Raw genomic sequence first — 118,212 nt, forward strand, 5'->3', positions numbered from 1 at the left:
GTCCGTGGCCTTAATGCAGGGAGGGCCGCCCACGCAGAGGACCTGGCAGAGTGGCCACGGGCGTTAGGATGAAATCACAATGGCCTTGTTACATGACCAGGGCACGAGCAATAGTGCTTCATGATTTTATGTGAGCATTCATAGCATCTGCTTTGTTTTTTCTTTATGTTTTATTTATTTATTTTTTTAAGATTTTATTTTATTTTATTTTATTTATTTGACAGAGAGAAATCACAAGTAGATGAAGAGGCAGGCAGAGAGAGAGAGAGGGAAGCAGGCTCCCTGCTGAGCAGAGAGCCCGATGCGGGACTCGATCCCAGGACCCTGAGATCATGACCTGAGCTGAAGGCAGCAGCTTAACCCACTGAGCCACCCAGGCGCCCCACGTTTTATTTATTTTAGAAAGAGAGTGAGAGTGAGCTCCGGTGGGAGAAGCAGAGGGAGAGGGACAAACAGACAGACGTGCTGAGCGCAGAGCCCGATGGTGACTGTGACCCGAGCCTCACCACCTGAGCCCCCCAGGCATCCCGGTGGCATTCCACGTTAGTTGTATTTGAGGTGATCTTTTTTCTTTCCTTTTATACTTTCCCTTAGTGTGCGTTATTTCTAGTGAGGGTCTATTTTCTTCTTCTTCTTCTTCTTCTTTTTTTTTTTTTTTTGTAAAAAAAGGGCTTTTTAAAATCCAACTACACTGACATATGATTTATACTAAAATGTCCCTGTCCTAAGTGAGCGCCTCTGTGAGTTTTCTTTTCTTTTTTTTTTTTAAGATTTTATTTATGTATTTGACAGAGATCACAAGCAGGCAGAGAGGCAGGCAGAGAGAGAGGGAAGCAGGCTTCCTGGTGAGCAGAGAGCCCGATGTGGGGCTCGATCCCAGGACCCTGAGATCATGACCTGAGCCAAAGGCAGAGGCTTAACTCACTGAGCCCCCCAGGCGCCCCCCCTCTGTGAGTTCTGACAAGGTCACACACCTCCCTGAAGGTGTAGGACAGTCTCACCAGCCCAGGAAGACCTTCCCGCCCGGCCCCAGCCCCAGCCCCAGCCCCGGCAGCCACTCATCCACTCTCCGCCACCGCCCATCCGACCTGCTCTGGTTTTCTGTGGACGACGCAGCCACGGGGGGCTCCTCCGTGACCAGTGGCTTTCTCTCACACGCGGTTGACTTGGTCCGCCCCTTGCACAGGCCGGCTCCCCACGGCGGGTGCTTGCCGAGTCACAGCCCCTAACAGAGACACACACACGTGTGCAGTGTGTAGAGCGCTTGGGTTGTCTCCGGTCTTCCTGCCGTGTGAGTGACGTGGCGGGGGATAGCGTGGATGTGTTTTACTTCTGTCGAGTGGCCCTGGGGTCACTGTGTGTTTCCGGTGAGAAGAGTCTCTCGTGCTGTTTTCCAAAGTCGTACAGTTTTCCCCGTGCCCGTCGCGCACAAGAGACCCTCGGCTCCTTGTCTCCCTGGAGCCTGGTGCTGTCGGTCCTTCTTGCGGGAGCCGTTTGGGACCATACGCGTCTCATGGTGCGTCCAGCGTGAGTTCCGCCGCGACCAGTGGCCTCTGGCGTCTTTCCTGTGCGCACCTGGCCTCCTGCTTTCCCGAGCTGTGTGCTCCGGGCTGGCGTCCGTTTCTAAACTGGGTTGGCGGCTGTGTCGTCACTGAACTCTAAGTGTTACATATGCTCGGTGCAGGGCCTCCGCAGGCGCTGGTGCAACGTGTCACCTCCCAATCTGTGCCTTGCGATTTTGAGTTGAACACCTTTATTGGGATATCATTCTAGATTGTCTTTATAAGAGAATAGTTTTTAGGTTTTGGGGTTTTTTTCCTTTTCTGTTGCATTTTTTGTGTTGTGCCTCAAAACCTTTACCTGCTCCAAGGTTGTGAAGATTTTTTCCTGTGTTTCCTCTGGGGTTTTTATAGTTTTCCCTTATATTTAGGTCTGTATTTGTTTCACTTTGATCTTTCTGTGTGGCATTGGAGGAGAGATGAGGAGCAAAGCACCTGCCCCGCCCCCGCCCCACCCCCATATTTTTTCAGTACTAAAACACACGGTGGGGGGGCGCCTGGGTGGCTCAGTGGGTTAAAGCCTCTGCCTCTGGCTCGGGTCACGATCTCAGGGTCCTGGGATCGAGCCCTGCAACGGGCTCTCTGCTCAGCCGGGAGCCTGCTTCCCTCTCCCTCTGCCTGCCTCTCCATCTACTTGTGATCTCTGTCTGTCAAATAAATAAATAAAATCTTAAACACACACACACACAGGGAGCTGCAGTTTGAAAGACCAGGTCACAACCAACCAGAAGTTTCCTGCCTTCCCAGCAGTTTTTACTCTGTTAATGAGATCATCGTGGCATAAAAGCCTGGGCTTAGGGACACGTGAGGGGCTCAGTTGGTGAAACGTCAGCTCTTGATTTCCGCTCAGGTCCTGGGATCATGGCGCGTGTTCGGGACTCTCTCTCTCTCCCTCCTCCTTGGCCCTACCCCCACTCATGCTCTCAAGCTCTCTCTTAAAAGCAAACAAACAAAAACAGGCTTTGCGGTTTCTTGTGCAAATGTATTTGTTAGCCATACCCACACACACACTTCCCGTTCTGTCCATTCATGACTTGACGCTTAGTTCTGATTCACAGGAACATGACGGTAACTTCCCCCATGGAGCAGGGGGCCGGGTGCACGAAGGGAACCAGGAGGTAGAGATGCTCCCTGTTCCAGACAGACGCACGCCCCAGGGGCCCAGGTGCTTGGCTCTCCGGTGCGATTTGATAAATCAGCTAGAGTGACTTCTGCCAAAAATCTTTCCCTCCTGACTTGCCCCAGTGTCCTAACCCACATTGTTAAGGATCCCAGGGGGACTAGTAACGACAGAGAACACACTGATGGCCACCAGAGGAGAGGTGGAGCATGTTGGGGGTCACGGGGTGGGGATGAGGGAGTGCACTTGTCGTGATGAAATAAAATACAATAAAATAAAAACCTCTCTGGTTCTCTGGGTCTCTACTCCGCAGCGGCTGTGGGGAGCATGAGATTAGGGCTGAGAGCCTGCATGTGAAGTCTCCGTGAGGGCTTGTGCAGTGGACCTCCACTACAGCATGAGTGATTTCGGAAGGGCTCTCTTCAAATCAGCTTTAAAAAAAAAAAAAAAAAAAATCACAGGGGAAGTGAAGCCTGAATCAGCTGACGTCCCCTGGGAAAAGGCCCAGAGCCTGAGAGCAAGGGGTCTCGATTCTGTATTAGATGGGCTACTCCCTAAGCAAGGTGATGGAAGCCTGGGGGAGGGGCAGGGGTGGGACAGAGACCGTCGGGGAGGTCGAGGAAGCATGGGGAGGTCTGGAACAAAGTGTGACGCTCCCGTCCTGCCGTCAAAGTTGCTGACCTGCCGTTGGAACTCAGGATGTAACGACACAATTTTCTCATTTATGAACTTTTTAAAAAATGTCTTTATTTGGGGGGGGGGGCGGTGCCTAGGGAGAGGGAGGGGAAGTCCTCAGCCTCCCCACCGAAGGCGGAGCCCAACATGGGGCTTGAGCTCACGATCCCAGGATCATGACCTGAGCTGAAACCAGCAGTTGGATGCTTCACCAACTGGGCCATCCAGGTGCCCCCTAATTTGTGAACTTTTTAAAGGGAAAGTTGAATAATGGCTCAAAAATGAGTCATTGTCCAAAGTGTCTTTGTCCTGACTACCCAAGTGCCCTGCGTCTGTCCCTGCCGTCTATCTGTCCCCTCTGAACAGTGGGCCATGGAGCAGGGTTGGTGGGGGCGGGCAGCAGAGGAAACCCCTCCGCACCCAGGGCCACAGGGGCCACAGGGGAGCAGGGCGCGGACTCGCCCCCACGTGGTCTCCACGAGTGACACGGAAAATGACTTCTGGGTAACGGGCGCAGCCTCCAGAAAGTCAGCCACGGGACAGGAAAGACGTCCCCTTCCTGCCCTCGTCCTCTCGATTCAGTACCTGCCTCTGTCTTGAGCTTCGCCCTTCCACTCGGACAAGGGCAGGACACAGATGACGCACTGAAGCAAATACACAATTTATTCACTAAAACGAGAACAAAATTTCCATCACATGGAAACATCAAGTTACATAACCAAATTTGTTTATTTAGAAATAGAAGTAAGTGTTGGCAACACTTTTTGTAGAAGTCAAGAAAACTGGGCGCGTTTCACAATGGGGAGTGTCCCTGTGGGTCGGTCAGTAGTATTGCTTCAGGAGAGAGAACATTTCACAGATCTTTCCTATAACTTCCAGAAAGGTCAGCCAGCCGGACTTGGGCTCGAACTTCTTTACAAAGCCATCCTCCTGTTGGGGAATAAATTTCACAGTTTAAAAATCACGATACAGGGGCACCTGGGTGGCTCAGTGGGTTAAAGCCTCTGCTTTCGGCTCAGGTCATGATCCCAGGGTCCTGGGATCGAGCCTAGCGTCCAGCTCTCTGCTCAGCGGGGAGCCTGCTTCCTCCTCTCTGCCTGCTTCTCTGCCTACTTGTGATCTCTGTCAAATGAATAGGTAAAAATCTTGTAAAAAAAAGAAAAAAAAATCATGAGACAGATTAGTGAGATGAAAAGCAAAGAAACTGCCACTTCACTAAAGCAGACAGTGGTCTCGTCGGCACCCGCACGGGTCTCCCCGCATCCATCCGCATCATCCCTGGGAGCAGTGCCCTCCAACAGAAACACAGCGCGGGCTAGAGAGGGAAGTTCAAGTTCGTAGCAGCCACATTTCTAAAGTAAGAGGAAACATGTAAAGTTGATTTAAAGAATATATTTATCTAAAATATTATTTCAAATAAATAAATAAAATATTATGATATCAATATGTAATCGATACGAAAGTTATTGAGCTGTTTTACATTCTTTGCCCAAACGCTTTGCAATACGCTGTGTGTTTTGCACTTAGAGCCCATCTGAAATCAGCCTAGCCACATCTCAAGGGTCCAAGGGCCGCATGATTCATTCCATCTCTGATCACAGTTTTAAAACAACAGTGTGAACTGCGCACTGTAATTCTGGACGGTGATTGTACAGCGTCCTGACTGCAGAGGACTTCTGAGATCACCCAGCCTAATACCTGCTCTTATTTTGACAAACGAGGAAACCGAGGCCCCAGAGAATGTGAGTGGCCTGAGGTCACCGACCTTCTGAGCTCCTGGGCCTGGAAGGGAAGGCTAACCTGTTCTTTTCATTCCATGAGCTTCCGAACAACCACCCAAAGAATCAGAAAACTGTTGCAATCATTCTTTAAGTGTTCCTCCAGTGTGCTGGTCAGCCTTCAGCTACGTCCGGATTCTGGGGTGACAGGCCTTCACGCCACTGCTGGCGTAGGTGACCACATGGGAAAGGACACACAGCGTATCTTGGGCAGCTGGAAGAGGCCCGCTGGTCCGCGCCCGCCACTGCCTGCTTGAGCGTAGCCAGAGCACAGACTGGCATGGTCTGGAGCACTTCCCAGGCAAAGGGTTGCCCAAGAAAGGCAGCTTCTGCTCACGCGTGTGTCAGGTGTGGTCCTGCTCTGAGACACGATGTCCCGGCCTAACCAGGGGTTCAGGCTGCTCCCTCTCTCCAGACTCACACACGTACACGCTTCTCGCTGGAGGTACGTGCGCCCCTCACTGCTTCCCTTCCCAGGATTCATGAAGCCCATGGGAACGGGGCACCGCCGCACGGCTGCTGCCACCATGACCGGGATCACTGTGTGGGACAACTGGGCAGTCAGCGTCTCACATAACGTTCCGCTTCTCCACCAAAGAGAGCCAACGCGGGGAAACCGACGAATTCGGCTCTAGGAAGATTAGAAAAGCTATGAAATGCTACAATTAAAAGGAGGGAATTCACAGTAGCTAAGCCTGCAAGCAACCGTCAGCGGCCGACGCGCGGGTCACCCAGACGCGCACGTCCCCTGGGTGGAACGCTGGTCAGCCTGAAGAAGGAGACACGCTCTGACCCCGGCCGCCCTGGGGACAGGCCTTGAGCACGTGATGCTCAGTGAGCCGAGTCCATCACGAGAAGACAAATACCGCACACCCCATGTACACGAAGAGCTCGGAACAGTCAGAATTGCAAAGTCAAAGCAGGACGGTGGCTGCCGCGATCTGGGGCACGGGAATGGGGAGCGAGTGTTCGGGCGCAGAGGCCTGCGGGCCGAGGCCAGTGATGTCCTCCTTCCGAGCAGGCAGCGCGACCGTCCGCACACAGACTCAGTCCGCCCGTTGTCAGAGGTGGGTCCTGGGGCCAGTCGGGAAGTGTTTCTACAAAGGAAGGCAACCCAAGTGTCTACCAGCTGGGAGCCGGTTAAGGAATCAGGATGCGTGAAGTGCGGGGTTGTTCTGCAGACGCTGCAGATGTCAGCCCGGGGCCGGGGAGGTAGGGCTGGACGTACTCGGGAAGGCACGTGCGAGACTGTCCCGTGCACCTTCGTTGGGATGACAGACGGTGGACGACGCGTGTGTACACGTTCAGTGGTGGGAGTGATCTTTCTTCCGTCACACGTATATTTTCAATGATGCTATTTGTATCTTAGAACCATTCTGTGGGGTTCCTGGGTGGCTCAGTCAGTTGAGTGCCCGACTCTTGGTTCCCGCGCAGGTCATGATCTCGGGGTCCTGGGATCGAGCCCCGCGTCTGCTTCCACGCTGAGCTGGGAGCCTGCTTATGATTCTCTCTCCTGCGGTTCTGCTGCCCTGCCCCACCCTGGTCCCGTTCTCTCCGTCTCTCTCTTAAAAAAAAAATTACATGAAGATAGATCCAAAACTAGGGGTTCAATATCCTGTCAGTATTGCAGTAATAAGCAAGGGTGCCCAGATCTGGTTCTTCCGGGGAATACTTCCCGTTAAATTCAGCTACCTTGGCTTCAAGAAAGCCTCAAGCCTCCTGCGTCTGTAATTCAAAGAAAACCAGACCCTCAGAATTGCTCAGAGCCAGCAAAGTACCACGTGGTGTCTGCACGCTTGTCAAATGACTCCTCATTATTCGCTCAACAGATACTTACTTGCTGACCCTCGGCCACACGCCAGGCACTGTTTCAGGCGCTGGGAACAGCCTGGTGAATGAACACGCAGAGTCCTGGGCTCACTAAGCTTGGGACGGGGACCTGCATCCTGGTGCAGGGCCCAGGGCCGAACAGTGGGGGTGCGGTCAGCTGTGGGCGGCTGAGGGAGACACCCCCAGGAGGGCCGCAGGGGCCACGCACACCTCTGAGGTGAAGTTGTTCGGGGTAGTGGCCAGAGCCAGTGCAAAGGCCCTGGGGGGGGGGAGGGCGGGGAGCGTTGCTTAGTTACCCAAGGAAGCTGGAGCAGAGAATGTGCAGGAGGGGCTCCTAGAAGGCGAGCCTGGATGGGATTTGAGTGCAGCAGTCAGTACTGGGTATGTGGCGCTTGCTCTCTGGGTGATCGGGGTGCTGGGGAGGGTTCAGACGAGGCCAGCACACGGCGGCTCCCAGTCTGGCTGCCACGTGGGGAGCAGGCCATGGCAGGGCGAGGACGGGAGTGGGAGTTCATCAGGGACAGGACTCCCTGATGAACGTGATGTAGGGTATGGGGAGTGGAGGGTCATGCCCAGGGTCAGAGAGTGTTCTGGAAGGACCCTCAGGGAGGCTCAAGTTCTGGCTCATGTCCCGTTTCGTGAAACGATTTTAAATCTCCAGCTAAAACCTCAGAGGACCGATCCGACCCCCAGATGGAATTCACGGGTGTGAGGGGTTCCTGGAGAGTCCGTCCCCTCACCACGAGCTCCTTGTGCCTGCGGAACACCAACTTGCTTGCGTGCACGTCTCTGCATGTCCTTTGGTCCAGACGGCTCTTCCCAGCAAGAGGCTCAAGGAACACCAGCGGCGGCCGCACCGGGGCCGCTCGTCTCCACCCCGCTCTGGAAAGTCCCAGCGGCGCCTGCACGTCCCAGTCTTGGACGGGGCTTTCTGTGTGTCCGCTTCTCAGGGCCGTGGGTTCAACCCTCTCGAAACGGCCCATGTACACTTAGTTGCATGAGATTTGGCATTCCACAAGGCGCTCTTCCAGAAGCGTCCGCCGTCTTCGAACTCCCCTACTCAGGTAGCCGTTACTGTGCCCCTCATACGGTGTGGACACGACGCATCTCCGTTCTGTCACGGGATACGCATTCTGCAGGGGTCCTCACTTACTCGGGGTCACACCAGGAGCAAAGCCAGGATTCAGATCCCAGTTTCGATGCCCTCCCCGCTCCCCAGGAGAGGGCGGGGAGGGGTGCGCCCGGCGTTTCTTCCCAGCAGGTCCTCATGGATGTGAAGGCCCAGCCTTTCTGCACGACAGATGGCGGCAGCTTTCCCATCGGACCGGCGGGGGCCCCTGCACTCTCGGCCATCTGCACTGGCAGGGGGCCAGGAGGAGGGAACCACACGCGTGGGAGGGGAAGAGAAAGAGAGGTGACAGCACCGGACGGAAGGAGGGGAGAAGGGAGAGAAGCAGGGGGCAGGGAGGGAGGAGGGAGAGCAGTCACTCACACTGATGAGCACGAGAAAGAACGTGGGAGTTCACCACTCACACAACCACACAACCGACACACGGGTCCCCATTTCCCCGTTCCCGTGGGGACTCCGGTCTAACCAGGGCCTGGAACTTAGGAAGACTCAGTGTGGCTGAGCAGGGACGTCGCAGTCCGAGCTCTGCAGACGACCACGACGGCCCTGTTCCCCCGTATTACAGACGAGGACACGCGGCCCTAAGGTTCCCTAACTCGCTGGCCTCCCGGGGCGCTGGGTGCCGGCACCTGGCCTCCAGCCCAGGTGCTCGGAGAATCTGTGCTGTGTCACCCCACGCGTACTCAGGCTTGGAACGCCATGGAGTTGCATGTGTTCTGTGGCCGTGTGCTGAGGGCTCTTCTCGCCGTGCCTCGTTGACATGCATTCTAGTCGAGCCACGGGCAAGCAGTCTGGGTGACAGCAGGCGGGACAGTGGACCCTGGGCTTCCGGCCGTCACTGCGGAGTGATCTCGCCCATCTGAAAATTCAGACTCTACCAGAGCAGGCATGTGACAAAGCCATCTGCCCCAAGACGAGCCCTTCCTGCGTTCAGTTCACTCGCTCGGACCGTGTGTCAGCGTCTCGGGGAGTAAAGTCTCACGTGGCCAAGCTCGTCCTGACTCAGGTGGCTCGGCCACTCCTTCGTGCGACCACAGAAGTGCCAAGCCCAAGACCTAAGCTCTTCGGGGCTCTAAGCCCTCCGAAACCGAGGAGCCCCGTGAACACTGAGGGTGCACGCGGGCACACGTGTGAGTCTGTGCGTCACTCCCACCTGGGCCACCCCTGGAAGACGAGTCCATTTCTGGAAATTCTCAGAGACAGTCCCCGCCCCCACTGAAGATGAGTTCCACGAGCTCACAGTCTGTGTTGTTGAGAAGATGCATTTTTAATAAACAGTCATCACTGTGTGGGTGACAAGTACCGGTGTGAGTCATGGGACACATGCACACGGGCCCCTGTGCTAGATAAGCGTTGCCTTCGCGGAAACCTACGCGTCTGTGGCCAGCAGAGCTTCCCACAGCTGACTGGGGGGCAGCGGGACCCTCCACACCCAGGATCCATTCAGCTCCAAGCCCATGAGAGTCAGGGACAAGAAACGCCTCATCACCACACAGGAAGGGACGGTGTGGGGGACGTCACATAAAATGTGACCCCACCAAGGGTCAGAACATTTATAATAATGGGTTGCCTGGCTGGCCCGGATGGAGGAGCGTGCAACTCTAGACCTCGGGGTCGTGAATTTGAGCCCCAAGTTGGGTATGGAGTTTACTTAGAATTAAAATCTTTAAAAAATAAATAAAAAATTCACAGAACATTTATAATAAAGGAAAGCAGCTATACTTTCAAAAGACAGTTAACATACCAGAAGATATCTGCCACATTTATAAGAATAATATATAAAAGTATATTTTACATAAAAATAGTATATAAAACATCTTTCATATATCAAAATATTTGAAAATAAAAGCATACAAGAAAGATTTGCTACAAATCAATGAGAAAAAGACAAAAAGTAGGAAATGGGTGAAGAGTATAAATAGGCTATTCCCTAAGAATTGGGTATGGTCAGTAAAGGTGTGGACCGTGCGCGGCCTCACGGGCAGGCAAGGAAGCAGGAACTAAAACAGGAAGTTGGATAGCGTCTCCTAACCCAACGGAGAGGGGAGATTAGGGCAGGTCAGCTGGGGTGGGGGCAACGTCGCCGAGCCTCTCTGGACGGCAAGGACCTGATGCGTTGAGAAGTGGACGTGGCTATCCAAACCCCCCGGGGGGAGCATGCGTGGACGTGCCCGGGAACGCACTATTTGTGGGGCAAAGTGGAAATAACCGAGAACTCCTCCAGCCCGACCCGGCCAGACCCTCCACGGTATATACGGACAGCAGCGTGTGTAGAACTCTTTCCAATATTATATTTTCTTTTTCTTTTTTTTTTTTAAGAGCTGGAAAGAGAGAGAAAGAAACAGATGGGGGAAGGGGCCGAAGGAGGGGGAACCCTAAGCAGGCTCTGTGCTCATCGTGGAGCCCAGTGTGGGGCTCGATCCCACAAGCCTTAGATCATGACCTCAGCTGAAATCAAGAGTCAGACACTTAACTGACTCAGCCCTGAGCCTCCCCCCAAAAACACTGTGTATATTTTCTATTCTCTGTAAATACATTCACTAGGCAAGATTTGCATGTAACGTAATTGTTAACAGCAGATCGTTGTCACTAGGGGGGAAAAAAGGCTAGCCTTGGGGGTTGGCGGGCTAGGGTCCTCGGAGACAGGAGTGCTTCGGGAAAGGGTGAAGTGGATCAGGTCTAACAACAAGCGTCCAGCTGTGAAAAGCCATTAATCAAAGCTTCTGACAAAGCCCTCTCCACCTCCCACTCTGGGCGTTTTGAGGTTTTGATAATAAAGTGAATTTTTGTTTGGAAATTCCCCAATAAAGTTTCTATAGCTGGTGGCACAGCACATTAGTTTTTTATCAACAGGCTTTAACAGCTAGAGTTTGTTCTATTAGAAAACTGACCAAGAAAAGCAATTTGTAAACAATGAATTTGCAAAGTGTACCTGTGTTTTGCAACATAATAACTACCCAAATGTAACAGCATCTCCTACGGACTAAAGCTACGCTGTCACGACAGCCTGGCTGGACCCTGACTGGGCTCCGCTGCTGACGCGGACAGGGGAGATGCCGCGTGGCTCCCCGACTCAGCCACAACCCTTCACGCTGTTAGGAAGGAACATGGCAAGCACACGTATCTTCCAACCACAGAGTTCTAACTGCCTGGAAAGGAGCCAGAAATGTCTTCTTGTTTTAAAAACGAGAAACTTTTAAAAACAAGTCACCCAGAGAAAATAGTGGATTTTTAACAACTAGCAAGAAATCATGCATCCCTCGGTCATGGATAAAAGCAGTGAACAAGGTTCCCACTGTACGTACCCAGCCTCCGTTCTGTCTTATCCACTCCCTCATGTTTGTCGTGATGAACTCTGCCACAAAGTAAGAAACCCTGGAAGCATCCACGTCCGGGGAAATTCGCTCCCGGAGGAGCTTCTTGGAGAGAATGCCTTCAAAGGCAAACACGGTCACAATCCTCCCCCAGTTAATGATGCCGTCTTCAAATTCCTTTTCCATGACTTGATTGAAGATGGTTCTGGCAGTGTCGATGGACCCCACATCAAAGCTGTCCAAGCATGGTCTCAAGTTCTGTTCCACCTCCCCCTGCACGGAGGAGGCCACGTCCCGCAGGACCCGGGACACTCTGCTGGCGGCCGGGCTGGGCTGCGGGATCTGCAGGACATGCCTCACGTAGTCCTGGGCCAGCGACAGCGTGTACCCGAACTCACTGTCTGTCATCTTCCGCCCGCCCCGCAGGCCCGTCTGCTGTGCGCTCTCCCGGGAGCGGCCAAGGCCAAATGAGGCCGGTCCCGGCCGGGCTGGGGATGTGACTCACGGCGATGCGTGGAAGCCGGTGGAATTTCTGTGTGCATCACCGGACGGCTCCTTCCTCCTCGTCACTCTCGGGCGTGGGCTGCGTGTGAAAGAGAAAGTTGAAACCGTGGAAGAGGGAAATGGTTCGGTGAGAGGCCACTTCCTCAAACTGTCAGTGATTAACTCGGAGACTTAAGGGCTGAAGGCAGGACGTAGAGAAACCAAAACTACCCCCCCACCCCCCACCCGCCGGCTGTCATCTCACCCCGTAATGCCACTTTTAAGAACTGAAAGCAGGTGTCACACACGCGCACCCGAACGGTCACGGCAGCGTTATTCATGGTCATCAGAAGGTAGGAACGGCCTGAAGGTTGGTCAGCAGAGACCCAGCGACTCCAGTCAGGGCCAGTTACTGGAAGGAAGCGCCGCTGCAGGGGGAGGGGGGCTGCCGAAGCCAGTGGGGGGTGGTCCCCCATGCTGGGGACACTCAGTAGGAGCTGTGCGCGTCGCCCTGAGCCAGCTGAGCGGGGACACCCGGCGCAGACCGCTGGGGCAGGCTCACTCTCACTGGGAACCAGCATCCACTGGGGATGAAAACATGTTGGAGGCGCCCAGAGGTGGTGTCACACACCCTGCCCCCACACCAGACTTCGCTAAATCGCTCCTGTCGAGATGGGGGGTTTATATTCTGCGAATGTCACCTGCAGAAAAGTGTCAAGACAGCCACCAGCTGAGCCAGGGTAGTGACAGCTGGGGACAGAGCTGAGTCAGCCGCGGCGGAGCAGCTGGGAAGCCCGGAGCCTGGCTCAGGGACACCATCCTGGACACTGCGGACTTGAGCCTGGGAGGGGTGGACGGGGGCGGGGGCCCATCTCCTCCTCTGGCCTTCACCTCTCGTGGACCCTGGAACTTCTGACCCACAGAAAACAAGCCCTTGCTTCTCGCTCTTGAGTCTTGTTGAAAATAGAAACGCCAGCACCCGAGTGGCTCAGACTCACGCGCACAAGTCCCCTTGTCCCTCGCTTGCCACGTGCCCGGCATCTGTGAGGGGACCACGTGGACGGCCTCACGGGCTCAGGCAGGTGAGCCCGGAGCCCTGGCTCCTCACCGTCCTCCCCTCGGGTGGCCGCTGAGCCACCGCCTGCCATCAGGGCGTCCCCTGGTGAGCACATGAGGTGAGGGCGAGGGTCTGGGGCACGGGGCACGGGCAGACTGGGCTCTGCAAAGGGCCGGTGAGAGGGAGCCAGGGCGGATGGCAGGTCTCCCAGCAGAGTGCTGGCGGCGGGGAGGGGAGGCCCACATCCCGGGCACGGCCACGGCAGCAGGGCCACCTGCGCTGTTCGCAGGTGGGATGGGCTGGGAGCCCTGCAGGACTGAAGCCACGCTCCCAGCCACGTCTGGAGCAACCTTGAGACTCTGTGTCCGGAATGACTATAGACAGGAGACATAGTTCACGTACAAGGTGCATTTCTGAACACGCACACGAGGCCTAGAGGGGAAGGGAGCGCCCTAGGGCTGCGGTGGCGGTGGAGGCGACCCTGCCAGGGCTCCCACTTCAGGGACGCAATGGCAGAGGGCTCCACGGCTGCGTCCCAAGTGCCACCATCCTCCGCAGTGTCCCACAGACCACTGCCCGTCAAAACGGAGCAAGGCAGGGACTGCACGGAGACCAGCCCACTAGTCAGCCTCCTCTGGAGGGCAGCTTGGTTTCCGTGACTCACCAGCAGTGCTGGGGACATTTTCTGAGACTGGGCTCTTCCTCCAGCCTCCCTCCACCACCCACTGCGGCCTCCGTGCTCCCAGCCTCTACCCCTGCCTCCCCCTGCTCTTGGCGAGTCTCTGGGACACCCGACCCCCTGAGGCTGGGGTCCTGAACGGGCAGGGGACCCGCACGGAGCACAGGGGTGCACTGCACACGTGTGCTGGGCCTCGGCTCCTCTGTGTCCCCGGGGAGAGTCCTTCCAAGCCCCTCCGAAATGCCTGCTCGCCCACAGGAGGCACCTTCCTTCCTCCAAACAACTGCCGGGCACCCGAAGAGCCAGCCAAAGCTTACTCCTCTCCCTGTGGAGAAGCAGTATGAGCCTGCGGGGTCAGAGCTGCAGTCAGGCCTTCCATGGTCGGGGGCACGGTCTCTCTCTCACCCGTGCCCGAGCCCGCACCTGTCCTTAATCTGTTGGACAAGTGGAGTGCATCTCCCACTGCAGCCCGCTTTACTTTATTCCAGAGTTTCTAGTCACTTCTCTGAACAGATGGCAGAGAGAAAGACAAAGTCTTTGCTAAAAAGAATGATTTCTTTTTATGCAAAGTGTAATGACTTAAGGGGTGTGTGGGGGGAAATAGGGGGCCAGGGGCACGCGGCCGGCCACAGACTGGGTGTGTGCATGGGGCGGGGGCACGTGGCCGGCCACAGCCCAGGCGTGAACACAAAGGAAGGTGTCCTTTCTCAGCATCACGACCACCTGTGTCTGCACTCACCTGGGCCCGGCCTATGCACGCTTCCTCATCCCCCTGAGCTGCTCTGTGCACACGGGGAATTCTGGATGAAGTGCGGGCTCCGTGCTGATGCAGGCTGAGGGCGTCGCCCGGAGCGTGTGGGGTCTGGAACCTGTACTTGGCCTGTGTCAGGTGCTCAAGATACGAATGTCTGCCCCTGGAGAACTCTCTGTCTAGGAGACACCGTGCCTTCTTAGAGGCAAAGACCTGTGGGTAGAATGATGAGAGGCGGCTCCTGGGGCTTAACTTCCAATATGGGGGCCCCTCCTGGAGCCCCTTGGAGGCCATGGGCCGGGTTTGTGGGCCCACCACGATGCTGGGCAGCTGCAGGTACACCTGGCTCACACTCCTCTCCTCTGGGCCTGGGACTGATGGGTGGCGGCAGATGACAGGTGACTTCCTAACTGTGTCCTCACCGCACCAGCACCCGTGGCCTGACTGTCCCTTCTTGTCTAGAAGCTTCTACCAAAGAAGCAAGAGGCTTGGCCAGGGCTGAGGGAGGGATCAGCATTCGAGGAAAATTATGGGAACCGTGTGAGTCGTGTCGATGACCAACCGCCTTTCCCATCTGTATGGCGCACTAAGCTGCGTCATCGCCAGCACGATCACAGGCCTGCACAGGGACGACCCCACACTCGCTCGCCACGTTCACGTGGTCTGCACATCTGTCCACAGACATTCCGCTTCTCTACCGCTTCCCCCAGAGCAGCACCCAGATCTGGACGGCGGGAGCAACATACTGGCGCCTGGCTGTGGAATGCGGGCAGGGCCGGGGCACGGGGACGACTCTCTGCTCCACGATGCCCACGTGGCAGGCTGGGGCTCGTCTGTACGGTGTCCCCAGCCCAGACGTTCCACCTGGCGGTTCCAGGTCCTGAGAGTGGGGGTTCCAGCGACAGATGCCGGCTACCAATGGCCTTTCCTAAGCCAGCTGGGAGCTCAGGGGGCTCCATTTCTATCCTCCAGTACCAGCAGGTGAAGCCACAAGCCTGCAGCTGTCCACGGAGGCAAACACCACTGTTATTAGGAGGAAGCGTGTCAGAGAAGCTGCTGCAGGGCTTTCAGACGGCCGCAGCGGGCCACGCACACGCCGAGTCACTTATGTGCACACTCATACCATCAGGTGATGCAGACAGGCAGCTCTGACGCTGGAGGGACCCGGCAGGTGCTGGGGCCACGCCGCCCCCCTGTGCTCCCGGGCGGCCGCCGCAAAGCTAAGAGTGCCCTGGGTCAGAGCCCTCTGGAGATGAGCCTCTGTTCTTCCCTCCGTCCCAACGGTGGGGAGCTCAGTCTGTCCTTGTCCCCTCCTGTGACAGCAGAGCTCAGTGGGGAACAAGAGGCTCCCCTGGCTGCTGAGTGGCCGGGAGAATCCCAGCACCAGGACCCAGGTCCCAGGTGTGTGACCTCAGGGAGAGGCTGCGGAGGTCAACTTCTCTTTTCCCAAAAGGTGGAACTTGAGTGGGAAACTGCTGGGCTTTTCGCTGCCTCGCAGGCAGTTGTTCCGGAGAACCCCCAGTCCCCACTTGCTCTTTTGCTCTGGCTGCTTCCCCTTTCCAGGGCAATGGCCAGGGCAGACTGTCCACAGAGGGCGGTGGTCTAGAACAGGGACACCACCGGGACACAGAGGGGAGTGGGATGTGCGCCAGAGGACGCCTGCGCGGCCCCCGTCCTCTCCCACGGTCCGCTGGGGCCACACCTCAGCTGTCAGGATGTGGGGGAGGCAAGCCCGCTCCCCTCAGGAAAAGCCAGTGGCCCAGTATGACACGGCTCCCAGCGGAAGCTTGGTTTCCCGCCCAGGAGACTGATATCTAGGAAATCCTAGGAGCAAGATAAGCCCATGGGATTTCCCCCAAGTCTCCTGCTGTACTTGGGAGCAAGGCCTAGTGGGTGCAGGAGGGGACCCGTAGGTCTGCAGCAAGAGAGTTGGGGGGGCAGGGAGGGGAGGAGAAGGGGGTGTAGACAGAGGCGGCCAGTGGGGTAGCATTTTTCAGTGAGGTCACAGAGACCACGGGGCGGGGGATGGAGGAGGAAAGAGAGGGGGTAAGCCGGGGAGGGTTAAAATGATGATCGGTGCCTCCGAGGACAGAATACCCAGCGTAGCCTGGAATGCCGTGCAAGTCTGTCCACGCCTGCGCGTACAGGGGTGCGCTCCCACCGGCCTCTCCTCACCCTCTCTGAATCTCTCCTGATACCCGCTGCCCATCCCACTCACCCACTCGGGGCCCGCCAAGGGCTTCCCATGGCCCGAGAAGAGGGGCTCAAGCTCCTCGAAGGAACTTCTGCTCTGGTTTGACCTCCTTGGTCCACTGACTTTGCCACACTCCAGCCCCTGTCCTGGCTCCATGCCTGTGGCTCTGCGTCCCCGTCCGCAGGGCCCAGCCCAGCAAAGCCCCCCCACCCCGAGCCAGGATGCGTCTCCGCGTCTGTGCCCCCGCCGGCTTCCTGGCCGTGCACACCTGGGTGCCGGGCAGGCAGCTCCCCGGGGAGAAGGGTTGTCCCGCTCACCCGGGATCCTTCCAGAGGGCCCTCGCGGTGCCCGGCACGTCCGGGCGCTCCACGAATGCCGGCTGGGTTCTCGTCTGTCTTTGCACCCACCGAGTGTCTGCAAACGGCCTGAATGGCCGCAGGTCTGAGCCGGGGCAGGAGCCACATCCCTTCTCCTGCGGAGCTTCGCTGGTGACACGAGGAAGCACAGGGCTTGTCTTTGTCCCGTGTCGGTCTGTGGGGAGAGCAAGAGAAAAGCCCACTTGAGTGATGGGGACAAAAGAGCTCGGATTTCCCTGCCCTCCGCGGAACAGCAGGACCCACAACACACGGTGAAGGAAGCACAGGTGTGTTTGGGGATCGAAGGTGAAACCGGGCCCCCTCCCCTGTAGGGCAGCTCCGTGTGGCGAGCGACGACTTGGAACACCCGAAGTACACAGCCCAGCCGGCCACCGCAGCTCACTCAGCCCGCTGCCCCGCGGACCTCACCGCGCACCTGCCACGGCCACGCACCTGCCACGGCCGCGCACCGCACCGCGTCCAGGGGCCCGTGTCAGGAGCTCAGAGCTTGCCATGTCACAGACCCTCACAGACCGCCAGGAGCTTCCACTGTTGGATGCTCAGAGCCACCTCATGACAGGACGTGCCCTCAGGCCTGGCGGGCACGGGGAGCGGGGCTCAGAGGGGGAGGCCGGGCTGCGAGAGACTCCCACCGGCTCCTGCCGGCCCAGCACACCCACCACCAGCGAACACACCCCAGGCGCGGCACGGAGACGCTTTCTGACACAGCCGAGTCGCTGACTCGGTCACACAGAGAGAAGACACAGACCTGGGGTCACCGCAGCCAGGGAGCTCGAGTGTGCTGAGAAAGAAGGGGAGGCTGGGAGGGCTTAACTGGGAGAGGGGCTCGGTCAGAGCCGCACTGCGGGAAGGTGAGCCGGACAGGACCGGCTGCGGAGGACACAGGGACTTATCAGCGTTATTGAGACGCCGTTTCCAAATATAAAAACCCACCTACGTAACGTGCCCACTTCAGGGCACTTGGGCAAGAGTCTGAACACCGATGTTAGTGTATGAACTGTTCTGAGCACCCCAGAGCGTCTCTCCGTGCCCCTCTGCACTCTGTCCCATGGACTCCTGGGCCCAGGCAGCCACGGATCTCCTGAGACGTCCTGGAAGCTTCTCCATACACCTCTTCGTCAAAGTTAGAACTTGTCGCTCCTAAAGGGCTCCAAGCCTCCCCGGCATGGCGCCATCCGGAGAGCTCAGGCATTGGCTTCACTGCACCCGTCCTGCACGTGGGACCACGGCGGGTCTCACCGAGAGCATTGTCCTCGAGGTGCGTCCCGTGGCCCATCTCAGAATTTCCTTCCTTTTCAAAGTAAACGGGAACTCGCCGTGCGCACCGACCCCATTCCCCTTCTCCGCGCACTGGGCAATGGACATCGACCTGGTCTCCGCCGGCCGGCTGCGGCAAACGGCGCTGCGGCGAACCTGGGTGTACAAGTAGCTGTCCAAGTCCCGGCCACGTGCCCGTAAGCGACGCTGGGGGTCACAGCCGTCGGGCTTCGGGAAGAACACGCTGGCAAAAGGGAGGACGTTCCGGAGAGCGGGGGAGGAGCGCAGGGGGCGGTGCCCAGGCCGGCAGGTGCGTTCTTTATCCCCTCACAGAACCGGAGCCGTGCTGCTGCTTTGCTGACCCCTCCCCTTCGGCTCACACACACGCGCGGTCCCATGCACACTCACACGCACACTCATGAGCTGTCACGTGTGCAGTCACACACGCGTACATACGCACACACAAGACACTCGTGCACACCCCCCCCCCCCACACACAGCTACCGTCAGCATCCTGGGCACCAGACCACGTGTCAACAGAGACAGGAAAACGCCCGGGACGGGCACCTCTTCAGTGGCCCCGAGCGCCTGGGCCGCGTGGGCTGCGAGGCGGACGCCGCACTGTCTGGAGGCTCCGGGAACGGAGGTGTTGGCCATGTTGGGTTTTCGTAGCTCGCTGGCTTTTGGACTCCTCTGTAGCTGCTGCGTCCACGACCTTGGCTGTGAGAGGGCAACCTGCGGCGCGTCTGACGGATCCTCACCCCGAGGAGATTCCCGATGACCGTGGGGCCCACAGAGCCATGCTGACTTGGAAGATGCCCACAGAGCCAGGCCAGGCTCTGCTGGCCTCCTTCATGCTGGGGTCGGAGCCTCCCGGCGCCCCCCATGCTGGCTCTGCTCATGTCCTAGGACCCCGGGAATGCCACACATGGGTTAGTAGTTCACAGGACGACGTGGGCAGGGCTGGCCTGGCTGTCTCAGTCCCCAGAAAGGGCTCTCACTTTAGCCAGCACCTCCCCAGCCCCTCGAGATGGTGGGGACGGCCACAGCGAGCTCCCAACCAGTCTGGAGGCCCTTCCTGCCCCGAGGCTTCCAGTCCGTATCACCTGCAGCCCCACCAGGAAGAGGTCCCCGCGTGGATGGGATGTCCCTGTGCCCCGACCTGAGTCAGATGTCTCCTCTGGGTCACAAGTGATCACATCCTTAAAGGACACCAGATTTCCGCCTTTCCCAAAGCCAATGTCTTTGTGCTTCTTCCTTTTCAGCATAGACGGCAAGTGACACTCGGGGACGAGGCTGGAGCGACCCCACCTTCCAGCAGGGACGCAGCACAGCAGGGGGAGAGGCCCCGGGCTGGAGAAGACATGCCGAGACTGGGTTGCTGGTCCTGACCCCCGCCCCCGGACTTAGAGCTCTCTGCCTCTGGGCACTTCCTGTAGGGGTCATCATAGTACCTGTCTTCTTGACGGCGGCTCAGCGCGCGGGGGGGCTCAGCGCACGGGGGGCTCAGCGCGCGGGGGGCTCGCAAACCGGAAAGCTCCGTGTCGGTGCGCACTGCTCCCCCACCCCCTGAGGGCTTCGGGGTCACTCCCCCTTCTCAGCAGACCCTGCGCCTGCGCTCAGTGGTGCCTCACTGCCCGCGACGGTAGGCTCCAGACCCCGGAGCTGCCATGCCAGGCTCAAACTCGGGCATCCTGGACCCACTTTCCCATCTGGGCCTCCATCTCTCCACCTATAACCTAAACAGAAAATGGACCAGGGGCACCTGGGTGGCTCAGTGGTTAAGCCTCTGCCTTCGGCTCAGGTCATGATCCCAGAGTCCTGGGATCGAGTCCCGCATCGGGCTTTCTCTCTCTCTCTCTCTGTGTCAAGTAAATGAATTTTTAAAAATCTTAAAAAAAAAAATGGACCAGAATGTTTCTAAATTTTCTCCCAGTTCCCCACATTTTTTGCTTCATATCTAGATCTTTATAAGGGCTCATCAGGCTCCTGAGGTAAAGCAAAGCTGCTTCCAGTCTAGCAAGACAAGCATGCGGTGGGGGCAGGACCGCACGGATCAGCAAAGTCCTGAGATCTGTGAGGGTCGAGGGACCCTGGGGGACATCACACCACCTCTTCTTGTGGGTATTAAAATTCTTCTGTGGTAAAAATGTTTGTTTGCTTCTTTGTTTTAAGAATAGAATCTCGAGAAGCGCCTGGGTGGCTCAGCAGGTTAAAGCCTCTGCCTTCGGCTTAGGTCATGGTCTCAGGGTCCTGGGATGGAGCCCCCCATCGGGGTCTCTGCTCGGCGGGGAGCCTGCTTCCCCCTCTCCCTCTGCCTGCCACTACCCCTGCTTGTGTTCCCTCTCTATGTCTCAAATAAATAAATAAAATCTTCAAAAAAAGAAATAAAAATTAGAAACAAAAAGACTAGAAGGTCCCCTGACTGCGCTCACCACCTCATTTCTAGTGTGAAGGAGCAGCCGTTCTGATAAGGGTGACTTCTGAAGGAAAGTCCCCTCCTCTTGTCACCCCTGAAGCCCCCGCCTCCACCCGGGGCCGCAGACGGCTTCACCGGCCACACCACTCCGACATTAGAAAAGCTCGGAAGGATGGGGGTTTCCAGAATCTTCTATTCCCACTTCCCATTTCTCAGGTCATTTGAACTATCACATATGTGAAGAAAAATGTCACTGACGGGGGAAACCCTTGGGGCTTGGAGGAGGGAAAGCCCTGTTCCTGGAGCTGAGCCCCCGATTCAGGACTGTGGCCCAGGCATGGAAGGGTGAGTGGTCAGCGGTGCACCCGTTTCATGATGGCCTCGGGGTCCCGCGGCACTGTGGACGTCTGAGGAAATGCAGGGGTTTGGAGGCCTCACTCAGGAGCTGCTCGCAACAGAGGGTCACCTGCCCGGGAGCTCCCTCAGCGGGACAGAACTTGGGGACACCCAGATGGACATAGGAACAGCTCCTTGGAGGGGATGTGTGACCTCTTCTCCCAGGAGTAGAGGGTCTGGCAGACTTCCAGGGACTCACTGACCCCCAAACAGAGTGGGGGCCATCCCAATCCCTAGCCCTCTGGCCCTGTCCCTTCCCCCACCCACCGTCAGCCCAGCCGGATGGCAAGTCCCAGCCCTCAGGCACCTGCCCACGCCGATGACCATGTGTCTGCTCTGAGGGGCCTCCTCGGCCTTCCCTGCTGACCAGGGGGGCCTCTGGAGGGCCCGATTCCGGGCAGGCTGCCTGGCCCCCAGGTGCTGCAGATGGCGTGTGCTAGCACAGAGACCCTGGGGGCCGGGCAGCAGAGCTCCAGCTCAGGTTTTGCCGCATCCCCTACCTGTGCGTCTGAAGCAAGAAGAGCCAAGACCCGAGTCCGACCTGCGCGGTGCAGGCCATGAACATGCCGAGGAAGGGGCCCCTGTCCCCGGAGTGGGACCACACGCCTGCCACGCGAGCCACCAGCCACGCACAGAATACAGAGCTGGGCGCTGGGGAGCAGAGGAAAATCAGGCCATCCTGCCCCCGGGTGGCCCCGGCTGGAGTAAGTAGCCACAGGACAGACAGCAGGACGCATCAGGAGGAGCCCAGGGTGAAACCAGGTTCTGACGGAACGTCTGCTCTGTGACAGGGATTCCTGCTCCCCTTCCCCCACCCAAGACATCGTGTCCCGGAGGAGGAACTGGTTGCCCGGGACGCGACAGCCCACATGACCAGACCGTGCGGAGTCGGCATTAAACTCAGGATAGCCTCCTTCCCAAACACATGCTCGGATGCTGCTTGGACACCTTTAAAATTCCCACGTGCAAATGTGTTAGGTCCATTCCCGGTGACGCACAACGGGGGATCCGTGTCACTGATCCGGGGTCACCTCGTCCAGCAGGGCCTCTGGCCCGCCTCCCACCCCAGAAAACTCCGGGAGCCTCCATGGGGCGCCACCTAGTGCTCCCATGTGGGATGGCAGTCAAGGCAGGAAGCCGCTCCCAAGAGTGCGACCTTCTTCCCCAGGACCATGGTCAGGCAGCGGGTGGGGCAGTGGGCAGCAGCCCCCGCAGTGAGGGTGCGGCGGGGACCATCGCGTGGCCGTGGGGGGCTCACTCTGCAAGCCGGAGCGCCGGCGTCTGCCATGTGTGTGGCCCACGACCTTCGCACCCGAGGAAATTCCTGGTCTGGGGCAGCCTCTCCCGAAGCACCGGCGTCCGGCAGGGGAGCCGCGGCCCTCGAGTCTCACATGGCAGTGCGGGGGGCAGTGAGGGGACAGTGAGGGGGACAGCCGTGATGCTGGGCGCTGCACTGACGGGGGAACACGCCGTTTGCTAGAGAGCCTCTGACCCTCCAGCCGGTGCAGGAGTTTGCCAGAACAGAGAGCAGGGCTGGGGAGGGAGCAGAACGGGAGCTGGGGGCTGCAGTACAGAGCGGAGCAGCCAGAGAAACCGAGGCAGGAGGCGGGCAGAGGCCAGATCCTGAAGGGTCTCACACCGTGCGTCAAGAGGAGACCTTATTCCGTGGGAGGGAGGCTTGAAGCAAGACGCCAGTGCCGTCAGATCTGCCTTCTGAAAGAACGTTCCAGAACAGAGGGGTCTGGGCGGGAGAACACCGGGAGGGATGGAAGCCGGTGGGGATGTTTCGTAGCCGGGAGGACATGCCCGGGACCCACGCCCAGGCAGAGATCACGGGCATGGAGGGCAGAAGGTGGACGAGAGGCAGTCGGGAAGCAGAACGACTTCTGCTGGGCCGTGGCCAGAGCCCGAGGACACTGGAGGGTCGCGTGGGTCAGGGACACGCACGCTGCAGCACGTGTGGTGGAGACAAGATCTGCCTGGGACACGGCGGGGGGGGGTGTGTGGACTGGACGATCAGTGGGGTGCGGTCTAGCGGGTCTGCACTCGGGAGAGGTGTTGCAGCTGGACGTCTGGATGCGAGGATTTGGGGCCACTCACGTACTTACAGTTCCCGGAACCCGCCGCAGTCACCCGGGGAGAAGGGGTGTGTGGGACTAGACAAGAGGACGGGGCGGTACTTGCGGAAGCCCGAGCAGGCTGTGAGCTGGTCGGACTGGGGCCCAGGCACGAGACCGAGGAGGCGGGCCAAGCACGTATGCGTGACATACTCGTCCCCAAGGGCCCCCGAGGGCTTTCCAAAGGGCACTCAGACACAGAGCTCCAGCAGAATCTTGGCTTCGTGAACTCTTTGGGGAGGTCTCCTTCCCCTCCGGGCGGCACCCCTGCCCCCCTCAGGTGCTGCATTTCCCCCAGGGGATGCAAACCTCCAGGTTTCGAAAGTTGAGCATTTCAGGACTTTTCCTGCCGACTTCGCAAATGGAGGGTCTCAGGCAGAAGCTGGGCCCGGAGCAGGCATGAGAGCCCCAACAGAGGTGCCCTGGGCGCTCCCACAGGGACAGGAGGAGCTAGGGATGGGGCCCTACGTTTCCCCCAACACTCCACCTCCTTCAGAGCACCTCTGCTCGTACGGGCCTGATGGGGTGGGTTCCACGAAAGACTTCACTGGAAAAACATGTTTTGTTGGCTTGAGGGGAAGACAAAGCCCACTGTGGAACAGGGTGACCTCTCAGGCTTCTCCTGTTCTGCGGCTTTATGTTCCTCTTGAAGGATTTGTTAACTGAGTTCACTAAACATTTGCTGCACACGAGCCACGTAGTTACAGTCTCTGCAAACATAGAGATCACCACAACGTGCCCCTCTCCTCGACGGGCTTAGAACCTGGCAAGGCAGGCAGTATGAGAAGGGATGGTTGTGCAGGCCATGAAGCAGGGAAGGATCCGCGAGAGGAAGGGGCATTTGAGCTGGGCTTTGCAGACCATATAGGAGTTGGAGCCCCACATCTGGTGATGATGCAGGAAGTGACTTAGACTGGCTCTTCCGTCCGAAGGAACAGCAGCCCTGCTCCGCGGAGGCAGCAGAGAGGCAAGGAGGGGTGAGCACGACGGGGCTGGAGAGAGGATGGGGAGTCCAAGCCCTCGGGGCTGTTTCTCCAGCAGCGCTCACGGGTTCTGCACAGGACAGCGGACAGGTTCGGAGCGACGGTGACACACACGCATCTCGGGAACCTTCCTCCGGGAGTTAACGTCGGTTCCGTGTTCGTGAACTTCTTCAGGATATGTCTCTGGAAAGAGCGCAATCATGGCATCATGTCGATAAAAGTAGAAAAACGTTTTGATAAAATACGAGAACTGGACTTCCTGGACCTTGCTGGGAGGAATGGAAGACACTACAGCGGCTTCGGGAAACACTGGGCGTTTTCTTGTAAAGGAAAAGCACGAACGACTCCCATTCCCACTCCCAGGCGTGTCCCCAAGAGAAACAACAACAAGGTCTGCACGAAGCTCCCTGAAGAACGCTCTCGGTGGCTCTCGGTGGCTTTGGTTCGTAATGGCCCTAGGCTGGGAACCCGCAAGGACTGGCTGAGTCAGCAGCCTGGGGCACGTCCACGACGGGAATACTAGTCGCGGTAAAGAAGAAGGAACAGCTGCGCCCGGCCACAGCGTGATGGACGTCAGAAACATTGCACAAAGCGAACAAAGCCGCCAGCTCAGACCGGAAGGTGTGTCTTCACGCGGGCACCCGGCCACGAGGCCCAAGGTGCACCCGGCACGTGCTGTCTCTGCTGCAGGACGGGGCATCCTGTCTGCTCTGCACAAAGCTAGGGCCCCTGGAGGGGGCGGCAGCTCCCAAATTACTTTCTCCTGTAACTTTGAAGCTTTCAAAATTATTATTATTATTTTTAATTATCACAAGGACCCCGGACTTGATTCTGGAGGCCATGCTGCCCACGGACGCAGGCCATGCGCTCTCTGAACAGCAGACTCAAGTCCGTGCAAGACCTCCCTCGTTGCCCCGGCCCGCCCTGGGCTTCTCGCCTGCCCCCAGCCAACCCCTCTCCCCTCCCCTGCATCCCAGCACCCCCACTCCCCATGCCACCCTGTGCCCAGAGAGCCAGAGAGCACACCATGCCCGCGCAGGGAGGGTTCCTCCAACACTGGCAGTGGCCTGGCCCTGCCGAGGATGGCAACAGAAAGAGGCCGCAGTGGTGATTTATAACAGGACGAGGCCATCTCATGGGTGCAGGTTCCATCTTCTCTGAAAACAGAATCCAAAGATTCTACGGAGGGGCCCGGGGCGGCGAGGTCAAGAGACCCATGTGAGGGGCCGGAGGCGGGGGGCGGTGCCAGGGGCTTCCTCCAGGTCCCCTCCCCAAGTGCCCTGCACCTCGGTCCCTCACACAGCCTTCCGGGCCCTCGGAACATCTTGGAAAACCTCCTCTCCCGTCTGATCGGCTGGAAGGTGAGCGCGCAACTGGGCGCAGGAGGCCGTGTGGGGCTGCGCGCCGCGGGGAACACATTAGAGCCCGCCAGGCTCCCTGTTGCCTCCCTCCCCAGACCGGAAGACTTGGGGAGCCCAGGGGCATGGAGGGGCTTCAGAACAAGGCAGTGAAGCTGCTGATCCCCATCGCAGAGTCATGTCACAGGGGCTGGAATCTCGGCCTGGGCCCCAGCTCCCCAGAACCCGCTTCTTGCCTGGGTCTCAGGATCGTGCTGGCTCCCACCTTCTCTTCCTGGACTGAAGCCTGGGCACGTCCTCCCGCCAAGGTCCCCCAGGTCTCCTGGGGAGAGAATACCCTGAGCTTGCCTTGGCTTTGGTCTTCATCTCGATTGAATCAAAGAAACGTGGCACGTTCCCACCGTAGTAGAGTGACCCTGGTGCCCAGCAGCACGCCCAGTATACCCCATCTCGCGGGACGTCCAGTTACATTTCTGGACAGACCTTCCGTCCCAGCCCCCGGGAAGTCTGGGTACTGGTGTGGTATGAGTGAATTCAGTCGAAACGTCGGGAACTATGTGTCCCCACCCCATCAGCGCTAGACCTCTGTCCCAGGGGTTGACCAGTCGCCTGGAGCAACCTGGCATCATCCCGTCTGCTCCCGGAGCAGGTGCCGGTGGGGGCCTCCCGTTGCGGGCTCTTGCCGCTTTCCACGCGCTCCTTCCACGCGGAGGTCATTGTTCCAGACTCACTGGTGTCACCGGAAAACCCACGTGGGACCGGAAGTCCCCTTTCAAAGCCGGCCCTGCCTCACCTGATGAATGACATGGAAGAAAAAGAGGCATAAATGGCTCCAAGTGCACCCTGGCCGTGTATCGTCACCACGTAACGGACAGAATATAATCTGAAACTATTAAGTTTAAAAAATAAATGTCCACACGGAGAGGGCGAGATGCTCCAACAAGGAGAGCTCCGCGATACGCGTGGGTCATTGCGGCCGGGGGTCTCGTGCGGACCTCACCGACGGACGGCGAGTCGAATGAAGCGTTCACCGTCGCTTCCGACTTCAGCAAACCGTGGAATCCACCAATATTTGCGATCGCTCACTCCTCTCCCTCTGAGACATTGGGCTCCAGGACATCACAGCGTGGGGTGGCTTTGAACCTCCTGGAGGCTTTTTTTTTTTTTTTTTTTTTTTGAAACCTTAGATCGTTGGAGGGAACCGTATTTTATTCAGACTTAATAATTTCCTGGTTCCCATTTTCTAGCCTCTTCTCTGTTACATCAGCTACGGTGATGCCCAGACTCAGGTGTCCTTTCTAGGATGACAGTGTCTTTCTCCGCTCCGACGCTATCACACTCTGCAAATGTACAGGTGTTCCTCGTGACTGAACGAAGTTCAGTGGGAAAAAAGTTTTGCCTCTTCAAGCGATCTTTCCGAAATGCGTTGGCCTGGTACCGGGTTTCTGCATCTTTCCACAGAGCGGCCGGCCGCTCCGTCTACAGGAATGGAAGCTCAGACCCCGAGCCCCCCATCTCTCCTTCCCCCCCCGGCCGCAGCTGGGGGCTTCTGGAGGACGTCCCTCGGAGCTGGGGACGAGTGCAGCCAGTGGACAGAGAGGCTGTGAGAAGGCTGGAGGGGGAGGCAGGCAGGAGGTGGTGGGTGGGGGGGCTGCCTGGGGCTGAGGGAGCCCCAGGAGGGATGGAGATGGGCCTGGGAACATGGCAGGCAGGAGGCCAAACCCTGTGGAAATGTTCTAGGGGCAGGTCCAGAGGCAAGATCGGAGGCTTCTGGCCTCCCTACCCCGTCTGTGGCACGCGGTCTGACTCTCGGGAAGCCGCAAAACTTTGTTTTGACTCTGGCAGAACCAGGGGTTAGAGCAGCCCCTTCCTGGGTGAGGCCGCGACAGCTCACTGGGACAAAGCCTCGGTCGTACTCCGGGGAGGGCAGCAACGGACACACGGTGCCCGCAGCAAGCCCTTCCCAGCCTGACCTTCGGCGGCCAGCGGTCCCACTGGACCGGACACAGCCACACGCGCTGGTTCAGAGCCAGGAGCCGGCATGCACGGGTTCAAATCCCAGCTCAGCCACTTCATGGCTGAGTGACCTGGGGAGAGTGACTTCATCACCCCGTGACTCGGTTTCCCCATGTGTAAAACAGGGATAGTAACAGTAATAACCCCCATTCCTTGGGGCTGCTGTGCAGACCTCAGGACGAGTGTGTGGAGAGCCAAGCACGGTAAGTATCAATGAACACGGGCAACCACTGTGGTTTCCATGGACTCGGTCTCAGGGTCCAGGCATCTAGAACCTCCCTCCTCATTTTATCTCCCTCTCCAGGTTCCCCCAGTTCCTACCCACATTCTCTCTCTCCTCTTTTTTAATAAATATTTTATTCATTTATTTGACAGAGAGAGAGAGAGTGCAGTACAGGGAGAGGGAGGAGCAGACTCCCCGCTGAGCAGGGAGCCCGACGTGGGACTCGATCCAAGGACCCGAGCCAGACAGGCGCACCCTTACCCACATTTCTTTACCCCTGGAGACCAGAAGCCTCACTCTCTTACATTTTACCCCTAGAGTTTCTAGCAGGAAAACCTGATCACTTCACTAAAAAACCTAGAAGTTCTCCTACACCATTAAAAAAAAAAAAAAAAACACACAACCAGAACCCTGATAAACTGGGGTTCATCAAAATTAAAATGTGCAAAGGAGGCCATTAAGAAAACACGAAGCCACAGACTAGGAGGGGAAAATCACAAGGCATGGTTTATCTGATGAAGGACTTGCGTCCAGAACATACATACAGAGAACTCTTACAACTCAAATACGAGACGCACAGCCCACTGCCTGGTACCCTGTAGACCCGCTGAGGAAAAACACGGCAAAGAAAAAAAAGACAGTGTGGGGACGGTGAGGACGCAGGAGGATCGAGACACTCACAGCCAGACCAGGGGGTGGGGGGACAGAGTGGTCAAAAATGACATCCAGCGGTTTCTTATAAAGTTAAACGTATCGGGGCGCCTGGGTGGCTCAGTGGGTTGGGCCGCTGCCTTCGGCTCAGGTCATGATCCCAGGGTCCTGGGATCGAGCCCCGCATCGGGCTCTCTGCTTAGCGGGGAGCCTGCTTCCTCCTCTCTCTCTGCCTGCCTCTCTGCCTACTTGTGATCTCTCTCTGCCAAATAAATAAATAAATGAAATCTTTAAAAAAAAAAAAAAGTTAAATGTGAACATCCTACGCAAACTCAAAATTCCACCGTTAGTATTTCGCTCAAATACAAACATGCCTGCCCCTGCCCCTGCCCCTGAAGTGTGCTCAGGTGTTCCCAGCAGCACCTGCTATGCTTTCCTCGCACCTGCCCGGAACTGGAGACAGCCCGAACACCCCCCATCACGGAAACGGATGAACAAACAGTATATCCGTGCCCTGGAAGCTGGTGGACATAACACGAAGCACATCACTAATACCCCTACCCGGGGGCGGGGGGTGTTCTTGTAAGACTCGATGCTGAGAAACGACACGCCGTCCGACTTGATGCACAGATATTCTCGCACAGGCAAAGCCAATCTTGCGACGGTACAGCACGCAAATCAGGGGTTTCCCGGGGCCGGGAATGGACAGCAAAGGGCTCGAGGCAACCTTCTCAGGTTAGAGGTGGTGGAAATTCTACCTTGAGCGTGCCGGCTGGCGGTTACGTGGGCGTCGACACTTGTAAAATCCCACTGGCCTGAAAAAACCCCACTTCAAATTATGCACTTAAAATGGATGCTTTTTATTATATGTAAATTTTGCCTCCGTAGATTTGCTTTTTTAAGACTGGGTTGGCAGGGGTTGTGCATGGGTTGGCAGGGGTAGGGCAGCAGGGCGGTGAGTGGGGGGTCGGTTTTTAAAAACACCATTACCGGATTTGAACTCCCTGGAGGGGAGTGTCTCAGTATTTCGGGGAAGGCTGCTGTATCCTGCCTACCCTCCCCATCCCCCCAAAAAAGGTCCGTAAGTCTTTCAAGGAGCATTACAGATGGGAGGGAGACGATTCATACCCTCTCACCCTGCAGCTCCTTCCTCCCTCGGGAACCTTCTGTCTGGGGGGTCAGGGGAGCAGAAAGAAGCAGGGTCCCCGGTCTCCACCCTTCTGCAGTGGCTAAGGTCTGGGGGTAGAGAGGGAAGCAGGTGGAGAGATGATTTCACAGCCTCTGCCGACCCAGCGCTCAGACCCTGGGAGAGAGAAACTGGTGCAGGGGTCGCTCCCCAAGGGAACAGAACCGGTTACACGGGGAGAAAGTCAGGCTGTCTGCACCCAGAGCCGTGCAGGGGCACAGAAGGACCTGCACGGTGGCTGACATCCCTCGTCCCTTTCCGTCACCCCCACATCCAGCCCAGAGCCAATGCTGTCGGTTCTAACCGCAGCTTCCCCCCTCTCCTGGACCTCTCTGCCCCCCAGCCCTCTCCACACTCTGCTGGGGTGCTCCCCCTTCTGTCCTCCCTGTAATCCATCCACAGCTGCCAAGTGTCTTTTAAAAAAGTAAACTAGACTAGACAACTCTCTGATTAAAACCCTTCAAAGGCATGTTACTTTTAGGAAGAATTCCAGAGTCCTTCCTGTGCTGAGGCTTCCTGCCAGGCTCTGAACCCTGCTCCTTCTTACCTGGGGTGCCCTGGCCACACCTTCTCTCACCTCTAACACACGCTCTCTCCTGCCCCAGGGCCTTGGCACGTGCTGCTCTCCCTCCTTGGATGTTTTTCTCTGCACTCTTCAGCTGGGCTTCAGTTTAGAAGCCACATCCTGCCCTCTTGTGCTCACACAGCACTCTATAATTTTTCTCTTCATAAAACGTGTCCTGTTCTTTGATTATACATGGAGCCGTGTGATGACTTGTCTCATGCTTGTTGCCCTGACTGTACTTCCTAACGACAGCAACAGGGATGTGCTCATCCCTTGGTTCTTGATGCCTAGAATCATGTTGGATGCTTAAGAGGACCAAGTAGATAGTCCTTAATTGGGCAGATGAATGAACAGAGGGGTGTTTTAAAATGCAGGTTTTATGGTGTTGGGGGGCATGGCAGGGCCAACAGATCAGGAGTCAGGTGCCATTAAAAAAATAGTGTGTTATACTCACAGATCTCGAGAGAAGGGTACGCACGGGGGGACACCCAGGGAAGCACCAGGGTTGGTCAGCAGGCAAGGGGAGTTGGGGGGAAACTGGGGCAGGAATCTTTACTGTAGCTTGCATGGGAAGGAGCAGATGAGGCAGTGTAAGAAGGCTTAGGAGGGGCTTGTCTGAAAAATCTCAGCCGTCTCTGGGCATAACAGGGTCTGTCCTCAGCCGGCCAGTGCCGGGTCCTGGGTAGTCAGGACTGGTGGGTAGTGGCCGCAACAGAGAGGGCTGTGGGGGCTCTGGATTCTGAACAGACGGGTTTGGTCTTGAATGGTACCTGTTTACTCTCTCCAGGAGGGGTCTGACCAGCCCTGGGAAGGACAGTCCCTGTGGGGTCCCAGGGCCTCAAGACCACACAGCACATGGACGTCACAATGGGCACAAGGGACAAGCCCAGTCTCTACTTTGAATCAGTTTCCCAGAGGACTGGCCCTTCCGTTATGATCACACTCACAAGTGTGCATCAACACACGTGTGTGCACACACACCCCCCGCCGACCATGGCGTAGTAGGATCAGAGACAGCAGCGGCCCCGGCTGCTCGAAGCAGGGCTCGCCGCCTCTTTCCAGAAGCAGAGTGGACCCTTCGTCCTTCTCGTTTGCTTCACGCCAGGATTGTCGGAGCAGGACCTGCCTCCCAGCAGGGCGCTTCCAGACTCCCAGAGGTCACCGGCTTCTATTTTAGAGAAGGACAGGGGCTCAGCCAGAGCCGGAGTGGTGGCGTGATCCCAGGCCCCAGGGAGGGCGGCTGGCGAGCCCCAGGCTCAGCGGGGCTCCCCGATGGCCCGAGCTGCCGGCGAGAACCCCGCTGCTTGCCTCCCAGGCGCGGGGCGCTGCTCGGGTTCCGGGCTGCCGAGCACAGAATCTTCCCGGCGAGTCTGAACAGAACGGGATTTCTGAAGGGTTAAAAAGATGGATCACGGACCCACTGCAGGGTCTGAAGAAACAGACACAGGAACGCGCCTCCAGGAAGGAGTTCCCAAACCACAACACAGGAGTGCGTGGCCACGGGTCTGCGTGGACGTGATCAAGCAGCCTCGGGGCAGGGAGCTCCACTCCCACCCCCCCGAGAAGCCACCCCTGAAACCAGGGAGCCACCAACAGCCACCAGCTTACGCGGCCTCTGCCCCAATCCCCGCCATGTTCTGGACGTCACATGCAGTCTGTCTGGGCGGTAGAAAGTAACGCAATACCCGTGGCCTATGGACGTCTGCAAAACGCCGTCTTCAGCCTTAGCCTCTCAGGAAGGGCGCGCACGTTCATCAGGTGTCCACCATGCACGGCTTGGGGCCTTTTTCTGACAGGAGTCCCTAAAGGACCAGATGAATTTGCTTTTTTCTAAAAAACGTCAGTTGTTGGACAAAATTCTGTCTTTAAATTGCAGTGGCTGTGGCTTTACTCCCTGGGATGCGTCTGTCTAGATGCTCAAGGCGCATCTCTCCGGACATTTAATGTCACAGGTCTCGACCCCTTGTCGGCTCACACCCGTGGATTTTTAGAACACAGAACCAAGCATTTGCCCAAACGCCAAGTAGACATGGGGAGGCCACGGCCGCTCGCCGGGTTCCTGCTCCCGTTTCCCCTTTGCCAACAAGCCAATATGACCTGCGGGGCCACGTCAAGGTTCTCAGCAGCTGGTCTTGACTTTGCGCCTCCTTTGAGATGCACTGAAAGGCCCTTGGAACCTATAAGACACACAGAGGAGGAATACTCCGTCGTATCCTTGCGTTTCACACGGAGATCCTCGTGTTCAAATCCTGAGTCTCTTGTGACGTATGTGTACGATTCAGGGCAAGTCATGAGAACCTCAAGATGGCCATTTTGTCAACTATAAAACAGGCCTGGTACCAAGCACTTCACAGGCCGTTGAGAAAGGCAGATGAGACCATGTGCACCGAGACACGGGGAGGACCGGACACTGGGCGAACTGGAGGGGTAGCGGCCGGAGCAACAAGCAGCCCACGGTTCATGAGCCAACGTCCATAATGGATCGGGGCCAGGTGGGGAACCGTGTTGAGAAGGGCTCTGAGTGCTGCTATGAGGTGGGTGGCTGGCCCTGGGGGGGGGGGGCGTTACAGACGTCACACACTTGACACTATCACTCGACGTGAGCCGGTGCAGTAACTGTCATCACAATAACAGAAGTCTCCCAGGGCAGGCTTGGGATGATGGGACTCCGCCATTAAGGAAGGAAGAGGAAATCCTTTGAAAGCCACCACGGCTTGAAGACAAGGGGGATTTATTTTCTTGAACTAGGAGTTGATTTCCCACATAGCAAACCCCAGGCAGGAACAGGGCTGACCACGACACTCCTTCTCTGTCTGCATGGTGAGCTCCTTTTCCCCACTCCTGTGTCAAGTCTGCAGGCCAGGCCCTCTTCCTCTGCTGGGACACAGACTCCCAGAGCCATCCTGTCCCTTGCCGTGGCCGAAGACACCTCCATGGGAGGCTCTGGCCCCAGGCTCCCAGGCTCTCCCACTGCTAATTCAACCACTATTGCACATTTATCCTTGGTCCCCTTGCAAGCCACAGAAAACACCTTTGGCAAATGTGAGCAGAAGACGATTTCATTTAAAAAGATATTAAGTAGGGGCGCCTGGGTGGCTCAGTGGGTTCAGCCTTTGCCTTCGGCTCAGGTCATGATCTCAGGGTCCTGGGATTGAGCCCCACGTTGGACTCTCCGCTCAGCAGGGAGCCTGCTTCCCTCCCTCTCTCCGCCTGCCTCTCTGCCTACGTGTGATCTGTCAAATAAATAAATAAAAATCTTATTTAAAAAAAAGATATTAAGTAGCTCACAGAAGCTCTGAAAGGACAAGCAGACAACAGCAAAGAAGAGCATTAAGGATCATGCCACAGACTGCCAGCAGAGGACCCAGGCACAGTCGCGGACAGCGACTAGAGAGCGCACCTGGCAGCCTCCGACACTGGCCTCACGCACTGAGTGGGTCCACTTGGCTGCAGGTCAGAGTCGTTCTCTTTCAAACCAAAGTGTGAGGAAGATATGTCTGGATGTCAGAGACTCGGTCGTGTGTCCGTGCTTTGGACTCGAGTCTGAGAAAGCAAGTCTGGACGGTGAGCTGTATGGTGGCAGGTGGGCCCTGCCTCGTCAAGTTTGGAAGAGGGCTCGGATGCTTGGCAGTACTCTGGGGTCATGGTTGTTAAGAAGCAGTTTCCCTCCTGGTCAGCCCAAGGCCCAGGAGATGGTGGAGCCCCAAGATGGGAGGACCCTGGGCCCCTAAACACTGTGTCGGCGTGCCGTCCTGCTGACGAGAAACACCTGTATTGGACCATCATGGGGACCAAAAAAATTTTTTTAATAAAAACTTATTGTGTGAGGGGCGGCTCAGTGGTTCAGTGGATTAAGCCACTGCCTTCAGCTCAGGTCATGATCTCAGGGTCCTGGGATGGAGCCCCACATCTGCCTCAGCATCCCTGCTGAGCAGGGGGCCTGTTTCCCCCTCTCTTCTCCGCCTGACTCTCTGCCTCCTTGTGATCTGTCAAATAAATACATAAAATCTTTAAAAAAAACCCAACTTATTGTGTGAGGCCACTGGCATTGTAGAACTTGTTTCTTAGAATGGCTAATATTATCCTAACTTTCACAGTTCACAGTCAAAGGAATCTAAAATTTCCACTTCGTTTCCTCAGCCTGTATCTCAAATTTGGCAGGTCATCCTCTTATCCCACACCTCCACACCTGCTCTCACTTTAATTACCCATCTCCCAGCTCTGAGTCAGAATTCTGGTCGTCACCTTGCATTCCTCCCTCTGCCTCAATCCTGACATTCCGCCAGAGGCCAACTCCTGCAGATTGTTTCCTGCCGATCTTCTACCCAGCTTTCCCACTTCTGCTGCTTTGGCTTATACACTGGTTCTCACCTCTTTCCTTCCCTGCCTCAGTCTCCTAATTGGAGATGGCCTTCACTATAACTCCAGCTCCAGTTCATCCATCCTTCCAACCATCCATTCATCCATCCATTGATCCATCCATTGAACCATCCATATATCCAACCATCCATCCGTCCAACGTCCATCCATCCAACTATCCATCTATCCATCCAACCATCCGTCCATCCATCCATCCATCCATCCATCCATCCAACCATCCAACCATCCATCCATCCATCCATCCATTGAACCATCCATCTATTCAACCATTGAACTATCCATCCATCCAACCACCCATCCGTCCATCCATCCATCCGTCCATCCATCCATCCATCCATCCAACCATCCATCCATCCATTGAACCATCCATCTATCCAACCACTGAACCATCCATCCATCCAACCATCCATCTGTCCATCCATCCAACCATCCATCCGTCCATCCATCCAACCATCCATCCATCCATCCATCCATCCATTGAACCATCCATCTATCCAACCATTGAACCATCCATCCATCCACCCATTCATCCCATTTGTATTTATTAAACGCATTACCATGCGCTACACAGCGTAAACACTGTAATAAATGATCTGGGACACTGTGACTGGGAGGACCAACATTAATGAAGTAGTCCACTAATAAACACATAATTACAGGTGCTCTGAAAGAAAATGACGGGTTTTGATAAGCGCATCATAATGGGGCCTTAAACTGGTCAAGGGGACAGGGAACCTTTCCTGAGGAGGGTTTAGAGCTAGGGTCTAAAGGATGGAGGTGGTAAACCAGTAAGGGGTTGGAGGGAGGGACTAGGGTCTTCCAGGCAGGGGGAGCAGTGGAGCCGGGAGGAGCAGGCCCCATTTGGGATCCTAGAAGTCCAGGGTCGCACGGGAACCTGTCTTCATCATCATTGCATTCCCGGAACCTGGCAGAGCATCTGGCCTCTAACAGGTGTTTCATGGTTTGTGCATGAGTCAAGGAATAAATGAGGAAGAGGAAAGCCGGGTGATGGGGCCAGATGGACATGAAGCTAGAATGCACGGCATAGTCTATGACCAAGATGCGGCTGTAGCCTCTGGGTTCGCCGCTCCACCGCGCCCCCGCTCCCCACCATGGCCACAGGGGCTTTCGCCCAGCCTGGCGCGCGGCGCACTGTGTGCAATCGGCTCGTTCTCGTCTTGCTCCTTGTGCCGTTTACCAGTGCAGCCCAGCACCCCGCCCACCGCCCGTACACGGAGCCCAGCATATAAACACTGAGTGGGTGGTAGGCACAGCAGGCAAACACCAAGCATGAGAGCCAGCGGGGCAGGAGAGGGTGGAGCTGGGGGGTGAGGAAAACATTGAGTCAGGGGCCGGCGTTGGCACGGAAGGGTGGAGACCCGGCCGGGCACATACATGCCCCTGGCATTTGAGTCATGTCGGAAGCCAGGCCAGAGCTGGTGGAGGTGAGCAAGGACACGGGCGCGGGGGCCTCAAGGAGGAGACACAGGGCAGGCCCGGGGCACATGGACGACACCCTGGCTGTCAAAGCTTCGGGCTTACACCTGTCAGGTCACACCACAGCCTGACCCTTCACTGCCTCTTTCCTGCATCATGGCTCTGTGTGAGCGTGTGCATGCGTGTGTGTGCCCGTGTGCAGTGAGTTCCCCAGGGACACCAGCCCCCCTGGCGTGGGGAGCTCCCTTCTACTTCCCTCTGCACCCTGCCGGGGCCCCACCAATGCCTGCGGGAGCCTGGGGCTCCCTGACTGGGGTGCACCCAGTGTGTGTGTGGGGGGTGTGTGAACGGCCAGCAAGTGTACGAGCACAGGACCTGGCGGTCAGACCAGCTGGTGGGGAGGCCCCTCGGCAAACAGGACGTTACCGGGAAGCCCCATGGAAGCCGGCGAGCTGCCGCCTGAGTGCTTCCTGTTTGCTCGCCTGAAACCAGACTCTGTACCGGGTCTGTCCTCTTCTGGTTCTGACTCCGCATCCTCAGAATGATCAGCTTCTCCGTTGCCCTCTGCCCTCTGGCTCCTAGTTTCTGCAATGGGTACGCTGTGTATCTGGGCGGTGACCCCATAAACACTCATGGAGTGCCTGGTGGGGCTGGAGGCAGTCGCCGGACACCGGGTCCCGCAGGAGAATCTGGTGGCAGGACATGCGTGACCCCGGAGAAGAGAGCAAAGCCCCCAGGGGACTCGGGATCAGATACCCAGAGCAGAATCCCAGATTACTCCAGCCCCCAGGGGACTCGCGATCAGACACCCAGAGTAGAATCCCAGATTACTCCAGCCTCCAGGGGACTCGGGATCAGACACCCAGAGCAGAATCCCAGATTACTCCAGCCCAGTGTTTTTCTGACTCCACTTCCTCATATGCAAGAGTGACTAACGAACCAGACTTGGAGGAATTTGGGTCAGAGATGCTGCTAATTACTACTTGTTTCCCGAACAGCCAGCTGTGTGGTCCTTCGGAGCAGCTGGGAGCAAAGACAGAGCCCGCGGCGTTCAGACTCCAGGGATCCGGCCTGGGGGCTTGGCCGTGGGACCAGCAGTGACTCACGGGGCACGTGGCCTCTCTCGATACCCGGCCACTTCTCACGCCCCGCTGCCCCAGGTCCTCAATCCTGGACCTCCTCACTCTTCCCAGAGTGGCCAATGGCTCCAGTGAGCCCAGAACCAGTTCTGCTGTGGGTAACCCGGGATGGCTGGTCAGTCACCTGCGGTGCGAGCCCTCTGCTGTACTGGCCAGGTCCACAGGCAATCGTGGACAGCAGCGGGGCTGGGTCGGGGCTGACCGAGGGAGAGGGGTTTACCGAGGCTCGGGAAGATCCTGGGGTCAGCACCTGCCTCTCTAGGATTGGCAGCCTGCCAGCCCCAGCTCCCTGCATCTAGGCCACCACACCTGCTCCCTGCCGACTCAGCCACCTCTGGCCTGCTGAGTCAGGCCTCACGGAGGCAGGAAGTGCAGCCTGAGCTCCCGCCGGAGGTGGACCCCGCTGCTCCCGGGCGCCACCCCGCCCTGAGCAGCCAGTGCCAGGCTTCATGGGGAAGCAGAGCCAGGAGCAGGGAGCGAGTCGCCATCTGGTCTCCCCACTTGGTGGGATGTGGAGTGAGCCCCGACACAGGCCACACGCCTCCCTTCTCTAGTCTCGTCTGCTGTCATTTGGACACAGGACCCCCGGTCCCTCCCTGGGACCTGCTGGGCACTGGAACCCATGTGCCTGGAACCTAGCCCTCTCTGATTGTCCCACCCCATGGGGCTCTTCGAGCTGCCCAGGCCCCTCGGCCCGTATCTGACAGCAGCAGGCTGCCCTCACGCTGAGGGGACCTTGCCTTGTCCCTGCCAGATGCCCATGGTCTGAGACGGGCATCTACCTCCAGGCAGACATCTAGCGGCCTGCTGTCCGAAGTCGGGTGGCCGAGGACCCTGTTTCACCTGCGTCTTCTCTGGAACACCTGCACGCGGACTCTCCTGACCTCTGAGTAGCAGCTCCGGGGGGTGCTGTCACCATCTGCATCCAGCTGTCCCTCCAGGGTCACAAGCACCCAGAAAAGTGCCGATCTCTCCCCTTCTCCTTCCCAATCAGCACGTGAGCCACCTGCGTGCCCCGTGCCCCGTCGCCCCAGCGAGGGCTGTTTGCAGACTCCCAGCCTCAGAGCTGTAAGGAACCCTCTGGGTCACTGAGCCTGGCTTCCCACCCGGGCTGCACGCCTTCTGCATACACCTGGGCCGTTAGCCTTTGCTGAAATCGGCCCTGATGGGATGTTCACTCTCTTTCCAGGGTCTGGCTGGGTCAGGCCTGCCTACCTAGGACGTTTGCCCCCATGTTCATCTCCTAGAAGGAAGTGAACCCCTTGTCATGCCGCACTCCCATGTTGGATGCCTGGATGCCTGGATGCCGGTGAGCTTAGCTGGCCTCACTAGGGTTGGGGTGACAGTCACTCCCAACTATACCCAGCAGGGCCCTAACAGTGGGCTCACTCAAACCAGGCTGACAGGAAGATTTGTTTAGGAAGGGACTGTTTGCCACGCTATGGGCGGGGCACAGGGGACCTCGGGGATGGTGCAGTGATCTGCCTTAAGGAGCAGGGGAGAGCTTGCAGGGCAGGGTGGGGAACCCCGAAAGAGGCGTCAGGTAGAGGTGTGTCTATCAGGACTGCCCAGAAGACACGCTCCACACCCAGACTCCCAGTGCTGGGGTGGTACTCGGCAGCGGGGGCAGGATCCTGGAGGGAGCCCTGTGCTACAGGTGACCCGCCCCATGCACGGGGCACGGTTACCTGCCCCTGCACTGGAGTCCCCCTGCCGGGGCCCCGGGAAGGTTGGCTCCCATCAGAGTGGCTGTAAGCCGCCCACCCCACAGACCCAGCTGGAGTGGAACGCGGTGTCCCCTCCCCTTAACCTGGAGCATGACCGGAACATCTTCCTCTGGAGACTTAAATGACCATAGAGTTCCTGCCAACCAGAGCTTCGAGGGAGTGTAATGTGCCCAGTGCTTAGCTGTGAACCCTTCTGTGGCAGCCTTGGTGGTCCCCTAGGGTGGTCCCCCCACAGGGGCCTGCTGCCGCTTCCCCTTGCCTCCTGTGCCTGGCCTGTCCACTTCCATGCCATCAGGGAGGAGACAGCAGGCCAACGAGCCCGAGAAATAGTTACTTTCCCCGTGGACCAAGCTCATCTGCTTGGGCAGCCAACTGGAGGTGGTCCGCAGAGGTTCAGAAGCTGCTCCGTGCCGATGGACAGCTGTGGGAATGGCGGGAGAGGGCAGCCATGAGGGCGGCCCGGGGACCGGGGGGTGGGGGAGCACCCCTGCAGCCCAGCGGTGATGCACTCAGAGCAGCAGCTGCTGTCCGGCCTGCCCCTCAGCATAGCAAGGGCAACATCCAAACCGGAGCGTCCCACCCGTCCGACGACCCCGACCTGAAGCGTGGCCAGGCTCCGCAGCCTGGACTTGGCTGTGTGCAGAGCCCTGGACGGGACGGGTCTCCAGCTGCAACCCCTCGCTCTCTAGCCACGCAGCCTCTTCTGCAAAGCTCTGGGTCTCCACCAGCGAAGGCTGTCCCCATGCCCTTGAGAAGGGTTGGCAGACTACAGCCCGCGGGCCAAGCCCAGCTCACCGCGTATTTCGTAACTAGTTTCTCTGGAATGCAGCCAGGCCCGTTCACGTACACAGTGGAGCTCAGTGGGGGCGGCGGTACATTCCCCTCCCTGAGGCCCTGGCACGGGCTGGGGTGTCACAACCAAGGGCTATTAGTGGCCTCTAGAAGGGGGAGGCCAGGGAGGCTGCTAAGCCTCCTACGGTGCCCAGGATGGTCCCCACAACCAAGAAGTATCCGGTAAAGTGTCCATAGTGCCCAGGGTGAGATGCCTTTACCAACTGTCTGTGGCTGCTTCTGAGCCACCGGGAGATGGACGGGGACATGTGACAGAGACTGTATGACCCACAGAGTCTAAAATGTTTTCTATCTGGGTTCTCCAGAGAAACAGGGCCAGTAAGGTGTGGGTGTGGGTGTGTGCAAGAGACAAAAGTACTTGTTGAAGGAATGGGCCTGTGTGATTATGGAGGCCAGTAAAGCTCAATGTGCAGAGCAGGCTGGCAAGCTGGGGATCGGGGAGAGCCGGTGTCGCAGGTCAGGTCCCAAGGCCCTCTGCTGCAGAGCTCCTTCCTGCTTGTGGGGGCAGGGGGGATTGGTCTTTGCTCTATTCAGGCCTTCAACTGATTAGATGGGGCCCACCCACATTGCTGAGGGCAATTTACTTTACTCAAAGCATTTAAAGGTCTCAATCCAAATATTCAAAGCAATATAAATGCTACTCTCATGCAGAAACTCCTCCGCAGAGTAATGTTTGACCAAGTATCTGAGCTCCACAGCCAGCCAAGTGGACAGGTCATATCAACCATCCTGGGTTTTTCTAGAAAGTCTGTAGCACCCTGCACTAGAGCAGCCCATGGTCCCACGCTCTCCAGAGCAGGTGTGTGGGTTTGGCCTGTAAGTAATTTTGCAGAAGTCATCTCCATGCCTCTCTCAAGGTGGGCACTCATGGGGGGGGCAAGGCAGAAAACAGAGAGCCACTGTGATGGGAAAGCTGGGGCATCCCTCCATGAGCCCCGCGGACCTTCGCGGGGGAGAGTCTGCCCTGACCATTCTGAGCCCTGCGCGGACACAGCCTCGGTGTAGAACATAATTCCACAGATGCTGTTGTCCTTTGTCCCCCAAAATGACCTTTTCAGGCAGTGTCAGAGCAGGCACACTGGGGCCCAGACAGCTGAGCTGACTCACTGGCCCGCGAGTCGGAGGCAGGAGGTGGCGTCTTGCACTTCCCAGCTTGGTGTCCTTGGAGTCACAGCGCACTGTACAGTAACCAGCGGCCAGTCCTTCTGGGGCTGCAGGTTTCCCCGGGAGGCAGGACTTTAGGTGTCAAAGCCGGGGAAGTCCCTGGCCGACGGGGACAACAGGACAACTGTCCTCCTGCTTCATCACCTCAGGGAGTCGGACCTGGGTCACCCTAGCACCAAACAGAATAGGACAGCCGGCCCCTGAGGCCGCAGGGGGGCCTTCCCAAGGGGAGGGACCTGTGCTCTGTCCACGTGGCTCAGAGGAGGTGGGGAGGAGTCCTGGGTCCCAGCTGGGGTGGGGGCGGCTGGCCCCTGCTGGCGCCTCCTGAGTGCCAGATCCTTCCTGAGGCGAGAATCCTTGCAGGACTGCAAAAGGACCGACTTTGAGCACGGCACACCTCGCTGTGCTACGAAGAACACGGAGGGGCGTCCGGGTGGCTCAGTCCGATGGGCGTCGACTCTGGGTTTCAGCTCAAGTCATGATGTCTGGGTCACAGAATCGAGCCCGCGTCGGGCCCCACACTCAGCGGGGAATCAGCTTCCCTCCCTCAGCCCCCCCTCCCTTGCTCGCTGGAGCTGTCGCTCTCTTTAAAATAAATGAATACATCTTTAAAGAACTCTGAAATGATTATACTTTCTTCTAGCACCAGAATAACACTCATTCATAATGGTAAACATGGAAAATTCATTTTTTAAAAGATTTTATTTATTTATTTGAGAGAGAGAGCATGAAAGGGGAGGTCAGAGGGAGAAGCAGACTCCCCGTGGAGCTTGGAGCCCGATGCCGGACTCGATCCCAGGACTCCAGGATCATGACCTGAGCCGAAAGCAGTCGCCCACCAACTGACCCACCCAGGCGCCCCTAAACATGGAAAATTCAGAAGAGGAAGAAAAATATTTCACATCCAGGTTCCACGAAATTCCAGTTTTCCCCAGATTTTTTTTTCGTGTATAAAGTTATCCCTCACTTTCACCAACCAGTGATCACACTACAGACTTTTATTAGGCTTTTCTTGGTTTAACGTTCTGGTTTTTTAAAAAGTTCTTTTCAGATTTTAAAATATAAAATCATTGCTGAAAATAGGAAAAATACATTAAAAAAAGGCACTAGTCCCTGAAATTTGTCCTTTAAAAAATTCTCTGTACTTTTTTTGGGGTGTGCTATAACATTCTTACATATATCATTCTGTGATTAAATTTCCAGGTTACTCTAAATGATACCTAAATTTGAAAGAGCCAATTCTAATTATCCCAATGTGACCTTAAGAAAAGTAAGAGAATAAACTTTATTTTTCTGCTTTTTTTGTTGGACTGAAGTATTTAAAAAGAGTAAGGTAGAAATAAGAGACAAAAAGTCCTGAACCTTTCAAAATGGAAAATTAATTTTAAACTTATAAGTATGTTCCTATTTTCTATTGTTGAAATTGTTTTTGCATAAATGAATAAACAGAAATAAGGAAAAAAAAAAGGCACTAGTAATAATTATCCCTAATCCCTGAACTCAGAGACAAGTACTAAATATGTGGTCCATGACATTTCCATCGATTTTCCTAGGCATGTAGATACATATGTACTATGAACACACATAACTTATCTCTGTTTATATACAATTCAGTTTTTAATACAACATTAATAACTATTCATTATGAAAAACTTGAACATTGCAAAGTAAGCTTTCTCATACCCCTCAGAGATGATAAACACTATGTTATCGTTTGGTATCTATCTTTTCAGGCATTTATTATATGCAAACGGATATGTGTCTGTATTTTTAACACAGATGTGACATTAAGAGACTGCTGTTCTGAGACGCGCCTTTTTCATTGAATGTATTCCTGACACGTGTTCATAGTCCCAGAACTTTCTCTTCTGTCTTCTTCACAGAGCTTTGTAGGTGGGCTTGCAGACTCTGTAAACTGCCCTAACCTGGGGAGCGGCCCAGCTGTGGAAACTCAAACTGGCATTTCTTTGTTGTCATCGTTCCTGAACTTTTTGAAGAAGATTTATTTATTCAGGAGAGAGAGCACGAGCCAGCATGAGGACGGGCAGAGGGAGAGGAAGACGCAGACAACCCCGTGTGCGGAGCTGGACGCGGGGCTGGATCTCAGGACCCTGAGTTATGACCTGAGCCGACACCAAGAGTCGGTGGCCCAACCGACTGAGCCACCCAGCCGCCCTGTCATTGCTGATTTTAACTTACCTTTCTAACTACGCAGGCAGTTAGGTGAGTACATTCACGCTGCAAAGTGCTGAAAATACAATGAAGAGAAAAGAGCACCGTCTCAGAATCGGCTTTCCCAGCTCCCCCAGCCGGCAGTGGCACCCCCGTCCCGCTCATCCCCACCCCCGACCTGCATGCACACATGGGTACCGAACTGCAGCCACGCTGGGCCTCGCCTCCCGCCACCTGCTTTCACCGCACACGCACACGTCAGCGGGGCCTCTGCCGGCCTGGCCAGTGCCTTTACCCTCCCACAGGTTTTTAGGAAGGCGCTCCCGCCTCAAATACGGTATTGGTGCTAGTGCGTTCTGCCCGGTTCCATCCACTCCGCCAGGGCGCATTCCGGTGCATGGAAGGAAGCAGCCACACTGTCCCCCCATACACCCCAAACTCCCCAGAGGCCCGGGGCTTGCCCCAGAGGGCCTGCTCCATCCCCAGAACGGCAGTTTGGTTTAGATTCACGGTTGGGCAGGAACTGGGGCAGTAGGTGAGCAAAAAGAGGAGGCTCCCAGGGTATACGTGAGCCCAGCTTTAAGTACACACACACATGTGTGTACCATGGAGTGTGTGCATGGCCGTGTGTGACAGCACTCGTTCAGTGCATCTTCTGTAAAGACTTGGCTCACTTATTTGATAGAGGGCACTGGCAGGGGGAGCAGCAGAGGCAGAAAGAGAAGCAGATTCCCACTGAGCAGGGACCTGATGCAGGGCTCGATCCCAGGACTCTGAGATCATGACCCAAACCGAAGGGAGATGTTTAACCCGCTCACCCACCCACATGCCCCTCACTTTTTTTTTTTTTTTTTTTTAAGGATTTTCTTTTAGAAAGAGAGAGAGAACACCAGTGCAAGCAGGGAGAAGAGCAGAGGGAGAGGGACAAGACTCCATGCAGAGCACAGAGCTTGATGTGGGGCTCAATCTCATGACTTAATCAGAGATCATGACTTGAGCTGAAACCAAGACGCAGAGGCCCAGTCCACTGAGCCACCTGGGCGCCCGTGCCACTGATCACTTAGGACAACCCACAAGCTCTCATTTCTCAGGCTGTGTCTAAGATGTCAATGAAGCACCTTTAGCTGTGGCTCCCTTGTGCAGTGCACAACCTGAACCCCAGTATGCCACAACCCTGGAGACGGACCTGATTGGACTCAGCAGCCATGTAGCAATCCACAGAATGGCTAGATCCTAATTTAGTTAGGTTTTTCCTATTGATGGCTATTTAGGTGGCTTTCTACCTATTTCTCTGTGTCTGTCTATCATCTGCCTAACCCGGTGGCTGCCCGTCTGTCATGATTACAAGCAATGGTCTCGGAAACTTCTTTAGTCAGACATTTTTCTGTATTTCTATGATCTCGACTACTAAATACAGTTACTGGGGCAGAAGTAGGTCCATTCTAAATCTGAAACTATTCCAGGGGCATGTGGATGCCTCCGCCGGGGTGAGCGTCCAACTTTTGGTTTCAGCTCAAGGCCTGATCTCAAGGTCACAGAATGGAGCCCCGTGTGGGGCTCAGCAGGGAGTCTGCTTAAGATTCTCTCTCCTTCAGAGCCTAAAGCTCTCTCTGAAATAAAATCTTACAAAACAAAAACAAAAAGCAACTGCGACCTGGTACTTTTGAGCCCCAAACTGAGTGACTGCGAGTCCCTGATTCACTGTGTCCTTTCCGGTATTGAGATAACTTAATAATTACTAAAGCAATTTTCTCATTTTGGAGGCAAGACATGGTGTCTCCTTATTGTTTTACTTAGGGTTCCTCGGGGCACTCGTAGGGCAGGACGTGTTCACTGCTCCGCTTGCCAAGTACGCCGAGCTGGTTCCTTCCTGGTTGGTCTGTTGCACAAGGCCATGGGATCTCAGCCACGGCCGGGTGAGACAGCACGCAGAACTACTGTTTACGGAGCGCTTATCTTTGTGCCACACACTGTGCTAAAGCACTCTGCTTAAATTGTTTTTCATGTAATCAACTTAATGAAGAAAATAGGATGATCTCCACTTTACTTGTTTTTTAAGATTTTACGTATCTATTTGCCAGACAGAGAGGAAGAGCACAGGCAGGGGGAGTAGCAGAGGGAGAGGGAGAAGCAAGCTCCCCACTGAGCAGGGAGCCTGATGAGGGACTCGATCCCAGGACCCTAAGATCATGATGCTTCACCGACAAAGCCCCCCGGCACCCCCGATCTCCACTTTCAAGAGAAGGAATGGAAGCTTGGACAACCTGCACAGCTCATCCCAGGTTGCGCGTCCCGTTAAGTCAAAGAGCCATCAGTCGAGCCCGGAGCGCCCACCTCCCTGTGTTCTAACCACGGGGCTGTTGGGTCCCATGTGCCAAGGGTCTCTGGTAACTGTGCCAGTCTGTGATTCACTGGCTGGTTCACTGATCTGACGAACACTTATCGAGGGCGAGCACGTATCCGTGCGGTACCCGGGGCCTGGGGGCTTGCCAGGTGTTCCTGATACGCCAACACCCGTGGTGCTAAGTGAGGGTTGTGCTTCAGGCTGATAAGAGCAAGAGGGGATGCTGTTTCCAGACCTGGGGCGAGGAGCTGAAAGCGAGAGGCCACAGTGATGGCGCCGGGCCTTTGACAGAAGAGATCGCTCCCCTCTGGGACCCAGAAGGACCCCTGCCCCGGGTTTCTTCTCCCTCGACCTCCTTCCCATTTCCCATGAACAACCACAACTGGAGGCCGAAGGACGAGGAGACCCGCGGCAGCCGTCCGTGTGGGGCAGCCGCGCGGGGCGCAACGCTGGGAAAACAGGGTCCACCCAGCACCCACCTCCTGGCAATGGGTGGGCATCCAGCGTCCTGCTCACTAAGTGGCTGAGAGTGAGGTCTCTTGGCCCCGGGCCCAGCCAAAGCCTGTCCCTGCCGCACAGGAGCCCTTCGCAGACAGGTTCTGATGGCTGTCTCAGGGGCTAGGGAGGTTTGGTTTTTCAATAAAAATTTCATTTTAGATTTATAGAGAAGGCACGAAGACAGTACGGAGAGGTCCTACATGCCACACACCCACTCCCCCACCCCAACCCCGGTGACATCTTACGGTCCACGTGTCCCAATCAGTGAACCAAACACAGACACACACGTTACCCCTATCTGTGGCTCGTGCCTGGTTCAGTCTTCCTCAGCTCATGCCCTACATCTGTTCCCCAAGCCCATCCCAGGTACCACGTCGCGTTTGGCTATCACGTGTCCTCTTCTGCACAGCTCCTCAGCCCGAGACGGGCTTAAAGTAAATTCTGAGGGGCGCCTGGGAGGCTCCGTCAGTGAAGCCTCTGCCTTCAGCTCAGGTCACGATCCCAGGGCCTGGGATCGCATCCTGTGTCAGGCTCCCCGTTCAGCAGGGAGCCTGCTTCTCCCTCTCCGCCTTGCTAGTGCTCTCTCTCTCTCTCTTAAATAAATACATAAAATCTTAAAAAAAAAAAAAGTAGTAAAATTCTGAAAATACAAATGAAAGGAGCCTCGTGGAAGAGAGACAAAGCCAATATGGAAATCAGTGTGAGACCTGCACGGGAAAAGCTCGGTGGTGAGTTCACTGTCCTCAAAGCTTAGGTATCAGACAGATGACAAGAAGACAGATATCCACTGGATGGTTTCAGGAGAAGGGGAGAAATGTCCTCATGAGACTATTAGGAAAAGAGTAGTTAAGGAAAAGTATTTAAATCAATTGGAAGCTACAAAAAAAGAGTAGAAATGATAAATACAAGAACGTATGTTTTAAAAATGATAATAAAAACAGATGACCCTTTGAACTCGTTAGGAGCCTAGCCTAGCAATGACCAGTAGAATGAAGAAAAGCGATACAGGGTTGGGTTTAGGAGAGTGCTAGGTGCCAAGAGTGGCCATCTTTGCCATCACGGGTGTTGTTAGGACCTCCTGCCTGGATGAGGCCAGTGGGGTGTCCCCCGAGGCTTCACGGGAGCAGCACTTCCCATCCTGAAGCGGTAACCACCTTGCAGCTCCAAAGGCTACCTTTGTCATCAGGTTCATTTCTCACAGGCAGACTCACATTAGCCAAGGAACCAAGACGGATGTATAAATCCAGGAACCAATTTATGAATTAAAACTGAGCACTATAACCGAGGCCGGGAAAACAGCCCAGTTGTATTAAGTCATAACAAAGAAAGTCAGGTAAGTTGAGCGCTGAATAATCAGGATGGCCTCATAAAGAATCGTAGTAAAGTGGATAAACACTGCGTCCTCTGATAAGCAGGGCCTTGCCAGCCAGGGCAGCAGGAAGGGCATGCAGCGGCTGGCCCTGGGCGGTGTGAGTGTGGGCACGGCCAGTGGTTCTGACTGTGACTCTTCCTGGTCTCTGCCCCCGTGGGGCCCAACCCTCCCCGACTTGAGAGTGATACATGCTTGTCTCAAGATGTCAGCGTGCTAGAGAAGGCTCTACACACTGATCACAGAAGGCCACTAGCCATCTGTGTCCTTCTGACTGTGGAGTTCCTGGACACACGTCCGTGGGCCACAGACAGTGTGGAGAAGGTACGGGAATTTTCTCCCCTGGACCGAAAACCTGACACCTGACATACGGTCAGCGCAGTTTTCTGAGGAGAGAGTCTGCGGCCCCCATCAGGCCCACAAAGCAGCATCAGCGACCGCAGGCTGTCCACAGGCCCGCCAGGGCCCTCAGGACTGCGGTTTGCGATCTGAGTCTCGGCAGGCAATGTCGCGTCCTAGTGTGGGGAGGCAGTGGGACTTGAGGGGCAGGTGGACACCCACACGCTCGCAGATCCTGATGCAATAGACCATTTTCAATAAGCAAAACTTATTGAAAATCAATGAAACAGGGAGCAAAACACCTGAGCGGACCCATGAGTCATGCAGACTGAGAAAGCTACCAAGAATCCTGCTGGACAGCCCAGCTCCCACTGGGAAACGTGTGTTTAGGATTTAGGAGATCGTGAGCGTCATGGAGAGGACTGGCAGCCTCAAGCAGGCTGGCCTTCAGGACTGCCCAGGGGCGCAGGGCGTTCCTGTACCTGATCATCCCACAGCAGGTGGACCCTGGCCCCGGGGAGGAGAGGAGGGATGGCTGCTTCTGTCCCCTACCCCCAGGCTGCTGCTGATGGAGGGTATCTGAACGGCATCCCTTCCTGTCTGCACAGGGGGAGAAGAGAGCACGGGTGGGGAAGGCCGGACCGCCGTGGATGCCGGGACGCCAACAGCCAGATGCCTGGCAGGTCCTCTGCTCATACGCTGCACGTTCTGCTTTTCCCCATTTCTCTCTCTAGGGTAAGTATCTCTCACTCTAGGGTAAGTATCCTTTGGGGGGAGAAAGTCTCCCGGAGCTAGTGCAGAAGGGAGCATATAGGAGAAGAACATTTACCCTGGGTAGGACAGGAGTTCAGAACCATTGAATGGAAAACAAATTTGATACCATGGATGGATTGGGCTAAATCACCCAGATAAAGATGAAAATAGAAAGTGTAAGGAAAAAATCAGCTTAAGTGTCAATCTGCTACTCTGTGACTACAGACCAAATACGAAAATGATCTGCGCAATGGTCTTCACAGATGGGGAAAATCCATACAGTTCAACAGCCATTTCTAAGACACAAAACTACTTCCTTAGCATCATTTTTTTAAAATGGTGTTTGTTCCAGGGCGCCTGGGTGGCTCAGTGTGTTAAGACGCTGGCTTCGGCTCAGGTCATGATCTCAGGGTCCTGGGATCGAGTCTAGCATCGGGCTCTCTGCTCATCAGGGAGCCTGCTTCCCTTCCTCTCTCTCTGCCCACTTGTGATCTCTGTCAAATAAATAAATAAAATCTTAAAAAAAAAAAAAAGGTGTTTGTTCCCAAAAAATCAGCATTTGTCGGAAATTAGTTCGTAGTATCATCTATTGTCAATATTAATTAGTTTGGTGTGGACAATTCTGGTTGCAAGCAGTAAGACATAAAACAAAAAGTACATAGATTTTTTTTTAAAGATTTTATTTATTTGACAGACAGAGATCACAAGTAGGCAGAGAGGCAGGCAGAGAGAGAGAGAGAGAGAGAGGAGGAAGCAGGCTCCCTGCTGAGCAGAGAGCCCAATGCGGGACTGGATCCCAGGACCCTGAGATCATGACCTGAGCCGAAGGCAGAGGCTTTAAACCCCTGAGCTACCCAGGTGCCCCAAAAAGTATATAGATTTTAAAGTAACAGGGAAAACACTATTTTGATAAAAACAAAGCAATCAACTGAAAAATTTTTAAAGACTTAGAAGATCAGTTAAATGGTTAGGTATAAAACAGATACACAGAATTAAGTAGTGATTATAATATATTATAAATGACCAGTTTGAAAATATAAGAAAAATGAAATTTTATCTACAGTATCAACAAAACAGAATATACCTAAATGAATTATTAGTGAGAAATACTATGGGATTATGTATATTCCTCTCCAATATTTCACTCGGTTACATAAAACTAAGGACAAAATATGTTGAGTGCCTTTTTTAAGCTAAATAAATGAAAAAGGAAAACCCCTGAGACCTCTTGATGGGACACCCAAATTCTGTGAAGACACACATTTCTCTCCCTGCTCCCCCAAATTGTTTTAGGTATGTGGAATCCCACTTAAAATCCTGGCAGGATATCTCTAGGAAACTGACAAAATGATTCCAAAGTTAACCTGGAACATGAACAGATCAGAATTCCCAGTCAAGTCCAGAAAAAAAAGAAAGAGCAATGGTAGATGGAGGGACAGATTCCACTGGACACCAAAACTTCCCCTGAGTTCATGGGGGTCACACACCATGGGTCTTCCTTAAAACCAGACATATGACTGAGGCAGAGTAAGAGGGGAAGTGGAGAAGCCCAGATATAAAATCTGCTGTGTACAGAACGTCACTGTTTGATAAAGGAGGCCTCAAGCGAAACCAGGCGGAAGGGGAGGTTGAAACATTCGTCAGGGTTCTTGGTTGGTGGTTTGGGAAAGGATCGATTTACAACCCTCATCTCATTCCAATATGGAAAACAACAACAAAAACAAAGTTCAGAACAACAAGTTTCCGGTCTGATCAGAGAGGAGGCAAACACAGATTGGTTAAGTTCCAGTCTCACACGGTCAGGTCTACTGCAGAAGGAGGGTAAGGCGTGTGCTGACATATAAAAGAGGCATCCTAACTTTGCCCCTTTGGGGGGATACATTTCAGAGATATTTCTAAGGCAGAATCGGTTAAATCTGTGACTAATTGGATGCTGGGGAGGGCAGGACTTAAGAAAAGGATAAGGCAAACTTAAAAACTTCTAGGCTTCAAATGTTATCAGTCACCCAGGGAAGAGACGACCAGACGTGAGAGAAAGCATTTGCCAATTATGTATCCGATAGGAGACTCAGAATACGGAAAGAGTTCTACAGCCCCAAATTAAAAAGACAAGTAACCCAATTTAAAAATGAGCAGAGGCTCTCCACAGACATTTTTCTGAAGAAGATCCACAAAGGGCCAATAAGCACAAGAAAAGATGTGCTTCAGGGAAATGCAAATCCCAGCCGGGAGCTTCCACTTCCTTCTTGCCAGGGCGGCTCTCATCAGGAGGACCGCCCTTCACAGGGGTCGCCAGGGGCTGGAGGGACCCTCCCTCCCTCCCTGCCAGGGGGACTGTAAAACAGCGCACCCCTTTTGGGAGAACAGTCTAGCAGTTCCCAGGACAGCTAGAAGCCCCACATGGCCCAGCGTCTCCACGCCTAGCACCCACCTAAGAGAACTGACATGTACGCACCCACAAACTCTTGTGGACACAGCGGGCCTGCCTCCAGCCCCCGCCTAACGGATCTCAGGCTGGAAAGCTCTTGTCCCAGTTCCTCAGACTGACTAGACCCTCGCCTCTCACAACTGTTCAGACCTTACCTTCCCGGCCACGCCGATACCGATCGCTGTGTTTAACACGGCAACCTGACCCCGTCCTCGACCCAGCCTACGTTTTCTTGTCTACACCGCTCACCGTCTCCTAACCCACAATACAAACGCTTATTCCATGTTTTGCCCATTAGAATGAGACGTGGATGAGGGCAGGCCTCTTTGTTTTACTCACCGACGCTTCCTGCATGAATAGAAAACTGAGACCTAGGGAGAGCATGGGTATGGCTCACTGCCCCGGAGCCAGAACCGCGTCTCAGTAGGGAGGCTAGCCGGGGCCCAAATCCTAAAATCCTTCCATACAGTTCTACTACCCAGTGAGAAGACGGCAGTGCACAGTTGAGAGGACCTCAGGCTGCGAAATTATTCCAGGTACCAGCGGAGCCCACCGCCACCTTATAATCCACGGTTTCCTTCCCTCCCCAGTGGCTTCCCATTTCCCGCCAAGTACTCAATTTGGCTTTCAAGACTCGGAATACTTGGTCCTGAAACGTTCTCTAGTCTCCAGTATCACCTGGTCTCCACGATCAGAGATGAGACCCTTGGGCAACAAGCCCCTTCTCTTGGGTCAACCCACCACTGGCGGGTCTGTGTTTAAAATCAAATCTGAATGACTGTTAACGACACCCTTCCAGCACCTTTGCCTCCTTCAAGCTCCGCTTAGGACTGTTCCCGTCCACCTGCCGAGGCCAGGCTCAGCTCCACACTGGACACGTGTCACCCCGCCACACATCGGACTTCTTCAAACCCCGGATCCCAGCTGCCTGCCTCTGCAGGACAGCGGGACACTGCTGCTCTCGGTTCCCGGCACGGCCAGGCCTTACGCTCTCTGCTGCCAAACCCCAAGGCCGCTCCTCCATGAAGACCCCCACCCCCGCGGCCGGTACGTTCGCCGCGGTTCGCCGCTTCTATCCCCGAGGGCGGTCTGCAGAGACCCGCTCTTCGCGCTGCCGGCCCCACCGAAATCGCTCCCCAAAGCAGGCCCGGCGCGGGGAGGGCGGGGAGATGCTCCCTCCAAGCACCGAAGGAAGGGCTCGACTCGGCAGCCGAGGTACGATGGTCCCGATTCGGTAGTTTCCCAACATCACGCTGAACGCAAACAATTCACCGCGAATGAAACGTCAGATCGAAATCGGGCCAGACCCGGCCGGCTCCTACCTGCCCGCCCGCCACCGCTCTGGGCGCGACCTCGGCCTCCCGCTGGGGCGCCGCCCGCACGGCTCGGCGGGCCCGGGTCTCCCGAGGGCGCGGGGCACCGTGCGTCCGGTGCGTGCGCGCTCCCCTCCGCACGCCGGGGCCCCGGACCGGGTGGCGCGGCGCCCCTGGAGCTCGGACCCTGCGCTCGCCGGCCGGGGACCGGGGTCGCACGTGCGGCCGGGCGGCTGCCTGGGGCCGGGCCGGCGGGCGGAACGCACGCTTTCCCGCGCGGCAGTCCGGGGCCGGAGCTCGCCGGGCCCCGCGAGGAAGCACAGGGCCCCTCAACCGCGGCCACACAACGCGACGCCCTCAAGCGCCTCCGGCCCACGCGCCTGTGCCCGGTCGACCCCGGCGGCGAGGGTTGGGAAGCGGCTCCCAGCGCTCCGCCCCTCCCCGCCCCCCGCACGGGGCGCCGGCCAATCGCCGCGCGCCGCGGATCCAGGCCCCGCCCCCAGCCCGCGCGCCGCCCCGCGGCCCCGCCCGGCCGGTAATAATTAGGCGGCGGGCGGGGCGCCGCGTCAGCGCCGGGCGCCGGCCAATCGCAGAGCTCGGCCCGCGGTCGCGTCACAGGCCGAACCACCAAACAGAAAAGTTTAATAAACAGCGGACGGAGGCCGGCGGCGGCGGCGGCGGGGCCGGAGCGAGCAGGGGTTCGGCGGCCTCACCTGTCCCCACTCTCCGGCGGCGACCGGCGGCGGCGGGCAGCGCGGCGGGCGGGGAGGGCCGCCGCCAGGTGAGCAGCGCGGCGGGGGCCGGGGGCCGGGGGCGCGGGGGCCAGAGCCGCTCCCTTCCCCCACCGGCTGAGGCGCGGCCGCGGCGCTCCCCCGCGGGCGGACGGAAGCCAGGGCGGCGGGCGGGGGGCAGGGCGGGCCGGGGGCTGCGCTCGCGGACCCCCGCCCCCGCTCCGAGCAGTTGACAGGCGGGGGGTGGGGTGGCGGGAGCCGGCCTCCACCTGCTGCGCCCGCGGCCCGGGAGGGGCGGTCCCTCCTGTCACGGCGCGTCCCGGCGGCGCGGGTGTGGGCGGGCGGGGGTCCCGTAGGCCCCCAACCCCGCGGCAGCCGCCCCTCCCGGGGTGTGGGCGGGCGGGGGTCCCGAGCGCCCCCACCCCCTTCCGCGGCAGCCGCCCCTCCCGGGGTGTGGGGGTCGGGGGTCCCCAGCGCCCCCACCCCCGTCCCCGACAGCCGCCCTTCCTGGGGTGTGGGCGGTTGGGGTGCCGGGCGGGGTCTCCCTGGGACCCGGTGCGCGCTGGAAGTTGGGGGCCGTGGGCGCCCGCCCTGCGACCGGCGCTGGGGCCCGGAGCGAGGGTTCGGCGGGGTTCGCTTGCCCGACAGAGCTGCGGCGGCCTGCGAGGTTAGCCCGGGGTCCATTGCCTGCCTGCGACGCACGGGCCAGCGCTCCAGGGGAAAAACGCTCTTTTCCTGCAAAGGGTGCCCTTTGCGTTTCTGCAACAGGTCGCCTCTACACTCTGCTCCCTGCGCGTCTTCCAGTGCCCGCGGGCGGCGGCGGAGGGGGAGCCCGAGGGGCAGGGGGCGTCCCGGGGGGCGGGTCCTCTCCGAACGCGCAGGGGAGCTGACGCGCGTCGGAGACCGGGTGGCGAGAAGAGCCGCGACGGCGGCCCCCGCCGCGAGGACGGCACCAGCCCGCCGCCGGCATCCGCTCGCCCGGGCCTCCCCTTCTCCGTGCCCCGGCCTCCTCGCCCGGCACCTCGGTGTGTCCGGTGCCCCGTGTTTATCACGGCCTCGCGTGGGAGGGGAGACACACGGGTTCGCCGGTACGTGCGCCCGGACTGCGGGCCAGGAGTGCTGTCCGCTCGGGCCGGGCCGGGGGCTTCGTTGCGGCCCGGCGCTCTGTTCCCCACCCCCCGCCCCCGTGACTAATGCTCTGGGCGCTCACAGCTCTCGGCGACCGGGCCCGGTGCGCGCTGCTGGGCTCCAGCCCCGGGCGCAGGCCTGCTAGGGCTCCCGCCGGCGCGGAGCCGAGCACGCCAGGCCAGGTGTGGGGCGTCCAGGGGGTGCGGGCCACCGCGGCTGGTTCACAGTGTGCGAGCGCCGGCACCAACGCGGATTCCCGTAGCATGACTTTCCTTGGAGGTCACAGCGGGAGCAGTCGGGCGCTCCTTGCCCTCTACTTCAGTGCCAGCCTAAGTGTGAGTGCAGAAAGCACTGGGTTGTGTAGGCTAAGTCGTCGTCGTGCGCGGCCCCTCGGTCGTGTTGGCGGTTCCCTCCAACTTCTCTTGTTCCTTAGCACGGGTCAGAGAACGCGCCCTCCGTCTGTCCTTACAGCTTTGCACACTTTGGTTAGGGGACGCCCCCATCGACCGGCAGAGCCTTCAGGGAAGAGCAGTAGGACGAAGGTGCTCTTTGTGCAGTGACTTGGAGGGTGACCTGCACACTTCTGGAGGAGGACGTGTGGTGGGCTTTAGGATACGCTCTGCACGCTTCTGAGAGCTTTGTCGTTCCCCAGCCTAGACTTGGGAGTGCGACACCGGTGTGCTCCTAGAGCCGCGTTACTGACCCGGCCTGCAGCAGGCGCTGACCACGCTGGGGCAGCGTTAATTTCGGGAAGCGGTGCATAAGTCATGGGAGTTTATAGACGGCTTCAAACACCTTGTTTGGAAGGTGCAGGAGTACAGAAGCTTTGTTGCTGTAACTAGCATGGGTAGCTCGCACGCACATTTAGCAGGCTGCTTGGTTTTGGTCGGGCTGTTTTATTATCCTGCTTAGAAGCTTTAAAAAAAGCCTCAGTTTTGTTTTAAGGGCAATGTGTTTTTGGTGTGGCATTCCCCCCCCCCCCCCCCACTTTTACAAGGAATAGAAGGTTACAGAGAATAAATAACTGTTGTTAAAGTTTTGGCAGGTACACCCCGAGTCTTTCAGTTTGTGTACATTCTAAGAAATTGGGGGTGGGATTCTGAACGATTCTGGGTTGCCTCTGCCTTCAAAGCTTATCCGGAATATGATCTGTCTCAACACCTTGCTGTACCCTGAATGGTAAGAGCTGTCATCTAACCCGTCTCCCTGCCTCCCTGCCTCGGCTCCCTGCCTCCCTGCCTCGGCTGTCGTGCTGCAGTCTGCGCTGTTCCTGTGGGGGAGCGACCGTGCAGTGGGTGAATTCGAGGCTCAGTACCCAACGGTGACTTCACAACACATGAAATGAAATGAGAGCTTCTTACTCTGCCAGCTTTACCCTAGACCTGCAGTGGCCAGTGGAAATGTAATGGGAGCCACATAAGTAACAAGATCTTCTGATAGTCAGGGGCACCTGGGTGGCTCAGTCCGGCATCTCACTCTTGACTCTGGCTCAGGTCATGATGTCACAGTTGTCAGATTGAGCCCCGCGGAGCGCTGGACACTCAGCAGGAAGTCTGCTTGCGATTCTCTCTCCCCACCGCCTCCCCGCCAGCTCCCACGTACATAAATCTTTAAAACCTTCTTATAGCCACATTAAAAAGAAAAGAGAGAAACAGGGGATAATATTTTATCCTGATAATAAATAGCAATAAAAATAAAAAAAAATAATGTTTTATCCCAAGATATTATTATTTCAATAAGTAATTAGCATAGGAAATTATTAATGGGCTATTACACTTAACTTTTTTCAAACTGTCTTCAAAATCCAATATATATTGTCCACTGACAGTGCGCCGGGACTGGCCCTGTTTGAGGTGCCGAATAGGCAGCCACACAGGACTCGTGGCTGTCGGGTGCATGGAGCCGCTCTCACCTGTCCAGCCTTGCCGGCTTTCCCCTGACTCAGCACCTCCAGCTCTACTGGTCTTTTTGGAATTCTTGAGCATGCCACGCTTATTTCCTTAAAATTGTGCTTTTCTGCCTGTCACATTCAATTGTATGTCTGCTCAGATGTCACGGCTTCAGAGAGGCCTTGACCAAGTTCCCTGACCCTGGGACTCTGCTTCATTTCCTTATGGAACCTGTCATCCAAAGTGGTTTATTGGGTTATTATCTCTCACTTCAGGGCAGAAGTTACATGCACATACGTAGGATTCTGTAAGGATGCACAGCATTTTGCCTTCCTGTCATGTGTCACTTGTTGCTTCATCCTCCTGTCACTGTTCAAGTGTGGGGAAGAGCTAACTAAGTCTTTCTACGTATTTCTCATTTCTTTGGGATTCAGACTGTCTTACAGTAACTGAGTCAAAGCACATGAACATTTTTTTGTCTTTTTATAAATATTGTCAGATCTTTTTAAAAAAATTTAACTAACATAAAGTTGACCAAATCTGTATGAAGTTTGACAAAAAATGTGAGGAGAGAATACACATTTCTCCCTATCTTTGCCAACACTTGAATACTGTCTTTCCTTTCAGAAGACTGATTATACATTTCTTAGCTTAATTATGATGATGAATGGGGAGATGGGTGTTGTATCTTCTAATTTGGCTTTTGTTCACTTGGGTCGGTGTTCTATATTTGCAGTACCCTTTTTATTCTTTTAAATATTTAGGATAGCAGCCCTTTGTCACATCCCGCAGATTTCTCCCTTGGCTCTTTGCCTTTTACGTGCTTAGGGTATTATTTTTTTTTTTTAACTTGAGTTTTTTACCTTTTAAGAAATTTAAGTTAATACCACCTTTCTATGCCCCCTCCTTTGCTTTCATATTTCATGGGTTCTCCTTGCCCAGATAACCGTTTTTTCTAGTTCTTTTATGCTTTCGTTTTTCACATCTATCTCTTTCTGTTCTTCTGGGACTTGTTTTGACATGATACATGAAGTGAAATAACTTCCTTTACTTTTCCTTAATAATTAATCAGTTATTTTAGCCCCATTAACAAAAATCTTATTCTTGGTGCCTTGAAATAAAGCTACCTTTCTTATATACTAAAAACATATTTTTATACTTGATTCCTAGCTTTTATTCAGTCAGTATTCATGATTTGATACTAGTGCATATTGTTTTAGTAATTGGGAGTAATAATGTGTTTTCATTTTGTTACTCTATGTCTCCCTCCCTTTTCCTCCCCAAATTTTTGGCTGTTGCTTTGTTCTCAAGTTTTTTAGTTGATTCCTTAGGGTCCGGTGTTTTTGAATTTTTAAATTTAGAAACTTTTTTTTAAAGATTTTATTTATTTATTTGATAGAGAGAGAGGGAACACAAGCAGCGGGAGTGGGATAGGGAGAAGCAGGCTTCCCACTGAGCAGGGAGCCTGATGTGGGGCTCGATCCCGGGACCCTGAGATCATGACCTGAGCCCAAGGCAGATGCTTAATGACTGAGCCACCCAGGTGCCCCTAAAAAATTCTTATATCTACAGCTAATGTTTTATATATAATAAAAATATTTAGTGTCATTAAATTCTTTTTTTGCATGTAGTTTCAGCTATGTTCCTTAAATGTTGACATGTATAAATATCTGTATTTATTTACTTGTCCCTCATAGCTGCTGTTGCTCTTTGCTGCCTGGACTTTGTGCCCAGTGCTGAGGCCTCCTCGGTGAACACACAGGGCCTTTGCTTTCACTGAGTTCAGAGTCTCTGGGAAAGCTAACTGAAGAACAAAGGGTTTTCAAATGTTGACAAGTGCTAAAAAGGAAAGAAATATGATGTGCCAGTAGAGATTGGAACGTGCTAATTGGATGTTCTGAGAAGGTTTCTGTGAGGATGTAATATTTAAGCTTAATGGTGGAACCAAGTTTGTTTGGGGAGTTTCTTTAAGCAAATCCTGGACCTGTCAGAACATTCAAAACAAACAAAACAATGGCACACTGAATTTCTTTTGCAAATTTTTTTTTTGTGAAAATTGCCTTGTAAACAGTTTCAAGCCTAAAGCTTCTCCTATGGAAAATTCGGCACTGTGATTTTGAGTTCTGAGATCAAGAAAGAGCCGGAGGAAGTTTTTCAAGCGAAGGGTACTGCTAGCACAAACGGGACAGAAGAGCTTGGCTTGATTTAGGATTTGCCAGCGGCGTAGAATGACCAGGGTTCATCCATTGAGTAGTGTGGGTCCAGCAAGATTCCTTGGGGGGACTTACATTATTTCCCGGAGAACCGGCTGCTTCGACTTCTCTGCCTTCCTACCCTATTTGGATTCTGTGACCCAAATCAGTCTCCTACAAATAATTTAAGATGATTTAACCCCTTAGTTCTTCCCTTCATTATTTCTACTGTATTTTCCAGTTTTTCTCCACTCAAGACCTTTGCATATGCTGTGCCCTTTTGCTTAATTGTGATTTCCTTGAAGAATCCTTCCCTAATGCTGGCAAAAGAGGTTAAACCCTCTGTTGGCTATATTTACTCATTTTATATTGGAAGATTCTTGTGTAAACACTTGTAATAACTGCAGTTCATTAAATGTAAGTGATTTGTTTCTGGGTTTCTTCCGCTAGAGCTGTTACTTCCAAGCTGGCAGATAGCCATTTGTCGCTATTTAAATCCATCAAAATTAAGTAATATAAAAAATTCGGTTCCTCAGTCATGCTCGTACATACCAGTTGCCCAGTAGCCACATGTGGCTGGTGGTTGTTGTACCGGACAGCGGAGATGTAAATTTAAGCAGCCACTGGCTGTTGAAATATCCCAAGTCTGAATGGTCCTGTAAGCATAATATGAACTGACTGGATTTCTACTACCAAAAACAGAGTAAAATCTCAATTTAAAAATGATTACGTATTGAAGTAATGCTATTTTATATGTTTTGTGTTAAGTAAAATATATTATGACAATTAATTTAACTAACGTTGTGATGTGGTCATGAGAACATGCAAATCACTCATGGTTCCCATGACATTGCTGTGGGACAACAGTGGTCTGACCCTAAGTCTCCACAGTGGGCAGGACAGTGCACCATGATGTCCACAGCAGGTAGCAGTACCAGCATCTGAACGTGCCATCTGAACGTTTGGTGGGTTCATAAACTCTTCTGTTAAGTTTGAAGATTACTGTGTGGTCGTTAGAGGGTGTTACCTGTTCAGCTTGTTCTTTTCAAAATTGCTCATTTTCTGTGACTGATTTTTCATGACTGTTGAAAAAAGCAGCTTTTCTTTTGATAGGTATATAAAAATAAATTTTATTAAATAGAGTGGATCATTTATTTTTTCATCTTTTATTTCTTTCTAGCTTTGGCTGCTAAGAAAGAGGAGGGAACTTAGAGTCTGCCAGTCTGTTTTCTTCCATCACCTCTCTCTGTCTCGAAGTTGACTTAGATTGGCGGGGTATGTTACTTGCCACAGGAAAATTTATGGCTACTAAGTCTTAATAATTGAGTATTGGGAATGCTTTTTCCTTATACTTTGGTCTCGATATTTGTCTCTACATTTGTCTGTGACCTTGTTTATCCCTGTGGACTTAAAGCAATTGTCTTATAGAAAGGTACCTCCCCTTGGTTTATGCTTTATCTGTTTGTTTCCTTTGTGCTCAGAATTTTGCTGAATGGGCCCTTACCCTTTGCTCTTGCCCCCAGTGCTCCCCTACTCCCCTTGTGGTGTTCTCCCTTAATGGATTGGCAGGCACAGGGCAGGAGTTGCAAACTCAAATACATGCCTCACTTTTGTAAGCAATGTGTATTTGTCAGGGAAATATTTTTCTAAATTTTTTTTCTCCATTAGATAGTGGTTTGGGGACCATATCTTTAGTGACCTGGTCATGCTTTGTTGAATGTCAGGCTGGGCCTTTTATCAATTACTGCATAAACCCACCTGTTAGCACCCAGGGATGATGCCAAAGATTAATTTCTGTTGTGTGGAGAGTAATGTGAGCTGTTCTCAGTCCTTTACAGTTGTGAGGACGCCTTCACCCTGTTCTGTACCTACAAAAGTTAATCCTAATAGTCTAGGTACTTATTCCTTGTAGAGGGTCTTTTTAAAGTGAGATGAGACCTAGTTAGTTGTTCTGGCTTGTTATCTTCCTCATGGTTAGTTGATGGGTTTGGGAAGGCTTCTGAGCTCATCCCCCTCCAAGAATACACACTGCGGCCTTGGAACTTTTGCAGGCTTCCTGTTCCTATGAAGCAATATTGTGTTCAAATAATCTCGGTCGTGGCGTTGCTTTCATTTGTTGTTGCTGTTTTCTTCTGCTACTGATTTAGAAGTAGAATAAAATCCCCTTATTTTTATCCTGTGAGCCGCCTAAAATGATATTTATCACAGTGAAGTTCTTTCATACAGGTCCTAGAGATCTGTGAACAATCTGGTATAACCACATCTGGTGTTATTTTCCTGTATGTAATGTGATCTGTTTTATACCAATAATTAACTCTGAAGTGAAACATTGATATCGGAGCAAAGGTTTTTTGGTTCCTGTAACTGTCTCGTAATCTTGTGTTTGCCAAAGTTTAATATATAAATGCTTGCCATCTCTTTTGCTGGGCCCTGTCAAATTTTGGCCATCTTAAACCCTTTCCCTCCGAGTTCTGTGCTGTCGCTCAAATTATGTGTTCTGTTATTTGCTCCGTCCCTCTTCGGCCTCCAGTGTTGTTTGGGGAGAGTGTCCTCACAGTGGGAAGAAAACCCGAACTTGACTCGTGGAGAGCCGCGAATCCTTGCAAAGCATCTTGGTTTGGGCAAAGCATCTTGGGGCCGGGCCTCAGTGAACTGGCCGTTTCCGTGTGTCCTCTGGAAGCGCCGAGCAGATGCGCGGCCACTTGGGTGTTCCCTTGGGTGTCCACTTGCAGTTACGTGCATTTCAGTCTCCTACAGACTTCGCTTTGTGTTCAAGGCAAGTTTGTTGGCTTTGTGTTGTTCTAATACACAGATTTTCTTTCCGGGAAAATGCTTGCAAGGTTTTGAACTTTGAAAACTATACATTCAATTTTAATCATTTTTATGTAAACGTATTGAAAGTATTTTGAGAAGCACTGCGTTTTGGGTTTGTGTTCATAAGCCGGCTGAAATGTTGGTAGAGGCGACAGCTGGACTGTGCGGAGCGAGCTCCGCGCCAGGCCGGCTGGTGGTCAGCGTCGGAGGACTAGACGGCCGGCCGCGGGGGCACGAGCAGGGCTCGCGCGAGGAGCGCGGTGGACTGCAGCGCACCCGGCCGGCCTGCAGCCGGAGCGCCCGTGCGGCGGCCTCCGATCTCTGCGGGCGGCACCTCCTGTCGCCCAGTGTTGGCCGAGGGTCTCCCCGCCCGTGTGCGCGCGCCCCCTAAGTCCGCGGACGCCCGAGGAGGCTGCGAAGCCGTGCCTACCCTCAAGGAAGCGCCGCCGGAATTAAAGGAGAGAACGGACGAGCAGGGCCTCCGGAGCCTCACCGACGGCGCGCGGCCGGCCGGCGGCCTTTCCTCGGTGGCGGGCGGCCGGTCGGCGGTGGCTGTGCGCCCCCGGGGCGGACGCGTCAGACCGGGGCGTGGGTGCCCTCGGAGCAGGAGGGTCGGCGTCGGAGGACCGGGTGTTCGCCCCGCGGCGACGCTGGGGACGGAGCGGCCGCGGGGCCATGGCGCGAGCAGGAGCGAGCCGGGGCTGTTCGCCGTGGCAGAGGCGGCGCCGGTTTCCCGTGTCGGAGGAGGCCGCGCTTCCGTTCCGTCGGCGGGACTTCGCGGGCGCCCGCGGAGAAGCGCGCACTCTGCTGAAGCAGTGTGTCCTCCCCGACTCCCCGGTGCCCTCCCGGCTGGGCAGCGCCTGCAGGGCCGGCGGAGGAGCGCCGTGGGGGCCGGCAGGGCCGGCGGGCCGGGGCCGGCGCCTCCCGTGCGCGCGCTCCCGCAGACAAAAGAGCGAGCCGGCGCGCCGCCCTGGGAAAGCGAAACCGCGCCGCCTGTCGCTTTAAGAGACCAGCTTCCCCGGCTCGCGGCCGCCGCCGCCTAACCTGCTAGCCAGGAAAAGTTCTTTAAAGTGACGGACGTCGGCCGCGTCCAACCGCAGCGGCCGGCCGCCGGCGCGGGGCGGGGCGTGTCCTCGGCGGCCAGTAGGCGCGCAGGGGGCGGGGCTGGCCGGCCAAGCTCGGTTGCCGCGGAGCACAGCTTCCAGTGAAGTTCATCTGAGGGGAAGCGAACAGAAAATTGTGGAGGTTTCGGTGGTAGGACTTTTGTTCGGATCTCCTAATTCTCCTTTTTCTTGCACGTCTGCTCCTCTGTGCTTCTGTGTCGCCGGGTTCTGCCACCGTGCTCTTTCTGCGCAAGGCGCCACTAACGGCGAGCAGGGAGCAGAACAAAAGGGCTGTTTGGACAGGAAATAGGTGTCGGGGGCATCAACTTGACTTTGTGGCCCGGGTCTCCGCGCGGCCCCGCCGTGCTCCTCCGGCCCGGCCTCCTCGCCGCCGGCCCTGGACGGGGCGTGCCCCTGAGCTCGGGTCACTGAGCCCACGCGAGAGCGGGCGGCCGGGGCGCGAGGGCGGTCAGGGCCGCCGGGCTCTCCCCGCGACTCCGACGACCCCCCCAGGACCCCGGCTCCCCACTGCTGTGCTGGGGACTCAGCCCGGTGTCCCCACTACAGTGTGCCCCGGGCTCACCCCAGCCCCTCCCATGACGGTGCGCCCGGGCTCCCCCAGCCGCTCCCTGCGGTGCGCCCCGGGCCCCCCCTGCGCCCCTCACCCGCGGCGTGCTGGGGCGGGCCAGCGGGGATCCCGGGGCCAGGGGCTCGCTGACTTCTTCCGAGCCGCACACGGGGACGCGCCGGCTGCTGCCTGCAGACCCGTCCGTTGCAGACGTGGGCCCGGGAGTCCGGGTGCGGGGCTGCGGGTGGGCCGGAAACTTCGCCAGGACCGGCTCTGAGTCCGCCGACTCTCCCGACGCGGCCCGCCCCGTCCCCGGAGACCGCTGTCCGTGCGCTGCTGCGCTTCCGTCCACAGAGGAAGGTGCTCGGAGCTCACGGGGTCGCCAGCCTGGAGCCCCCGAGCCGGCGCAGCCGTCGAGCCCGCAGCTGCGTGGGCTGGGCCTCGGCTGCCGGCTGCCGCGCGGGTTTCGTGCGCGCTTCTCCGCTCCGGCTTCGACGCCGCCCCCGTGACAGCAGTGATGCGGACTTAGGAAAAGTCGCCGCGCGCGCAGCTCTTGTGCTTTTCCCTCCTCTTACCTCGCCAGACTCTTGTACTTTTCCCGTAATTGTAAATCAGTGCGGTTTTATATTAGATTGTTCTTCCACTAAACTATGTCGTCTGTTAGAACTGGTTTTCTTGTGATTGTACAGTTCTCCCAAGTCAGCAGGACCTTAATCGGTCTAGTCTTCTGCCTGAATTACATTGACATTGTTCCTCTTTTTTCACTCTTGTAAATAGCATTGTGTGAAACAGACTTCTGTGTGTACTGAAAAAATATTTCCTCCTTTTTCCCAGATTTTTCTTCTTCTGGAAAAATTGTTGCAGTGGGCTGACCTAGATGAAAGGATATGAACCCTTCAGTAGCCGAATTGCCTTTTAGGAAGGTTAGACCAGTTCATTTTGCCACCAACAGGATGTGCTTCAAGATTTGTCCAAGGGGTAGCCCCTTCAGTGTGCTATTAAAGTGTGCCTCTGAAGCTCTCCGATTGGGTGATTCCTTTTTGCCTAAACTAATAACCTATTTTAAGTCCCATTTTCCAAGATGTAGATGAATATAAAGTCATTTTCTGGTCATTAAAACCAGCTGAAGGAAATTGGAAAAATTTTTACCTGCTTAAGTGAGGGATTATATCTTGGTTGGATATTTTATTTATTATTATGCTGTCAGTAAGGATGGGGCTTCCTGTTTCACATCCGCCTTGCTGTTTATGTTTAGCCCAGGTTTTCTGGTATGCGCTGCTTCTAGTAAGCACGTATTGGGAGAAGTATTTTCTTACGGTTTCTATCAGAAACATTTTTAGAGAAAGGCTGCAGTAAGACCACTTAAGGTTACCTGCCTTTGAACAGGTGTGGACAGCCTTTGTCACTGTGCATTTCATGGGCTTTTTATATGGTAGAGAAAGAGAATTAGTATTTGTAGACCTACATTTTAAAATGGTACATCAACACCTTTCCAGTATTTCATGGGTTTTCTGTGACCGAGCGCTCACACAGCAGTGTAGACCGTGTTGTTCTTGTCTTTGAGAGTGCTCTGTTTGGCGGTGACAGCTGGTCATGTGCACTTGACAGCTAGTGTGTTCCGTGGGCTCCGCGGTACCTGCTCAGCTTATGAACTTGTTAACTGATGTTCCATAATAAACTTGAAAAGTTGCTTTAAAGCAAAATTCAAGACAGATGCTAGTTTAACTGGTGAAAGGGAGGCAGTGATAAATGGTGGGGAAGCTCTCACTGATGCAGAGGGGCTGAGCACAGCTGCAGTTCTGTTTATTTTCTGTGAAGTTTTTCTTCAATTACTGATAACATCGTGTCTCCAACTTGCAGAGCTAATGTTGTTGGTCATTGTGTTGTTTCAGGGGAATGCTGTTTTGTTTGCCAACAGGTGAACAGTTTGAGTTTTCTAGACCCTTGGGTTTTTCTTCATATTTGGAGTGGCAGAGAAGGGCTTGAAACTCATCTGTTGTAATTAGTGAAATAGTTACCTTGAAACACATTTTCCATGCATTTAAATTTTGTGGCTATATCAGAACTTACATGGGTAAATTCTTCATTCATGAGTAGAACAACTGTTTGGGTTTCACTTGAATATTTACAATTTATGTTGGTGCTTAAGTATTTATATCACAAATGTTTCCTTTGTTCTGAATTTGAGAAAATGTATTTAGTTTTTTTTCAATCTTAACAGATGGATCTTGTTGCTACAATAGAAAAGAAGATAATTGTAAATATAAAGATTGTAGCTAAAGTCTTCGCAGGTTTAGCTGTGGGTCACATTTGAAGGCCCCCTGTTCCCCTGGGGCTCTCAGGGAATTGCACATCTGCCCTGTGAAGGCTGGATGCTCTCTGATTGACAGTTAGGGAGTAGCAACATTTCAGTGTGTAGGTTTCATTTAGCGTAGAAGCCAGTTTTCTAGTGGGAGAAGAAAATGCTTTAAATGAGCTAATATGGAGGCCTAAGAATAGTGATAGCTCTATTTTATTCATTAAGGATTAGGGGAAAAGTGATCTAAGAGGGAATATTAAATGCATTCAGAGTGTCTGTTGTTAGTCTCCATTCAAGGGGAATACAGGGATCTTTTGGTCTAATAACATGAGGTAAAATTATAATGGGCGTTCAGTTGGTGAAGCTGGAGAGAACCTAGAACTAGCATCTTCATATTGACCAGGTCTCTCTGTTCTGTGCAGTAGAGGGGCTGTACGGCTTTGCGGTGTTCTTCGTGTGTGGCTTCTTTATAAAAAGGAGGTCAATGTTTTAGAAAGTATTTTTTATTGACAACTTCTAGGAATTGGCTCATTTACTAACTCCTGTCTGGGAACCTGTTTGACTTCGTGTTTGGATGTCATTAGAAAAAAATGAACTTGAAACTTTTTTTTCTTTTCTTCTTCTTCTTCTTCTTGACAGAAAGATCTTTCTTTATACTTTTACATTTTCTCCCCAGAATAAGCACCGTGTTCCCCCACCAGCGGATTTTTGTTGAGTGTGTACTTGGTGTCTTAGTGAAATTTAGCACTGTTAACTACTTTTTTCTTCTTGAAGCTCTTCCCATGAGTTAGTGATACTGCTCTGGCTTCTTTTTGTGATGTCTGTCCTTTGAAAGTGTTTCCTCTTTATAACCATTAAGTATTGAAATTTCGTAGGATTCTGACCTAACATTCTTCTCAGGCTGTCCTTGGGTGACCTCCAGCACCACACCTTCAGTTAACTGCCTGTGCATAGTAATGGTTCTAAGATCTGTATCTTAAATCCAGATTGCTTTGTAATCTTGAAACGCGTGTCCATCCAGCTCACAAAGGTCTGTCTTCCATACGTACGTGAAACTCAGCAAGGCTAAATTTTAGCCACCACTTTCACCCTCCCCGCGGCATCCTGCCGTCCTTTCTTCTCTCCTGGCCCAGAGAGGGGGAGGCGCGCAGAAGCCGGGTCCGCCTCTGGCTCTAACTCCTTCTTCGTGCCCGGTGAGCCTCCACCTTCTAATGATTCTATTCAATTATTTTAAAAGATTTTACCTTTTAAAAAACATATTTATTTATTTATTGGAGAGAGAGACAGAGATAGTGAGAGAGGCAGGGGCAGGGAGGAGAGGGAGAAACGCAGGACCAGCTGAGCGGGGGCCCGACGTGGGACTCGGTCCTGGAAATCTGGGATCATGACCTGAGCTGAGGGCAGTTGCTTAACCAGCTAGGCCCCCCGGATGCCCAAGTTTTTACCTTTAAGTCCCTGCACCCAACGTGGGGCTCAGACTCAGAACCCTGAGATCAAGAGTTGCACACCCCACGGCCTGAGCCCGCCGTCTCTCCCTCCTGTCCGTTTTAAATCCATAGGCTCTAGAGTCCATGGCATCTCATTTCGGTTACTAAAACAGCCTTGGCTCCTCTTCCCTTCCGGTTTCGGCTTTCTACAATCCACTCCTCACTGCGAGGTTGTGTCTGTTTTTCTCTGCTTACAGTTCTTCAGTGCCTTGTTGCCACTTGAACTTTCTCAGTTTCCTAGGATGAGTAACACTACTGGCTAATTCTGTGCTAAGCGTTCTCTTACGGCCGGAGTAGGTAAGCACTGTTCCCTCCACTTCACAAGTGGGACACTTTGGAAAGGCTAACTAGTGTGATTTGTGCAGGGCAGACTTCCCCGGGTGAGCGGAGCGGCAGCGCACTTTGAACTCAGGTGCGCTGGGCCAAAGTCCTTCCAATCCTGACCTCCGAGCCTGGAGCCTTCCAGAGCCTGAGCCGGCCCTTGCTTCTCCGCCCTCTTCCCCCCACACCACTTCCTTTCATCCTCTCACCAGCCATGTGCAGTTCCTTCTTCCAGGGCGTGCTCAAAACTTGTTGCCCGAGTCTAAAACTGCTTTAAGGGTTCTCAAAAAACCATTTTTGACAGTTTTTTGGAACACTGCAAATGTGTGAGACACTTTAGCATGTCCAGAATAGAAGATCAGAGAATGAGACGTAGGAAAGGTAGAGGTAGTTTTCCATACATAGTTGGTTTTGAATTTCAAAGCTGTTGCATTCTTCACATTTAATAAAAGCTCAATACCTGCCTGTGTGAGAGGAAGATTAGACAAAGTGCAAACCCGCTTTATCAGAGCCTTTTGAAATCCTAATGGCCTTCACGTGGCTGTTCCTGGAGGCCCCTGTGTGCATGTTCTCAGCTGGGGTAGGAGGCTCGACCCTGTGAACACAGGGGACGTAAGCCGCGGAGGATGGGCTGTGTGTGTTCTCTTGCACCCGACGTTATAGTATCACAACAGGCTAAATACCGCAGCAGATTTTTTGTAGAAAGAATACTGAGGTAAATGGAGTCATAGTTGATTTGGAATCACTTTCATTTCAAATATGTCACTCCATTTCTCTTCGTCTCTCTCCATCACCCCTTCCAACATGTTTTAAGGCAAAATGACCTTTATTCAATTAAAAATAAAAAAGCCTTTCCTCCATAGTTTGGAAAGGATGTGGTATTAAAAGAAAAAGATCATATGGATAGAACTTTCAAAAATATAGGTAAATATTTGGTTTTGGAAATGGTTGAATCTATAACTGGACTTGGAAGCTAATGTAATTATACACTTTTAATTAAAATTCATAGTTTTCTGTTAAAAAAGCAGGAGTTTTTGTGGGTTGTTTTGTTTTGTGTTGTTTTTACCATTCATGTATTTTAGAGGTAGGACATTCCATTCTGCTCTCAAAAGTTTTAATTTGCCATATTATCCAAAATAATCTTTTGCTATTTTCTTAAATAATAAAAATGCAAACTAATAGTTGATTTAATGAATTTTGTGTTATATATTACAGTAATCAAACACTGTATGATTTGAAAAGAATATATAACTTAGTGTTGATGAATAGAATACATAATAATTTTCCTTAATTTTTTAGGTAATTGCTTAAAAGTATATAGTGTATCTCTTTTCAAATCCCAGTAGCTATAGAACTTTATAAAATAAAATCAGTTTTAGTGGGAAAAATTATTCTTGACAGATTATTTAAAATGAAAACCTACACTGAAAAGGTCTCATAATTGCTTAAAATAATAGTTTCAATAAGCAAATTCTTCTTGGACTGACCCAGTCACCTAGTCAGGTGACTTTGCTAAAGTGCTGAAAGACCCATCCTTTTCAGTTCCTGTACTATTGGAAGAAATCGGGGGATATGAATATGCTGTGTCCTGTAGGTCAGTATTACGGATTCCTGAGTGCCAGACTGTGGTTTGTTTTAAATGATTGCGGTAGAAACTCAGCAGGGAGACCGGCCACTGTGAGCGAGGATAATCAGGAAACTCTAAGAAAGTAAAATCTGAAGCACGTCTTGAAAGTTAGATATGTTTGAGACTATAGCAGTGACAGCCTTCTTTTCTTGTTTCTTCTATTTTTTCTTTTTCTTTTTTTTAAATTTTAGATAGCAAAAGTTTTATCCTTTTCTCCTGGAAAGGGGTAACTCTGAAATGGTGAAGTAGAGAGTAATGAAAGCAGAGACTCTTAGCTGGCTTCTGCAGACGTTTTCCTGGTTTGGGGAGTGCCACATGATTTCCCACTTACCTAGTAAGTTCCGGCTTCCTGGGATTCGTGAGGTGCTAAAGAGGCACGGAGGGTGCTCTGGTTGTGGGAATGGTGTGACTCTGAGCTGTGTGAGGTGTCAGAGGCTTCTATGCAGAGAAACGGTGACAGCAGTATTAGGAGGACTAACGCAGTGATCACAACTCACGTGGACACTGTATCAGACACGTTAACTTTTTAAAAAGGGTTTAATATTTTTGGAGGAGCTTTCAGTTCACAGCAACATTACTAGAAAGTTACAGAAATTTCCTGCGTACCCCCAGGGTCTTCATACATGCATATCCTCCCCCCTTACCAACATCCGCCACCAGAGTGGTACACTTGTTACAGCAATGAGCCTCCGTTGACGTGTCATAGTCACTCAGAGTCCACTGGCATTCACTCTTAGTAGTGTAGATTCTGTAGGTTTGGGCCAACATGAGATGTATCATCATTATAGTATTGCACAGAGTATCCACTGCAGTGAAAATCCCTGTAGTCCTTCTGTTCATCCATTCTCTCATCCTCAGCCCCTGACAACACTGATCTTTTTGTGGTCTCCATAGTTTCACCTTTTTTACGATGTCATACAGTTGGAGTCACACCACATGTAATGTTTTCCGATTGCCTTTTTTTCACTTAGTAGTGAAAAAACTTAGTTTAAGTTTCCTCCGTGTCTTTTCATGGCTTGATAGCGCCTTTCTATTTAGGACGGACTAATATTCCATTGTGTGGATGGGTCATAGTTCATTGATCCATCCACCCTGAAAGACATCTTGGTTGCTTCAGAGTTATTATCAGTCGGAATAAAGCTGCTGCAAACCTCCAGGTTTACCTTTGCTTACGTACAAAGACTGTTATGCTGGATTGTAAAGTAGTTGGTACTGAAGAATCCACCATATAAGTCTTCTTCCAAAGTGGGTGTATCATTTTGCATTCCCATAAGTAAAGCTTGAGCATTCCTGTTGCTCCACATCTTTGCCAGCATTTCATGCCATCAGTGGTCCAGATTTCTGCCATTCTCATAGGTGTGTAGTGTTGTCTCACTGTTTTCATTTGTATTTCCCTGATGTATGATGTGGAAGCTATCTCTGTATCTTTACTATGGTATCTGTAAGGCCTTTGGCCCAGTGTTTTAGAGTTCTTTGTATATTTTGGATCAGTCCTTTATCAGACGTGTCTTTTGTAAGTATTTTCTTACAGTCTGTGGCTTGTCTACTCCTTCTCCTGAGATTGCCTCTCACACAGTGGAAGTTCAGCTTATCAGCTGTTCTTCCGTGGATCATGCACTTGGTGTTGCATCTAAAAAGTAATTGCCATTTCCCAAGGTCAGTGAGATTATCTCCTTCGTTATCCTCTAGGAGGGCTGTAGTTTTGTGTTTTACATTTACGTCCATGATACATTTTGTGTTCATTTTTGTGAAGGGTGTAAGGTGTGTGTCTAGATTCATTTTTTTGGCATATGGGTGTCTGATTGCTCCAGCACCATTTGTTGAAAAGACTGTCTTTGCTTTTGCTCAGTCATATGAGCAAATCGTTTGGCTATGTTGGCTATATTTATATGGGTCTTTTGCTGGGTTCTCTTTTATTCTGATGATCTGTTTGTTTCTCTTTACCCAATACCATATGGCTTGACTATTGTAACTTCATACTAAATCGAAGTTGGGCAGTGTCAGCCCTCCAACTTTGTTCTCCTCCAAGCATTTATTGGCAATTCTGAATCTTTTGCCTCTCCATATAAACTTGAGAATCAGTTTGTTGATATCCACAATATAACTTGCTGGAATTTTGATTGGGATTTCATTGCATATGTAGATTAATTGTGGAAGAACTGACATCTGGACAATATTGAGTCTTCCTACCCATAAACATGGAATATCTCTCCATTTATTTAGTTCTTCTTTGATTTTGCTCATCAGAGTTTTGTAGTTTTCTTCATATGGGTTGTATGCGTGTTTTGTTAGATTTACACTGCCTGTGTATTTCATTTTTGGATCCTAATATAAATGGTATTGTGTTTTTAATTTTAAATTTACTGCTGATGTATGAGATAGCAATTGACTTTTATATATTAGCCTTATATCCTGCAACTTTGCTATAACCACTTAGTTTCATGAGGGTTTTTTGTAGTTGATTCAAATTTTCCGCACAGGCGTGTCATCTGTGAACAAAGACCATTTAATTTCCGCCTGTGTAATCTGTATACTTTCTATTTCTTTTTCTTATCTTACTGCATTAGCTAGTACTTTCAGCACCATGTTGAAAAGAGGGTATGTATTTGCCTGTTCCTGATCTTTGTGGGGAAACTTCAAGTTTCTCACCATCAAGTATGATGCCACCCATAGGAAGTTTGTAGATACTCTATCAACTTGAGGAAGTTTCCCTTTGTTCCCATACTAACTTTTCGAGTCCTCACAGCAGTTATTATGAGCCGGGTGTTACTGTCTGTGTTTCACAGATAATGATACTGACGCATAGAGAGGCAACTTAAAAAGTCACACAGCTGGTGAGGTGACAGAGCCTCTGTTTAATTTCTCAAGTCTGACACCAGTGCGTGATCTTGCCGTTCAGATTTGCTTGGAGAAGAGAAGATATTCAAGGTGGGGAAACTGCCAGGATTGTTTGGGAAGCTCCGTGGTAAATCTGAGTTATTTTCCTGATCTTCCTGAACTTTAGGGTTGTGATCTCAAGGCCACTTTCAGATAACTTCCTGGGAGAGGTAAGACGGAGTACTCCTTACCCCTGTGAGTTTCAGATGATGGAATTGGTGGAGTTCCAGTGCTCTAGGGTCCTTGTGAGGATGAGACCATGCCTTCTCCCCATTTTCTGCTGAGTTCATGTCCTCTGGTTCTTTGATTTCCTGTGAGCTCAAAATCAGAATTTTTTTGGGGGGGGGTAGAGATTTATTAATCAGTTACTCTATCTTTACCTTTTTAAATTTTCTTATACAGAAATTTCTGATGTGGATATGATACAGATAAAAATGGTGGTGTACCGAACACTGTGCTTTCTTTTTATGTTTGTTATTTTTAACCTTCTAGCCCTGCGAGCGGTTGGTGGTGGTAGCCACACTGACAAATAGTCTACAGATTTCCTTAGCTCCTGCAAGGTGCTATGGCAGTAATTTATGATACCCTGGGGAAACAGACTCAGGATTAAAATATTTAGTGATACAAGGGAAGAAGACATGAAGTTCTGACAGGTGCAGAGAATGAGAGAAGACCATAGAGGAAGAAGGACTTCCTTTTCTTCCTTTCCTTCTTTTCTGGCTCCCTTTGTTGTTTGCAGACCGTTACTCTTCCTGAGAAACCTGTGATCTTTCTGCCATAGTTCCTTTCCTTTTCGCCATCTTCTCCACATCATTCTCAGGTTTATTGAGGATCTGGCAGCGGACTTTCCACTTCTGTGAATGTGGGGATTTCGGTTTGTTTTATCTGTTCCTCAGAGCCTAGTACAGTGGCTGGCTCACAGGAAGGGCTGAATTCTTACTGAAAAAGTACATTTTTAAAACTCCCTTGACTTATGTACCCGTAGAACTTGAGCAGCCCATTCCAAAGACCAAGCCTTACACCTTACTGCTTGAGGCAGCTCCAACACTGAAACTGTTTTTCAGCTGTGGACGTATAATACATGTTGATTATTAGAAATTTAGAAAATGGATAGACCAAAAAAAAATTTTTTTCACTCAGAATCTAGCTACCTGGAGGTGAAAGTGGGTCTTTTCCATTTATATCTTTCTCGGCTTTTTTTTCCTATGCACATGCAAATGTATTTTTAATTTTTGGAGGAATCACAGTTTCATTTTGTGAAATCTTTCCGTGCAATTATTTATTCACTTAAAATACGAATGCCTGCTGTGTGTGCGTTGGAAATGGGCCCTGCAGCCGGAGCGCTGCTTGAGAGAGGCTGGCGGGCGAGGGCGTCGGGGCTGATGGCCACGCCGTGCTGCCCCAGGAAGCTCCGGAGTCTGTACCACCAGCCCGTGTTTTTACTTTGGAACTGATCTTTTTATTGTCAGAACAGTGTGCCGTGATGATGTTCTTAGGGTAAATTCAAAGAAGAGGAATTCTGGGTCGAAGACTATATTTTAGTCTTTTAAACTTGTTCTAGAGAACAGTTGAACCACTCTATATTCTCACCAGAAGGGTGAGCTAGTTTGTGTAAACACTAGTTTATCTGGATCCACACAAGAAAGTATGGTAGTTTTTTTTTTTAATGATTCTAATTTATATACCATAAAATTCACCCATTGAGTAAGTGTTCAATTCAGTAATTTTAAATAAATTCACAAAGTTGTGTAATTACTACCAGACTCCACTTAGAACATTTCCTTTAGCCCGGAAAGATCCCTCAAGTCTCTTTGTAAACATATCCCATTCCCGGTGCCAGTCCTCAGCAACCAGTAGACCTGTTGTCTTTCCCGTAGATTTGTTCTTTCTCCAAATGTGAATGGAATCACGGATTCTGATGTGGTCTTTCCAGTTTGCCTACTGTCACCAGCATCCCTGTTGCAACATCTGTCATTAGCTTGGTCCATTTTTCTTTTGTTCTTTTATCTCTTATTTATTTTTTATTGTGGTAAAATACACATAAAAATATACCATTTACGGACGCCTGGGTGGCTCATTTGGTCAAGCTGCTGCCTTCGGCTCTGGTCATGATTCCAGGGTCCTGGGATCGAGTCCCACGGCAGGCTCTCTGCTTGGTGGGGAATCTGCGTCTCCTACCTGCCATGCCCCCTGCTTGTGCTTGCCCTCTTTCTCTCTGATGAATGAATAGATAAATAAAATCTTTAAAATGTGTGTGTGTGTGTGTGTATCATACACATATGTGTGTGTGTATATATATATATATATGCCATTAAAATTATTTTCAAGTGTAGAGTTGGTTGGTATTAAATGCATGTACACTGATTGGCAGCCATCACTGCTGTCCATCTCTAGACCTTTTCTCATCATCTTGAAGCTCTGTGCCCGTTAAACCATAACTCCCCACCCCTGCTGCTCAGGAATTACTATTCTGCTTTGTGTCTGTGTGAATTTCACTATTTGAAGTTCTCTCTTTTTGGTGGTTCTTTTTTTAAAATAAGCTTTTTAAAATAAGCAGAAAGCCCAATTCGGGGTTCGATCCCAGGACCCTGAGATCATGACCTGAGCCAAAGGCAGAGGCTTAACCCACTGAGCCCCCCAGGTGCCCCTCCTTTGTCTTTTTGAAGATAGCTGTCCGGATGGTGTGGAGTGGTATCTCACTGCGGTTGTGATTTATATTTTCTAATGATTAGTGATGTGGAGTATCTTTTTGTGTATTTATTGGTTGTGCACTGGTATGTCTTCACTGGGGATACGTCTGTGCAAGTTCTTTGCCGGTTACTGGGCTGGATTTTTTGTTGTTGCGTTGTAGGAGTGCTTTATGTTTTCTGCATATTAATTCCTTACCCAATAGTAGCACTTGCACATAGTTTTTCGTCCCTCTCTGTGGGCTGGCATTCTACTCTGTTGATTGTGTCCTTTGATGGATAAATTTTTTTATTTTGATAATACCCAAATTATCTATTGTTACGTGTGTTTTTGGTGTCATATCTAAGAAATCATTGCCAAATCCAGTGTCCAATCTTTAGCCCTATGTTTTCTTATAGGAGTTTTTACTTTATATGCTTAGGTCTTTGATCCATCTTAAGTTAATGTCTGTACGTGGTATAAAGTAAGGGTGGAACTTCATTCCCTGGCATGTGGAGATCCAGTTTTCCTACCACTGGCGCTTGAAAAGACTGCCCCGCCCCCCATTAAATGGTCTTGACTTGTCCCTTTTTGTTGCCAGTCTGCATTCATCGTGTACATGTATATACTGCAGTTACTGCTCCACCTGCCGGGGGCGCGCACGGTGGGTTGTTTGCAGCTTTAGGCTTGTCCTTGTGCTGCTGTGAACATGTATGTGTGACCTTTTGGGTGGCGTCCGTTTTTGTTTCTCTTGCGTAGACCCCCAGAAGTGGAATTACTCGATAATTGGTAACTGCGAGTGCAACTCTGTAGGAGACGGCAGTGTTTTCCTAAGCTCCCACAATCATTCTGTCCCCAGCAGCAGTGCACAGGACTTCCTTTTCTCTTTACTCTCACCAGCACTTGGTGCGGTCAGTGCCTGTAAGATACGGAGTGGTAGCTCCCTGTGGGGGACTCCTACTTCTCAGAGGACGGCAGACCCCTCCCCCGCAACACATGGGATGCGAGTGTCGGTCTTCTGGCTGGAGCCTCCTGTCCCTTCCGGCTCTCCTTTTTTCCCACCACTCAGTCCGAAGCTTTATAAGCCCCCCCCCCCCCCCCGTCTCTTGTTTCTTCCTTCCTTCCGGCTGCAGGTCCGTCTTCAGCCACTTTCTTACGTTGCTAATCTTGGACGGGGGCAGCCGTGTGTACCCACTGCTTGTGAACCTGAGCGGTTGCTCCCACCAGAGCAGGTCACATACAGTTATGGTTTGATACTGCTGTGAGTTTTTCTGTAACTTTTTGTTTTGATTGAATTTCAAATTTAGCATAGAAGTTGCATGAATCGTACAAGGAGCTCCTGTTTCTTTTTCCCAGATTCTCAGTCTTTATGCTTTGTCCTATTTGTTTATCATAGTCCTTTCTCGGTCTCTTTTTCTTTCTGTCTGCATTTGTGTATGTATAAATATACGCACACTCTTTCCTGACTCACTGGTGTAAGCTGCAAACTTTCTCAGGTTGCAAAGCTAATAAGGGGTCAAGCAGGGATTTGAATCCAGATACTTGTGTGTGTGTGTGTGTGTGTGTGTGTGTGTGAGAGAGAGAGAGAGAGAGAATATGTGTGTGTGCGCGCACACACGCACACGCAGTGTCTGGCCCGTACTTCCGGTGTCAGGAGATGCCTCTTGAATGGACCAGAGAGCACAGTTCCCCTGGCAGAGGCTGCATCCCTTCTCTTCTTGGGGTTTTGGCATGTGCAGGTGCTTGGGATTTGGAGCCCGGCTCCCTGGGTTGGGGTTCTTGCTTTCCTGCCTGCTGGCGGTTTGTCCCCAGCCGCTTCCCTGGTCTCCCTCAGGCTCTGTTTCCTCATCTCTGCAATGGTGGAGTGAGAGCTCCTGCCTGGGAGGGATCTTGTGAGGGTTAGAGGGGACAGTACAGGGAAGCCACTTATCACGGACCCTCTCACTTCTGTTTGTGGCCTGTCCTGGTCTTCTGACATGGCTCCCCGCTTCTCTTCGTCCACCCTGCCCCACGGGTGCCCCGCGATGGTTTTCCTGGCAGAGCTGATAAGACGTCCGGCGTTTGTTTAGCAAACAGAGAGCTCTGGATAAGGGTCTGGGCCAGAGTCCTCTTTAGACTTGCTCCGAGCTCCTAGTTAGAGCTGTGAGACCGAAGCCTCGCACAAAGAGGCAGGTGACAGGTGCGGGATTTGGCAATCCAGTTCCCGGAGCCATGGCACTGTTCAAGCACATGAAACTGGCATCCCAGTTTGTGAAGATTTTTGATTGCCCTTCTAAGTCTCCGGAATATTTCAGAAACAGCAGCTCTTTAAGGCCCCACAGAATCCAGGGTCACGCATGTGGAAGCAGCACAGAAATTTGAGGCAGCCTGACATGTCTGCCCCTGTCCTGCACGCCTCTCAGAGGTACATGTTTTCCAGCAAAGTCTTGTGTCTTGTTGTTGGATCACACAATCTAGGTTTTTCTTCAGAGGAGAAGTCTCTGCAACAGGCGTGACCCTGTTTGGCAAGTAGAAGGAACAGAAAGTCATCAAAGCAAATAATTCCAAAGTAAGATTTCGCTGGTCTTGTCTTTTTAGTCAGTAGACTGTGTAGAGTAAACCTGTGGGGGGCGATTGGGGGTTTTTAACAGTGACGTAAGGGGGTGCATGGGAAACTAGAGGCTGCGTGGAGGGTAGGGGGAGTGGCACCGGCACCTCTGAGGAATCTGCCCGTCATTTGCTGGTCTGTGTGTGCTTGAACCCTAAGCCATCCTCACTCTTCTGTAACTTACTTTTCTCGGAATAATTAAATACCTCTTTGAAGGAGATGGTTATGAGCACCTCTTGTCTCATTGTTTTCAGCCCATGAGTTTCATTTAGGTAAAATTTTTAATGTTAATGTTTTGTAATGCTGTCTTAATTTCTTAAGAGAATCAAGAGTGAAATATTTTAGAGAAAAATAGCACCGAGGGCTGCTGATTGGTCATCAGTACCCTTGATCTGTTTGTCAGCGTCTGCTGAGAAACGGGTCCCAGCTTTCCGTGTGGTATTCTCTGATGCTGTCATCCGTGTATTTGAGAAGCACGGATGGAAAGGTTTTATAGGGAAATCGTATTTGGAGATCAGTTCAGGAGAACTCTTCAAACCTGCTTTTCTCTTGAAATTGTGAATCCTACTCTCCTTGGGTCTTTGCTTTGGGCTGACTTAAAGCCAGGTCCTGGAGACTCTAACTTCCTCGCGGTGTATTGAGGCCTGCACTGGAGTCAGTTGGACTTTTTAAGATTGAAGACCAAGGAGCTGTTACAGGACCCATCGTTGACAAAGTATAAACAGTTCTTGGCTGAATGCTCGATGGCTTCAGACTTTGGTGGCGAGCAGTTTATTTTGTGTTTTATAACTACACCAGAAACCGGAAAGTCTGGCCTTGGGATGATGGATTCAGGCCTGCCTAACATTTCCAAGTCGGTATCACGAACATAGGAGCTTCAGTTATCAAGACGATCTCTGCGTGATGCGGAGATCCCAGTCGACGCGTGTTCTGGGGTCAATCACTCCTAAGTAGCTCTAAAGCTAATACGCTCTGCTTTTGTTCTACTTTTGTTCCTAGTTGAGGAAGATCTGAAAGTCAGTCAAGTCACCAGTACTTCCTTTGGCAGCCGAGGTGGTGCGGGTATACGTGCGGGTATTTTAGTGATGTTGGGTAGAGACTGGTCTGCGGACCATGCTTGGGTACAGTGAGCCCTGGGCGCTGTCCGTGTCCCGAAGAGAAGGGAGAGAAGGGAGGAAGCCTTACCCACAGACTCCTCATCTGATGGGCTCTTGTAGGTTGCTGTGGATTAATCTGCTGACTGTTTAATGGCCTGGAAGGAAAAAAAAGTTGCTAATTCAGATCGGTTTAGTGTGTTCTACACTGTTCAGTCGTTCTCTGATTGATCCCGAGCATTAAGATGAAAAAGACTGGTAATTTGGTTTTTACCTGGAGATTGAGTTTCCTCTGATGGGTCTGTAAGAGGCTCGGGGTTGGTTCTTGTGTGGGTAAGTGCAAGTCACACGTTGATGCATTATGTGAATATTTGAGGGCCTGGAATACCTGTTTAATGCAGCTGTGTCAGGTGTTAGAAATAAAGGGGAAAGACAGATGGCTTCTAACATTTAGTGTTATCAAATTGTTATGGGCCAAATTAATAACTGGGTTTAACTTTTTTTTTTCTTTTTCTTTTTTTTTTTTTAAGATTTTATTTATTTATTTGACAGAGAGAAATCACAAGCAGACAGAGAGGCAGGTAGAGAGAGAGGAAGGGAAGCAGGCTCCCTGCTGAGCAGAGAGCCCGATGCGGGACTCGATCCCAGGACCCTGAGATCATGACCTGAGCCTAAGGCAGCGGCTTAACCCACTGAGCCACCCAGGCGCCCATAACTGGGTTTAACTTTGAGAGGAAAGGTGACTTATGTATTAACATGTGCTGTGTTTCTTAGCAGTGCTGTTTTGGTATTTACTTTTCTCCATATAGTTTATCCCACTTGCAAGAGATAGTATTTATATGCAAGATAATTGTTAACTGGGATTAATGAAAGGCTTTGTAGAAAAAAAGATTTCATGATGGCTGGAAATTAAAATTCCATCCTGTATTCTCTGTGAACAATATAATAAAGTAAAAATAGTATTTAAAACATCAGTCATTCAGGGGCACCTGGCTGGCTCAGTCAGTTGAGTGTCTGCCTTTGGCCCAGGTCATGATCCCCGGGGTCTTGGGAGCCCCCGAGGGGGGGCCCCCCCCTCCTTGCTCAGCGGGGAGCCTGCTCCTCCCCCCCACTGCTGCTCTCCCTGCTTGTGCTCGCTCACTCTCTCTGTCAAAGAAATAAATACAGACTTTAAAAATAAATAAAATAAAACATCAGTTATTCAGTAGTAACATTTTTTATTAGATGGGTAGTAACAATTTATTCAGACTTGTAAGTGGTAAGAATTAGGGGAGAAAGCAGCCCACCTAACTCGCTCAGGCTGGGTTTGTGTCTTCCATGGTCTCATCCCCACAGCTCTGCAGAGCAGCAGGTGGATGAATGGGTTCACGAAAGGTGTGTGCCTGGGAGTGCTGTATCTTGGTAATGTTGGTCTGACCATTATACTAAGAGAATGGAGAAAAATTGTTTAAGTGGAAAGGCTACTCAAAAATAGCTATTATTTTGGGCATTTGAACTTCGTGGTAAACACGTTAAAATGTTTGAAATGAATTACAGTTTTTTTTTTTTTAAAGATTTTATTTATTGGGCGCCTGGGTGGCTCAGTGGGTTAAGCCGCTGCCTTCAGCTCAGGTCATGATCTCAGGGTCCTGGGATCGAGTCCCGCATCGGGCTCTCTGCTCAGCAGGGAGCCTGCTTCCCTCCCTCTCTCTGCCTGCCTCTCCATCTACTTGTGATTTCTCTCTGTCAAATAAATAAGATTTAAAAAATAAATAAATAAATAAAGATTTTATTTATTTATTTGACAGAGAGATCACAAGTAGGCAGAGAGGCAGGCAGAGAGAGAGAGAGAGAGGAGGAAGCAGGCTCCCTGCCGAGCAGGGAGCCCGATGCGGGACTCGATCCCAGGACCCTGAGATCATGACCTGAGCCGAAGGCAGTGGCTTAACCCACTGAGCCACCCAGGCGCCCCAAATTACAGTTTTTCTTAAAAATACTTTTAAATTCCTTTTAAGTTCCTGAAGAAGTCTCTTGGCTCAAATTACCTAGTTTACTATAAGTTTATCTTTAGGTTTTATATTTGAATACTGGTCATTGATCTTTTTCAAGAGAAAAATCTTTTTTTTTTTTAATGGAAGCTTTGATTTGAGAAAACTCTTTAGGGACATGAATTATTTTGTAACATAACTGTAATGACTGAGCAAGGCAGTGTGAGCAAACTGCTTTCCCTATAGTTTCTGAAGAATCAGTAGACATTCTGAAGCAATTCCTGATGAAAGGAAGGAGCTGTATTGCCTTTATTTGGGAGGCAGCTTTTGTTGAAATGCAGTAAATTCATGTCAGTTTTACTTGAAAATCTAGGACCAGGAAATAATGTTTAGTAGAATTTGTTAGAATTGTAAGCTCCCTCTCCCCAACTTTGAAAATTGATGGTGAATTTGTTCAAGCTCCTATTCATGCCTTATGCTTGTTGTAAAATAATAACACGTGTTATTTATAAAGCAATCCCAGGGGTGCCTGGCCGGCTCCGTCAATGGAGCATGTGACTCTCGATCTCAGGGTGGTGAGTTCATGCTTGTTGGGCATAGAGCTTACTTTACTTTATTTTTCTATTTTTATTTTTATTTTTATTTTTTTAAGAAGGCTCCATGCCCAGCGTAGAGCCCAACACAGGGCATGAACTCATGCCCTGAGCTGAGATCAAGAATCAGATGCTCAACCAACTGAGCCGGCCAGGCACCCTGTGCAGAGCTTACTTTAAAATAAAAATAAAAAATAAATGAAAAGCAGCCCAGGTTGATCTTATTCAAGATACCAAATCGTTTTCAAGGCAGTGATAAGATAAAAGAAGTGGATAGAGAAGGTAAGAAAGGAAAGTTTGTTTCTCTGTCACATCTAAATGAGGATGATTAGTTAGAAAGTTTTTTCAAGATAGTAAAAAGTAAAATAATGACTTAATAGTACACAGATACTTTCAGGACCTTGAACTCATCAGTTATGTGGCACCTCTTCATGTAACTTCAACTTGTAATATTTATCTTGTACCCCACATAGCTATAACTCACTCACATCTTAAATCTGAATGGCTGTTTCTTTTGTCCTATTTCATGAAATCAGCTCTACTGATGTATGTTTGCATGCAGTGACATTTACTAATTTTTAGCATGCAGCTTTAGTTATGACAGATGAATGTATTTATGCCACCGCTGTAGCGGTCATGTTGTGGGGCATTTGTTACCCAGAGCGTGTCCTCATGTCCCTTTGGAGCTAACCTCCTCTCCCACCCCTGGCCCCTGGGCCTCCATTCTGTCTGGTGGCTATTTCTAGCATTTCCTCTGATGTGGATCACACACCAGCCAATCACACGCCATAGTGCCCTGGAGACGTAGCCGTGTGGCCCGCTTGTCGGGGCTTCACTTCTTTCCTTGCTCAGTAGCGTTCCGTGGCGCGCACGTGTCACAGTTTGTCCGCTCACCAGTGGATGCCGTCCGGATCGTGCCACCGCCTACTGGCATAAATAAGGCCGTCGTGAATGTTTGAACGCAAGCCTGTGTGTGCACATGCGTGCAGAAACCTAGTGGTTGGGGATTCGCTCAGATGTCAGTCTCCGTCTCATAGTTCTGGGAGGGAAGACAGAAAAACCTTATACAGACCAAAAGATAAAATTTGTCCTGGAGAAAAAGCTGAATTGTCAGCTGTTATTCTCTTATTCTTTATACCTTTGTTATAGTCCTTGTCTTTTCCCTTTCCCCGAGAAAAGCTACTACCTTTGATCTCTATAAAACTTCTTCTTAAAATGGTATTCCTTATTTAAAACTCTCTTGGAAGAATAAGCTGAATTTTAGATGGGCTTGTTGAACTGTGGCTGTTTTACAGTACTTCTGTCCCCTACCCCTTTGTATCTCTACCTCATACTAAGTTTTATTTTTTGGAGCCTTTTTTATTTCTTTCTGCAGCACCTCCTCTCTGAGAGTTGGGAGTTACATAGTGTGGTCTGAGAAGGGTCTACATAAGAAGCTACAGGTAAAGGCTTATGACATTTTATGTATATATGCATATATATATATATATATATATATATGATAGGAGTTTGCTGGAAATTCAGCTGCAGGCTCTGTTTGTCTGACTTAATGACTAATGAAGCGTAATATTTACTAACAAATGTATGCTATAATCTCCTTGGCGCTGTGGCTCAGAGTCAGTTTAGAATCAAAGGATGCCTGAAAACTCGCTTCATGCCCTCCCAGATGTGTATGTATATATACAAATGTCCACAGACACATTCTATGCTACCTTTTTTTTTTTCTTTAAAGATTTATTTATTTGGGAGTGGGCAGAGAAGGAGAATCTCAAGCAGACTTGACACTGAGCACTCGTGACCCCAACATCATGACCCAGGCCAAAACCAGGAGTCAGATGCTCAATGGCCTGAGCCACCCACCTTCCCCTCACATCCTGTATTTCTTAAATTGGGGATTTGGGCTTCAAAATTGATTTAAATTTTAGATTTGAGTTATCATCTTTCACAAGGTGGATTATTCTGATTCTTTTATTAAAAGGGCATCAACATGCAGCATTCAGAGGCTAGAGTTTGAATTGAGATCAGAGGAAGGTTTAGAAAGCTAGTGCATACATCGGTGGACAGAGGATTTCCAAATGTGCTGCGTGAGAAAATGGTTGTCAAACACAGGGAAGAGGTTGGCATAAAGTACCTTTGCCTGTTTTGACATTAGGCATCTGTAAGGGCCTGTTAAGTGCCTTCTTTAAACAAGGTGGTGTTTGCTGTTGGGTTACAGGGATTAATCTGATAGGGAGCCTGCCCCAGAGGAGGCCACACTCTGTAACAGAGCTGATCTGGAATTAGCTAAAGAACAGTAAATACTGTGCACGGGGCGCTTCGGCCTGATGGGAAGTATACTGACTGTGAGAGACTAAAATTCATCCCTTCTTCCCTGGTCATCTTTGCTCCGCCTTGACTTTCTAAATTTGCTGGTTTCTACCCCTCCACTTCCTGCCTTCTCTGTTAGACTGTGAGCTAGTGGTGCTGCTATCATTCCACTCCTTTCCCAAGGCAACTGTTGTACGACCTCTCCCAACAGAGAGACTGCTCTTCTGTGCCTCTTGACAAGCAGGGGGAAGGGAGTATGAGTACAAGATGCGGATTGTCCTGCTGTAGTCATCCATGCCCACAGCTGTGAGTCTCACGAAGACCCTGCAGTAGGTGAGCTAGAGGACGGAGGAGGACTAAACCGAAGGGGAACGTGGAGGGAGAAATAGGCCAGACACCGGGGAGGAAGGCGAGTAGGGTGTTAGCAGTGGGCGCGTGTGGGGCCGTTCTCACTTTTCATGTTCCCTCTCGCTGTTTTCTTTGCTCCTTCCTCTTTATTTTATGACTTCATGCCACTACAGTGTGTGCGTATTACGCATTTGGGGGCTGGCTGGCTTCTTCGTGATTGACATCTGTTAGCTTGTCTTTCCAGGTGCTCTGTAGTGAATGTGTGCTTTGTCAGCGTTTTATTGGCATTATCAAGTTTTATTTGTTTGGGGAGGGACATTTATTCTACTGTTTTCTTGCATGTTGTTGGTCGCTCATCTCCTCCATTGGTTCTGCTTTGTAAGCAGAAGTTAACTGATCGTGGAGTTTTCAGCGAGGGGGCATCCCCTCTGCTGTGTTCCCCGTTGAAGAGCAGTCGCTCGGTGGGAGAGGTCTGTTTCCCTCACCGTGCTGTGGTCTGGGGAAGGCTGTGGCAGGCTGATATGGTCGGGAGGAGGCAGACATGCACAGGGCTTAGATCCATGGAGTCAAACCTGTCATCAGTGTGGATGGCACGTGTCATGCAGCACCCAGCATTGGATGTCATAAACCAGAGCACTATGACAAGTCACTACCTAGGTGGTCAGATGACTTTGGATTGCTGTCGGATTGGACTTCAAGTATGTAGAGATCAGATTGGGACAATGACCCACTTGATAGGTATTCAGAATCTTTAGAACATCAGCTTCAAATATTTATTTTTCTTACGTTTTATTTTCACATTTATAGAAAGTTACATCGATAATACAGATAATTCCCATATACTCCTTGGCAAGATTTGACCACTGCTAACCCTTTGCCACATTCACTCTTACGCTTTATTATATTATTTTTTTCCGGACTGTGGGACCATAGGTAGTGTGCATCCTGTCCCTTTACCACATCATATTTACATATTCTGACAAGGCCAGTCTTGGATTTTCAGCGGTAGTTCAGTTACCAAGTAAAGGAAATTTAATACTGATCCGATAGAATTCTCTACTCCAGTCCACTTTGGGATTTCTCCCTTTCTCCCGACATGTCCTTCCTTCATTGATCTTTCTCCAGTCCAGCATCCAGCCCAGAATCCCTTACTGCGTTTACTTAGCATGCTTCTCTGTTCTCCCTGAGTCAGGAGCGTTTCTTTCCCCTTTCCTTGTCTCTTAGGACGTTGGCATTGTGTGAAGAGTGACCATTTACTGACAGAGTCCCCTCAAGCTGGGCTTGTCCGGCGTATCCTTGTGACTCAGTTTAGGGGCTGTGGCGTTGGCAGGGTTGTGTCACTGGCGATGTGTGCTCCTCCGTGCGTCGTGTTGGCGGCAGCATGTCCACCTGTCCCGTTAGCGGTGATGCTCAATTTTGATCTTTTGGTTGAGGTGGTATCCGCCAGGTTCTTCCACTTAAAGCATTATTATTTTTCCTTTCACAATAAGCAGTGTGTTTGGAAGTAACTTCGAGACTCGGCGCACACGATTCCCTGTGAGACCTGCACCCACAGTGAGTTTGACCTTGCCACGGTCATTGTGTTTGACCTGGTCACTGCGGCGGCGGTTGAGGTTCAAGTACGGAACAGCGCAGACTCCGTGGTCTGGAGGGCGTCTGCTCCAGCCTTTGGGTTCCTTCGCTTCCGAGAGGGTCTCGTGTTGAGCTGGAACCCGTCTTCCAAGACTTGCACGTGCGGCTGCAGATTCTGTGCTTTGTACCATGTGAGATAAGCCCACTCTGTTTCCCTCTTGAATTGTCCTTCAGAACGCGTTCCTTTGTGACTTTTCTCTAGGTTTCTCACAGTCACGTCTTGTGACAAAAGATCTTCCTGAACTTGTAGCCATCCCGTTGGTTGCACGGTGGCATTCATTCATTAGCACCACCCTTCCCGTGGGGAGCCACGTCCGGGTTCCCGTTCTCGGTGTGGCTCATCAGGACACGGGACTGCTGTTGCTGTGATCTTAGCTGATACCTAAAGCCCCAGGCTTTGGAGGCCAGTAGGTCTGGATGCAAGGCCTGTCTCTGCCTCTTAGCTCTGTGATCTTCAACAAGTTCCTAGCGTCTCGAGACTCCTCATGTTGCATAATCTATACCGAGTTGGTCATCACTGCGCCCACCTCGTAGGGTGGGATGAGGAGTAAGCGTGCGCGTAAACCCGCCAGGACGGGCCTCCTGCACCGGGCTCAGCCAGAAAGCAGACTCCGGTGGTACAGCCCGAGATTTGTTCCATCCTCGTTAGCGGCTGTGTTTGATGGTAGACTCCCTCAGGAAGCTTAAGTTCTGCCGCAGCAGGGGGACACTCTGTAACACATGGTTCAGCTCGTGTGAAAGGTACTCTAAAGTTACAGCTTTCATGAGGCTTGAATTACTTCCTAAGTCATTTCTTTGCACAGTATAAGGAGAGTATAAGCATGCCTCTTTTACAGCAAAACAAATGTATAGTACCTTATTTCAGTGTTAATACTTTAAATGTTAGTGAGATTTAAGAATTGGGATGTACTTCTCATGGTATTTCTAAATCATGTGGCTATTATAAATAGTAAGTTTACTCTGTGACGTGCTAAAGCATTTCCTAAAACTTTTTGTAGAAATTTGATGCCAAAGCATTTCCTAAAACTTTTTGTAGAAATTTGATGCCCATGCGACACATGTAGGGGAAGTAGTTACGTGTGTATCCCAGGACATTTTGATCGGATGCAGTTCTGTTTTCCAGACAAGCCTTCTGACACTTGATCAATCTGTATCAGTAATGGTACTAGAGCAGTGTGAATCTGTGGGTAAATGTGCTGTAAACGTTCATAGTAAATGTCGGAAAACCTGGCTCTTACTTCGGTCGGAGCAGGACCAAGGATCTCATTCTAGCTACCCAAGAGGGTCCCAGGGGATGTTGTTGGGGCCATTGGAGTCATTCCCATTGACTGTCTGGTTGTAACAGTCGTTCTTTAGTTCTGGCTGTTCATGCTAAATGAATTAAACTTTAGAGAAGTGGAAAAAGACCTAGTTTTGCTTATTTGGGGTATGAATGGCTATATAAAAAATAATTCTTGCTCACCTCGCCTGGGGCCAGGTGAAGAAGAATCTCTGGTAAAGTTACATATTGCTGTATTTTACGTTGGTGTCAAATAGCAAGTGAAATGTTTTTATTTCTTAATTTTATCTCAATAGCCCTCTTTATGTAGCTATAATAGTGAAAGCACTCCTTAAAATTTTAGACAATTAAAATGTACACAGTCAATTTTAACTGTCTCAACTCTGTTTCATGTTAAATGTGTTACAGGAATGAATCTGAAGTCTGCTGCGGTAAAACACTGAAGGCTTTACAATGTTTTCTTGCATAAAACTCAGACTTTAAGTAGCTGCTTATGAGGCTAGGGAAGGCAGGAGGCTAATGTGTGTCTCGAGATACAGGACAGCTGTTTGCCCATCAACCTCAACTGTGTGAGTAGACTTAATGCATAGACCTAGGTCGCTGGGGGTAGTTAAATCTAAGTGAAGAAACACTTAAGTCAGCATGATGACACATTTCATAGGTGTTTTTTTCTGGTGGGTAGGAAACGGAGGGTGGAGTGGGTGGTAGATTTTTATAAAATATTTTTGAGAAAAACCGTAGCTAAGTATCATTAGTGACCATGCATCTTTTTTTTTTCCAGAATTATTTTAAGCATTGGAATTTGCATTACTAATCTTACAGTGAAGCAAAAGGTTATAATTCTTAAGATTGCAGTTTGTTTTGTAGTTGGTTTCAGACATTTTATATTACTGTATTTACCAGATAACCATAAACATGTATTTTGGGAATATGATGTTACATATTAATGTAGGAAATTGCTCTTGGGAATAATTTCATAATTTAAATTACAGTTAAGTTTTGCAATTTTTAAATAGTTCTTTTGAACCAGAGAGAGCATATACTTCCAAATAAATAAACTCCTGTTCCCTAGATGCAGTTTGGAAGTCTTTTAAACTTGCCAGCTTTTTATGTTTTAAAAGTGCTTTGGTAATCTTAAGTACCTGTTGAAGAAAAAAATTCTTCTCCTTTTCTTTTAGTAAAAGTTACTGCCTTAGTAATCAACTTGAGGCCAGCAAGGGTGGGAGCTGATTTTCCCCCCTCATCTCCCCTGGTTGTGTTTTTATTTTTGTTTTGTTTATTTTTTTGTTTGTTTTTGTTTTGTATTGGGGTGTTCTTTTCCTACATGGATTTAGGAATAAGACTTTTGAATGGCTTCCCCCCTTAGAAGAACACATGGTACGTATAGATGAGGTGATTAAAATACAAGACATTGATGTGAGCAAAGTGATGGGCATATAGATGAAACTTGACAAAATCTTACTAATTGTTCAGGGACACATGGAATGGAATGAATGGTATTTTCATGAAGATGAATTTACTTTCTCTTTCACATCGCAAATGTCTTAGTGGAAGGAAAGTCGGGGTTGACAGTCTTTAGGATCGGCGAATGAGAAGGCATTCAGGAAGCCTGTGAGGACTGCGCCCCGAGCGTGGCTGTTCTCGTGAAAGTGATCAGGGGGCACAGGGCCGAGATAAAGGGTATGTGGCCGCCTCTCAGAGCCCCGGAAAAGTCAAGGTTCCAGTGTGCGACTATCCAGGGGTTGTCTCGTTCCTGGTCCTTCAGCAGCTCTAAAGAAAAACTCTTAGAATCTACTCCTGTCGTGGTGACCAAGGCCTGCAGTGTGAGCGTGAACTCTGCAGTTGGAGCCACGTGGCACCTCACGGGCAGAACCGGGTGCTGCTGCTCTGTTCACGGCACCCCCGGCACGCTTCCCTCCCCTCTCTCCAGATAGTGCCAAAAGTGAAACTCGAGGTGCAGGGAGCCTGCAGAACCTATTGACGAAGCGTTGATTTTGAAGATGAGATCGGGCAGAAAGGACACACAGCAGGGAAGAGAAGCTTCTGCGGCCGTGGAGGGTTGAGAAGGGAAGTTGTGCGGTGGTCGATTGGTCCTGGGCTCTGGTGCTCCTTGCACGTCTCTGAGCCCCCCTTTCCGCGTTCTGTGTTCGTCTGGTGCCGTGCAGGTAGAGGATGGTGCTACGAAATGAGTGAACCGTGCTGGTCAGGAAGTGCCTGCTGGTGGCACATGCACGCGGCCCTGTAGAGCCTCGCCTCTGTCCTGTTCACCCTGCCCCCGCGCTGTCACCCTGTCACTGATCTGCTTGCACGTCTGTGACTGAGTGTCGCCCAGGTCACTGTATCCTGACTTGTGCTGCTGTCCTTTGCAGTGCACCTTAACCTTGAGCTGCTGGGCTGTGGAAGGCCATGTGACGTGGCGAGGACTGAGGCCTTGCGGGGTCAGGTCCCAACTCTGTCCCTTGTCATGGCGTGTGTTTTTTTTTGAGCAAGTGATTTAAAACCTTTCTGTGCCTTAGTGCCTGTAATCTAGAAGGCAGACATTATCATTTGGTGTGGGATCTTGAGTGAGCGAGTCATTAATACCAGGAAAATATTGTTACTACTGAACTTCTGTTTCTTCTTCAAGAAGAGGAACACTGAGTAGTATATTCATCCTCAGAGGAGTACATTTTAAAGGCTTCAGGACTAAGTTTGGAGACCATGAAGTAAGGTATCTTTGGGCTGGTCTGGCAGGAGCCATTGCCCTGGTGGCAGAAAATCCTCAGCTGGCCTGCGTGCCGCTCCTGCTGGCTGTGCGCACCCGCCCCGCTTCCGAGTCTCGGCGGCCGCAGGTGCCGCTGGATTTTCTAGGGCTTTGCATTGAAGGTATGTAGTGAAGCTACATTAAATATGACATTTCTCAGTGACACAACACTCTTTCTTGTCTGGAGCACAAAAATGGGCTCTTGCATCAGACTTAAGTCCACGAAGGAAGAGGAAAGGAGGCGAAAATGTTTTTGGAAAAATCTTGGTGAAGGGTAGGTATATTTCCTCCGGTGTTAGGTGAAGTGATTTTTAGGCAATTTATAAAAGTCCTTACAACATTTTTACAAACACAGAGGAGCAGTGAGTGGGCCAAGCAGTGTTCCGAGTGTTGAGTTCTGTCCGTAGTGACCGCTGCGTGGTGAAGTGGGCCATCTCTGATGTTCAGGGGCCGTGGAGCGCTTTGCGATCTCGGGGCACCTTGAAGGGCGCTGGCGTGGTGGTACGTGAGTCTCAAGTGTCTCAGGAAGGACTGGCTGGCAGTTTTGTTGGGGATGTTTCTCTCTGTGGGACGATCCTCCTGACGGCTCAGAGTGGTCTGGATTTCAGCCTGATGCTCCCTCTTTATGTTTAGAAATAGTGCAGGAGCTCGGGGGTGTACCAGGAAGTAGAAACACGGTTCTGGGTGGTAGAGGAACACACTGTTCACTAGCTTCTCTTCAAGGAGCAGAACGCAGTTGGACAGATACCTGTTCTAACTAAAGACAGTCTAAAAGAATGAAAAAACCGTATGGAATTGCAGGAAGTTTATGGCCTTGGTGTCTTTTTTATGCTGCAGTGTTCTGCCTCTTCCCCATCCCCACAGCTGACGTAGGGCTGGTTCATGGAGTCGGGATCAGCCAGGTCTAGTTGGCTCGTCCGGAGGTGTTCCCATCGCACAAGCAGGACAGGAGCTCGGAGCTGTGGGCAGTGCAGAGTGTATGAAAGGGGGGCGTCCACAGGGAGGCAGTGACTGGCCTATCTAACTTCAGTTTCCTTAACTGATTGAAAAGCAGAGCTTGGGGGTGTGATCCTGTAACCTCCCTCGTATGGATACGGCGGGAACTGAAGGAGATAACCTCCTGTGAGGCCATAGCACAGGGCCTCATGTGTGGCGACAAGAGCTGGCATCTTCAGTGAGGGCTTACGCGTACACATCTGAAGTGAGTAGCCTTCTGATCTGATTTTTTAATTTAGGGAACAACTTTGGAGAATTTAAGACGGAATGACCACCTCTGGAAACCTAGGCCACATATCTTAAGCCAGAGGGGGAGTGGCCTCCGAGCTGGGCTGGTAGTCTGGTGGCCTGGTCACCTCTAGAGTGTGGGTGACGGCCTCTCAACCCCGCGCCCCACTGGCTCGCCGTCTGGCATCGCGCGCTCGACCCGGGGACTTGGAGCGGATCACCCGGATTTGTTCCTTTCAGGTATCTTACCTGTTCGCAGGCCACTGCCTTCTCTGTACTAGCTGCTCGGCAGAGGAGTCCGGCGGACGGCTTCTCATTGACATGTGTGCCTTGACGGGCACGGGTTTTGCTTCTTGATAGCATACCTGACCGCTCCTTGTCTCTCCTGCCATTTTTCCCTGAAACGGACCATTTTGCTTCCCATGTCATACAGCACGAACGTTTAAAGTTGCCCGAAATCCTTTTCAGAGCAACGGGAGGTCCACAAGCAATGGTGGTGACGTTCGTGACCTGCTGGCGGTGCCCTCCCTCCCATCCCAGGCTTCGGGATTCCCTGTGGTCTGCCAGTCCGCACGCAGAGCCGCTCTCACCTCCAGAGCTCTGTCCTGGGCCCGGGGGAGTCGCCACCCCGGTGAGACACGGCCTGCCGTTACCCTTCCCGCACACTCGGGACACTAAGGATGAGCCCTCGGTGACTTCTTCGCTGGCAGGTGTCCGGAATAGCGTGTGTCCTTTCAGGAGCCTCTGAGAAGAGTCTCAGAAACTGCGCGCTCTCCCTTGTGGTCCGGAAGTCGGGCGGCCCCCGGGCTCAGCGGGCGGCGGCGAGGGGTGTTCGGGGCTCTGCTGGCAGGTGGTCACGGTGTGTGGGGAGGGCGCCCCTTGTGTGCCAGCCCGCCTCTATCTGCGGCCAGTGTGGGGTCTCAGCGCGATGACGGCCACTGCCCCCAGCACATGTCACACTTCACGGGGCACAAAGGGTTCTGCAGTCATGGTCTCTCGTGCTGTCCCCGAGTCCTGCCAGTTAAAAACGACGGGTCATCACTAAACGTTAACACCAGGAACCGGAGCCCTGATCTGACCTGAAGGCGGCAGGGTCAGAGCCAGCTCCGAGATCGACCGTTCCATCGCTTCCACTGTGCCGCGGTCCAGGGCAGGCCGCCCTGCGCGGGTGCCGCTGTCTGGCGATGACTCATTGTTCGGCCTGTCTCCCCGTGTATTTGTTAACACCACTCCACCTCCCACTCCCCTGTGTAGTGCATTCTAGCAGAAGACGGAGAATCTGCGTCGGGAGTTGCTGGCAGTCATTGGAGCATCTGTGTCTTGTTTAAAGCCCCGTGAAGGAGAGCACCAAATGTGGTTTTGGTCTGCTGCTTAGCGTTGAGTTTTTGCGGCTGATGGGGCCCATCGTCACTGTCGTTTGGTATGTCGTTGTGACATCTGTGCAGGTACCACACAGGAGGATTCCTGTCCTTACGCATGTGTTGATCACTGAGAGCAGAGCTGGCTCCTAACTTCTGGCTGACCAGGTCCTGACGGATCAGGAGGCACCACAATAACCGTATCAAGCAGGACAGCCTTGTCCAAAGAGCTGTGGCAAAAGGAAGTAAAAAGGACTCAGTGTTGGATAATTTTGCTCTCTTTCCTGATAATGTTCTAAAGCATTTTGGAAATCATTCACTTGTTCATCCAGCGTCTGTCTGAGAATTCCCCGTGTGCCTGGCGCTTGATCTAGAACTGGGACTGGCACACTATGGCCTGCAAGCCAGACACACCCTATTGGCAACCTCTTTTTGAAAACAAAAGTTCTGTTAAAACACAGCTAGGCCCATCCGTTTTTATAACGTCGGCAGCTGCTTTCTCACTACAAACGTGGAACTGAGTGGTCGTGACAGACTGTCGTAGGGTACAGCCCAAGTCATTGTCTTTAGAAAGAATGTGTAGCAACCCCTTATCGGCACTGCTGGGGATACAACCCTGAACACGCTAAGTAATTGGCATGTGTATGTAATATGTTTTTTCTTTTCTACGTCACGCTCAGTCCTTACTGACCACGTTATGCACTCATTGTTGGTATTTCAGTTCATATTAAAGAATGGCATTGATTCCTGTACGACACTGTCCGCTCTTTTCCTGGAGTCGGTGTGGATGTGTTTCCTTACAAGGCTTTGCCCTGAGATGAGACCCGGAGTGCTGGGCCGTGTGCCGACTGGGACCGTGGCGTGTGGCAGGGAAACGGGCATGCGGAAGACCTTGCTCTGCGGTGCGGAGTGTCAGCGACAGAGAACACGAGGAAGCGTCACCGGTAATAAGACTGAATAACGTCCATAGTTTTATGGCCTCATCCAGAAGACTCGTAAGTGAACGTGGCATTTTCTTATTGTGAGACTCTGCAGATGAAGACCGTGGCGGTGAGCAGGACACGGGGACGCGTGCTGTCATACGGAGGCTCCGGCTGTGTGGCCCCCGCTGCTCTTGCATGGCTTGTCGGCATCGTAGCACAAACAAATAGCAAGTCCATGTCTGACCTCCGCCACAGGACCTCCAGGGTCCCCCACGGGTCTGAAGAGAAGCCCTGGGAACCTCTGACAGAGAGCACGGGCTCCAGCCCGACAGCCCGGGGCGGCTCAGCTCCGTCCCTTAACCCACTATGTGGCCTGCAGCTGTGGGCCCGACCTCTCCAGGCCTCGCTTCTCTCATCTGCGGAAGGAGGATGGCGACAGCCCCCACTTCACAGAGTAGTTCTGAGGACTCAGAGAGTGGATATGTGTGAAATTCTGCAGTGTTTGGTACAGAAAGTAGTGTACGAGTCATGTTCATAAAAGGAAATAATAAAGCCAGTTACATAAAAGGTTGTAGAGCTTCAGTGGTAACAGGGGAGGTTGAAATGTCGAGGTTGGCCTTATCATCAGAAGAAATCTGGGGGAGAGATTCATTTACAGATACTGGAAGCCGAGTGGGAGATTTGCATTAGGAGAGGAGCGTCCTGAGAAGGCTTTGGGGCAGAGCAAGAGGCGCAGTCTGCTGACCGAGTTACAAGCGTCAAGGCCAAAGAGGAGAGAATTTTGAAAAGTGGTTTTGCATGTGGCTCTTGCATATACAAAGAGCGTATTTTGTATTAGTTTTTGTGAGAAGAAAAACTAATGAAGCCCATGAATGTGGAGCCCAGTGGGAAACTAGGAGTGGGTCCCCTCCCTGCCTTTTGCAAAGAAAGGGATTGGGTTTTGTGCAGATAATACCTGTGTCTTGATTGTTTAAGGTATGCGGTGTGGAACCTAAGTCAGTTTGAGAACATAGAATTGAGGGCAACTTAAGTTTCGTTACAGAATTACAACATTTTGTATACAGATCGCTAAGCGAAGCCCTCTCTGAGCTGACTAAATTGGAGAAGACGTCCACAGGCGTGGCGCTTGATGCTGGTGATGGTGGTTCGATACACACACGGAGCACGCGTATGTTGTGTCCCCCGCTGGCAGACTTAGATCTCTTCCCGGACAGCAAATTCAGTTTTTTTCAGACAGGATTTATTTTTGTTTCTTGCCTTGGGGTAAATATTTGAGCACTCTGGGTTTTGTGCTAGCACGGCGGCAGGCCGCTTCGCCCGTGTGTGCGTTGCACAGACATGGCCTGCCCACCGCGTGCCAAACGTGACTCAAGCAGCAGTGAGCAAAGTGGACAAAATCCCTGTCATTACTGAGATTTTCGTCTTAGTAGGGAGAAGTAAGTGTAATTTAATAGTAAGCTAAGACTGAAATTGAGGGCGTTGAAGAAAAGTAAAACCGCAGGGCTAATGAAAGATGCTGGGGTGATTTTAAATAGAGTAATGGGAAGTAATAGGTAACGGGAAGTCCTCCCGGAAAGGGTGGCATTTGAACAAAGACCCGAGGGAGGTGAAGGAGCCCGCTTGGAAGAATGTCTGGGGGGTGGACATCAGAAGCGCGAAGTCCTCGAGACGGGAGCAGCCCCGGTACCACCGGCGGTGTGTGAGGTCAGCCGTGGGGGAGCCGGCGATGGCGAGAGTTTGGCGTCTGCTCTGGGTCGTTGGAAAGCAGCTGGCAGATTTTGAGCCGGCCGGCAGCGTGATGGGCTCCAGATCCCGACGGGAACACAGGCTGCCGTGTTGGAAATAGGCTGCAGAGGACAAGAACAGAAGCGGGGGGATGATGTTCAAGTCACGCTGTTAGTTGCCACGGAACAAAGTGCCTCAAAACTTTAATGATGTAACAACCAGCAGATGATCTCACACAGTTTGTGTCGGGAATAATGGGGAGGTGGAGCTGTGTCATTCAGGCCCTGGGTCCCCCGTGAGGTTGCAGTCCTCTGGCGATGCGGTGGGGCTGTAGGACCGGCTCCCGCGTCCACTCACACAGCTCCTGGCCAGAGGCCTCGGTGACTCGGCTGGGCCTCTCCTTGTGCATGGGGGATCGGAGCACAAGAGAGCCAGGCGCAGCCTTACCCAGTCACCGAGCGCAGGGGACAGCTTCTCAGGACTGTTAACAGTCCACAGGAGGCGCTTCCGCGGGATGACGGACCCCCCACCCGCCAGTACGCGGGGCAGACGTGCTCGGTGGCTTTCGCCTTCCTGACGGTGGGAAGCACGAGTCGGCTGCGGCATCGCATGGCCGAGAGGGCACCCCAAGTGGAAGGACACGTGCTGGTTCTCAGGTCTGCCAAGACAAGCTACCTCAGACAGGAGGCTTAGCAGCCGCGCGTGTTCAGTCTCTCACGGCTTTGGAGGTGCAGAGTCCAAGCCTGGGTGTTGGCAGTGCCACACCCCCGGAGAGGCCGTCCCCGTCTCCACATCCTGCCAGCTGCAGCCTTCCCTGGCTCGTGGCCTCCCCCCTCCAGCTATGCGCTCCCCTCTCCAGGCGTCTGTCGCAGAACTCCTTCCGCCTCTTGCAGTTGAGGCCACCAAGGAAATCTAGGGGAAGCACCCCCTCTTAGAAGGTCGTGTTCCCAGGTTCCGGGGTGAGGACGCAGATGTGTCTGGGGACATCGTTCAGCCCAGCGCAGCAGACTGTGCCCCGTTCTGGTGAGGTGTGGAGTAGCTGGACTGCGTCTCCATTGTCAGCAGCCTGTGGACGGGTGTGACCACTTGGGAAACCGGTGCAGTGCCGGCCGAGGGCGAACACATGCGGGCTCCCCACCGTCCACACGCAGAGCGAGCCTGCGAAACCCTCTGGAAGCCAAATGGGCTGCTCTGAAGACGCTGTTTCCATGAATTCATGCGGAGGATTCTTGGGGCGTTTCTAGACCCAGAAAATCATCTCACTTAGGCTTTTCTGGTACGGCAGGACACACTGCTGACGCATGCGCGCCATAAACCAAGACGAAGTACGGGTGCTCACAGACGCGGTTCCAGGCCGTGGCGGCTGGATGCTGAGGTGCTGCGTGCGGTGGTGCGGGAAGGGGCTCAGGGGACCCCTCCCACGAGAGGGGTGCACACTACCCCTGAGACGGCTTGCTGCACAGTAAACTCTGAGTGCTGTTTCCACTTTGTGCCTTTTCTCAGAAAAGCAAAAGTCATCTTCAAATTTTTCAACGAAAACAGGTGCTGATATAGGTCTTCCGAGAAGTTGGAATGACAGGACACAAACCTTCAAAAACCGGGGAATATGTGTGTGCCCTGCGACCCGACACTCCTGGTGTGTGTGTGTATAGAGTCAGCAGGAATGCATATGTATGTCAGTCAAAAGATGCGCAGTCGTGTTCACCAGTATTTGTCGTGCTCGTGAACCGGAAAGCCCCTGATCCCTTGGCGTTAGAGCGGAGAGCAGTTCGTGCGCACAAGTGCTCTAGCGAGCAGGAAGAACGAAGGGACTGCGGTTAGACACGGTCGCCCGGCGGGAGCTCAGAAACGATGTGTATACACTGTGCAGTTCCCTTTATAAAAGTTGGGGAGCGGGAAGAGGGGTTTCAGAGCCGGCACAGTGACTTGGGAGAAAGGGGGGTACCTGGGACAGGGTGTGAGGACGCATTTGGAGAGTCCTGGTGGTGATCTGGTTCTTAGGTGGGTGCCAGTTGCAGTGTTCAGTTTGTGAAAGTTTAAGCTTTACATCCAGGACTCATATAGGGTTTGATTTTTAATTCAATTAACTAACATACGGTGCATTGTCAGTTTCAGAGGCAGAGGTCAGTGATGCATCAGTCGTGTATAAGGCCCAGTGCTCATTACTTCAAGGGCCTTCCTTAGTATCATTCCTCACTTGTCCCTTCCGCCCCTAGCCCCCCGCCCCCACTTACATGTTTTTCTCTGTGAAAAGAATGATAAGTACTGGGAACTCTTGGGTTTGTTTTTTTCCCTGTCGAGGACATCTCACTTGGACTAATGCAGTATCTTCATTTTGATATGCACTGATTCTGATATTCCCTGAAGTTGGAGGGGTTTTAAAGGGTTACCAGATTCTAACATTCCTAAGGACTTTGAATTGCAAGTGACAGCAGCCCAGATGGAACTAAGGCAAGAGCAGTATTTGTCTTACGAAACCGGAAGTGTCACCGGAAGTCTCAAGAGGTGGAGCTGCCCTCAGCAAGGTGGATGCCAGAGTTCAGTCCCCGTTTGATCTGGGCTCCTCCCTCCCTTCCCATTTTGACGTTGCTTACCCTATTTTAATTGTGTGGGGACTCTCCCTTGTGACGAGCATAGCCCCAACCCCTGAAGTAGACGTTGTCGGCCTCTTTCCCAGCAGCGCCAGTTAAGTCCAGAGAGGACCGACTGGCCCTGGAGAGGGGCGGCTAGGCGTGCCCCACACAGACGGCATGTTCTTGCCCTACAGGGGAGGTTCTTTTACCTGAAGGGAGGGAAGAACGTGCTAGGCAGACCACAACTACCCGCTTCAAGAGTACGGGTGTCTTCCCGGGGCAACTGCTGGGTGGCGTCACAGTTCAGGCAGCGCGGTGAGTGGCAGACTGCGTGCTGGGCAGAGGCAGGTTTGTGCCAGGAGCGGTTCTGCTGCTGTCCACATCATCGCTGCGTCTCTCTGTGTAAACCCCGCGCGAGGTGCCGGTGTGGACGAGACACGCCTTTTCCAGTCCTTTCCCTTTCTGGCGGGTAAACACATGCTTAGTTAAGAGATGAAACTTTACTAAGAGCAAATAATACTTAATGTTTACATTCAGTTTGGATGAGAGAACCGCACGGTGGAGTGCCTCTGCCGGAATCCTGTGTCGGCCTGGCCCCCCTGCCTCGCCCATGGTGATGCCCTGAAGTCACCTGCTCATTTAATGGAAAAGTGGACTTTGGGCTTGTCACCTAGTTTTTTTGTCAGCCCAAGAGCTAAGAATAGTTTTCATATTTCTAAGTGGTTGGGGGAAAAATCAGAAGAGTAACATTTTATGATGTGAAAATTCTAAGAAATGCAAATTTTTGTGGCCATAACCATAGATAGTGTTTTTGAAATTCAGCCCTGCTCATTGGTGTAAGTGCTGCTTGGCGGCTTTTGCGGGACAGCAGAGCTGAATGGATTTAACAGTGACCGTATGGCCTCTAGCCCAAAACATTTACTATCTGGTCATTCACAGGTAAATTTGACAACCCTTGATTTAAACATTCTTGGACAGAAAGCAACCGATGAGAGCCAGGCAACCTCATCTATTAGAAATGAGGAGTTACTTATTGGCTTGGAAAGAATGAATATATAGTTCCCCCCACGACACGACCCTCACGTGAGCTAGATGGCACCGGCCCAAGCCACAGCAGGGAAGACAAGCTGACCTAGGGCATATCAGGCATAAAGGAGGTTGGGGGGCACCTGAGTGACTCAGTCGGTTGAGCATCTGCCTTCAGCTTGGGTCATGATCTTAGGGTTCTGGGATCAAGCCCTGCGTCGGGCTCCCTGCTCAGCAGGGAGTCTCCTTCTGCCTCTGCCTCTCACCCTGCTCATGCTCTGTCTCTCAAATAAGTAAAATCTTGTAACAGGGAAAGGGATTGAAAAAGAAACTTAGGGTTCAGGGGGAAAGGAAGCGTCTGCTAGAGAGCACTTGAGTGATGTCCTGCTGAAGTGCCCCAGAAGGACCCGTGCTGCTTTAGGGAGAGAGCGGAGGGGGATCGAGGCAGGCAGAAGCAGACCCAGAAGAAGTAGGCCTGAGGTCAAGATGGTTGTACGTGTTGCAGAAGCAGAGGGCCTTCACCAAGAAAGGAGCAGTGTGGTGGGGCTGGAGCCGGCTTCCAGCCGACGGGGGCGGAGGGCACCGTGCCTTCAGGAGCGGCAGAGGAAGAGAGCTGCTGAGCTCTGCCGTGTGCCAGGCTCTGTGCTTCCTGACTTCCTGGAGACGCTGTCTGACGTCATCTGGTTACACGGGCTCCGCGCACCCTCCTGGGGAGTGGAGACTTGGACAAGTTTAGGAGCGTGTCCAGGCGGTGACAGGTGAGAAACATGGCAGAGCTGGGGGTCAGACGGATGCCAGCCTGACCCCACGCAGCTCGCTTTCTAGGGAAATTGCGTTGCTTGCGGTAGATTATATCCAAGACACACCGGCTAGGTCTAGCGCTCCTTTCTGGAGCAATTCTAGAGTAACGAAAACAGAAGTAGTATGAGAACGGGGCACTTAGGAGAATGTAAGGAAATGTGTTGGGGGGAGAGGCAGCAGAACAGAAAGAAAAGACTGGTAACATGGCTGTGGAGTGTCGAGTGTCAGAACTCGGAATGGAGGAGAGAGTATGGGGCGTTTCAAAGTGAAATGCTGGGAACCCGGCGACTCGAACTCTGGGGCACCAAACAGAGGAAAGGAAGTTTAACTGGGGCATATTTGCAGTTAATAATGGAGTCTGTGTTATATCCACTCACTGCTGTTCCTTTGTCAGAATTTTAATAATTGGTCATGAACTTTCTTTGCAGTCTTAAAATATTTGATCTTGAGTTTCTTATGCCAGTGAGAATGTCTTAGGTAAAAAGACTTGAAAAACAAATTTTCTCAAGAGCTTGGTTAAGCTAATTAAAGCTGCATAATATCTTGAGGTCGAATAAATGAGTGAAAATTTAAATTATCTTTAAATGAAAAGAATAAGAATTCATGAATGCTCACAGTGCTATAGCTTCAGTAGGGACAGGATGGACTCTGAAAGTCATTCTCTTTGTGTTATAGGAGATAAAAGAAAAGACACCCAGCTGCTTCTCAGATAAGTGACCTTGGGCAAGTTATTAAATCTCGTTGAATATCAGTTCCTCATTTTTGAAACAGGGACACCAGTAGCCCCAAGACCAACAGCACAGGTCTCCAGAGAGAAATAAACCAGGAGAAATGGTTCTTGGCCCACAGTCAGCTCTGAGTAACTGCTCAGTACCATCTTAGGGCAGAGAACATAATTGGCTCTTGTCCTGATTACAAATAGAGTGAAACCACATTTTCTGAATTTTCTGCAATTCATAGACATTTGTTTTTAAATTACACCATGCTAGTGAACTTTTCTGTTTATGTCTGATAATCTCATTCTTTACTGCCTTGACTTGGCAGCTTTATAATGCCACAGTATGGCAGTGAAGGAGTTGTTCTGCCTGCTCATTCCCTTCCCTCCTGAGGGCCACACCGATGGCCCGCAGAGTCCTTCCCTGCCATGAAGGCGCAGCCGTGGGCAGGCAGGACTTGGTTTTCCCACAGCTCCTCCATCTTTGCCACCGCAGATTGGGATAAACTAAGGTACCCGTTTATGATGGTGGTTCTTTTTTGTGTCTTCACGAGAAGGTACATTTTATGGCCTAAAGATGAATAAATAAGGTTGTCTTTTTTTCTTCTTTTTAAATAGCCTATGAAATTCTTTGTGCTTTTTACCTGCTAAGATAATGGTTGGTTGTTTTTTTATAAGAAAGCTCAGCGTATGACAATCATTGTTAATTTGCTGCTGTGTGGCTTGGGGAAATTGCTAGTGCTGTATGTTTTTTAATTTTATTGCTCAGAAGCAGGTATTGTGGATAAAAGCTTGGTGGTCGTATTCTAATCTGTGATTATTTTTTTAAAGAACTAGAATATTTCCCTTTTCTGGGTGCTTGTGATTGCCAGCCAGATGCTGAAAGGTTTACCTGTGCCACTGAAGAAGGTCCCTTCAAGTCCTACCTCAGTATCGCTGTTGCATCTGTAACAGGCAGCATAGGGTAATGGTGGTTTACAACAAGTCTTTCTTAATCTCTTTCTTTTTTTAATTTCTTCCCTGACAAAAGCCTTTTTAAAATAGTTTTTTCCTAATTGGCCTCCACCTCCATGAAATTTTAATTCCACAGATATACAGTATTTCTATTTATGTATTCAGTATATCTGTGTTTCTACATGAAGAGCGAGGTATTTTGTGTGCCTCCTTCCCCCAAAGAATGGGTATTTGTCCCCTTGAAGTGATACCATCTACACTGGGAGTGTATGATTTACAGCAGTGGATTTTCAAAATTTTTGGACTTTCATATTCTCTGAAATTATTGAAAAATTCTCTGAAGAACTTTCATTTGTGTATTATATCTAGCAATATTTATCCCATTACAAATTAAAGCTAGGAAAAATTGCAAAATATTAATTTTTAAAAATATTTTATTAAAAATAACCATCCCTTCCCTCACCCCTGCCATTACCATCGAAAAGGTTTAGTGAGAAAAGTGGCATCGTTAGACATTTTGCAAACAGCGAGATTCTCGTAGTTGGCTCTGCATTTAACCTGTTACGGAAGAAAAGCTGGCGTCATGCAGATGGGTCAGCAGAAAAAGAGGGAATGTTGTAACAACTTTTTCAGATAATAGAGATATTATACTAAAACTTGGCAGTTTATAGCTTCTTAAAGGGTTAGTTGCAGTCTAGAATCTCAAACTGTATATAAAACTTTTGTCCCATTACTTTAAAATTCACTGGTCTTTCTCTTTGAATGGATCCTTTGTTGATGAATCGTTTTGTGCCGTCATACACTGGTCACTGGCAAATACTTGTTTTCTAACAGTACCAGCCACTCACATGTCATTAATATCATTACTGATCTTACTAGAAACTCTAAAAATGGGAGATACTTGTCTAGCTTAATTTATGTATTTATTTTGCTTGAATGTGGTCCTTGGCAATAAATACTGTTATTTTTCTTAAAGTGACAGGCTCACTTTGTTCATTTTTGAGAAAATGTCTGCTCTGTATAGAAGTCTAAATAACCAGACTTCGCCAGTTCCTTGGAATAAAAAACCTCTGCCATGAAAAAAGTGACTGGGGCAGCCTGCAGCTTGAGCAGCTGGGCAAGTGTGTCTGCTCCTGCTGTCTTCACACTTGTGTATGTAGCAGGAGCTCTCTGCAGACTTCCAGAGTCACCTAAAATACTACCAAGATGTGTGTTCAGGCTCCAGATTTAATAAAGCTGGTTGTGTTGCGGTGCGAATGTCGCGTGGGGGGAGACAGCTAGTACTGGGGCTGTTCTCCTGATCAGATGCCTTGATAGGGCTCCTAACACATGACCACTGCGGCACGTGGCAGCACGGTGAGAAGGAGCCAGTCGCTATTAGCATTAGTGTGGAAACCGTTATGACCTCCCTGGGGGTCCATGGAAGCACACTTTGGGAAACCCTGATTCAGAACAGGAGCTTAGAGCCAGACTGGCTGATTGAGTCGAGCTCCATCACTTACCGGCTACACGCATGACCCAGAGCGCTTACCCTGACAGCCAGGGCCAAACACACTGTCGCCTGGGAGCAGAGGCCACAGATCCCCACGGGATGTTTCCCATTAGTTTTCTATCCCATCTTTGTTACTTTGTTTCATTTGGCATGTACATTTATAGAACTAGGGAGGCAGCCCATGCAGAGAGCAGAGCAGCGAAGATTGGGTTCTGGAGCGATTTACCAGCATGGAGTAAGAAAGAGGTCTGTCCAAATCCCAGATTGTATTCCCAGGCTAAAGGTTTAAATATTCCCCATAGTTTTAGGACAGTTCTTTTTAAAGGCAAATGCAAAATCTGCTGCCTTGTTTTGTAATCCTGTCAAATGCATTTTTGTTCTTGGTTCAGGAATTTGGGTTAAGTACACCGCCAACACCCTCCACCCCAACAGTCAGTTCAGGTGAAGACAAACTGTCCGATAACCTCGAGCGCTTTCCCTCGTTGTTGATTGACTCAGGGCAAAACCTTGTCCTCCTCTGGTGGTTCTTATCCCTTATGGTCTTTGCATGGACTCGTCTTTAAATATGCATACACCCATTTTGGAGTAACCTTCATTTCATCTGGGAGGGTAGGGGTTTTTTTATAATAGTCTGGTGTTACCTTCTGTCGTGTTGCGCCAAAGGATGCCTCACTCGGTGGGAGAAACGGCACACGGGGCCCTTCCGTCTGCTGGGATTGAGGCCTGCCATGTGCGGTTTTCCGACAGCCGCTCTGTGTCACGGCTGCTCTTTCATCTTAAATAAATATTTCGTTCCCAATTAAGCAAGTTGTACCTTCATGTAAGAGGATTTTTTTTTTTTTAAAGATTTTATTTATTTATCAGAGAGAGTGGGAGAGAGCGAGCACAGGCAGACAGAGTGGCAGGCAGAGGCAGAGGGAGAAGCAGGCTCCCCGCTGAGCAAGGAGCCCGATGTGGGACTCGATCCCAGGACGCTGGGATCATGACCTGAGCCGAAGGCGTCCCATGTAAGAGGATTTTTAAAAAGTTAGAAAAATGTACAAGTCAGAAAGTGCCATTAGCTTTGCCGTCCTTGGATACATTCTTTCCTGTCCTTCTTGAGGGTTGTAGATTCTCATTTTGTCCTAATTGACAGCATATCATACCTTCAGTTCATGTTGTGTCTTTTCATTTGTTGCCAGCATTCTCCTCTGCCTAAAGGTCTACTAAAATGAAAAAATGCACTCTCCTGATGTTGAGCAAGTATTGGAAATGTACTGACATTATCAATAGTGCTGTGACGCACGTCCCTTGTGTGTGGATCTTTTTTCTGCTTCTACCCTGGCTGTTCTGTTGAAAACCTGACGGGGAGTGACTGGTGCTGAAGGCAGTTCTATCAGGCTCTTACAGTGAATTGCTGAATTGTTTGCCAGAAAGTTTAGGCCAGTTCCTCATTTCCCCCACATTCTGCCCGTTTCTTCCTGTCTTCACCAGCATTGGTGTTCTGTAAAATGCCTTTTCAACAATAAATTATACAAGTATGCTCAGTGAACTTGGAGCAAAAGTGTTAATGCCTAGTAATTAATAGTAAAACACATAGCAAAACATATAATGTATTTCTTATTATTAGAGTCCAAACTGAGCTAGCCTTAAAGGGTCTTCCTTAACATTCTGGTGGGGTGGAGTCTTCTGAACAGACCTATCCCTAGAGTCTTTTACATTGTCTAAGCCAGTACACACCTTCTTGTGTTTATCTTCTGGTCATTATTTTTTCTCTCTACTTTAGCTCTAGGTCTTGAGACAGGTGTATAGAATGATTTAGGGCAGGAGTATATGTAGGTTTTCTTTTTAATCATATAAAGCAAATGTGGATAATGTGTGGTTGCAGTGTGTCTGAGTTGTTTACTAATTCTGTGTAAATTTCAGGTGTGCAACAGAGGAACATGGCTCAAGAAACTAATCACAGCCAAGTGCCTATGCTTTGTTCCACTGGCTGCGGATTTTATGGAAACCCTCGTACAAATGGCATGTGTTCAGTGTGCTATAAAGAACATCTTCAAAGACAGAATAGTAGTAATGGTAGAATAAGCCCACCTGGTAAGTAATTCTGTCAAAACCCAGCAGTATTCATCACTGACCTAGACTGGGGTGGTGCGATGCACCGGAAACTTTTTCCTACTCTCACATTGTGGTTCTCTCACCACATTCGTGTCCGCAAACTCCCTCCTTACGTGTCTTCACTATCAGTGGTATCCTTGCCCATTGGAAATAACCAGAACAAATCCATTCCACAGCCTTACTTGCTGTCGAAAGAACTCTGTTCTCTTAGGAAAACACAGGCCTGCTCCGAGTGTATGTAGGGATCCGGTGAGTCAGGTGTAAGGGAAGGAGGGTTCTCGAGGACCTTGGTTATTTTATCTTGGGTGACTTTTGAAGCCAAGATAGTTGTAGAAGGAAAGCGTGGGTTACAGGTGGCCACAGCGGACTTGAGAGAGGACCGTACACTGGGAGGAAGGAGCAGTGCCGCGGTGCGACTGAGAGTAAGCGGTGTTCAGCACCGGCTCGCTTGAGTTCTGGGTGCGCTCTGTGTGTCTGTGGATTCTTCGGGGGTTGTGGAAGTGGGTTTTTGTGTGTGTGGTTGTACTGGAAGAATCGGGAGGTTTCTGAGTGTGTGCTTCAGAGAGGTGTAGCAGTGAAGGCCGTTGCTTAGTCGCTGTAAAATCCCGCCCGCGGTCCTTCACCTTGTCGCTTCGCGTTCAAGCCGAAAGCTAGAACCGTTTAATCACAATTTTTCCAAATTTTCTCAAGGCCAAAATCAAATGAATATAAATTGTTTTTTAATTAAATCACCATCTGCATTCTGCCTTATTTAGAATAGGGAAAAGAATAACTTAATGTACTGAGCACAGATTTCAGTTCTGAACTTGGGTTGGCCTTACCTGCTCCGGATTTTGTCTTAAATATTCTGTGCACGAGTGTGCACAGATGCCTGCGACTTCCGGGGCGTGGGCGGCCCGTCGTCCTGGGAAGCACGAGCTTACTTTGTTAGTACCTACAGTATGTATGTGCTTGCTTTCTTGGTTTCAAGTACGTTTTCTTCCACTGGAAAATTACTGAGAATTTGTAAATAAAGTAGGGAAGCAGCATATCACAGGTATCGTAAACAAGATTCGTCTGCTCTGTCTCGCGTGTAGGTATTCTCTGTTTTAGACAGGGCGTGGGAAAGCCGGGAGCACGGAGTTCCTAACCCGCGGTGTGGTTCTGTTGCAGCAGCCTCCGTCAGTAGCCTCTCGGAGTCTCTCCCCGTCCAGTGCGTGGACGGCGGTGGCCCCGACGTTCAGTGCCCGCTGGACTCTGCATGTGCGTCCGCGCAGCCAAGGTAAGGTGCGGGCTTCGAGCGGCGGGCGGGAGGCGGGTGGCAGAGGCGGCTCGTGCTCCGTCTCGCGGGTGCCGTGGAGGAAGGGCTCAAGTCTCCGGAGGGTCAGCCGGCCGAGCTCTGTGTCTGTCTCACCACCGACGAGTCCAGAGAGGCTTCCTGTGTTCACTTTGGGAAGGAGCCGGGAAGGTGTCTTTTAAGTTCCCCTTCCTTTTGAGACAGCCTTTCCTTCTCCTCGTGACCCGTCCCACCCCGAAGTCCAGACTTCAGTCGGGGCCTCTGTCTGGGGCCGGTGTCCCCGGGGGCCGTGCCGTGGCGCAGACCCATCCTGGCTCTGTGTTCCCCCGCGAGGGCTGCACCCCCGCATTCCACTCTGACTGTGAGGTCCTGCCCTGTAGAAGCCTGAAAACATGGAAATACCTGCCTCACTACACCCTCTGCTGTTGGGAAACAAGGATGGCGGTTCTGCTCCGGCCCTTCCCCCAGTCGGTGACGGGAGACGCCCAGGCCCGGCCCCTGCGCCAGTGCGTCCCTTCCAGCGTCCTGGCCGGGCTGGGAAGCCAGGCGAGGCCACGCTGATGTTCCCGGGGTGAAGCCGCGCACAGAGACCACTCTCTGTCGCTCCTCTTGCTAATGCCGGGGACTTCGGTGCACACTGGTCTCTGGTTTCCTGGCGCTCTGGTTAATGTGGAAGTCGCCAGCGGCTCCGCGCTCAGGCGTGTAGCAGTGTGCTTACACATGCTGACCCTGTGCTTGTTCTGGCCCTCTAGTTACTGTTCCTGCATGATCACTTTGTAAATCTACGTGTTTTTGCTTTTCTAGCCCTGTATCAAATCAGTCACTTTTATCAGAATCTGTAGCATCTTCCCAAGTGGACAGTACATCTGTGGACAAAGCAGTACCTGACACAGAAGACCTGCAAGGTTTGCATACGAGCTAACTCACTTCCGTCATTCACGTGACAGTCGAGGATTCCAGGGCAGGCGCTATCCTTGGAGCATAGATTCTTTTAAGTTGCCTGCCTCAATATTTTTAGATTTATTTTCTCTATGAGCAGAATATTTCATATCTTCAAGTATTTAATGGATGGAAATGTTGGGAGCCACTTCCTGCTGATATGTAATTGTGTCATCAAAGTAAATGCAGCGCATTGTAAATGTGTTGAGTTGGAGAACTGAGTGAGTGAGTAGTGGTATTACACTGTTCTCTTCTACTGTTACTTTTACCAGTTGAACCTAAAGCTTACTTCTGTGCGAGCAGCTGCGGCTGCAGCATCGGGGGCATCTCTTGTCTTTGGACTCAGGTGGGCAGAGACGGACCTGGCTGGCCGGCGTCCCTCTCCCCCCAGGTGGGCTGCGAGGGCAGCCATCAGGTTCAGATTCTCGTCCTCACAGCATGGGACCTCTTATTATGGCCCCTGCTCTGCGTCCCCATCTTGTGGGTCAGAACGATCTAGGAGGGCTTTCTTGCGGGCAGAGGCGGTGGACAGATTGAGGAGGCGGACAGATTGAGGAGGCGAGTGGATAACCCGTGCTTGTGTGGAGGCGGTGGCTTACCCAGGCTAGGGAGAGCTTCCCTCGAACATAGTGTTCACATGGTAGTGACAGATGTATCTGGTAATCTTAGCTAAGGTTGCTGAAGTTGGATTGTGACTGAGCTGGCTAGTTCCCCGCGCTTGGTGTTCACGCCCAAGAGATGATTAGCATAATTTGCCTGTTTGTAGATTTTGCTATAGCAAGAAATACACTGTCTGGCCAACATCAGTATTCCCTTCCATACAGCATATTATTGTAAATTAATAAATATTATAAGTGAGAATTTTTTATTTTTTCATTAAACAAAAATTTTAGGAAGGGAAGAAATGGAAAACTCCCTAAGATTTAGTTCTCCCTGGGGTGTGGGAAGTAGGAGAGGGGCAGTAAAGCTTTCGGTTCTGTGATGGCCCTTGATTTCGTTGAGAAATGAGGTGCTCAAGTGAGGAGGGGCAGGGCGCAGGACGAGTCAACCAAGGGGGACGGCTTCTGGGCCCTGGATAATTTCAGCCCACGCGTGCCCGTGTCGGAGAGTTTCTAGATGCAAGAGTTGCTTAGCAGTTTGGGAAGAGAGCTCAGTAAGGAAAACAGGCTGCTAATCATGAAGGTGTGTCCCACAGTAGAACAAAGCTTTGAATGTTGGTCGTAAACAAAATGTGTGCCGCTTAAGTGTACGGTAGCAGTTACTACACACATCTGACAGATGAAGAGAGGTTGCTCACCCATGACTGTGAAGTGCTTTTACACCATTTGTGGTGTATGGGGAGCAGGGTAGTGTTCTGCGCCCAGCCCTGAGGACAGGAGTGCAGAAGGTGGGCTTGAAGGTGTATTATGAGAAATTGTTAAGGGGTTTTCAAAGTTACAGACTCCTTTTTTCACGTACGATTTCAATGACTTTTTTTTTTTTTTAAGATTTTATTTGTTTATTTGACAGAGATCACAAGTAGGCAGAGAGGCAGGCAGAGAGAGGAGGAAGCAGGCTCCCTGCTGAGCAGAGAGCCTGATGTGGGGCTCGATCCCAGGACCCCGAGATCATGACCTGAGCCGAAGGCAGCGGTTCAACCCACTGAACCACCCAGGCGCCCTCAATGACTTTTTTTTTTTTTAAAGATTTTATTTATTTATTTGACAGAGAGAAATCACAAGTAGATGGAGAGGCAGGCAGAGAGAGAGAGAGAGAGAGAGGGAAGCAGGTTCCCCGCTGAGCAGAGAGCCCGATGCGGGACTCGATCCCAGGACCCTGAGATCATGACCTGAGCCGAAGGCAGCGGCTTAACCCACTGAGCCACCCAGGCGCCCCATCAATGACTTTTTTTAAAAAAAAGATTTATTTATTTGACAGAGATCACAAGTGGGGGGTGGGGAGGAGAAGCAGGCTCCCTGCTGAGCAGAGAGCCTAATTAATGCAGGGCTCAATCCCAGGACCCTGAGATCAAGACCTGAGCGGAAGTCAGAGGCTTTCACCCACTGAGCCACCCAGGCGCCCTGATTTCAATGACTTTTAAAGTTAAACCAGTATTAGCTTACAGGTACCTCTTAAAAACTAAAAACCCTCTTAAAAACTTAGCATTCATTATTTTAGCATTGCAGAATCTTTAAAAAATCCAGTAGAAGTTTCATCTGAGTTTGAGAGGATTCATTTTCAGTGCATAAAATGTCTTAATAGCCTTGTTTTTAAAAAGGCCTTGCTTATGCTGTTGAATTAAGAATGTTTTCTTTTATTATAAACATACACACAAATACAGGTTTCCCTTCTATCCAAAAGTAGAGCATTTTGGTGAAACGTTTTGTAAACTAAAATGGTGTAACGAAGCAATTAAAAAAGCGAGAATTCTCTTTGACTGATAATCTTTCTGTTAGCAAAAACAGGTACTAATGTAGGTTTTTCATAAAAGTGAAGGGACATAAAGCCAGTTCTCAGTAGCTGGGAGGTGGGGGGGAGTGAGTGTGTGTGTGTACACTCATAATGTAAATGTACTTGTGATTTCCCTATTGGGTAGAAACGAATGCAGAGGGTATTTTTTCCATCTATTTATGAATGGACAGACACCGACAGAAGCAGTCTTGGACTCCAGTGCTGTGGTCCTTTGCATTGGAATTGGAACCCAGGCACCTGACTGTGGGCCAGTCTTTCCCCAGACAGTCGTGCTCGCTAGACTGGGACGTGCAATCCCGCTGTTGCCAGGGTAGGGCCGTCTGTTTGGTGACCGGCCAGGTACCTACTTTCTTCTGTGTTACTCCATTCATGTCCCTCAGGGAAACTGATTTAGATGGGAAGATCATCCCAATGGAGAGGGCTCGTGAGGAGCAGACGTGCGTCTCCGCCAGCATTTCCCAACAGTCTTTCTTGGAGCTTGCAGATGAGTGTCCTTGAAACAGCTTCTCTCTGTTGGTGTCTGCTTCTGAGTAACCTGTTGCCACCAGGAGGCTGGTGCTGCTTCCATTTGTCCTCAAGACTCTGAAGAATTTTTCTCCTCTTTAAATGAGACTGTAGCATATTACAGCGTGTTTCTCTTGTAGTTATTCTTTTTAATTTAACAAGTAGCAACACCTCACATAGTCTCACTTAGGAATATCAGATTTTCAGTTCACAAAAGCTAGTTTTAAAAACATTTTTTAGGGGCGCCTGGATGGCTCAGTGGTTTAAAGCTTCTGCCTTCGGCTCAGGTCATGTTCCCAGGGTCCTGGGATTGAGCCCCGCATCAGGTTTTCTGCTTAGCAGGGAGCCTGCTTCCCCCCCACCCCCCGCCTGCCTCTCTGCCTCTTGTGATCTCTGTCAAATAAATAAATAAAATCTTAAAAAAAAAAAACAACATTTTTTAAAGTGCTCGGTGCACTTCACACCATCATACTTGACTGCCTTACTGCACCTTGTACTTCGCTTTGGTTAACCTCTCAGTGCCTGAGATCCTGAATCTTAGTAAAAAGAAGTGGAGTTTAGATCAGAGGTTTTATTTTTTTTCTTCCTCTTTCCCTTCCTCCCTCCCTCTCGCTTTCTTTCTTTTGTTTTTTTAAAGATTTTATTTATTTATTTGAGGGAGAGCGATGGCGTGTGCGAGGAGCAGAGGGAGAAGCAGCCCCCCGCTGAGCAGGGAGCCCGACACAGGACTCGGTCCCAGGACCCTGGGATTATGACCTGAGCGGAAGGCAGGCGCTTCATTGACCGAGCCACCCAGGCGCCCCAGAGGTTCTGTTTTCATATGTTGACACCTCTACTTCTCTGAGCCATATTTTTATCAATTTAAAGGAGCAGTAACAGCCACATCCAGCTGGAAGGTGGATGCTGGAAGGTGGTGCTGGAAGTCAATGAAGTGATGGAGGTGAAGTGAGTTTTAGGCACACAAAGGATACTGCTAGTCCGTACAGTGCCACAGGGATGTGACGGTTACAGGAGGCTTCGGGGAACTGGGGCTTTGCAGCATCCAGCAGTAGGGTGGGGTGAGACGCTGATCCCGTGGTCCGTGCGCCCACCCGAGAGCGCTGAGCTCCAGTCAGAGCGGTGGGCAGGGCTTACCGTTCCTCGCTCCAGCTCTCAGGGATGCTGACTTCACGCAGAGCTGAGCGGGCAGCTTGATGGCTCAGAACAGTCCAAGAGAAACAGTCCTCTTAGACTAGTTTGAGAAAGCTGTCTGGATTAAAACTTGAAGATTTCTTCTGGTTCTAAAGGCTGGGTGAGAAGAACCAAACAGTCCTGGGAAAAGCAGACCAGAGCCACAGGAAGACTAACAGCTCCTAGCTGCAGAGCTGCCCACAGGCTCCAATACCTGAGACTGCAGGTGTGGGCCTGAGGACACGCCTGCCGACTGGGGGGCAGCCCCGGCGTCCAGAAATATCCAGCAACGGGGGCAGTTGGTTTTCAGCACATGCATGGACAGCCTCCGGTAGGGGAGGAGCAGGTTCCAGCAGATAATGCTAGAGAGTGAAGAGTAACACTGGACCTCTGCCTCACCTTACACAGAAGTTTGCCCCAGAATACTAGACTACAGGAGCCCAAACTGTAAAACATTTACATGAAACAGGCGTAAGTCTTCATGACCTTAGGTGCGGCACCTAGAGCACGAGCAAGCAGAGGGAAACAAACATGGTGAAACCTGTTCGCTTCAAGGGACACCATCAAGACCATGAAATGGTCCACAGAATGAGAAAAAATATTTGCGGATCATATATCTGATAGGAATATATAATGAATGTTATAATCCAATAAGAGGCCAGTTTTTTAAAGGGCAGTAGATTTGAATAGATGCAGTTATGCCATGGTCAAGTGTGAAGGGTATGGAGAAATGAGAACCCTAACACATGGGTGTTGGGGACGTGCAGTGGTACGGCCACTTTGGTAAATAGGGTGATAGTTACACGTGGAATTTAGAAAGTCCGAGAGGTACCCTTATAACCCAGAAGTTCCATTCCTAATTCCTGCGGGATTGAAAACATGTCCACGCAGAAACGTGTGTAGGAGTGTTCACAGCAGCATTGTTCAGTTAGCAAGGCATGGAAACGACCCGGCCGGCCACCGGCAGGTGCCTGGATAGATGTGGGCTGTCCGTACCCTGAAGCACTCCTCTGTCAGAGAGGAGTCGAAGCTCTGATACCCGCCACGGCAGGGCTGAACTTGGAAAACACGCAGAGGACAAGAAGCCGGGCACAGAGGCCACAGGAGGTGGGCAGGCAGGTGCAGTGAAGAGGACCGTGTGCAGGCACTCAGCGGCACACGGGGGCCTCGGGGGCAGCGGCAGCCGCACTTGCTGGAGGGGCCGGTTCAGCAAGGCTGTGTTGGAGCAGAAGCCGAGAAGGTTGTTTTAAGGAAGTCATGGAAGATTCCTGAGGTACTGGGTTCTAATCTACAGGGGAAATAGCCTTGTGAAGGCTGGCTGCTTTTGTTTTGTTTTTAAGATAACACAGAGTTGCGTTTTAAGAAGTTTAATGTGACACTTCTTTGCCCCAGGTGGCTGCTGATAGACCGTGGTCTTTTGCACAGAGCTGCTTTGTCCAGAAAGGTGGCCGCTGGTCTTGGGTAGCCTCGAGCACTTCACATGTGGCTGGGCTGGAATTAGTGCAGTGCGTGTCTGTTCGCTAGTCGTGCAACGTATACGTAGATTTCCAAGAGTGTCAAAAATATCTCATTAATGCTTTAAATACTGATTGCATTTTAAATGGTAATATATGTTAACTTTACCCTTTTGTACTTTTTAACACAGTGGCTGGAAAATATAACATTAAATTTATGGCTCAGTCTATGTTTTTAGACCCTGCTGTACTATAAGCCTTACTTTCCCTTAAAGATTTAAAGTGTTCTCATTTGGTAAAGAATTTTTGAGCAAGGAGTAACTTAACAATCCTTGGGTTCAACCCCTCATGTTGCATAAAATGGCTTGCAGAGAAGGAGGATGAGTGTCCTCCCGGTGTGTCATCAGTGTCATTGGAAGAGGGCGTGTCCCTCCAGTCTGCTGGAGGGCTGGGCGGCGTCCGTCCGCGGTGGGTCTAAGTGGTGAGCAGAAGCCCGGAGCACTGAGCTTCGTCTGACCCCCGAGGGGGGCTTGTGTGGGGACTGGTCCTGCTGTGTGAGAAAGACATGCGCCCGACGTTACATGGGGGCTGTGTCTGCTGCCGATGACTCCTGGGTTGCCTGTCTATTGATTGTGTGTATTAATATGCTTCCAAACAGTTAATGCTAAGTATGTGCTTCCTGTTATATTTGTGTATTTTTTTAGCAGGCCCTAGAGCAGAGGGTTTGTGAAGTATCTTAAAATGACAGGCCAGTAGACTTTGTCTAGTTGGCATTCCCATGAAAAATCAAGTTTACTTCCCAGCCTCCGTGCCTAGGCCTCCCAAACAAACAGACCTTGAGGAACAGCAGATAGAAAGTAGGCTGCTGCCTGTTCTCCGTCATTAACAAGCCCCTGACCTTGTGTCCAGTTCTCCTGTCACACTGTGAGAAACTGCCTAGTTCTGAGGACACTTCTTATGCTTCAAGTTCAGTATGTTTATGGCTCCTTTAAAAGATGGAATTGTTTCCTTTTGCATAATTAAGAGTTGGGAAGGCATGCTTTGGTCTTAAATCTCATATATAAGGAAATGGGTAATTTCTGGGAATCCTAGGCCTTGACACAATTCTGGATCATCTTGCCCATGAACTGATTTGGTGAATGTCTAAATCCAGGCCGGCAAGTCAGTAGTGTGGGGCAAGCGAAGGTCACCTTAGTCTCATGGGAGCGTTAGAGGACGGCGGTCAGCCTCAGGCGCTAGCCCTCGCCCATGGCCCTCGCTCGCAAGCCCTCGGGCTGCCTGTGGGTCCTTAACTTCACGGCTGCGCGTCTGCTGTGGATGGACCACTAGGGCTGAGACTTGTGTACACGGGAGTGTGCGTGCATGCGTGTGCGTGTGTGTGTGTGGCAGGGAAACTTATTTTCACTCTCGTCCCTTTCCGGATTCCAAAGTTTGTGCCTCAGTAATTCACCCGGTTTTGTTAAGACAAAGTTTTCTTGGAGTAGTGCTGTTGTTGCTGTTTAAATATTGTTCGTATAAGCTTATATGAATATCACAGTTTCGTGGGAGAACAGTTTATTTTACGGCTTACAGATTTTGAAGACAATTAAGAGATTCTTTTCTGATGGCAAGTTACACTATGTTTGAGCCCCTTACACATAGCAGAATGTTATTTGACACTGTTCACTGTTCTAGGGGCTGCGGATAACCCAAGTAAGCTAGACATTCAGCCCCTACCATCATGGAGTTAACATTCTGATATGTATTTATTAATAATAAAAGGTTTTATGTGTCCATAATCTGTTTAAAGTGTTTATAAAATGTTTGTATTAGCACAGCGGGCTCCCATCTGGTTTCAGAATTTCTAGGTGCAGGGGCGCCTGGGTGGCTCAGTGGATTAAAGCCTCTGCCTTCGGCTCAGGTCATGATCCCGGGGTCCTGGGATCGAGCCCCGCATCGGGCTCTCTGCTCAGCAGGGAGCCTGCTTCCCCCTCTCTCTGCCTGCCTCTCTGCCTACTTGTGATCTCTGTCTGTCAAATAAATAAATAAAATCTTTAAAAAAAGAACTTGGCAGAATTTCTAGGTGGAGTGATGAGTCATATGGAGTTGTTCATTCGTGCATATTTACTTGGTAGTTTGTGGTGTTTTCTCTGTCATGTTCTGCTTTGATGGGAGGTAATATAGTTAACAGAAGCAGGTTGGAATCCATTCCACCAAACGCTTGAGCATGTGCAATGTATAGTTCACGGTGGTGGGTGCTGGAGATTCGCATGGGATGTCAAATCCCACCCAGCTTCCACGGGGCCCGTGACCACACCCAGCCCCAGTGGGTGAGCGCTGAAGGAGGGCAGCTGAGCGGGCTCTGTGGTCAGGGGTGCTGGGACAGGCGCCAGAGCAGGAGTGGAGGACACGGCCTGCCCTGGAAGAGCTCACCGCTCAGCCGGGTGAAGACCAGGAGGCTGTGACCGTCGTGAGGGCACTACTAGTGGGGCGCATGGCAAGGTTCCTGTTCTGAGTTGGTGGGTGGAGGTTGGAGTAAGAGTGGATGGTATAAGCTTGAACAGGAAAGACCAGTGCGAGTAAGCCAGGGAGAGAGTGGGACAGGAGGGGCGTGGGAGAGCATTCCGCAGAGAAAGGCTGCTCGGCGAGGAGAGCTTCGGATGTGTGCTTCCGAAGCCTCGGTGTGCTTCGGATGGGCTGTAGAGGCCGGCTCTGCAGTGGTTGAGCAAGAGTCCTCCAGGACCAGACGCTGAGAAAACCCGAGAAGGGGACAGCTTGGCTGTGGTAGTCGCTGCTTTAGAGGGAGGTGTCGTGTGTGTGTGTGTGTGTGTGTGTGTACGCTGGGTCATGTGACAGACTCTGACTCCGGGGACAGCGTCCAGGGACAGGAGGGTTCATGTTGGTTCGGAGGCAAGCATGGCGATTTGACTGAATCTCGGTGCAGTTGGCCTTGACTTTGCTACTAACCTGCGTCGATTTATTATCCTAATTAAAACATTGTAATAAAATTATCTTCTAACATATTAAAGGGTTTATGTGAAACATTCTGAGAATTTTAAACATAGTATTCCACCTAATCTTGGTTTCAGCTCTTTTTGTCCTTGTTCTCTGAGAAATCGACATAGTTCTGACCCCAGCAATATTTCAAAGTTGTTAACATACCAGTATGTATTCTAGATTTCCTGTGTGTGTGTGTGTGTGTGTGCACGCGTGCACGTGTACGTGCCTAGATACCTAACGTAGGTACATACATTGAATGAAAAGAGTGTAGTATTGTGTATTCTACCTTGTAACTGTGTAAGCATCTTTCCCCGCTAACAGATTCCTCAGCTGTCCTCACAGTAACAGACCACTGAGGGTGGGGGGGGGGCAGCCACCACCCGTATTAAAATCTTCCTGAATAATTAAATTTTACCACTTTCCTGTTTTTGTCAGCTTCAGTATCAGATACGGCACAGCAGCCGTCTGAAGAGCAAAGCAAGTCTCTTGAAAAACCAAAACAAAAAAAGAATCGCTGTTTCATGTGCAGGAAGAAGGTGGGACTTACTGGTAAGGGCCTAAATCCATTAGTTTAAACTTAAGATTGTATTTTAGAGTAACCCATGGCTTACTGTTCCTGGCTTCAGTGGAGATCATTTTTGTTCCATGAGAGTTAATACTGGATACACTTCAGCTTCTGAATTTTCGTAAATAAAGTAGCTTTTAGTTATATACCTGAAAGTAAAATGAATAGATTTTCTTTTAAAAACTCAGAGCCCCGGATTTGCGAGCCTTAGGGCGGGTCACGGTGCCGGGCGCTGAAATGCACGGCTCCTGCGTGGCAGAGCCGGAGTTGGGGAGCGAGGGCAGTGGCGGGGGGGCTTTCTCGGTGCACAGCAGCTTGAGGTGGCGCTGGTGGCGCTCGTGAGGGCCCCGCGCGTCCTCCCTTGTGAGGCGTCAGCCCCCCACCGTGGTGCAGCTGCAACATAGCCGGGAGACGGTCTCGCCACGGGGAGAGGAAGAAAACATATTTGAAGTGTTATTTGGGTCTTTGGCAGCCAAAGCAGGTTGAGTGCGGTTGGTGGAGCACTTCGGCAGTTTAGGGACAGCTATCCTGAGTCACACGGCGGAAGGGGAGGAGCGGCCCGTCACGGAGAGGGGCGTGGAGGCAGCGTGGTTCTGCCGGGTCTCGAGAGATGAGCAGGACTTCAGCAGACGGAAGCAGGGCCACTCGAGGCAGAAAGACTAGCCTGAACCAAGGGCTGGAGAAAGGAAGGGATGGGGCATGTTGAGGGGCCCGAGCCGGGGAAGGCGGCTGTGGCGCACGGCCTGGGAAGAGGGAAGGCTGCTGCCGTGGGCTGTGCCCCACGGCAGGGAGCGATGCAGCTGGAGAGGGTTCCCATTTATTACTTGCTACGTGCCCGGCGTCGTGCTGAGTGCTCCCCAAGAACTGGACTTTGGAGCTGAGAAGAGTAGATGAGATTTTCAGGATCTCAGGAAGGTCCTGTGGCCAAGGAACGGGTTGTAGAGAGGGCGGAAAGCAGAGGGCGGTCTGGTGTCCAAGGCATTGAAGACTGGCCCATGCTTTAGCAGATGGGTGTATTTAAAGAATACACGTGGGAAGGAGTCAGGTGTCGTAGAATACCCATATTTAGTATCCAGTGTAGTCCGAGGACATCTCGGGAACTCTGACTTCCTGACGGGAGGCTGAGACTCAGTAAGTCCCATCTCGTCCGGCCTGTCCACCTGCTGTCGCGGTCGGCTTCATTTTCCACTCCTTAGCGTGAAGTGACAGCAGATGTCCCTGAAGCAAGAATGGGTTGTGGTAGAGACGCCCCCATCAGATGGCAGCATGCAACATGCTGATTCCTCCACTGCGTTTCCAACGGTTCTGTCCTGTCCTACAGTTCTGGGAAGCAGGACTGGTTTGATAGGACTATCTACTCTCTCTCTCTCCTCCCCCATCCCCTTTAACACATCCGTCATTTAATCTGTACAGTAAAGTATTATTCCAGAACTATAGCTGCAGAAACTGAGGCTCAGAGAAGCTAAGCAACTCGCCTGCATTAGGAGGCGGCTTCCCGCGGAGGCGCCAGACTCCAAAGCCTGCCCTTACCCAGCCCACAGCAGCCCGGTGGCCTCTGTGCTGGAGTCTGCCGGGGAAGCCGGGGTCGATGCTGTGCTCTCCCTTAACAGTTCTGCCAGAAGTCTCGTTACACCTTTCTCAAGGTTGCCTTCTGACAGTGTGCTTATTTTCACATTTAGAATGTGATTTGAGAGAGATCCTCTGTCCCACGTAGCAGTCCTGATTCTGGCGGGAAGTGTTACTGGCGACAGCGCAGTCAGGAGGCCGAGCTTAGAGAAGCGGCGAGGCTCCGCTGTGGGACAGACTCTGTTTGTAGATAAGGAGTAAGAAAGGAAGCTCTCAGCTAGTGAGTCCTGAAACTGTCTGGAGTGGTTCTTTAGATGGCTGCCCTAAATACATGATAGATTTTATCCATTAATATGCTAAGGAGCTTACCACTTAGACCTTTTATGCAACTCACGTGTGTGTACTGATCCATTTTCAGGGTTTGAATGCCGGTGTGGAAATGTTTACTGTGGTGTACACCGTTACTCCGATGTACACAATTGCTCTTACAATTACAAAGCTGATGCTGCTGAGAAAATCAGAAAAGAAAATCCAGTAGTTGTTGGTGAAAAGATCCAGAAGATTTGAACTCCTGCTGGAATACAAAATCCTTTGACCATCTGCAAACTAAAAATTGACTTGAGGTTTTTTTTCCTAGTCCTTGGGAATGTAGAGCATCGTACTTGCATAGACCTTTTAATCATGCATGTCGCCAGAAGAATAGATTTTTGTTTTTGTTTTGAAAATGACTCTGAACATTTATTTCCATTGCAGTTTCTGTGGCTGAAAAGACTTAAGTAAACTTTACAAGTATTATCCTTTTAAGATCATTTTAATTTTAGTTGAGTGCAGAGGGCTTTTATAACAAACGTGGAGAAATTTTGGAGGGCCGTGATTTTTCCAGTATTAAACACGCATGCGTTGATCTTGCAGTTTATTTTCCATTGTGTGTGTCCATAGCTTTTCTCTGCAGCACGATCCCTGCCGACGGCGCCCCTCGGGGCCCGACTAGTTACCAGTCACGGAATGTATCCTCATGCTTACGGCTGCTGCTGGGTGTTCATTAACAGAAGTTCTACATAAGTTAGCGTATAGTTTCTTTGCATCCACTATTTATGTCTGAATCATTTGTCACAAGAGAGTGTGTGCTGATGAGATTCTAAGTTTGTGTGTTTTTAATTTTTTTTGAGCGAGGGAAGGAAAAGCTGTGTGCATTTCATTGCCAACTGCGGGTTTCTTTCGGATTACGCTCACCGGTCTGTGTGTACACGGTGTGAAGAATGATTTGAAGTAATTGTGCTGTATTTATGTTTACCCACCAGTCTTTGATTAAATAAAATGGAAAACTGTAACGTTCCCTTGTGTTACTTTTTCTCTGTTCTTTCCGGTAGTTCATTTTGACTTTTGGTCCTTTTGTTTTCTACTTTATTAATTTGTGCAGGTCCTGCTGCTGTTCCCATATCCATCTGTGACTTGTCTTCCGGTAGTGAATTGTACGCTCAGATCCCATCGAGTTGAAGGTGTCAGCATTTAACACCAAGAACTGCTTTTTGTCACACAGATACCGAATCCTCTCGCTCTGTTCTACACCCTGTCACGCTGAGTTAGTATCTGCCTAGGAGCTCCTTTTTCTGGTAGAATTCGAGAAACTGAAAGGGCACAATTCAAACATGGCAGCTGGAGGATTGCGGATGAGAAAGGCCGTTTGTCCTGTGGTTTTCAGACTTACCGGGCAGCCAGTCTTTTTCTTTTCTTTTCTTTTCTTTTTTTTTTTTTTTTAGCATGAAACATAAAACAAGTGAAAAGCAGTATTCTACAATACAAATTTCTACACCATGACTTTACTTTTAAGTTTTATCTTAGTATGCAGTGATGGCTTAGCATGATAATCTACAAATGTCATCTATTTAAATGTAATCTGTTAATTTATTACATGAACAGATTAAATAGAGAAGACTGTTCGCACTAGCCCAACATCTCCAGGTTAAGTATTTAATAGAATTTAACACCGATTCATGATGAGAACTCAGAGGAATGAGAACTACAGAGGAATTTCTGGAAGCTGATAGCTTCTATGCAAAACCAAACAAACAAATGAAAACCAAGCATCTTCCAAAAAGAGGAAATTCATTCCATTTTAAAGTCAGAAAAAATGC

At 51.4% G+C, this 118,212-nt stretch overlaps 2 protein-coding genes across 8 annotated transcripts; one reads left to right on the top strand and one right to left on the bottom strand.

The window, feature by feature from the left end:
- Positions 1 to 4,064: 4,064 nt before the first annotated feature.
- Positions 4,065 to 11,969, bottom strand: BCL2A1 (BCL2 related protein A1). The gene is made up of 2 exons (XM_004763628.3): positions 11,397 to 11,969; positions 4,065 to 4,284 (listed from the first exon to the last, which is right to left on the bottom strand). Exons 1-2 carry the CDS (start codon positions 11,811 to 11,813, stop codon positions 4,177 to 4,179), a joined length of 525 nt encoding a protein of 174 aa, XP_004763685.2. The 5' UTR covers positions 11,814 to 11,969; the 3' UTR covers positions 4,065 to 4,176.
- Positions 11,970 to 52,662: 40,693 nt separating this feature from the next.
- Positions 52,663 to 117,408, top strand: ZFAND6 (zinc finger AN1-type containing 6). 7 transcript variants are annotated; one of them, XM_045067271.1, is made up of 7 exons: positions 52,663 to 52,813; positions 85,951 to 86,111; positions 102,982 to 103,152; positions 104,326 to 104,434; positions 105,254 to 105,354; positions 114,382 to 114,495; positions 116,496 to 117,408. In XM_045067271.1, the coding sequence occupies exons 3-7, from the start codon at positions 102,999 to 103,001 to the stop codon at positions 116,642 to 116,644; spliced, it is 627 nt and encodes a 208-aa protein (XP_044923206.1). In that variant the 5' UTR covers positions 52,663 to 52,813; positions 85,951 to 86,111; positions 102,982 to 102,998; the 3' UTR covers positions 116,645 to 117,408. The 7 variants fall into 7 exon arrangements, with proteins under 7 accessions (XP_044923206.1, XP_044923207.1, XP_044923209.1 ...); XM_013061990.2 differs by lacking the exon at positions 52,663 to 52,813 and adding an exon at positions 61,954 to 62,040; XM_045067272.1 differs by lacking the exon at positions 85,951 to 86,111.
- Positions 117,409 to 118,212: the final 804 nt, after the last annotated feature.

Source organism: Mustela putorius, unplaced genomic scaffold (genome assembly GCF_011764305.1).
Source record: "Mustela putorius furo isolate JIRA1106 unplaced genomic scaffold, ASM1176430v1.1 tig00003875_pilon_pilon_pilon, whole genome shotgun sequence".
NCBI classification, from domain to species: domain Eukaryota; kingdom Metazoa; phylum Chordata; class Mammalia; order Carnivora; family Mustelidae; genus Mustela; species Mustela putorius.

Bases quoted from the DNA above. Each gene is read 5' to 3' on its own strand.
- BCL2A1 (XM_004763628.3), bottom strand. From the start codon at position 11,813: ATGACAGACAGTGAGTTCGGGTACACGCTGTCGCTGGCCCAGGACTAC. The intron at 4,285-11,396 runs GTACGTACAGTG...ATTCCCCAACAG, and splicing joins TAAGACAGAACGGAGGCTGG to GAGGATGGCTTTGTAAAGAA.
- ZFAND6 (XM_045067271.1), top strand. From the start codon at position 102,999: ATGGCTCAAGAAACTAATCACAGCCAAGTGCCTATGCTTTGTTCCACT. The intron at 104,435-105,253 runs GTAAGGTGCGGG...TTGCTTTTCTAG, and splicing joins TGTGCGTCCGCGCAGCCAAG to CCCTGTATCAAATCAGTCAC. The intron at 114,496-116,495 runs GTAAGGGCCTAA...ATCCATTTTCAG, and splicing joins GAAGAAGGTGGGACTTACTG to GGTTTGAATGCCGGTGTGGA.